The 131,507-nt window shown below is 36.2% G+C and overlaps 1 protein-coding gene and 1 long non-coding RNA gene across 3 annotated transcripts; one reads left to right on the top strand and one right to left on the bottom strand.

Annotated features, from left to right (window-relative positions):
* Positions 1-70,695: 70,695 nt before the first annotated feature.
* Positions 70,696-72,419, bottom strand: LOC113184699 (uncharacterized). Its single transcript, XR_003301038.2, has 3 exons — positions 72,334-72,419; positions 71,109-71,182; positions 70,696-70,843 (listed from the first exon to the last, which is right to left on the bottom strand). It is a non-coding gene; the product is annotated as an uncharacterized LOC113184699 (long non-coding RNA).
* A 710-nt stretch (positions 72,420-73,129) lies between these two features.
* On the top strand, positions 73,130-108,290 carry C1galt1 (core 1 synthase, glycoprotein-N-acetylgalactosamine 3-beta-galactosyltransferase 1). Of its 2 annotated transcripts, none has more exons than XM_026391547.2 (4): positions 73,130-73,302; positions 95,739-95,975; positions 99,234-99,901; positions 103,596-108,290. In XM_026391547.2, exons 1-4 carry the CDS (start codon positions 73,296-73,298, stop codon positions 103,797-103,799), a joined length of 1,116 nt encoding a protein of 371 aa, XP_026247332.1. In that variant the 5' UTR covers positions 73,130-73,295; the 3' UTR covers positions 103,800-108,290. The 2 variants fall into 2 exon arrangements, with proteins under 2 accessions (XP_026247332.1, XP_026247333.1); XM_026391548.2 differs by lacking the exon at positions 73,130-73,302 and adding an exon at positions 73,813-73,877.
* Positions 108,291-131,507: the final 23,217 nt, after the last annotated feature.

The raw sequence follows: 131,507 nt of genomic DNA on the forward strand, positions 1-131,507 counted from the left end.
TCCTGAACGTGAGGAGGTTATGCAAAGGTGTAAATGCTGGGAATCTTGGATTGCTGGGAGTATCTCAGAGGCTGGGAACCACACAGCCCTATGCACATGAACCCCAAAACGTATACATAGGAACATTAATGTTTTAGAGGTGTTGATAGGTGTTTGGGATTTTAAAAGACGGCACTGCATTTTGCACCTAAAATTTTGTATTTTTAAAAAATTTTTGCATGTGATCTTTGCACAATGAATGTATGAGTATTCTTTACATTGTTCTCTATAATTTCTTTATGATTGGTGGGGTTCTTTTTTTTTTGTCTTTTTTGCAACTGGGGGTCGAACCCAGGGCTTTGTGAATGCAAGGCAGACGCTTTGCCACTGAGCTACATCCCAGCCCTCTTTATGATTATAATTATCAAAATGAAAATATTTTAAAAATACATAATAAAAAATTTAAACACACTTTTAGATTGTTGCAATTAAAATAAGAAAAGCTAAGAACAAATAATAAAAGAAAAAGCAAAGAAGGCATCCCACTAGTTTGGCAGATAGGGTCTCCAGTCATAATTAGCATATTAAAAAACCTAACTGTTTCCTTTGCTGTGCAGAAGCTTTTTAATTTGATGCTATTCCATTTATTAACTCCTGGCCTTATTTCTCGAGCTTCCGGGGTTCTACTGAGAAAGTAGTTGCCTGTGCCTATGCTGGAGTGTTGACGCTACATTTTCTTCTAGGAGTTGCAAAGTTTCTGGTCTGATTCCTAGGTCTGATCCATTTTGAGTTAATTTTTGTGCAGGGTGAGCGATAAGGATCAGTTTCATTCTTCTACATAACCAGTTTTTCCAGCACCATTTATTTAAAATGCTATATTTTCTCCAATGTACTTTTTTCTTTTCTTTTGTGCTGGGGATCAAACCCAGGACCTTGTACATGCAAGGCAAGCACTCTACCAATTGAGCTATATCTCCTCCAGCTCTCTAATGTGCCTTTTTTAGCAACTCTGTTAAGAATCGGTTGACTATAGATGTGTAGGTTTGCCTCTTTGTCTTCTATTCTGTACCATTGGTCTATGTGTCTGTTTTTATGCCAGAACTGTGCAGTTTTTGTTATTATAGCTCTGTAGTATAATTTGAAAGCCGCAAGTATTGTGAGGCTTCCAGCATTGCTTTTTTTGGCTTAGGATTGCTTTGGCTATTCTGGGCCTTTTATTTTCCAAATAAATTTTAGGACTGTTTTTTTCTAGTACTGTGAAGATCTAGAAAGTCATTGGTATATATTTTCATTTCTTTTTTTTTTTCTTTCTTTAACTAGGAATTAAATTCAAGGAAGCTTAACCACTGAGCCTTATCCTGAGCCCTTTGTATTTTTCATTTTAAAACAGGGTCTCATTAAGTTGAGTACGGATTCAATAAGTTGCTGAGGCTGGCTTCAAATTGCTATCCTCCTATCTTAGTCTCCTGAGTTGCTGGGGTTACAAGCATGTACACCTGGCTTCTCATTGGTATATTGATGGGAATCACACTGAATCTGTATATTGTTTTTGGTAATATGGCAATTTTACCAATATTGATTCTGCCTTTCCATGAATATGGGAGGTCTTTTCATCTTCTAAGGTCTTCTTCAGTTTCTTTCTTCAATGTTCTCTAGTTTTGATTGTAGAGGTTGTTTACCTCCTTGGTTAGATTTATTCCTAGGTATTTTAATTTTTTGAGATTACTGTGAATGGGATTGTTTTCCTGATTTCTTTCACAGCAGATTCATATTTGATGTATAAGAAAGCTATTGATTTTTGTATGTTGATTTTGTAACCTTCTGCCTTGCCAAATTTGCTTATTTGCTCTAGTAGTCTTTTGGTAGAGTTTTTGGATCTTCTAAAAATAGGATCATAGCATCTGCAAACAGTCGTAATTTGACATCTAATTTTTCTATTTTTAATCCCTTTTATTTCCTTCTCTCACTTAATTTCTTAATATTAAATAGGGATGGTAAGACTGGACAAGGAAATCCTTGTCTTGTTCCAGATTTTAAAGGCAATGCTTTCAATTTTTCCCCCATTTACTATGAAGTTGGCTTTGGGTGTTTCATATATAACCTTTATAATGTTGAGGTAGGTTCTTTCTTTTCCTAGTTTCCTCAGTGTTTTTTTTATCATGAATGGGTGCTGATTTTGTCAAAGGCCTTCTCTGTATCTATTGAGATGACTAAAGTAATTTTTAAAATTATATTTATGTGGTGAATTACACTTACTGATTTGCATATGTTGAACCATTCTTACATATCTGGAATAAAGCTAACTTCGTTGTGATGTACAATCTTCTTAATATGTTGTTGAGCACAATTTGCTAATATTTTATTAAGAATTTTTGCATCAAGCCAGGTGTGGCACATACCTGTAATCCCAGTGGCTTGGGAGGCTGGAGCAGGAGGATTGCAAGTTCAAAGCCAGCTTCAGCAACTTAGCAAAGCCCTAAGCAATACAGAGAGACCCAACAAAATATTTTTTAAAAAGGTCTGGGGATGTGTTTCAGTGGCTAAGTACCCCTGAGTTCAATTTCTAGTACCCGCCCCCTCCCCCCAAAAAAAGAATTTTTGCATCAGGGATATTGGTCTATAGTTTTCTTTCCTGTATGTATCTTTCCTGTATGTGTCCTGTTTTTGGTATGAGTGTGATACTGGCTTCATAGAAGGAGTTTGGAAGTGTTCCTTCTCTTTCTATTTCATGGAATAACTTAAGGAGTTCCTTTTTAAAAATCTGTTAGAATTCAGCTGAGAATCCATATGGTCCTAAGCTTTTCTTTGTTGGAAGGCTATTTATTACTGCTTCTATCTCATTACAAGTTATTGGACTTTTTAGGTTTTCTATGTCTTCTTCTTCTTCTTCTTTTTAATATGTTTATTTTGTTTATTTAGTTTTTTTAATGTGGTGTTGGGGATCAAACCTAGTGCTTCACACATGCTAGGCAAGAGCTCTATCACTGAGCCACAACCCCAGCCCTTCTATGTATTCTTGATTTTTGGCAGATCATGTGTATCTAAAAATATATCCATTTCTTCTAGGTTTCCATTTAATTGGAATATAAATTTTCAAAATAGTCCCAAATGATCCACTAGATTTCTGAGATATCTGTGGTGATCTCTTCTTTTTCATCTCTAATTTTATTAATTTGGGCCCCCGGCCCCCACCTCTGTTTGACTAAGGTTTTATCAATCTTATTTAACTTTTCAAAGAACCAATTCTTTGTTTCATTAATCCTTTTGTTTTTGTTTTTTTCCCCAAGTTCATTGATTTCAGATCTGACCTTGAAATTTGTTTGTTCTTCTTTTTCAAAGGCCTTGAGATGCATCATTAGGTTGTTGGTATGGCATCTATTTTATTTTCTTATGTAGGCACTCATAGCTAAAAACTTTCCTCTTAGAACTGCCTTCATAATATCCCAGAGGTTCTCGAATACCATATCACTATTCTCACTTGATTCTAAGAAATTTTAAATTTCTCCCCAATTTCTTTTAACACCCATTCATCATTCAAAAGTGTATTATTCAATCTCAATGTGTTTATATAGTTTTTGCAGGGTTTTGACTTGCTGATTTCTAATTTTATACCATTATGATCTGATAAAATGCAAGGATATATATATATACAACTTCCCAGATCCTGTAGCAGCAGCTGCAGTATGGCCACCTCAAGATGGCTACTGACTCAGTTCTCCATGGCCAGTTGGGAAACATGGAATACTTTTCAAGTACCAGTTCGTGGAGCAGCCTTTAGATCAGCTGAGTGCAGGCTGCTTTTCTGATGTTTTCCAGGTTTTCCCCCACCAAATCTGTTGTGTTACTCTCTGTGTTATTCCTCCCCTCTGTGGTGAACCATCGCTGTTGCCAATTGCCTGCTGCAACTAGCTCAGCTCCAATGTACTCTTTCTTCTTCCTTCAATGCACCCAAATTTTGCACACTGAATTTTAGTGAAATCTTTCACCCACTTCACTAAGAAGCAGTACTCCCGCTGCTTGAATCCCAAGCCACTGAGCAACTAGGAATGCAGCCTCCCTCTAATCCTCCGTCGTGTATCTCTGGGAAGGGGCACCTTTAAAAATTATTCACAAATGTGCTTCATAGGCTTAAAGCAGTCCTGCATGACTTCAAAATTACCTAGAAGTATCAGATGTCCTCAGAGTTGAAATGAAAGGCCCTTCATTCCTTTTATAATGTCAAAAACACAGTAAGAGGGGCTGGGGTTGTGGCTCTGTGGTACAGTGCTTGCCTAGCCTGTGTGAGGCCCTGGGTTCAATCCTCAGCACCACATAAACATAAATAAAATAAAGGTATTGTGTAACTACAACTAAAAAAACAAAAACAAACAAACAAAAAACACCAAAAGAACTTTTGGCCAAGGAAAGAAGATAGTGACCACATGAAACGGCCATAGGAGAATGGTGTCTGAGAAAGATGCAAATAATAGATCAGAATGAAGCACAGGCAATGAAACAACAGGTCTAATTTCAGGCTTAGGCTTGTTTCAGTGAATGCAACAAAACCCCATTTGTGTAAATAAAAAAAACAAAGGATTTATTGATAAAATGAAGAGAAACTTCACAGAATCAAAAGCACAATGAGCTAAAACCTACCATATTAGGAGTTTATCCTCTCTTTCTGGCTCTTCTCAGTTCACTTCTGTATATCTGCTCTACTCTTTAGCTTATTTCAGGAAACAAGTTTCTCTTCTATTTATTACATAGCTTTTAGCAAAAGATGGCTCCTCAGTCTCAAGTCTAAGGAACCAACTTTTCACACACTGTGCTCTGACCACCATGTCTATAGATTTGGATCAAATTCCCAAGGGACAAAATGGAAAATTTGTACTTATTGCATACTCAAAATTAGCACATCGTGTACAACCACAAGAATGGGAAGGTATATTCCATGTATGTAAAATATGTCAAAATGCATTCTACTGTTATATGTAGCTAAAAAGAAGAAATTAAAAAAAACCTAGCACATATGTGCTTTGTGAAGAGAACATTTCTACAAACCTTGATGAGGATAGTGGATAGATATCTACATTGGGCTATACAGATCAGCCTGTAGCTGTTCCCCAATCACTGAGCCACAAAGCAAGGAACAATCAAGACAAGACACAAGCAATTTATAAAAACTGTCCCAAAAAGTGATGAATTTATTGATGATCAATAGTGAAATAAGCATGCTTTAATCTTCCCTGCACTATATAAACTATTGGACTGACAGACTCAGATATGTAATTTATCAAAAAGGAACTAACCATGCTTTTTAGATAGAATGTCTAGGAAATTAATGAATCTGCAGCTTAGGGAAACAGGTTATTCCCCTCTCATTCAACAAAATGTATCCCTTGAATAAATATGTTGTGTTGGGTGACTAGGTTGAAACTTGTTACCCCCAAAGAGTACAAAACATTAATCCATAAGGATTGATCTCTCTCTAGAGGGAGAACCAATGTATGTTTTCCCCTACTTACTATCTTGACTGAAAGAGGACATTTGTTTGCCCCAGTACATGGGCCACTGCTCCCTGTACCCATAGAGTTGAGAAACACTGGCATTCTCTGGCTATCCTCATTTACCCAAACAGTGGCTATTTTCAGATACACTTGTCAGGTAGGGATCTTAGCTTCTAAATGCCAGCTCTGGGGTCAGACTCATACCTAAGATATGCAGAGGGAACCCAGGGGAAAGTAGGTTTCCTTCCTTGGCTATACCACTTTAAACAGCTCACAAGGAACCTCCCCTTCACGATTCAAGTGCTGAGCAATAGAGCTGACCCAGTGTCTGTTTCTAAGGCTCAAGAAATAAGGGCAAAGAACAGCCCTGGGTGCTGGCATCTTCAATCTTAATTCCTGTGGTGCTGTTTGTCCTGGTCTGTCTAGACCAAAAGGGTCAGCTCATTCTTTTATTTATTTATTTATATTAGCTACACGTGACATTACAATGATCTTGGCAATTCATACATTTGAATCATTGGGGTATAATTGGTCAGCTCATTCTTGATGGCAGAAGCAAAGTTTCCATTTCTGAGAGAAAAGGAGGGTATTTATACCAAACAAAATAGCAAGAGTATCATTAAAAATTACTCTGTGTTGTTTAAGTAAGCTGCATATTGTACATTTGTCCCCAGCCCCTTTTTAAAATTAAATTGGTTATTGTGGTTCTCTCCAGACACTTGTCTTAATCCTTCACTTGGAGAGCCCTGGTCCCAGGCCCGTCTCAGGACAGAGCTGAAAAGGGTGGTCTTTAATTGTCCACAACTCACACTACTTCTAATGTGGGATTCCAATGTCCATCACATTCCACCATCATTTCTAACCCCATGCTCCCTCCTTACATCCCTGCAGGGTATTAATACCAATGAATGCTGAAGTATGACACTAGAGAATCACGCCTAGGCAAGTGTAGAGTAGAAAGTAAAAGGCTTTATTCAAGGATAGTAGAGAAGACTACCCCCCCCATCACCACCCCATCACCACCAAGAAGGGGATCAGAAAGGTGGAATCCAAAGGTGGAATCCGTGGGATGGGGAGGTCTTATCCCTTTTATATCTAAGATCTTCTTTTGTCCTCCTACATTTCTGTCCTTTATCTTGCACATGATTGTGGATGCAGGTGGGAAGGCCAAAGGTGGAAAACAGGTGGAAGATGGGACGATGGAGTAGGGGGAGTGGTCCAGGCAAGAAGAGCCTAGGGTGATTTGATTAGCACCTTCCCATTTGCTGGGAGCTGCTTCACCATAGTTCTTCAGAATGGACCTGGGCCTTGGGGACATTGACATTTCAACCTCCCAGGTGTACTTCTGATTTCCCGGGCCCAGACCGCACTCCATTTTCTTTATTAGACTTGATATCAAATTCAATTTACCTAGCTACATAACCTACCTACCTACCTTTAAATCTGACTTCAATATTGTACTATCATTTAGAAAGACATCTGGCTTTTCTCCATGGACACAATTGTTTTTTTGTTTTGTTTTTCTTTTGTCACATGTTTTATTCTGTGCTGGGATTCCTTGACCTCCTAAATGAATTTTAATTTGTATACATTAAGGTTCACCCTTTGTGCTGTAATGTCCATGGGTTATAGCAACATAGAGTACCATCTATACATCATTACAGAATCACAAGGAGTGATTCATTACTCTAACAGTGCTATGGGCTTCTCTCCTAATCAACCATTATTCTCAAACTCCTGGGAAGAACTGATCTACTTATTGCCCCTATACTTTTGTCTACTCCATAATTTCAAATATATGGATCCTATATTATATAGTCTTATCATATTGACTTCTTTAAAATACTAAGACAGCTCTGTTTTCACGTGACTTGGAGTTTATTTCTCTTTATCAATTGAGTAGTATTCCATTTTATGAATATAGTATAATTTATCCATTTTTCCATTGAAGGGTGGTCTGTTGGTTAATTCCAGTCTTGGGTAATTTTTTAATTATTTTTTAATTTATATATGACAGCAGAAATGCATTACAATTCTTTTCTTTGAGGAGAGAAGAGAGAAAGAGAGAGAGAGAGATTTTTTAATATTTATTTTTCAGTTTTTGGTGGACACAACATCTTTATTTTAATTTATTTTATTTTAAAGAGAGAGAGAGAGGAAAGAGAAAGAGAGAGAGAAATTTTAATATTTATTTTTTAGTTTTTCGGCAGACACAACATCCCTGTTTGTATATGGAGTTGAGGATCAAATCTGGGCCTCACGCATGCCAGGCGAGTGCGCTACCACTTGAGCCACAACCCCAGCCCCCATTACAATTCTTATTATACATATGAGCACACTTCTTCATATCTCTGGTTATATATAAAGTATATTCACACCAATCCATGTCTCTATACATGTACTTTGGATAATAATGTCCATCACATTCCACCATCATTTCTAATCCCATGCCCCCTCCTTTCCCCTCCCAACCTATCTAGAGTTGGTCTGTTCCTCCCATGCTCCCCCTCCCTATCCCACTATGAATCAGACTCCTTATATCAGAGAAAATATTCAACATTTGTTTTTTTGGGATTGGCTAACTTCACTTAGCATTTCTTCTCTAACTCCATCCATTTACCTGCAAATGCCATGATTTTATTCTCTTTTATTGCTGAGTAATATTTCATTGTGTATATATGCCACATTTAAAAAAATTCATCCATTTATTGAAGGGCATCTAGGTTGGTTTCACAGTTTAGCTATTGTGAATTGTGCTGCTATAAACATTGATGTGGCTGTGTCCCTGTGGTATGCTGTTTTAAAGTCCTTTGGGTATAAACTGAGGAGAGGGATAGCTGGGTCAAATGGTGGTTCCATGCCCAGCTTTCTGAGAATCTCCATACTGCTTTCCATAGTGGCTGTATCAATTTGCAGCCCAACCAGCAGTGTATGAGTGTACCTCTTCCCCCATATCCTCACCAACACTTATTGTTGTTTGTTTTCATAATAGCTACTATTCTGACTGGAGTGAGATGGAATCTTTGAAATGTTATCAAAATGACCATATACCAAAAGCACTATACAGATTTAATGCAATTCCTGTCAAAATCCCAATGACATTCCTCATAGAAATAGAAAAAACAATCATGAAGTTTATCTGGAAAAATAAGAGACCTAGAAGAGCTAAGGCAATCCTTAGGAGAAAGAGTGAAGGAGGTGGCATCGCTATACCAGACCTTAAACTATACTATAGAGCAATAATAACAAAAACACCATGGTATTGACACCAAAACAGATGAATGGTACAGAATAGAGGACACAGAAACTAACCCACAAAATTACAATTATCTTATATTAGATAAAGGCGCCAAAAACATGCATTGGAGAAAAGATAGCCTCTTCACTGGTTCTGGGAAAACTGGAAATCTACATGCAACAAAATGAGATTAAACCCATATCTCTCACCATGCACAAAACTAAAAATGGATCAAGAACCTAGGAATAAAACCAGAGACCTTGTGTCTAATAGAAGAAAGTGTAGGCCCTAATCTCCATCATGGGATTAGGCCCCAACTTCCTTAATAAGATTCCTTTGGTGCAAGAATTAAAATCAAGAATCAATAAATGGGATGGACTCAAACTAAAAAATTTCTTCTCAGCAAAAGAAACAATCTGGGGCTGGGGATGTGGCTCAAGCAGTATCGTCTCGCCCGGGTTCGATCCTCAGCACCACATACAAACAAAGATGTTGTATCCACTGAAAACTAAAAAATAAACATTAAAAAAACTCTCTCTCTCTCTCTCTCAAAAAAAAATGATGCATTGCTAAATTATTAAAAAAAAAAAAAGAAAATCTGTGAGGTGAATACAGAACCTACATCTTGGGAGCAAATTTTTACCCCTCACACATCAGATAGAGCACTAATCTCTAGGGTATATAAAGAACTCAAAAAGCTAAACACCAAAAAATAAATGGGTCAAGGACTTAAACAGACACTTCTCAGAAGATGATATACAATCAATTAATAAGTATATGAAAAAATGTCCATGGACACAATTGTATAGACATCTTGATCACCTTGCTGGTAGAAGAGAAAGTCCATGTGACAATCCATTATTAGCTGGAGCTACAACTTGAACAGAGTCAGAGACTGGCAAAAAGAAATGATAGCCAACGGGTAGGCAGTGAAGAATGAATTATCCTCTATTGACAGGATTATGTATCAGAAAGCACACAGCAGGTTTTGGGTGGGTTAAGGGGAGGACTGAAGATAAACAGCAGGCTCTTCCACATCTTCAACAACAGGCCTCAACCTGCCTTACTGTGGAGGTTGTGAGGCATGGGTTTCCTAGGAACATAGGCCTCTGTGCTCAGCAGGTTCCAGGCAGGCATTTACAAGCCTGCTTTTTCCTTGCTTGCTAATGTGCATGCCATCCAGCTGCAATTCCTTTCAGTCCTCTTCATTGCAGTCATCTACCGTGTTAGGGTCACTCTCTAGCATTCAGTAAAATCCTTTCCACTTTGAGTCCTGAGACATTTCACCCACTATGCATATAACCAGGCAGCAGTGTTGCTTGATAAGTCTTGCCTCTCCTTTGCTGCATTGTCCTCAGACTTACAGTCCATGGAGCTTCTACTAGATCCTAGAAATTTCACTCAAGCAAACATAGAAGGCAAAAATTCTAGCTCACTGGAATCGTCATCTATTTGATTTAATGGCTTACTTTTAAGAATTCTGTGAGTCATATATTTGTCGGAAGCTTGTCGGGATGGGCAGGATGTAAATGTTGAATTAAAATAAGTTTTATTTTTGTTGTCTGGACTCTATCCTTAAAACTTGCAGATAAAACATTAAGATCAAGTTCTCCTTTTAGACCAATAGATGGCAGTATTGCTTTGAGACAAATAATAGCAATGCCCACAAGGGCCTTTTGTTGTTCCTGATGCTATTGTTGTTACTAGGGATTGAATCCAGGGACCATAACTAAGCTACATCCCCAGCCTCTTTTTATTTTTTGAGACAGAGTCTAATGCTGCCCAGTCTGGCCTCAAACTAACAATCCTGAGTCAGCCTCCAGAGTTGCTGGTATGTTGCTGGTTTTTCAGGTATGTGTCAACATGTCCCACACAAGTGGCATTTTTAAGACTTCTAGATCTATGTCTTTATTTCATTCCTAAATGCTAGGCTTCAACATGCCCAATTACAAACAACAATGGAATAAATAGCACAAGATGGTACTTGAATAAAATTAATGAGGGCTCACCAATATCACTCCTTCATTCAGAATCTTCTTCCTTTTGGAAAGAATTTGCACCAGCCTCTGGGGTATTGAAATGGCACCTGCTTCCAGGGAATTGTTCCTCCCACCAAGGAACTATTAATGAATGCTTCCTGGGACTCTCCCTTGGGACCTAGACTCCTGGGTGGCTTTCTTCAGTCCTTGGCCCATGTTTTGGTCACAAGTCACTTTGGTCACACGTCAACCTAAGTAGGATGGGAGGAGAGGCCATGAGAATAAAGGAATTCTAAAATGTATAAAAGGGACTGGACACTTCTATTTCTTTGGATACCAGTCATGGCCCACTTCGTCCCCCCAGGAAAAGTATGTTGCCATTGTTTAAATAAAACTTGCTTTCTATGCTTGCCTCAGTGTTTCTCAGGTGTTCAATCTTCACATCTAGGGAAACAGAACTCGGCCCTCTATAATTTTCATCACCATTAGCATCAGTCCTGCCCCTCAAAATAATGCCATGATTTTCATTATACTATTTAAAATGTCAATGACACTATCTAGATTGCATGTTAACAAGTATATGATTGCTCTTTAAAACTTAAGAAAATACAGATAAATAAATATCACTCAAAATCCCATCTCTAACTATAATCCCTGTTAACATCATAGTACACATTATTCAAGATGTTTTCCCACATAAAGTCATTACATACAAACACATTCAACTTTGATCAAATTTGTGGGAAATGTTTTTCTTTAGTGTTAGTGCCATGACTGAAATTAGGAAAAAGACACAATTCCTTGCATGAGTTCAAAAAAAGTCTGTGGGTTTGTGGGGTGTTTTTCTTTTTCTATTTTTTTTTCCTGTTGTTGTCTCTGTATTTCACTAATGGCTTAAAACAGGACATGACCTTCCATGTATTTTGTACCCTTATTACATCCTCAGGTTTTCAAGCTGTCAATGATAAATCAATCCAATCCATCCCAGTCTCCCCCAACATTTTCCATGTGGAATCCTTAGTCCTGCTGCAATGTGGGCTGGTTTTAGGCTGATTTCTAAAGCTTTAGGCTGCTGCCTCACACTTGGGGGCTTTATGGTCCCTGCTGTACTGGGTTCCAGTGACTATTTTCTTTGTCACCTCAGCGCCAACATACACAATTCTCATTCTTAGATTACTCTCTTTAATTGCTAAAACCCACCTTCAAGAAACTTTTTAAGAAAGGGATATTAGAGATAAAATTTCTAATCCTTAAGTATTTGAAATGCCTTTCCCCATCTATTGAAAGATTGGCTAAGCATAGCAGTCTAGATTTAAAATTATTTTCTTCAGAATTTTGAAAGTCTTGCTTCATATTTTTCTTAGCAGCTCATGATACAGATAAGAAACTTGATGATAGTCGACTTTTATTTCCCTCCCTCCCTCCCTCCCTCTCTCTCCTCAGGTTTTAAGGTATATGAGCTGTGTTTATGTGGTTACTGCTGGGTATAAAGGAATGTGTTTCTTACTGTGGGAGGAAAAATAATGCTCCCCTTCAGAGATGTCCATGACTTAATCCTTAGGATTGATGAATTTTTTTATTTTATAGAACAAAAGGGATTTGACAGAGATGATTAAGGTTGGGTTGATGACCTTGAGATAGGGAGATTATCTCAGATTATCTGGGTGCACTCACTTAATTAATTACATGAGCCCTTGAAAGAGGAGGACTGGGTCAGAAATGAAACAGGAGATTGAATCATGTAAAGAACTCCACATGTAAAGCCACCACTGCTGGCCTTGAAGACAGAGGAGGGGACCATGAACCCCAGAATGCAGGTGGACTTCTAAATCAGTAGCCATTAAACTGGAAACAGATTCTACAGCCTAGAAATCCTAGATCCTACAAACAAATCATAGAGCATGCACAGTTTTGATAGTATTTTGATTTTAATCTGGTGAGACCAGTACCAGACTTCTGACCTATAGAACTTAATAAATTTATCTGTGTGTCTTTTAATATTATTTATAGTATTCAAAGCTGCTGAATTTGTGACCACTTGTTTCAGCATCAATAGACAAATTAATATATTTATATTTTGATAAATGCGCCAAAATTTCTTCCCAAAAAACTCAATTTATTAATACTTAATACCAACAGCTGATGAGGAAAACCTCTCAAAATCTCTTGAAATCCTGAAAAATATTTCATCTTTGTTTTCACTGGTAGTTATCTGTTTAAAAAAAAAAAAGAGTTGAGCATCTTTTAAAATATTTGCTAGACTTTTTTTTGTATTTATACTATCTTTTTAACTAGATTGCTAAAATTTCTTATTGTTATGACTATATATATAACATGTATCCTGTTAGGTATTTATTAGACATTTTTAATTTAATGATTTATATCTCCTTTCTGCTCAAGAAATTATGTTGCATATTAAACCATATGGCAGAATCTGCTGATGGCCTAACTGAATAGCAATAATCCCTGCCTTAGTAAGAGTATCTGACCTTCTGTCTGGTCATATTGCTGTGTAGATAAAGGATACTTCCCTCAGTGAGAGAGGTGTAAGCAAAATGTTTGGAAAGCTGCTTAAAATTAGTTGCCACAGCTTTAGAGGGCTTTCTTTCCCCCTACTTCTCTTTCTGACTTGACTTCTTTTTCTGGCTTGAATCTAGATACTATAACTTCAATTCCAGTAGCCATCTTGGACCACCAGGTGGCTATGCAAGTAGAAATCTTTTTGTTAAATGGCAGAAATGGAAAGTCATCACATACCTTGGAATTCCTTCTAATTTTATCAAATGAGAAACTTTTATCTTGCCTACCTTAGATCATTTTGTGATGTTTCTAAGGTATGTATAGTCAAATCCAGGAAATAGAATCATATACTGAACAATGTCTTTTATCTATTATCCTCCAGCCATGTTATATTTCTAGGTGAAGTTCTTGATTTCATCTTTGAAACCTTGTATTTTATTTATGTAATTATTATTTTATTTTATTTTCTAAGAGTATTTCTTTTTATAGCATATTGTTTCTTGGTTATGTACCTGATAACTTCCCAAATCTTAGTCACCAATTGGAAAATCTCTCCTATTTTGAAGTATAATTCTTCTGTTCTTTGAATTATTTCTTTCTTTTGATGTCATTGTTTTTTTTCATGTGAAAAGGGTTTTCCTTCTCATATTGGATATTTTCATCTGATAATTTGTGATCCTTGGTTGTTGCTCACATTAAGAATGAGACAATATGGTTTATACCCAAAGGACTTAAAATCATCATACTATAGTGACTCAGCCATATCAATGTTTATAGCAGTTCAATTCACAATAGCTAGACTGTAAAAACAACCCAGGTGTTCCTCAATAGATGAATGGATAAAGAAAATGTGGTATATATACTCAATGGAATGTTACTCAGCTTTAAAGAAGAGTAGAAGTATGACATTTGCCAGTAAATGGTTGGAGTTGGAGAATATCATGCTAAGCGAAATAAGCTACTCCCACAAAACCGAAGGCCAAATGTTTTCTCTAATATATGGATGCTAATTCACAATAGGGGGGGCACTAGGGAAGAATATCATTCATTACCTTAGATTAAGTAGAGGGAAGTGATGGGAGGGAGGGAAGGGGATGTGGGGATAGGAAAGATAGTAGAATGAAACAGACATTATTACTGTATGTATTTATGAGACTGCATGACCAATTATGATTCTGCAACTTAGAAAAATGAGAAATTATATCTCATCTATGTATAATATATCAAAGTGCATAAATGCATTCTACTGTCATGTATAATTAATTAAAACAAATAAAAAAAATTTTTTAAAAAAGAATGAGGCAATAATGCCAGGCATGGTGGTGCACACCTGTAATCCCAACTGCTTGGGAGGCTGAGGCGGGAGGATCACCTGTTCAAGCCAGCCTCTGAAAAATCGAGGTGCTAAGCAACTCAATAAATAAAATACAAAATAGGGTCGGGGATGTGACTCAGTGGCTAAGTGCCCCTGAGTTCAATCCCAAGTACCCACCCCCGCAAAAAAAAAGAATGAGACAATAATGAACAGATTACCATCACGTGTTCTTGATGAGACATGCACTAAGAAAAACATCATCCCCTGTCTATTTATGGAACAGAGAGAGAGATAAATGTTATGTTAAAATTATAATATTTCAGGAACTTGAATTTACTGTACATGGAAATATTTGTACATTTCTTACAACCTTTCTGTAAATCTAAAATTATGCTAAAATTAAAAAAGGTTTACAAAGACTTTCTGGGAGATGAGAGGGCTTGTTGGTGACAGGCTTCAGTAAAATGTGTGTAGGCAAGAGCCGGCTTGAACTCTGGGAACCCTCAATTGACAGAATTAAGAAGTATTTATTTATACTGGAAGTATTTTCCCTTGTCATCTGCTCTATTTTTTTCTAGGCAGTTTTTTTTTAATATTTATTTATTTGTGTATCTTTTAGTTTTTAGGTGGATACATTAGTTTGTTTTTATGTGGTGCTGAGGATCGAACCCAGTGCCTCATGCATGCTAGGCGAGCACTCTACCACTGAGCCACCACCCCAGCCCCCCCTAGGCAGTTTTTAAAAATTATTTAAACCCTCCAATGTGGGGCCTGGAGTAAATGACTATAAGGGTTTGGATCTGGAACATCCCCCAAAGCCCTGTGTATTGAAGGCCTGGCTTCTAGCCTGTGGTGCTACTGGGAGGAGGTGGAACCTTCAGAAGGTGGAGCCTACCAAAAGGAAGTAAAGTCCTTCCAGACACACCCTTGAAAGGGATTCTGGGACCCTGACCCTCCTCTCTCTCTGCAACCTGGATGCCTCTTCTATCACGTAGGCTCACTACGACATACTATGCTACCACAGGCCCAAAGCAATAAGGCCAAGCTGCCCTGGTCTGAAACCCTTGAAACTGTGAGACAGGATAAACCTTTTCTCCTTTGGCTTATCTCAATAATTTTTCAGTGATGGAAAGATGACTAAATACAATGACTATCTACAAGTTCTTTCAGTCCAATTTCTGAGGTCCAACTCCCACTATACAAGTTACGTCAAGTCTAGAGCCTCTCTGGGGACCTTCTCAGTCAGCTCCATGGCATCCCCTTAGCTATGGCTTTCTCTGCCCTGCTCCATCATTGTCAACAAGCTTCCAGAAATAATTAAAATCTCTTGCCTACAAATTAGCCCTATCATTCTTTTTTATTGTTATTTTAAATTTTATTCATTATATGTTTTTTTCCTGTGCATGTGCTTCATTAGCCATCTTGAACCAAAAATATTTATACAATTTAAAGTTCATTTTAATTTATAATTTATTACTGGAGGAACACTAACAGATTTTTTTTAAGTGTATGTGACAATTTGGATATCTTCAGCTTTTTTCAACATTCCATATTGTCAAAAGCTTTCTCAGGTCACTACAGATCATATTGGATTTTCACCCCTTGGTACTTCTTGTCACACTACTCACAGGGCCACTTAGTAAAGCAATATAATTATTTTCATGTGTTGTTTTCTATAACTTAACCATATAGATTTGGGTTTGTCAATGTCAACCATGATTATGTATTTCTTTGATTTTATCTGAAGGAAGGGTATGCCCAGAAGGACTAGCCACCTAGCACATCATATGCCACCTCTCCTTTCCCCAGCCATGGCTGATGAAGTCAGATATCTATCCCTAATGGGTAGCCAATCCATTGGTTGATCAGAGACCTTCATTGTATGGCTTAACTAGAACAGATAATTATAACAATCAGATTTCTTCCATAATTAATCCAAATTATAAAATATAGAAATTGTTACTGCTCAGGTGTGAGAATTGGAATAGAAAAGTGATGTCAGCTTAGTGGTTGAGGAAGTTATTTGTAATATGACAATTAAACAAATGAAAAATAATCTTCAGAGAGATTAAAATGGTATATATGTTAGGGGGGAAGCTGAGATTAAGTGAGAAGGAGAGAGAGGATTTATCTTGGTTCTGAATAGCTTTCTAATCTGTGTGAGGCTCAAGTGCATAGAATTCTGTTATATCTGGCTAACACATAAATCATTCTAACTAAGCTAGATTGGACAGGTTTCCAATTTTTACAATAAATAAATAAAAATGCTATGACTTTATTATTTTAATTTCCTAGTTTTTGTTTTTAAAAGGGAAATAATTCTTTATTAATAAAACTATGCATAAATATTGACATCCCATCAATCAGTACATAAATCATCAGAGAATTAGCAGAAGGTATTTTTTCCAAGTTCTCTGATAGAATGTGAAATATTCCTCACTGATCATTGACTGCTTTTAGGGAGCCTAATCAATTCCGGTTACTAGAGTTAAAATTTCTTCCATAGAAAACTTGGTGCAAGAGTCAAGATTTCCTTTGCAAGCTCTCCTGTAAGAGTTCCTGCCAACAACTGAAACCTAATGCTTCCTGCATTCCCTTCCTCTTGTCCTTCTTCCTCTTTTTCCAGAACCAGTGGGTGAAAGACCCAATACCTTCAATGTGTTTCCATGTTGTCATTGTGAAATGAGTTCTGCTGTTTGCATCATGACCTTTGAAGCTCGAGTTTCTTCTTCTTTCTCTATCAAATGATCAACTATATCATGGGTTGTAGAAAGAGTGTATAGAATTATAAAAATATTTAAACACACTTAAATAAACTTAAATAAAATTTTGAAAGAGAGTTATAAATTACTTTCACCATAGTTCTCCAAAATGAATTCCCAAATACAGACATTATGTCTTTTAATTCCTTTGTTTGTTCCCTCCAAAGTCAATAAAGTAGATTCAGAGCTATGTAACCTTCTGCTGTCCAACAGTTGTGGTTGAATTGAATCATTTCAATTACCAGAAGAAAATTTTATTAAATTTTTGTGCCAAGTTTCAATATGAAAATACTTTTCAGACAAAGTTTGGAAATAACATTAAATTTTTTGAATTGCAAAAGTAAGCAATTAAGAGTAAATTCTGAAACAAGCACAGCCTATTTCCTGTGAATAAGCAGTTTATTTTGGCAACTGCAGAAGCTTGTCTTGGGTGGATTCATAACTATCCTGTATCATTGCTGTTCCTTCCCAGGCCAGTTAGAGATTTATTTTTTATTCATATATGATTTATAAAGCTAAAACAAATTTGTGATTATATTGATTTTTTCCCATTTTTTAAAAAGTTTATCTTCATAAAAGAAAAATTTGAAAAATATGTTAAGTTTAGGAAAAAAATATTATCCAGAATTCCATCCTTCAAGATCTACCTTTAACATAATCTCTGGTTATTTCTTATCATATACCCTAAAATACATTAATTGGTTTTTGTAAGAAAAAAGCTAAGAAAAAAGAAAGAAAAAAGCTAATCTAAGGGGCCAGGCCTGTAATCGCAGCAGCTGGGGAGGCTGAGATGGGGGATCAATAGTTCAAAGTCAGCCTCAGCAATGGCAAGACCTAAGCAACTCAGTGAGACCCTGTCTTTAAATAAAATATAAGATAGGGCTGAGAACACGGCTCAGTGGTTAAGTGCCCCTGAGTTCAATTCCTGATACCAAAAACCAAAAAACAACAACAACAAAAAACCCCCAAAAACCTAGTCTACATGAAAGGTTAAGTTACTTATTATCTGTACTACAATGTTCCATTTGTTCATGAACTCACACATAATTACCTTTGTACTCTAGGTCAAAGTTACTCTTCTGGGAGAAATTATTTGGCCCCAATCACAAAATGTTCAGGTATGCATATTTTGAGGGAAGAGGTAGAAGGATCCAAAAATAATGCTTCTATATAGGGGGATCATTTGGCAATCTTGTTAAAATGCAAAGTTAAGCTACTGAGCAGTTGCCACAACCCTGACCCATTTCAGGGAAGACATGGGACTATTTCTCATATCTGGAAAGTTTCCCAGTATGAGGGTGGAGTAGGGCTTATTTACTACATCACAGATTAAAGTATTGAGCAACGGTGATGAGTCCCTGCTCTGCATAGGAAACCTTCCAGAGATCACAAAGTATCCATTCATCTCTTTTTGCTTGATAGTAAACCTATCCTATCTGGGCATCAGACTTCCTAGAATATAGGCTACATTTCCCAGACTCACTGGAAACTGGATATGATCATGTTACCAAGTTCCAGCCTATGGCACCAAAGCAGAAGCATATGTACAAGTCATGTTTTAAAGATGACAAATCATCATCATTATTATCATTATCATCATCCTAGTTAGGTTAAGTTACAATCCAGGTGCAGTTAGCTAAAATGTAAATTGAAAGCTCCACTCCAAGAGTAGCATCAATGTTCTAATAGAAAAACCCATATCTTAGAAGTGACTACTCTGTTCTTGTCATTTAAATCTGGTCCAACACTGGATTCTGCTAATATTCTCAGTGAATTTCAGAAATGGGTTTTTAAGGGTTAATGAAATTAACAGTCTCCTAACTAGAATAATGAATACTAAAGGAACTTTCATTGGTTAAAATAAAGATACTTACAATATAAGGTGGACTATATTTAAAATATAAGGTTGACTAAAATATTTTGGAGACACTTGTTACTCTTGCACAAATAGAGCAGAATTCAGGAAGTGGCCTATGCCTGTAGGAATAGTGCCTGTGACTTAATCTCTAAATGATCCTAAGTCCTGCCTTTGGGTTTCAGACTTCCTGATGCTGACTACACAGATAACAATTTACTGCTTTTGGAATGCTGTCATGCCTGCCTCAGTTGAATTTTCCATGCCTTGTGAGATTGGCAAGTGGAAGAGTAAGAGCTGATACTTCATTGAATCGAAAGAATAAATCATATCAACTATTTTTCTGCTTGCTATAAATAAATGTTTTGTTATAAATGTCTGTATTTTAGCAGAATTTGTACTGGGGCTTGCATTCCATTCAGCCTGGTAGCAAGGTTGGAGAGGCTACTAATACTTCTCTACCAAAAAGACTCCAAGAGTTGTGTGGAACCAAATGGCTTGGGTCAGTTCACATAGAGAGCAACAGGATAGAAAGACCTCTGAAGCCTATGGAGCCATCTTAGATCCACAAAAGTGCTCTCTTCAGACGTATTTTCATGACAGTGAGAAATGAATTTTAACTTGTATCAGACATTATCATCTTATCTTTTCCATTACTTACAGCAGAATCTATCCAATAATCCTTCATGCCCTAGTTACCATCCCAGAGAAAATGTCTCCTGGATAGCTTTCATGATTTAATCTCCCCCCCACCTTTTCTGTAATTGAGTATTCTCTTCTGCCACAGTCTGGCTGGGCACAAATTACGAGCCACTGAAGCAGGAACAAACTTTATTTCTGAACTCCACCAGCACACTCCATACAAGCTCCCCGGGAACTCTCCTGAACGCCACCCACACCGCTCCTCCAGGAACCACCAACCGGAAATCCCTCCTCCAGCACTTCCCCAACCAATGGGAACTCTCTGGGAATCCACCCCCCACCCCTACCCCCGCCCCCCCCCAGAACTCCAAAGTAGCTGGCCCAGGGGGACAGCAGGGGTCTAATATACACAGCTTAACATAACCATTATCATCTCAATGGCTTGCTGATGTCACTTCTCAACCACTCCGTTCTGGCAAAAATGCCATCGTCATTCGGACTCTGCTGTGGCTCTCGGCACTCTTCTACCTCTTCCTCCCTGTATTTTCAGATATTTTGTATTCCTTTTCAATTAATTCCAATCATAAATGTCTACTTTTACAGGAAAGGGCTTTCTATACCTTTCTGACTTGGTAGGGACTTTATTTTTTCGTGGAAAAGAGTTCCTAATTTTAATTGTTTTCCAATGACAGATATGTTAGGAGTCAAATTATATTCTTAGACTTCATATTTTAGCACCTATGAATTTAAAAATAAAAAATGAGTACTCACTACAGATCAAATATAACCCAAAGCCCACATAACATGATATGGTATTTTTAGTTATTTTCCTTATCTTGTTCTCTGAATTCACTTCACAATTTTTAAAAAAGCAGCTTTATAAGATTACAAAGGCCTCATGATTGCATAATATTCAAGATTACATAACATGGCTTTGCCAGTTGGAATGTCTTTCAAAATGATTACCATTCTTTTTCCCTCTCTCCCTATTTCTTTCCCTAATTATTCAATAAAAAGAAGAAAAGTAACTAAACAACACACTCTTCTAAGACCTCTCTGACTTTCTGTACAGCTCAGTACCATAATTTGAATTCTTTGGGAATTTCCTCTCTATGCAAATTCCAACTCATGATGAAAGCAGCAGAGTGTGCTGATTTAACAGTGCTTTGAATCAAAAGTTCAAATGCTGGCTTAGGCAAATTACTTGACCACTGTGCTCCAGTTTCCTCATCTAAAAACAAAAATAATAAAAATGCCTCCCTCACAAGATTGTTGGAGCAATTAAACGAGATGATATATTCAAAGACATTGGTATAGTTCTTGGCATGAAGTATTTCATAGCATTCAGTTGTTCAACAATTACTCAGTGTGTGCTACAAGCAAAGTACGCTAAACACTGCAGGGACCTGGAAACTGAGGTAGACTGCAGTCCTGTAGCAGAGATAAAACATGCAAATTAGATAACTATAATAGAAATGGATATAATTCAGATAAATTATTTTTATATATTAAGGATCATTGCAAATCCTTTGCTTTTCCTGCTGTTGAGTCTAATTCCCCTTGCATTGAATCTGGGTTGGTCTTAGTGATTTGTTTAACCAATAGAATGTGACAGAGTGATGGTTTAGGGATTCTGCTGGGTCTCTTAGAATGCTTGCTGTGGGGAAAGCCAGCTATCATCATGTAGCCAGTATCTAAGCCCACCTAGCTCTAAGGAAGGCCAAGACATCCATCTGGTGAACCTGCAAAGGCATAGGATTAGGCCCAATTGTTTCAGCCACCTCAGATCAGGCACCAAACATGGAAGAAGAAGTTCTGGGAGCACCATCATGCCAACCCCAGCATGCACAAAGTGGAGAAGTACAAAGAAACCCAACAGCCAGAACTGAGTCCCTAGATCTATAGCTCAGTTGAACTATCCTAACTAACTAGATACAGCTTTAGACAAGCTAGTCAACCTGTCAATGCTACAAATTAGTTATCTCAGACAGGATTATGAGAGTTGTCATCTTATGTGTCTTTCATGCTGGAATAAAGAAAATAGTATTGCAGAAAAGTGTTAACATCCTGGCCCAAGACTGCTGTCCTTAGAGAGGCCTGCTTGCAAGGTCAGCTGTTAATTGGCACCTTGGAACTTGGCTGGCAAAAAGTATCTGACACTATTATAAAACTCTGCCTGAATAAAAGTGTAGCTTACTATGTCTAGACTGTGCAAACAATAGGGTTCATGCTGGACACTTCCTTTCCTATTGGAAGTCTGGAATTTTGGTATGTGATAGGCAGAGGATTCCTATTTGGCCAATCCTTGATTTAAAACTTTGGACAGCAGGTCTTTAATGAGCTACCCCAATAGATAGCACTATATCTGTAGAGCCACAAGCTATTGTTGAGGGAATTAAACTCTCCCCGTGAGAGGACGCTGGGAAGCTTGTGCCTCGTTTCCTCCCAACTTCACCTTGTGCTCCCATTCCCTTTTCTGATTTGGCTTATGTCTTGACAAGATAGTATATCTTAACCATGGGTCCAAATATATGCTGGTTCTACAAATCCTTCCATCAAATTACTAGATCTGTGGTTAGTCTTGGGAACCCCTGACACACACAGGGCTTTAAAAGTTGTGAGAGAGTAGATTGCTCTTCACCTTTCATAAAAGGAGGCATCCCTAACTTTCTCACATTTTTTCCTCTTTCCCTCATCCTTCCCAAGGCATTCACTCCGACTTTCCCCATTCATTTCCCATTTCAAAGTCCAAAATGGCATGTGGACATAAACATAACTGTCAGCAATAACACTTTCAGATTCTCAGCCCTAGAGAAGCTGTAAAATTCCTACCTTGCAAACAAATACAACACTGGTTTGTCTGCATTTTACTTTTTATCCAGCTGTGCTTTCCTTTCATGGGTGTAGTATAAAGGCTTTTTATCTTCTTGGGCTAAAGGTATCTCTGAAATTTCTTTATAGAGTATTTACCCAAAGACTTACTTGGTGATGAAAAGTATTTACTTTGTAATCACATAGCAGGATTTCTTAAGTTTATGGCTAGTTACTGAAAAGAACAGACCACAATGTCAGCAGGAATTTATACCCACCATGTAAAATCTATACAGAATATTTTGCTTTGAAGCACATCCGTATCCTGTTGTAGAACATCATGAATTATTTTCAGATTATTTTCCTGATAAGTTTTATGATTATATTTTGACAGAGTTGAGTGTAATTTCCTTAACTGTGGAGAACAAAAAGAGCTTATGCATTATGGCAAACAGAGTTCTTAAACTTAGGTCTAAAATAAAGTAAACACCATATACTTTAAGAATTCCTACAGTAAGTCAATAATGTGCAGGGACTCTGTTAAGCACTTTAAATCATATCATAGATATAGGACAGATAGTTAGCAGACCCAGTTCTGACTCAGTCTATGTTCTAAAGATGTGACCTTGAGAAAGTAATTTATCCTTCCTGGATCTCTATCATACCATCTGTGAAATGAAGGGTTTGAGTGAACCATTTTTTTGGATCTCACACATTCTATGGTTCAATGAAGTGTGAGATAAGTTCCAAATGAGAGGGTACAAATGTATTTTGTAGAAGGGAGAAGTTCCTAGGAACAAAATTAGGAAAATGCAGTAAGCTATAAAAGAGCTTGGGGAAGGTATAGAGACAGAATCCACTCTGAGAAATCATAGGGAAGTGTCAATGTGAAATAAAGATGATATTAAGAATAGATAACTTCTATTGAACATTAGCCACGGTAATGCTTTTATCTCATTTAATTCCCAGAACTATCCTAGGCATTATTATTATTGCCATTTCACAGGAAGAGAAAACAAGATCAAAAGATTCAGAATTAGCATGAGGTCACATAGCAAGTGGTAAAATCCAGAAGTGAACCTAAGCAATCTATACTCCAGAGAATAGCTTCTAATCACTGATAAGATAGTCAGTCACAAGTGAGAATCAGTAGTAAAAGTCTCTACAGAAGCACAATAGATTAATGAATTTGACCAGAAAGCTAGCATAAACCAAAAATGTTAGGCCATCGTCTAGAATAAGGATAGATACCATTCATGGGGTGCAATTTTGTGCTTTCATAGATTATTTCCACTCTCCATGTATGTTTTTGGCTTTGTTTTGAACTACTACTGTAGAGATAAGAAATCTAGTTTCAGAATAGTCAACTTGTGCAAGGTCAAAGTTGGTAGGTAGTATGGCTGGGATTCAACTCAGACTTTGTTTGATCCTCCCAACTTATTCCACTATGCCAGACTGCATTCTTAGCAAAGAAAAAAAAAAACTTCTAGAAGATATTAAAACAGTTGAAATTCTAGAACAGGGAAAACAAGTCTGTAGTGATAGAAAGCAGATATGGTTTCTTGAGGTGAGGGAATTGCCTAGAAAGGGTTACAAAGGACATTTTTGGAATGATGAAAGATGTTATATAGCTATTTGCTTGTTTGTTTGTTTTGATATGGGGACTTACTGTGTTGCCCAGGCTGGGCTCAAGTGATCCCCCTGCCTCTGCTTCCCAAGTGGTTGGGATATACATGTACACCACTGTGTCTGGTGATTTTATATCTGGATTGTGATGGTGATACATTTACATTATCTGTCAAAATGAATTAAATTGTACACTTAAAATAGGTGTACAATATGTATAAATACATTCTATCACATGCAAATTTTACCTCGATAAATTTGATTGTTTTAAAAAGCCCAGATGAATCCAGTATTTGGTCCTTTGGGTAGAGACTGGGGCCATTGGCATAATATGTCATTTTATATGCATGAAATCATCATCATGGGAGATTTCAATCACCTTATAAGGTCTCTTCCTGAACTCTAGAGGCTGAAAAGCTCAAAATTAGATTTTTCTGACTCCTTCATAGCTAGCACTTTAATTATTATTAAAAGGGACTTGAAAGGCAGCAATGACGCTAGGGCCACCTGCCTGCTCTGATGTTTGTTGCTGCTGGCAATTAGGGTTATGGAGGCATTAAGTTTTTCTGTAAGAGCACTACAACATCCAGCGTCTAGCTTCACAAGTGTCATAGTCAGTGGCTGCAATGATGACAGTGGCTTTACCATTCTTAGATAGCAACTGTAGCAGTGTGTTCAAGGATTCAAAAATTGCCATGGCAGACTCTTTTTTTTACATTAATTTTTTATTTACATGTGACAGTGGAATGTATTACAATTCTTATCACACATGTAGAGCATAATTTTTCATATCTCTGGTTGTATACAAAGTATATTCACACCAATTCGTGTCTTCATGTATTTTGTATTTTGGATAATGATGTCCATCACATTCCACCATCAATCTTAACCCTGGTGAAGGCGTTCCTATACCCGCTGTCTGACAGGGTCGCAGCATGGGGGATGCTGCAGCAGGGCCACATCAACTGGAAACCAAAACTATGGGGAATACTAAGTGTTTTGTTTATGAGCCTCATGATATGGATAACAGGGCATACACCAATGTCAATCAATAATAAAAGTACGTATTGCCTGAGATTGCAGGAAAATTCCCAGAATGAGACTAAGGATACAGTTAAGACATGCCCCAAGGTGTGTTTCAATATCTCTCAAGATACAAACAGTAGTGTTATTTCCCAAGAAATTCACCGGGAAAAGATTACAAATCAAGGTTCCTGATAAAAACTTAACAATTTACGCTAAGCCTTCCGTTCTAAGGCCACAACCTGTGCAACAGCCTAGTTACAGAAAAATAATTGCTGGGCCAACTACTTAATTAATGGTATCCCCCTTGAGGACAAGAGGCTAATAATAATACATTCCCCCACCAACAGACCCTCCTTTTCCTTACACAGGAATTTATGATGAAAATGGGAAACACATAGTAAATATTAATGGCAAATGGGTTGAGGTGCAGAGCCTGCCCTTTAGTTAAAGATTACAAAGTGGTTCGCTTTGACCAAGGATCAAAGAAACTCTTTATGAAAGCAGTTAAATAAGTCACATGAAAAAAGAAAATTACCTTGGAAATTAAAAATAAAATAATGTAAAATTAATATAGATATATTTTAGAGGCACTTCAAAGTAATAGGCTTTCACTATTTTAAGTGTGTTATACTGGGACCTTAGATTAGAAGAAAGCTTACCAATAATCATAGGTATGCTTTAAAGTTAAAGGTTAATGAAATAATTATAGGTATGCTCTAAAGTTCAAAGTTAATAATAGGTCAGGAAACATGTTGTCTAGTTGCGTAGTCTAGCACCTAGTGATTGGGGTTAAAATGTAAAATCTTAATCATGATTGGCAAAGGTTACAGGAAAATATTTTAAACAGTGTATACAATATCTTAAGTAATCAATATATGTCAAAAAGATTGCAACTCTTGAAAATTATGTAAATCAAAGAAGTTTCAGGCTTTGAGGCTATCCATTAGCCACCTCAAAAAACACCTGCAAAAAAGGTATAAAAATAAAGGCCCCTCTTGGGGCAGCAGATCTTCTGAAGGCTGCTCTAGGGGCAGCAGATCTTCTGAAGGCTGCTCAGTCCAGTTTCAATATATATAACCCAAAACTTTCATTCACTTTAAATTTTGAGCTCCCTTTGGACTGGAAAGCCTACCAATGAAGAGGACATGCTGGGCTTCAGCTCATGTTGTGTGTGTGTGTGTGTGTGTGTGTGTGTGTGTAGTGGGTATTGCTGGGGATTGAACCCAGGGCCTTGTGCTTACTAAGCAAGCTCTCTACCACTGACCTGCATCCCTAACCCTTTTAAAAATGTTTTTATTTTGAGATAGCCTTTTGCTAAGTTATCCATTCTGGCCTTGAACTTGTGATCATCCTGCCTCTGCCTTGGAGTAGCTAGGGTTAGAGGCATGGGTTACTGCCATGTGGTAGCTCTATGACTCTGTAAGAGGCTTCTCCCTCTCCCCTTTCCCTTTCCCTTTCCCCTTCCAATGTCTCCCTTTCACTCTAGACTGCCTCAAGATTCTCTAGGTGTGGAATGTAACTGAGAAGTAAAACATAGAGAATGGGGGAAGTCTCTAGACTAGTCTGGATGTACTCAAGCATCAGGGCCCTCTGGGTGTGGCATATTCCCCAGTGCTGATTCTTTCTCTGCTTGGGTGCTAATATAGATTCCTCAGAGAAACCCCCATTGCAGCCTTCCAACTGTGACTTCTTTCTAGGCTGGCCAAAAATGAATGCTCCTCAGTTTCTATCTTCCATAGTACACTCCATCTTTTTTTTTTTTGCCTGAGGTTCATCTTGGCAGAAAGTCCCCTAGGCAAAGTCTTTTGAAATGACTCCAGGATAGTTTCACCCCACAGGCCCACTGGAAACACCAGAAATTTCCCTCTTCTTTATTTTTCTGTCAGTGGGAAACATCTAAGCCCTTGTAGTAACTAGATAGGCAATTGCCAGCTGTCACTTTCTACATATAATTATCCTGGGCTTGAATAGAACATCAATTCTTCCTCCCTCCATGGGCCCTGACCAGTGACTTGAGATAGTAGGAAGAAAAACTTTCTCTAAAAGAAATTCCCTTGGCCTCATCAGCATTGATTCCTTTTCTAGTAGAGACAGATGATTGCCTATACCAGCCCAAATAGCTTTAGACTTTCCAAGCATGACCTATATGGGTAGTCTAGCCACTCACTTTAGAATGCAAGAATACTTTACAATTAATTATTTTGCTTTTGAGTTTACAGCTAAAAGACAGAAGGAGTCCTACTCTAATGCCACATTATACCTATTTTTATTTAAGCATCACAGCAACTCTACCAGGTAGTGATAAATGACCTCATTTTAGAAACAGATAAACTAAAGTTCAAATGGTCAAAAATGGGGTTCCAATATAAATAAATCTGACTCTAAGGCCTTTGTTATTAACTACCATAGTTACACAGTTACACTGACAACTGTTGTGGATTGAGTTATATGCCCTAAAATTTACCTGTTGAAGATCTAGTATCTTAGAATGTTACCTGACTTGAAAATAGGGTTACTGCAGATGTAATTAGTTAAGTCACGATGAAGTCATCCTGGAGTAGGGTGGACCCTAATCCATTATGACTGAAGTCCTTTTATAAAGGGGGAAATTTGAACATACACCCACAAAGAGAGAATGCCCTTTGAAGACTGGAGCTAATCCTTCCACAAGTCAAAGGACTACCAGCTGCTAAGAGAGAGAGCTATGGCAGATGCCTCCTTAGTGCCTTCTCAGGGAGAATGGTCCCACTAACAACTTATCCTGGACTTTGAGCTTCCAAACTGTGAGATAATAAGCTACTTGGTTTGTATTCTGTTATAGGAGTCCCAGAAAACTAGTAAAACTATTAAGTGATAGCTGTGGTAGTATATGACTAAAATTTCAGTTCAAATATGCACTGTGTGAGAGAGTACCTGAGCTTCTCAGAGAAGAATAGGTATCAGAGCAGCCAGAATGGGACCTGATATGTGTCCATGTTGGATGATAGGAAATTGGATTGATCATTATGAATTTCAAAAAGGATAAGTAGAACGTTTCTAAGTTAATTCCACTTCCCTTACAATAGAGAGATAATAAATAAATAAACCTCAAATTGGAATTTTGCATACTTATTTCTGGGAAGGTCTAAATAAATTTGGAAGTGGTCCACGTAGGATACTGTACCTATATCTGAATGTCCAGAACTAGGAGTCCATGAAAGGGCAAAAGAGTAAAGGCTTATATTTAATAGTTAATGTCCTTGCTAGCTTTGAGAATAAGAATTCTAAGATACTGGAAAAATTTTAATGGAATTTATATACATTATTTTGGAGAATTTAGGTTTATTTCCAAAAATACTGGCTCAAGTGGCATAGCTATGCAATTGAATATTAATGAAAATATTTTAAAAATTCTCAATAGCTTATCAAAATAAATATTTGTTTTCCATTCACATCATAGTCCAGCATGGGTCAGGCTTTCCCACAGCTTGCTACTCTGCTACCTAGAGTGCCTGATCTCCACTGAAAGGAAAGAAAGGAATAGAAGGCACATTGACTTGTAATTACCACACTCTAAAAAAGAGTGTCATATCTGCTAATAGTTCATTGGCTAGAAAAAGTGACATGATCTCCAACCTAATTGCAAGTGAAGCTGGATAATGTAGGAGAATACTAGGAACAGCTGAGGGGACACTGAATGTCTTTGCTATGAAACAACATAGAGAATAAGTGTATAAAACACATTAACCTAAAAGGTCAGGTATTTGTTAGATGTTAAGTCCAGTGAGTGGAGCTATCATCAGTAATCTTAACAAGGCGATGCTCTGATGCTTTCCTAACTATATGAGAATTTTTATAGCATGGATGATTGCTTAAATTAAATGCTGCTCAAGAGACTCCCCATTTCTTCTGGGGATTCCCAAAGGAGTGCCTCACATGTCACCCCCTCAAAACTAAATTGTGCCATGCATTTTTTAAAAAAAAGATATTAGGGAGTTTTCAGGGTAGCTTAGGAGGGGAGAGGCAACAGTGACAGTGTGCCAGAATTTTGAAGAGAGAAAAAAATGGAGAGGAGTATCTCAAAATATTTCAGCCAGATGGCCACAGGCAGAAGCCCTGGTCAGAAAGGTAGCCAGCAAGATCTCTTGTGTCAGGATAGTGATCTCTAATAGTAAAGTTCAAATCAGTAGCAATTATTTCCTTAGCTGTAGTCCTGTATAGGACCTAAACAACACTAAAAATCTGCTAGCCCAGAGACGGAGTCTGGCCTTTAGGATTAGGGAGTGTTGGAATAGCAGCCAAGATCTTGACCCATGTTTTTTAAGGCAACTCCACTACTTTGTCCCATATTTTATAAATTGTAGTTCTTAGAGTTTGTGTTCTCCCACCTTTTTTTTTTCAAAAAAAAAAAATATTGTCACAGTGGAAATCATCTCTGCAGGAAAACAGAAAAGATTTTTCTATGCAGCATATAAGACCCCATAGACAGGAGACAATAGCACGGATTTGAAAGTGGGTCCAGACAGCATATTTTCATTGCTTCTGCCAATGATGTTCAACAGAATTATTTTTTAAATATTTTCATTGTACTATAGATGCATAAATAACCTAAAGGGATATCAAAGCTAATCAAGAAACTACATAGAGTAGGGGAAGGGAGGAAAAAGGCAAGTGAGGGCAGAGCTGGGAGCATAAATTTCTACTGTAGATCCTTTCATATATTATAAACTATGAATTACGTTAATATACTATCTATCCAAAAATTTTGAAAGCAATAAAAAATTAGAAGTCTTTCAATCATCACAGTCTTATATTCAAGCTATTTTTGCAGAAAAATTAAAAAAAGGACAAAGTTTATCCTGAGTAAAGCAGTACAGAAAGATGACAGCAGCCACAGGAAGACAGATAATGTCAGGATACACAGGAAGGGCGAGCAAGAGGAGATCAAGATGAGCCCTTGACTCATCTCCTTACTCCTCAACACTTATAGGGGTGGGTAGAACAATGAAGAGGAAGGTGATGGTCTTTCCATAGATTGGGAATGAAAACTGGAGACTTTAAAAAGTTGGATATTAGAGGAAAAGGTGGCTCTAGACAAATGGGTGACTTGGGACATCAGATGGCAGACACCTGGATTATACTAGTATAGCATCCAAGGCCCTTGGTAATATGACTGATACTTACTGAATCTCACTTTTCTTCTTTTTGTAGCACTTCTCACTTGAGGACCAGCCCAGGCCAGGTGTTAGGGGCACAGATGAATTAATGATTAAGGAGCTCTCAGGCTGGTTGCTAAAAACTGACTTCAAGTAACAACAAGTTCTCTACAGCTTCATTTAAGTGGGGGCTGAAGTATGGAGTGGTCAACTGTGCCTGGAAAAATAGGTAATGTGGCTTCATGGCTTCATCTCTAAGTCTTGAAAGATGAATGGAGATGACTTGGGTGGGGTGTGGTGAGCAGAGTGTTCCTAGCTGAGGGGCTTTTTGCAGAGGTATGGTGAGGTGACACCGATAAGGTTTAAGAAATTGCAAGTGATTGTGCATGATAAAAAAGTAAGTAAAGGAGGTACTGATGGAGCTGGACAAACAAAAAGAGAGGCTTTGGGTGTCCCAGATTTTATCCTATAATCAGCATGGCATTTGTAAGAGTGAGTCAAAAGATCACATAGATGCCTTAATAAGGGTATTAGGTAGCTGAGGCAAATGATCCCATAAGCATTTATTTGATAATGCTGACTTTAGTTGTTAACAACTGATGGAATGTTGCAAGTCTGGAAGTAGTCGAACTAAAGACCATTACCACATAGAGAGAAAGTTGGAGGCAGCCTTAAATGAAACATTAACATTACACTTCACCATTTTGCCTTGACTGTGCCACACATGAAGCCTTAGGAAGTTACCTAACCTCTCTGGATGCTTAGTTTTCTCACTACACTCACTTCTGGGAAGCACTGGTATGTTATGGGTGCTTCTATTAAGTGTCACTGTATAAAAAATTTTCCCCAAGAGTGACTTAAGCTGGCATGGTGGTGCATACCTGTAATCCCAGCAGTTCAGGAGGCTGAGGCAGGAGGATCATGAGTTCAAAGCGAGCCTCAGCAAAAAGGGAAGTGCTAAGCAATTCAGTGAAATCCTGTCTTTAAATAAAATACAAAAATAGAATGTGGCTCTGTGGTCAAGTGCCCCTGAATTCAATCTCTGGTACAAAAAAAAAAAAAAAAGGAGTGACTTATAACTACAATTTTGATTCTGTAGGTAGTCTAGGTGACTCTTCTCTGATCTTCCTAGGGCTCTCTATGTGCCTGCATTCAGGTGGTAACTAGACTGTATTAGAAAGTCTAAGATAGTGGCACATTCACCCACATAACCCAGGCCTTGGTAAGGATGGCTAGAAGCAGGAGCTTCACTCTGTCCACACACTGTCTCTCATCATTTGGTAATCTAATTCTTTATGCATGGTGGCTGACTTTCAAGACAGTGAGAATGGAAGCTACAAGGCCTTTTCCAGGTTTTTTTTGCTGTCAAACAAACCATCTTAAACAACCCAAACAGGATAGTCATGAGTCACTTAACAATAAGGAAATATTCTGAGAAATACATTATTAGGATGATTTCATTGTTGGGTGAACATCATAGAGTGTACTTACACAAACTTATGTGATACAGGTCAACCATTCAACAAGCTTTTTAATGCAATCAAAAGACAAGGTAAACACAACATATACAAGTTTGCTGCCAAGGTAAAGTGTATTTTGTTAGAGCAAACTTTAAAAAAAAATAAGTAGAAGTGTGCTTTCTAAAACAATGATAAAAGTCTACTATACAAAATACATAGGGCTGGGGATGTGGCTCAAGTGGTAGCGCGCTCGCCTGGCATGCGTGCGGCCCGGGTTCGATCCTCAGCACCACATACAGACAAAGATGCTGTGTCCGCCAAATACTGAAAAAAATAAATATTAAAGTTCTCTCTCTCTCTCCCTCTTTCTCACTCTCTCTCACTCTTTCTTAAAAAAAAAATACATAAACCAATAATGTAAGCTGTCATTATCATTTTCAAGTACTATGTTCTATACGTAATTGTATGTGCTATACTTTTAGATGACTGGCAGTATATTAGGTCATTTTATTCAGCATTACCACAAAAATGCGAGTAATGCATTGCACTAGGACATTGTAAAAGCTACAATATCACTATGTAAAAGGAATTTTTCAGCTCCATTATCATCTCATGGGACAATTATCATGTACACATTCTACCAAAATATTGCTATATGGCACATGGCTGTATTTTATGTATTTGCTCATGGGTATGCAATTTGGGCAGGCATTGGCAATCTGCCTCTGTTCCACTTGGTGTTGAGTAGGGCAGCTTGACAAAAACTACCAGATTCAGGGTGCAAGGTTTCACTTATATATTTGCAGCCCTAGCCAGGGAGACTGAAACAACCAGGGACTGTGTATGTTTCTCTTTTCCCACTCCACCTCTCATCTTCCAGTAATCCAGCCACTACTTCTTTACAGAAGGTTTGACCCAAAAGTCAAATGAATTCTCTGAGGTCTTTAAGGTTTAGGCCTGCAAGCCACACTGCATCATTTTTACCACATTCTATTTATTAAAATGAGTCACAGGGCTAGTCCAAAATCAAGGTACAGGAAACAGACACCAAAAGTTCCTGATTCTAAAAAAAGAGGCTGGGATCATAAGGATTATGGAGGCTGCCTTGAGAAATGAACCACCCAGTGGGAAAGATTGAGATATCTACAGTTTTCCTACAGATGCTCCCATCACCACTCATAAAAGATTCTCTCTCTACATATAACCTTAGATTAACCATCTGAAATGCATTCTTAAGCATGGGCATCCTCCATCATGTGCACTATTTTTATGACCCACCACTAAACTTGAACACCATAGAGGAAAGATTCTACTTTAATCACTTCTGTAAAACAGAATTTAACATGATGCCTGGCACTTTGTAACAGACTAAAGCATTCAGTAATTGTGTGCTATTATTGGCACTTACCCTATCTCAGAGACTATTCTAAACACTCTGCATTTATTGATTTAAGCATTACAACCTGTGAATAAGTAACTATTATTCCCACTTTCAGATTAGGAATTTGAGATTTAAAAAGCTAAATATACTCAAGATTATATACCTTGTGTTGATGCCCTGGATTTGAGTCCACTTTCTCTGGCTCAGAGTCTATGCCCTGAACTACAAGTTTTGATGCCTTAGCAAAAGTATAAACAACTATAGTGAAGACAGGACTGAAAACTGAAGAAATAATAGACTTGGAAAGTGATCGTTATCCAAGGTATGAGTCATAAAGAAGCATTATATTATACTGTTAAGAGTATCAACTCCTGAGACAGACAATTTCAGCCCTGCCAAGTACTACACCATTATGGTGGTTGGGATTCTCTCTCTGAGTCTGCTTTTTCATATGAAAAATAAGTTTAAGAATAGTGCCTATCTCATGGGGCTGTGGTAAGGCTCAAATGAGACAGGGCAAGTACAGTGCTTTTCCTAGTTTTTCATGCATAATGAACACTCCATGAGCACTCAGCATTAATCTCACAGATAAGGAGTAGGGAGATGAAATTGCACAGCAATGCTCAAAAGAAAAAACTGGGATTGAACGTAGGTAGTTTATACTATACATGATAAAGTTTCCTCCAAAAGTATTTATTTACTATTTTTAAATAAAAAGACACCTAATTTTTTGCATAAAAAGAAATTAGAACTCTTAACTTTATCAAGAGAACTTTGAGCATTAAAAATGTCACTTGAGGGGGAATCCAAGATGGCAGGCCAGAGGGAGGCAGCATTCTGTGTTGCTCTGTGACCCCGGTCTCAACTAGTGGGAATACTGCTTTGCTGAGAGTGATTGAAGACTGCTCCTCAGCTGATCCAGTGTAGGAATCACGACCTCTATGCTGCGCAGTGCCCCAGGCCTCAGCATTAGACTCCGGACGGACTACTGACTACTCGCCCACGCAGTTTTTGTGGATGACTTAGCAGGACCACTGGCATCAGCAATGCAGCAGAATTCCCAAATGCCGATCCCACAAAGGACACTCAGCCACTACCCATGCGCAGGAACTCAGACCCCTACTCCCATGTGGACCCCCATCTACCAATGTGGGGCTCCTCCAGTTGCCTCCATCTTGGGACTTGGCAGCTACTGCCATAGTCCCCTACTCGTGGTAGCCTGCCTGCACCTGGGGACATCACAGGCTCTGAAGAAAGCTGGCAGCTGCAACACTTCACATCACAGAGCTAATTTTTTTAACGCATCCCACAACACCATCACCTAGCTACCCCCACCCAACCCAAAACCTCATCGCTGAAAGCAGCTGCCTCCATCTTGGGTTACCTCCATCACCATCTTTTGTTGGGGTAACTACCAGTTTGGAATACTAGATAGCAGGTACCCATAGTTTTCTAATTCCCCCTAATCCCCAGTAGCTGCTAACTTGGCAGAGTGACTGCCCAGTTCAAAACAGCCCTCCGTGACAGGTGTGCAGCCACTGGAGTGCAACACACAAGACCCCCAGAGAGAAAGGTTCCTGATTAGAAAGTAGAAAGGGTGAAAGTGAGGGAGATACACTTTACAGACTAATTTAGAGGGCAGGAATTGTGAGGTCTATAGGCAAGATGAGGAGATAAGACCTGGCACCCACATCACAGGAACAGACCCCAAAAGGAGATCCTTGAGGTGCAGTCTCTCAGTGGGACCCACGGGTGCTATACCCCACTTCCAGGTACCCTGCACCCAAACCAATCCTTGCACCCTGGTACCCCCCACCATTCTGAGGGAGAAAACACCTTCTTCTTTACATTTCTCTTTTAAACTTCCTAAGATATAATAACTTTATATCCTCATCTCATACCTCCTCAGCATATCTTCCTACACCTCACCCCTGGTTCTCTGTCCACCATCAGAAACTGTAAATCCTTTTACAAACCTACTGATTATATTGTAGATAATAATTGAATTCACCATTTCTGTACATTCTTGCCAAAATTATGAATGTCCTAATAACAATGATTTGTTTTTAGGTGGTATTTTGTTTATATTGGAATCTGTTAACATTGTCCTTCCCCTCAAAGGAGAGGTATTGGATCCCTACAGGGACACTATAAGGCTATAGGGTAAAAACGGTAACACCTTAGACCCACAAAGCTAGAAAAGAAGACACATGAGCAACATGAAAAGACAAGAGAAGAAAGTGCCCCCATACAAATCAAGAAACCACATTATTAGAATCCATGGACAGCACAGCAGATGAAATTACAGATAAGGAGTTCAGGATGTACATAACTAAAATGTCCTGTGAATTAAAGGTTGATATAAGAGAGCCAATATAGGCAGAAGAAGATCATTTTCACAAAGAGCTACATAAGCAAATACTGGAAGCAAAAGAATACTTCAATAGGAAGATAGAGGTTCTGAAGAAAAACCAAACAGAAATCCTTGAAATGAAAGAAACAATAAACCAAATTAAAAGTTCAATTGAGGGGCTGGGGCTGTGGCTCAGTGGTAGCATACTTGCCTGGCATGTGTGAAGAACTGGGTTCAATTCTCAGCACTACATATAAATAAGTAAAAAGTCTATCAACAACTAAAAAAATAAAAAATAAATAAAAGCTCAATTGAAAGCATCACCAACAGATTAGAAGACTTGGAAGACAAGACCTCAGACAATGAAGACAAAATATATAATCTTAAAAAGAATGTAGACTATACAGTGAAAATGGTAGAAAATCATGAGCAAGACATTCAAGAAATATGGGAAAGAATAAAAAGACCAAATTTAAGAGTTATCAGGATAGAGGAAGGCATAGAGTTCCAAACTGAAGGAATGAACAATCTATTCAATGAAATAATATCAAAAAAATTTCCAAACATGAGGAACAAATTGGAAAACCAAATTCAAGAGGCTTACAGGACACCAAACGTACGAAACCAAAACAGATCCACACCAAGGCACATTATAATGAAAATGCCTAACGTACAGAATAAGGAGAGAATATTAAAAGCCATGAGAGAAAGGAATCAGATTATGTACAGGGGGAAACCAATTAGGTTATGTGCAGATTTTTTCAACCCAGACCCAGAAAGCTAGAAGATCCTGGAATAACATATATCAAGCCCTGAAAGAAAATGGATGCCAACCAACAATGTTGCATCCAGCAAAATTAAGCTTTAGATTTGATGATGAAATAAAAATCTTCCATGATAAACAAAAGTTAAAAGAATTTACAACTAGAAAACCTGCACTACAGAACATCCCTGGCAAAATATTCTATGAAGAGGAAATGAAAAACAACAATGAAAATCAGCAGAGAGAGGTATTACACTAAAAGAAAATCTAATCAGAGGTGAAACCAAGTCAAGTTAAATTCCAAAAATAAACAAAAATGGCTGGGAATACAATTCACATCTCAACACTAACCCTGAATGTTAATGGCCTAAACTCACCCAATCAAAAGACACAGGCTATGGACGGGATCAAAAAAAAAAAAGACCCAATAATATGCTGACTCCAAGAGACTCATCTCATAGGTAAAGACACACAAAGACTGAAAATGAAAGGTTGGGAAAAATCATCCCACTCACATGGACTGCAGAAGCAACACGTGTTTCCATCTTCATATCAAATAAAGTAGACTTTAAGCTAAAGTTAATCAAAAGGGATAGAGAAGGACATTTCATACTGAAGGACATTACATATTTCATACAACAAGACTTAACAATTATAAATATATATTCCCCAAACAATGGAGCATCTATGTTCATCAAATAAACTCTTCTCAAGTTCAAGAGTCAAATTGACCACAACACAATAATTCTGGGTGACTTTAACACACCTCTTTTACCATTGGGTAGATCTTACAAACAAAAGTTAAACAAAGAAACTGGAGAACTGAATAATATAATCAATAACGTAGACTTAACAGACATATATAGAATATTTCATCCTTCAATGAGCAAATATACTTTCTTCTCAGCAGCACCTGTATCTCTAAAATAGACCATATATTGTGCCACAAAGCAACTATTAACAAATACAAAAATGTAGAGATACTACCCTGCATTCTATCAGATCACAATGGAATGAAATTAGAAATCAATAATAAAATAAAAAATAAAACTACTTCAATATCTAAATACTAAATAATATGCTACCGAATGAACAACAGGTTGCAAAAGTCATCAAGGAGGAGATTTAAAAATTCTTGGAGGTAAATGAGAACACTGATACAACATATCACAATTTCTGGGACACTATGAAAGCAGTACTAAGAGGAAAGTTCATTGCAAGGAGTTCATTCTGTAAAAGAAGTCAACAAATAAATGAACTAATATTACATCTCAAAGTCCTAGAAAAAGAAGAACAGATCAGCATGGAAAGCAGTAGAAGACAGGAAATAATTAAAATCAGAGTTGAAATCAATGAAATGAAAAGAAACAAAAGAAACAATTTGAAAACAAAAGAAACAATTGAAAAAAAATTGGCAAAACAAAATGTTGGTTCTTCTTCAGGCTGGGATTGTGACTCTGTGGCAGAGTGTTTGCCTCACATGTATGAGGCACAAGGTTTGATCTTTAGCACAGCACCACATAAAAATTATATATATATATATATATATATATATATATATATATGAATAAAATAAAGGTATTATGTCTATCTACAACTGAATTTTTTTTTAAAAAAGTTGATTCTTCAAATAAATAAATAAATAAATAAAATTGACCAACCCTTAGCCGTGCTAAAAAGAGAAGGAGAGAGAAAATTCAAATCATTAATATACACCATGAAAAAGGAAATTTCAAAACAGACACTACAGAAATACCACAACTGACACTACAGAAATATAGAAGATAATTAGAAATTATTTTGAAAATTGCACTCCAATAAAATAGAGAATTTCAAAGGCATTGACAAGTTTTTAGAGGCTGAGTTGCCCAAAATGTATCAGGATGATGTACACAAATTAATCAGATCAATTTCAAGCAATGAAATAGAAGACACCATCAGAAGCCTACCAACAAAGAAAAGCCCAGGACCAGATGAATGCACAGCTGAGTTCTTAAGATCTATAAAAAAGAACTAATAACTATACTCTACAAATTATTTTGTGAAATAGAAAAAAAGGGAGCACATCCAAACTTATTCTATGAGGCCAATATCACCCTGATTCCTAAACCAGGCAAAGACACACCAAAGAAAGAAAACTTCAGATCAATATCTCCAATGACATAGATGCAAAAATTCTCAATAAAATTCTGGCAAATTGAATATAAAAATATATCCAAAAGAGTGCACCATGATCAAGTGGGGTTCATTGCAGAGATGCAAGGCTGGTTCAACATACAGAAATCAATAAATGTAATTCATCACATCAATAGACTTAAAGATAAGAATCATATGATTATCTTAATAGATGCAGAAAAAGTATGTGACTAAATAGAACACCAATACATGTTCAAAACACTAGAAAAACTAGGGATAACAGGAACATATCTCAACATCATAAAAGCTATCTATCCTAAGCCTCAGGCCAACTTCACACTAAATCAAGAAAAACTGAAAGCATTCCCTCTAAAAACTGGAACAAGAAAGGGATCCCCTCTTTCACCACTTCTATTTAACATAGTTCTTGAATCACTGGCCAGAGCAATTAGATAGAAATTAAAGGGATACACATAGGAAAAGAAGAACTCATATTAGCACTATTTACCGACGATATGATTCTATACCTAGAAAACCCAAAAAATTCCACCAGAAAACTTGTAAATGAATTCAACAAAGTAGCAGAATACAAAATCAACACCTTTGAGTATCAACTTAACAAAAGAGGTGAAAGACCTCTACAATGAAAACTAAAGAACGCTAAAGAAAGAAATTAAAGGAGACCTTAAAAGATGGAAAGATCTCCCTTGTTCTTGGATAGGCAGAATTAATACTGTCAAAATAACCACACTATCAAAAGCACTAGAGAGATTTAATGCAATTCCAATCAAAATCCCAATGACGTTCCTCATAGAAATAGAAAAAACAATCATGAAATTCATCTGGAAAAATAAGAGGCCAGAATAGCTAAAGCAATCCTTAGGAGGAAGAGTAAAGCAGGTGACATCACTATTCCTGATCTTAAACTATACTACAGAACAATAGTAACAAAAATACCATGGTATTGGCACCAAAACAGATTGGTAGACCAATGGTACAGAATAAAAGATACAGAGACAAACCCATATAAATACAGTTATCTCATACTAGACAAAGGTGCCAAAAACATACATTGGAGAAAAGATAGCCTCTTCAACAAATGATGCTGGGAAAACTGGAAATCCATATGCAACAAAATGAAATTAAGCCCCTCTCTCTCACACCATGCACAAAACTCAACTCAAAGTGGATCAAGGACCTAGGAATTAAACCAGAGACCGTGCGCCTATTAGAAGAAAAAGTAGGCCCTAATCTCCATCATGTCAGATTAGGCCCCAACTTCCTTAATAAGACTCCTGCAGTACCAGAATTAAAATCAAGAATCAATAAATGGGATGGGATGGATTCAAACTAAAAAGCTTCTTCTCAGAAAAAAAAAAATTAGTGAGGTGAATAGAGAGCCTACATCTTGGGAGCAAATTTTTACCATATGTACATCAGATAGAGCATTAATCTCTAAGGTATATAAAGAACTCAAAAAGCCAAACACCAAAAAAACAAATAGCCCAATCAACAAATGGGCCAACAAACTGAACAGACACCTCTCAGAAGATGATATATAATGAATCAAAAAATATATGAAAAAAATGTTCAACATCTCTAGCAATTAGAGAAATGCAAATCAAAACTACTCTAAGATTTTATCTCACTTCAGTCAGAATGGCAGCTATTAAGAACACAAATAATATTAAATGTTGGTGACGATGTGGGGAAAAAGGCACATTCATAATTGCTGGTGGGACTGCAAACTGGTACAGCCAATATAGAAAGCAGTATGAAGATTCCTTGGAAATCTGGGCATGGAACCACCATTTGACCCAGCTATCCCACTCCTTGGTCTATACCCAAAGGACTTAAAAACAGCATACTATAGGGTCAGAGTCATATCAATATTTGTAGCAGCACAATTCACAACAGCTAAACTATGGAACCAACCTAGATGCCCCTCAGTAGATAAGTGGATAGAGAAAATGTGGTATAGATACACAATGGAATATTACTCAGCATTAAAAGAGAATAAAATCATGGGATTTTCAGGTAAATGGATGGAGTTGGAGAATATAATGCTAAGTGAAGTTCTCCAACCCCCCAAAACCAAATGCCAAATGTTTTCTCTGATACAAGGAGGCTGATCCATAGTGGGGTAGGGAGAGGGAGCATGAGAGGAATAGATGAACTTTAGATAGGGCAGAGGGGTGGGAGGGGAAGGGAGAGGGCATGGGGGGGTAAAAAAAAAGTGGTGGAATGAGATGGACATCATTATCCTAAATACATGTATGAAGACACAAATGGTGTGAATATACTTTATACACAACCAGAGATATGAAAAAATGCGTTCTATATGTGTAATATAAATTATAATGCATTCTGCTGTAATATATAACAAATTAGAATAAAAAATGTCACTTGAGCTGTTTTCTCCTTTATCAAGAATGCTCTGCTAAACTTTTGGAAGAGGTAGATTATATTTTTAAAAGTTTTTTAAAGGATTGTATAGGAAGGGGGTGGGGAAGACTAGGGAAAATAGCAAAGCATATAAATCTTAGGAGTTAGGAAGACTATCCAAATGGCAAAATACAGAAAATGATCAAACTCTTTAAGAAAGGAAAAGAAAGAAAACCCCAGCATGCTAAAAGCTAATGCTTATTTTCAAATTAAGGGTCAAGAACAATATAAAGAAATCAATATGTAAGCTCCAAGTGATGAAAGGTTTGAAACCTACTGACACAGGTTTTATTAAAAGGAGCTCGTGCCAGATAAGTTGAATGAGTCTGTCATTGATATCTGATGAAAGAAAAGTCGAAGGCATGGTCACTGGGATTGTCTAAATAATTACTTTTTTTTTCCTGGCATATCGACCAAGTCTTTATAAAAATATTAGCAAATAACTTCTGTAGAAAGAGAAAATAATGCATCTTAAATTAAATTTCTATAATCTTTCCTTAATCTACTGTGGCTTGCTTGCCCTTCTCTACCTTTCCCTTCTTCCCTTTCTCAGGTGTGGGAGGGAAGCAGGAAGAAAAATCTAAGCGACAGCAGTGGAGCTGGGAAGGAGGCAGATGCAGGCTTCTGAGGACACACGCATACTCCAACCAATAAAGGATGATTTTCCATGTAGAAACTGGATGCATTGTGTTTTCTAATATAAAAACAAATTAAAGTAGAAGATTATGAAACTATACACATCTCTTTCAAAAGAATTGGCCATACAAGGTTCTTATAAGACTCCACAGGGTTTACAATGTTCCTTTTTTTACTTTAGCTGTTCATTATGCAGCTCTATGGACTGTATATGATGCAGCACTAAAGCACTTTTTGGAAAAGACGCAAAAAAGGCAATATTTATTTTAGGTATAAGAAGAATAAGAGCATTTTTAAAAGAAAAGATAAAATAATGTACAAGGTTACTTGACTTTCATTAACTGAAACAATGGGATTCATTTAATCGTCTGTTCAACAAATATTTGTGAAATACATACTATGTTCCAGGCACTATCCTAAACGCTAGGGAAACAGCAATAAGCAGGACAAATTCATGTTGTTTTGGGCCCTGCATCCCAGTGGAAGGAAACAGACAATAAACAAACAAACAAACAAACAAAAACATGTAAGAAGTCATTGGGGCTGGGTATGGTGGCACAAGCCTGTAATCCTGGCAACTTGGAAGGGTAAGGCAGGAGGATGACAAGTTCGAGGCCAGCCCCAGCAACTTTGAAAGGCCCTAGGCAAATTAGCAAGATCCTGTCTCAAAATAAAAAATAAAAAGGGCTGAGGACATAGCTCAATGGTAAAGTACCCCTGGATTTTCTAGTTTAAAAAAAAATACAAAAATCCCAAGTCCAGACCACTTCTTTCTCTTTTGCTCTTTCTCTCACCCTCCATCTGTCCTTTTCCCTTCTGCCTGTGGCATTCATTGGTTGACAGAATGAGAAGACTCTCACCAGATGCCAGCTCTCACTAATCTTGAAGTTTCAAGCTTCCAAAACTATAAGAAATACATTTCTGTTCTTCATAAGTTATCTGTCTCATGTATTCTATTACAGCAGCACAAAATAAACTATGACAATTGTGAACTATTGTAGGAATTTTTTTAGTCAAGTCTGCTACAGACACCAATGAATCTGAATCCAGGGCATCATACCATTATCAAAAAAAAGGGACCCTGAGCCTACTAGAAGAGTAGGCCCCAGTCCTCACGTGTCAGCTTAGGAATTGACTTCCTTAACAAGACTCCTAAATAAAATAAAATCAAGAAATAAAATCAAGAATGAATAAATGGATGGATTCAAACTGAAAAGCTTCTTCTTAGCAAAGGAAATCAAGAACATGAAAAGACTACAGAATGGGAAAAAAATCTTTACCACATGCACAGATAGAGCATTAATCTCCAGGATTTATAAAGAACTCATAAAACTCAGCACCAAAAAAAAAAAAAAACCCAATCAATGAATGGGTCAAGGAAATGATCAGACACTTCACAGAAGAAGAAATACAATCGATCAATGAATATTTGAAAAAAATGTTCAACATCTCTACCAATTAGGAAATGAAAATCAAAACTACTCTAAGATTTCATCTCACTCCAGTCAGAATGGCAACTATCAAGAACACAAACAACATTAAATGTTGGCAAGGATGTGGAGAAAAAGGCATACTCATACATTGTTGGTAGAACAGCAAATTGGTGCAACCACTGTGGAAAGCAGTACGGAGATTCCTTAGAAAACTTGCAGTGGAACCACCATTTGACCCAGCTATCCCACTCCTTGGTCTATACCCAAAGGACTTAAAATCATCATGCTACAGTGATACAGCCACATCAATGTTTATAGCAGCTCAAACTATGGAACCAACCTAGATGCCCTTCAACAGATTTTTGGATAAAAAATGTGATATATATACACAATGGAGTCTTACTCAGCCTTAAAGAAGAATGAAATTATGGTATTTGCAGGTAAATGGATAGAGCTGGAGAATATCATGCTAAGTGAAATAAGCCAGTCCCCAAAAACCAAAAGCTGAATGTTTTCTCTTATATGCGGATGCTAATTCACAATAAGCGGGTGGCATTTAGGTAAAAATAGAGGTATTTTGGATTAGGCAGAGGGAAGTAAAGGGAGAGGAGGGGCTATGGGGGTAGGAAGGATAGTAGAATGAATTGGACATTATTAACCTGGGTTCATATATGATTTCATGACCAATGTGATTCTACAACATGTACAACCAGAAGAATAAGAAGTTATACTCCATTTATGTATGATATGTCAAAATGCATTCTACTGTCATATATAACTAATTAGGACAAATAATTTTTAAAAAGTCCATTTCTTAAAATTGCCTTTTAACTTCAAAATGTCATGTAGCTTCATAACATAAGCCCAAATAGTCCTAACAAAATTGTAATTATTCTCCCTTTAAGGCAAGCAGGATAGCTCATTGACTTTTCATTGGCCTTGGCTGTAGCTATTTTACAAGTTTACAAATGTTATTCTAAGACCAACTAAAAGGCTAACCACACATTCAAGTCCATGCTACCATTTACTTGTGAGCCTGCTTCTTAATATTATGGTCAAATTTAAAAAGTAGACATATTTTTTGAAAACCTTACTCAAGTGCATTATGCTGGTTCTTTGCAGTGGGAAGAGTCTGAGTCAGTCTTGTCACAAACCACCACTTCCCCTCTTATTTGCTGTTGCAGCTAATGTTCTGAGAACTACTTCTCATGGGTCCCACATCTCAGAAAACTACTATTATAGGCAACAGTACATATCCCCACTCTGGTTTACATTGGGCTCACAGAACTTTCTACATTTCCCACCACTTCTTTCTGGGATCCACACAAGCTGCTAAGTTATAACTGCAAAAAGTTTCTGTTCTCTGCTCTAATCTTACTCACCATTGCTTTTGTTTAGCACCTGAAACATTTGGATCAGCCTTAATGAAACTGAAATTCCAATGAATTACATGATTATCAATGAGAATTCCTCATAGGAAGTACTTGAATTTTATTAAAGTATTTATATGTGGGCAGTATTGATGTCAAAGGGGTGCCCTTACCTCGTTATGTCCAGTCTGATATATAAGAATGCTCTACTATGCCCCAAAGTCTCTCTAGAATATCAGGATCAGGAGAGCAAGAATTTTTTCCATCATGTGGTTTTTAAATACCATCTGTTAGCTGATGACTCCCTAATTTATGCTTATAGCACAGGCTTCTCCCTTGAGCACCAGACTTACAAATTCAACTACCCACCCAATATCTGCATATATTATAAGTATCTCAAATTAATGTACCCTAAAGCAAATATATGATCTTCCTCAAATATGGTCTTTCCTCATTTCCCCATCCCAGTAATAAAAACAAAACAAAACAAAACAAAATAAAAAAAAAACTCATCCCTTTGGCTGTGTAGGTTAAAAGACTTGGAACCATCTTTGATAGATTGATGACATCTAATCTATCAGCAAACACTGGTGACTCTGCCTTCAAATATAAACAGAACCAAGTGACTTCTCATGGCCTCCTTTGGAGCCACCATACTCCAAGTCATCTTGCCTTTGCAGTAGCCCCCCCATCTGATATCACCACTTTTGTTCTTACCTCTATAAACAGAGCCAGATCATGCCACTCCTCAGTCCAAAACCCTCCAAGGGCTCCTCATCTTACTCAGGGCAAGGCCAGTCCTTTAACAGGTCTGTAAGGTCTGTATGATCCTCAGATACCTCATCTACTCCCAGTCCCCTCTTTCCTCATTTAGCTTCAGTCTCATTTGTCTTACTGTTCCCCCAAAATGCAGGGTATGCAGGTCTAGGGGACTCTGCACAGGCTATTCCCTCTGCCACTGATGTTTCTTCCTGAGATAATCACATGATTTTCTCTGTAACAGTCTTTGATTCTGTCCTCAACTGTTCCCTTCTCAGTGATCACCCTATTTAACAGTACAGCTCCCACCCCCAACACTCTCTATCCACTTTCACTGCTTTGTTTTTCTCCATTGTATTCATCAATCTCTGATATTCTGAGTATTTTGTTTGTTGGCTTATGGTGGCCCTCTCCTCAACCTAAAATTAAGATTTATAAAGGAAAGGAGTTTTGTTCTCCCCTTTAAAAAGTCTAGCTCCAGATCAAGAACCTGACATGTTGCAAGTTCTCACTAAATCTTGGTCACATGATTACAAGGCAGTCAGTGATTCCTGGTGATAATGAGTCTCTAGGGTGTTTCCCAGGGGGCATGATAGGGTGCCACAGGTCCTAGAGACCAGTGGAATCAAAGGAGAACCTGCAAGGGAAACTTAAAACTTCTCAAGGTTTTCCCTCATGAGATATGTGGGAGCATGCTTGGTTGACATGTTATTTCATTCCCACAAGTGACCCCAGGAACACAGAGCTGCAAAGGCCTCCCCATCTGATCACCACATACTATATCTATAGGAAGTTTTTGTCGTACTAGGGATTGAATTCAGGGCCTCACAAATGCTAGTCAAGCACTCTACCAATGAAATACATTCCCAGCCCTTTTTAGTTCAAGACAGGGTCTTGATAAGTTGCCAAGGCTGGATTCCAACTTGCAATCCTCCGGTTTCAGCCTCCTGAGTAGCTAGGAATGCAGGCATGTGCTACCATGCTGGCTATTCACAGAAGTTCTTTTAATTGTGCATTGCTCCTGACAATTTCTGGGCTCACACTAAGCTTCTGGACCCCATTTTCCTCTCCTTTAGGCTTTAGAGCACAAAATGTCTCCTGTTTCTCTGAAAACAGAATTTCACTACCTTTGAGAAAGGGCCCAGACCACAGAAAAGCCAGTTGATCCAACCTGGAGGATAAAAGGGTTCAGAATTTGGAAACTTTAAAGAATAAAGACTCTCCTTTATCCTCTCTCAACATTGAGTATGTATGTGTGTTCCTACCATTCCTCTTCTGGATTTACCCATCTCTCCCTTCTTCAATAGGCCCCCACCTTGCTATTCCTGTTATTTGACCACTGGGGGAAACTGAAATAGTGCTAGAATTCAAAGTGATATAACTGAACCCATTTTTTTTTCACATAAACCATAATGAGAAATGATTGACTTAACCAAGGGCCTAAGTCACTATCAGGAAGATATTGTTTAATTAATTATAAATCATATATGTTGGGAGCCGGCGACCGCACCCTGAATATGGCGCTGGTCTCTGCTTCCGCTAGCTGTTAGAGTTGTTAGAAGTAAACAACTCCTTGTAAGGCTGTGGGCTGGGCTCTGGCCTGCTTCCGCTGCGCTGTACCTATTAGACTTTCCCGCGTGGTGCTAATTCATTGGCGGGGCTGGGTACTTAAGCTAGGGCAGACCGACCGCTCGCTCTCTTGTTCCTGTTTTCTCATCATGATTCAAAGGTCCTGAGTAAACTGCTGAAAGAAGAATCCTGTGTCGTGTTTCCCTTGCCGGCGAGGGGTCGCCACACATATAGCTATGGTGTAGGAATGCACAGACCTAGATAGAAGAAGCTTGTGGAACATATCTAGCATGCAGGTTTCTTAAACACATTAGATGAATGCTACAAGATAAATGAGCTTCTTATTAACTGGAAAACAATAATTTGTATTATTAAAAACCCATACTATTATTAAAATGCTCATTTCCCTAAAGCATAGTTTTAATTGATATTTCCTCTAAGTGAAGTTTGGAAACAAAAGTACACACTACTTACAAAGGGCACAATGAATTGACTAAATTGTCACAATCAGCAAAGGAGAGACTTGACCCTCCAAGAAACAAGGGCATCTCCATGTTCAGATGCCAATTCAACTTAATTAAAGGTAATCAAACAAATTAATGGTTATGTTAAGTAATAACATCAGGACATAAGCCAAGGTCAAGTACATAGAAACAAATGATTGTAAGGAAAGTGGTTGCCTAAGGAGTAGTAAAAAATGAGAAAACAGAGTCTCACCTATATTACAGTGAAACATTATTACTTAGAAAATTATCTCTGTTATTCAAATACAGCAGGAAAACAAATTTGAAATCACTGTTATGTATATCTCTGTTTCAAACTTTAAAATTGTAAAAGGAAAGAAAAGCACAACTCCAAACACATGTAACTTTAAATACAAAAAATATATATATAAGTAAAAACCAACAATTGGAGAAATTTACTTCAGGCCAAGCATATCCATTATTCTATTTCATCTTCTCCAAACTCAAATGAGAAGGGCATTATTTTATCTATTTTATTACTAATAAAAGTGTCTCACAATGAGGTCTTGAAATGAATCAAGTCTTAAAACCAGGAAGTTCTGATACTGGAATTTGAACTCAGATTCTCCTGAATCTAAAAGCTTATTTATTCCTCTTCATGACCCAGTCTCTTTTCTGATCTCTACATAAGGGAAGTTCAGGCTATGATTCTGGGTTCCTGGGGATGGGGTGGAACAGTAGTGAACTCTGAGCTCCAGAGCAAGTAACAATAATAATACTAATACATCAGACACCAAATTATGATGAAGAGCCGGGAAGGCAGTCAAAAATCTAACAAAAGATGCCCACCAGTGTTCTAGGAGGAGCAGGACTCCCATTGTATAACCCTTCATCATAAAAATACCTGAAGAAGGGTGGAGTCTTTCACATCCAGAGGGTGAAGAGGTAGAGAAGGAAAAGCCACTCTCACCTGTAAGTGGGTGACATTTGACAATGGTGAAACCCATTACACAAATACCCACAGGGACTGGGGTTGTGGCTCAGTGGTAGAGTGCTTGCCTAGCATGTGTGAGGCACTGGGTTTGAACCTCAGCACCACATATAAATAAATGAATAAAATAAAAGTCCCTCAACAACTAAAAAAAAAAATCTTAAAAAATACTCACAAGAAGTCAGGGTGAGGAACAGATGTGACCTCTATATCTCTCTCAAGAGATCACTGTAGTCATAGCAACACAGCAGTGAACACTTACTGAGGCCTATCAACAACTATGCTAAGCACTTTGCAAGCATAAAAACAATAGAAACATATTTGGTCACAAAATTCCTCCAAGGAGGGTGTTCTTGATATTCCTATTTTCAAATAAGAAAAAGGAGGCTCATGGAGCAATATGGCTCCTGAAAGATTAATTATTACTCTATAAATTCTGATTTCTTATAGAAATACTGTATCTTCAGTGAAGAAAGTTCAGCTTTTAATATAACTTATATCCTATATCCTCATAGTCTTATGCAAAGATTTATCACCTCTAAACTCTTTAGATTTCCTCCCCAACTATTTAAAAGTGTAAGAACAGTTTTTTAACCTATGGGACATACAAAACTAGGTTGTATACTAGAGTGTGTAACCCCTGCTTTGGAGCAAAGATCATACCTTATCAAAAGTAGTTCACACCATGTTAATGTGTATGCAATTTCCTCTCTAATATTAGGGAGGGATGCCATTCTTTTGTCATGGTTATATTAAAGACTAGTTGGATATTTTGAGGTGGTGCTCACCACTTTTGTGGGCCCCAGAAATGATACTAATAGTAATAATAACTAAAATGTACAAAGAGATTAATATATGCCAAGCTTTGTTCTTAGTGATTTTTTTAATGTCTTATTATATCATGTCTTCACAATCCTATAAGGTATAGACATAATTATGATGAGAAAACTGAGGTTTCAAAAAGGTGAAATAATTTTCTTAAATGACTCAGTTGCTAGTGGCAGAGCTGATAAATGAGTCCAATTCTCCAAGATTCAACAGAACATTATTGCTATTGGTAAAATTTTAAATTAATTCCATAAACTAAGAGTAATCGATTTGAGTCATTTCAACAATTGGATATACAATACACACTAATCTCCAAACTAAATAACTCTGATTCCCATCTCTGTATTATAAACACAAGAATGATTTTGTTTCCTCTCCATAGGGTTTATTCTTGATTGGCCGTACATAAGCCTGCGGATCTGCTCTGTTAGGCAAAGCCCTTCTAACTAGGACTTTATTTGCTATAGTATTGCTATGTCCAGTAGAGTCAGGGGGCTCCTATCCATACATAATAATAACTAAAAATATGGCACTGTGTAGTAGAGCAGAACCCAAGTATGAGCTGCAGAATCTTCCTGTCCTTTGCATTAGGCAATATAGGCAGAGTAGTTTCATAAAAAATGGTTTGATACTAAAAAAAATTATTGTACTCATAATACAAAAATAAAAACTAAAATTAACAAGTACTGAATAAATGCATGTAAAGGACAGTGTCTTAAGTACAGTGGACAATTGCAGCTAAGCCTTCATTTGGTTAGATGGAAATGGTACTTTCTGCGAGAAATGTTCGCCTTTTAGTATATTTGATATGATGTGAGATAGAGCCCATAAGTACAGAGGGTCTGAGTAGTGCTCCCCTAGCTTAGTGCCAAGATGCAGGTTGGGCTGCTCCCCATGGATGGTATCCCCAGTCCTCTCCATCCCAGGCCAATAACAGGAGAGGTTTCTTCTCTAGAGCCACACCCATTATGGCATCTCCATGAGAAGCCTGGCTTGCAGGCATATAGAATGTATACACTCTTTAACTTCTAGTTTACTTACTCTTGGCTCATTTCTTCTCAGCAAAAAGCAACCCCCTTCCTCTCTTATTTTCTGCCCTTCTTTCCTACCCAAGGGAAACCCATGTGATAATGCTGTCTCCAGATTCTAGGAGGTACCAAAAGGCTGCAACTGATCTCAGACTTGCAGTGTGTCAAGTTTAAGATATGTATGCCAAACATAAAGGCAGAACATAAATTAGAGACTGTTAAAAGATGAATTATTTAAAAATTACATTGAATGGATTGAATTCATAAAAGGCTCAGGAAAATAAATACAAGGTGATATTAAAGTTTACATTTCCATTGATATCAAATCTATTTAAAGTTTCTTTGTGATTTTAGTGATAATAAAGGATTATCATGAAATATTTAGTTAAAAAGACTGTAAACCAATATAGGCAATATGATCCTATTTTTGTTTTAAGCACACAACTGGGCATTTCTTAAAGAGTAGAAAAGCCTAAAAAGGTAAGAACAAAAAATGTTTAAGACTAATAATAACTTTATCTGGATAATGGGACTAAGTAAAGAATGTTTTTCTAATTTTTCCATAATGAAAATAAATTGTGGTTATAAATTTTAAGATAATGAAAAACATCATGGCCCAGTCCTCAAGAAACATTTGACTATGGAATATAGGGAGTAGTATTTGTTTATTTTGGGGGAAAATAAGTAAAGTAATTAGTTAATATCAGTGAATACATTTTTAAAGAGAACTTCACTAAATATAAGAAAATTCTGGATCCATTTCCTGGCTCAGCTGTGGAACATTTGTATATCTTGGGCAAAGCACTCTGAGATACAGTTTAGTGATCTAAAAAAATAAGGATGTAAAAGTACTTAATCTATATTTTTTTCCCCAAGACTAACATTCTTTGACTTCACCTTCTTAATTCTATGGTTATGAGTGTCTTTATTTGCTCTTCAGATATATTCTAAAATTCATTAATTTATTCTTTCACTCCTGTATCCATACATCTATCCATTTGCTTAAATAACATTTATTGGCAAACTATTATGCACTTGGAACATATGAAAGTAATGTCCAATTATGCATATGAACATAGGAATGTAATGTTTGATTCATTCTACTGAAGCATCTCCTATAATTTTTTGGTGAAGTTCACTTTCTAGGTAGATTTCTCAGGGAATCATAGTCCATGAGTGCTTGTATGTTCATAATTGTTTTGTTTTTATAGGTTTTATATTTCAAAATGAGTTTGGGTTGCATATAAAAATCATTGTTTCATATTTTCTTTCTTTTTAATATCTTAAATATGTGGCTCTACAATTTTATAATGGAAAATAAATTTGATATAAATATGATTTTATTTTCCCTTCATAAGTGACTTGGTCTTTAATGACAGAGTTTTTTCTGTTTTCCAATTTATTGCAAATATATCTTGGTATTGACTATTCAGTGTTCATTTTTCAAGGATTTAGTGTATTCTTTCAACATAGATTTTTTTTAACTTCAGAAAAATCTTCTTGGATTATGAATTTTGTATTTTCTTTGTTTCATTGCGTTCGGTTTTCCTCTTCCAACGCTTACTCTCTCTTTTCCTATCTTCAATATTTATTCTTTTTCTCTTGTATTCTTTTTCTTTATTTCTGATTTCACCCCTTTTGTTAAAACTGTATTTCTCAAATCCTACTGCTGGAAATGATGGGCTAGGTTGAGTCAGAACAATTTGAAGGTATTGAAAGGCACTCAATAAGGATTCATGAGTCCAGGACTCAGAAGAAAAGGAAATCACATGGTATGTGTCATCACCTTTATATTTTTTTTAATTTTTAATTTTTATTCTTTTAGTTATACATGACAGTAGAAGGTATTTTGATATATTATGCATACATGGTGCATAACTTTCCATTCTTATGTTTGTACACAGTGCAGAGTTACTCCAGTTGTGTATTCATATATGAACAAAGGAAAGCAATATCTGATTCATTCTACTGTCTTCCCTATTCCCATCCCCACTCCCTTACCTTCATTCTCCTTTGTCTAATCCAAAGTACTTCTATTCTTTCCTCCTCCTACCCCTTATTGTGTTTAGTATCCACATTTTAGAGAAAACGTCTGGCCTTTGGTTTTCAGAAATTGGCTTATTTCACTTAGCATGATCATCTTCAGGCCCACCCATTTACTGGCAAACGCTATAATTTCACTCTTCTTTATGGCTGAGTAATATTCCATTTTGTGTACATTCCAAATTTTATTTATCCATTCATCTGTTTAAGGGGACCTAGGTTGGTTCCATAGCTTAGCTAGTGTAAGTTAAGCTGCTATAAAAAATGATGTGGCCTTGGCACTATAGTATGCTGAGTTTTAAGTCCTATGGGTATATACTGAAGGGTGAGATAATTGGGTCAAAGGTGGTTCCATTCGAAGTTTCCTGAGCAATGTCCATACTGCTTTCCAGAGTGGTTGTATCAATTTGCAGTCCCACCAGCAATGTATGAATGTGTCTTTTTCCCCACGTCCTTGATGATATTTATTATTATTTGAATTCTTGATAATTGCCATTCTGACTTGAGTGAGATAAAATCTCAGTGTAGTTTTAATTTGTATTTCTCTAATTGCTAGAGATGTTGAACATTTTTTCATATATGTTTATATATTGACCAATTGCATTTCTTCTTGGGCCATCACCTTTATTATTAAGTTATTTGATTATTTGAGAACAATTCAAGAGGTTAGAGAAAATTGGAGTTCAGAGGTCTTCAGAGAGGATATATTTGTAATATATCCTACTCCTTGCAATCCATCTTACCATCATGTATGGGTGGGAAGGGACACCCTCACAGGTCAATGACTCAGTCCAGTTCTGAATTATACCAATCCTCAGTTGATATTTAGCCATCTCAGTTCTGAGTTTTCTGGTTAGATTATATTCTGCTTTAAATAGTTTCTATTGTTTTCCTAATTTCTTTTAGATAATTTTATTATTAAGTTTAGCTCTAAGTTTCTGATTATGTATTTTGTAACATATATAGTTATTGTTTCATAATTTAGTTCATTTTTCTGTAGTAGTAGATTTGGTATTTAATCATATCCTTTTCTATAGATTACACATAAACAAAATCAGGTGTTCTGTGCTTTTAGGAAGTGATTGTCTGGCAGGAGACTGGGATGTTGTTTTAGTCACATTTTTTGCTGCTGTGACTAAAAGACCTCAACAGAACAAGAATAGGAAAAGTTTATTTGGGGGCTTATGATTTCAGAGGTGTCAGTCTATAGATAGCTGGCTCCAATCCTCGGGGGCTTGAGGTGAGGTGGAAGAGTGTGGTGGAGGGATGTGGCTCACATGATGATAAGAAGCAGAGAGAGAGACTCCACTCACCACATACAAAATATATACTCCAATATACATGCCCCTAATACCCACCTCCATTAGATACACCCTACCCACTGACAGTTACCACTCAGTCCCATCAGGAGATTAATTCACTGACTGGGTTAAGGCTTTCATAATCCAATAACTTCTCCTCTAAACCTTCTTGTATTGTCTTACATATGAGCTTTTGGGGGACACCTCACATCCAAACCCTAACAGATGTGCTGTACTAGCCTTACACTACTTAAAAGCTTCCTCCTCTGGTATTAACACAATATATTGATATAACACATATATTGATCAATGCATGCTGATATTTCTGAGTATTTCAGCCATCCCACTGCCTTCTGATTTCTCCATGGATCCTTAGTGTATGGTTAAGATCTTTTTCATGTTATTCACCCATATATTGGAGCATGGAACCTTCTTTGTTTTTTAACTATTATTCTCACAATATTTACTTGCTTAGATTTTCACTCAAGGTGGGCCTCTTTCTACTGATTTGTTCAAAATTTCTGCAAGAGCAGAATTCTTGCTGATTCCTCACCAAAACATCTGCACAGCTATTAAACCCATGCCCTGTATGGATCCTGATATTATCTGTGGTTTGGGTGGGGGCAAAATGCACTATCTCACTGTTCTGAGGCTTATGAGGATGTTTTTCATTTGGTTTGGGGGAGGATGTGGTGAGTTGAACTTTTGCTATTTTTGTTGTTCACTATGTTTTTAGGAAAGGATTTGGAGAAATTAAAGAGCTATGTATCAGGATCTTGCCCTGACCTAAACTCAAGATGGGCTAATTTTAAATCGTGAACCTATCAATCAAGACAACTCAGTCACTATCTCTGTGTCACTCCTGTCTTGTCTGGCTTCTAAGACTTTCTTACTTTCAATATAGTTTCTCTTTAATTTAGTAGTTTATTCACCACTTCCCTAAAGATATTATTTGGAACTATAATCAGTCTCTATCTCAGAGTTGCCCCTATTCCAATATTGCTTCTTCTTGCTTCACCAATCCTCTTCAAATTTCAGTTTCCTTCATTAGCTAGCCTCAGTTAAAATATGGCATGTACATTTTGAACAATTTCCTCAATCAGTGATTCTTTTTCCTTTAAAATCAAAATTGAGAACTGTATTAACACTAAAATTGCTGTATTTTTCTCCTAGTCATGTTTCAAATTGTTCTTTAAATTTCCGGAGCTCCAGTCACAATGCCTCCTTTAATGTTCAGAGGACTTGCTAAACCAAAAACAATTTTCTCAAGTTACTATTTGTCTTGACTTTATAGTATATTCCTTTCAAATGAAAAGTAGAATATTCAAACCTGTTATCCTCACATTGGTAGAGTTGACATATTTCTCTGATGAATAAGTAAAATTAGGATATTCCTCTGTAAGTCTGTAGCGTTCTCCCTCATCCTTAGAATGTTTTTTTTCTCTGTACAGAGAAAAGGGAGGTAAGTTGGGGTCAGGTGGGGGAGATTGGTCTCTACTTTCCAGTGATCTATTTCAGGGTTCTATGCCTCACTCTTCTCAATTTAGTTCAATCATGAGTACCTCCTATGTGCTAAGTTTTGCGTTGAGTAGAAAAGATAAATAAGAAATCATCCTTTGGATACTGGAGTTACATATGGGTTAAAATTCTAATTTACTACTTACTAGAAGGTGATCTGAGTCAGCTCTTTAATCTTTCTGTTTCAATTTCAATATCTGAGTGCAATAATTCCTATGTGATACAGTTGTGAAAATTATATATAAATACATATATGTAATATATAATTGTACACATATAAATATATACATATATATATACATATTTGCATACAGTGAGCCATCCATATGTAGATTACACATCCATGAATTCAATTAACCATGGACCAAAAGTATTCCAAAAAAATTGCACCTGTACTGAATATGTACATACTTTTTTATTGTCTTGTAATGCGTATAACAACTCTTCACATGACATTTACTTTGTATTAGGTATTTTTAGATTTTGGTATCTGGGGGTTTTGGGACCCAGTCCCCCATTAATACTAAAGGATATATGTGCGTGTGTGTGTGTGTGTGTGTGTGTAGTAGGCACTCAATAAATGTTCTTTTGGAAAATATTATGACCTACTTATAATTTGATAATATTCCTTCCTCTTTTTTCTCTCCAACCATACAAAATGACTATTACATGGCATATTGTTTTTCTTAATAAAATTAAATACATATATTTTATTTTTAAGAATGTTTCAAGTCACTCTTCCTGTCTGTAATTGTGGGACATCTGTGAAATTTATTGAGATGACCAGCAGGGTTTTAGAGGTTTAAACTCCTGAATGGATCAGAGAGTTTTTGAACCTTCCAAAGTTGTATTTAAATAGAGTAAGTCTGTAACTTTTACATTTTTGGAGGGAGGCAATTTGTGGTTATCCCCAGATTTTTAATGGGTCTGAGAAACAGGAAAAAAAAGTCAAGAATCACAAGGATGTTATAAAACCACAGCTGGAACTCAATAGCTTGTCTACTTTGGAGGTCAGAAACTATCCACATAATTGGCTTTTACAATGCTTGTCACAGAACCATAAAGAGTCAAGAACTTAATTTTTATGACAGTAATAATGACATTTTTTCCTCTACTAGGAAGGACAGGTATAAAAACTAGAACTGAAAAATAAAAAGGAAAAGACTAGAAGGAGGCAGGCCAAATACTAAGTGCTATACAAAAAAATCAAAAAGCAAAGGGAAAAAAGAAGGGAAAAAGGAGGAAGAAGAATGGGAAGGAGAAAGAGATAGGGAGAGAAACAGAAATGTAAGGGAAGAGAAAGTGGTGGGTAGGGTGTTGGGTGCTGATGGTTGGTTCCCTCACTTCTTGTTTTCCTCTCCAATAATCTTCTCAAGGCAAAGATTTGCCTAAAGTCCAATAGAAAAATAAGCCTTACACACTGAATGAAGGTTTGTGTGAATTCTAATTTTAGCTTAATTTGATTGTAATACCTTCAGCAAGTCAGTGTTCTTCCATTTTATTATTTTATATCTACAAGCTTCAGATAATGTTAGTAAAGTAGAAAAGGGTCTTGTCTCCATATGGATTGTATTGATCCAATTCCAAGAATGTGTTTCCCTATAGAAGCAGTGTCATCAACAGTTTTCATAAAAATACACTTAAAATATAATGGAAGAAAAGGGAACTAGCCTCTCAGCTAGCAGTTCTGAGCTTGGCAAACTGGAACATAGCATTTCTTCTCATTTCCTTTCTCACACCCTAGGGTGGTTTTTACCTACCCATATTTATAGATTTGGGGATATGTCTGCACTTCAGAGATAGAAGGTAGCAACGCCATAAATGGTCATTTGGATATAAGAAGCAAAACTAGTTAAATTCCCTGATCCTTATTCTCTCCCTCAATTCTTTCCTGTTCCACATATGTGTCCTTCTTGCCCCTAGTACCTCTCCACAGTTTATTTTATTCTAGTTGTATGCTGAGGGGCCTGCCCTTCCAGCATTGACTGTGGGGATCTTGAGAGCATGGAGAAACCCCTCCAGAGATGGTTTCAGAGAACAGCGTCTGCTTTGTGGCACAGCAAAAATATCTTTTATAGTGGGTATGTGCCAATTTACATATAATAGTCATGATAGGCCAGAGGTGATGCACAACATATCATCTTACAAGAGTCCAGACACTAAGAGTTCAAGAACTGCCACAGACCTTGTACCTACAGGGGAATAACTTCTTTTCAAAGCAGCAAGAAAATTGTGCTTGCCAGTATTCTGACAGCACTTTGTCCCAAAACATAGTGTTCTATGTTAGGACTCTCCTTCTGCACAGTGAGCAAGATAAGCATTCCTCCATGAGGGTCCATGGTTAGGCCCTGCAACTGTACTACCTCCTAGTAGAACTGGAATGCTGATTCTTCTGAACTCTAGAAGATTCTTTCTGTTCTGCTTGTGCATACCATCTCATCTTCCACCCAGATCTCTCACTTTTCAAATATAGTGTGTTACCTCCCTGTTCCATTTCCACCTTCCACCTTCAACCCTTAGCCCCTGCCATTTCCAGTTAGGTATATCCTTGCCAAAAGTCTGACATATAAAAGAATGTGTAGTATCTCGATTGTCAATGCTCTAATATGTATATTAGGTGGTTGATGTACAGCAGAGAGGGAGAGAAATGCTATCCTTTTTCTCATGAGAAAGGAGGTCAAACTCCTCTTAGGTAATAAATAGGAAGATAAATATTGAAACAGATATTATAAGAGGAAGAAAATAAAACTGGTTTGTGTCTCTGCTACCTTGGATCTATTCAGTAAAAGAGAAGTCAAGTCCAGCTCAAAGTAGAGGTAAGTTTTACTCTAAATTTGTTCCAAAGTATGGACATAATATACATGCAACTCATTGCTAGCCACAAAAGATGAAACAGAGGACATGTGTCCAAGTAGCTGTTCAAAGGTGTGAAGAAGTACTAATAGGAATTTTATCAGAGGAAATCAGTTTCCAGGACTAAGGTTAACAGATAACAAAAGGAAAGCAAAACTGCCTTCTGTTTAGACAGAACTGCCTCCATACACAAGGACAGTACTCATCATCAGAAATAATTAGTATTGTAAGAAAAACAATGAGCTATAAAAATTAATTTAAATACAGTTTAAGCAACTACAAATCTGGAACAAAATAATGGACAGTAACTTCATTTTTGTAATAATTTGATTATTACTACTCTATCCTGACATACATTTTACACAATGTTGTAATAAAATTTTGTTGGAACCAGGCATTGAATCCAGAGGCACTTAACCACTGAGTCCTTTTTAATAGTATTTATTTTGAGACAGAGTCTTGCTAAGTTGCTTAGGGCCTCACTAAGTTGCTGAGGCTGGCTTTGAACTTCAGATGATATTTTAAAAAATAATTGCACTCTGGTTAGAACAAAGGGTGAGGGAAAGTAGATAAGGGAGCAAGTAGTTTTTTAAAAAATTTCTTTTTAGTTGTAGATGTGCACATAATTTTATTTATTTATTTTTATGTGGTGCTGAGGATCAAACCCAATGCCTCACACTTGCTAGGCAAGTGCTCTATCACTGAGCCACAACCTCAACCCGGTTCAATTAACTTTTATGGGAAATGGAGAAGGGAACTAATTGGAAAAGTAAAGGAAAAAGCCCTCAGGCTTCAACTGAGACAGCAAGATTTCTTCCAGCAAACTCCCTGTTTGTGCTGTTGAAGCAATTCATAACAGTTATTATTTTATGGCTATAAAATGTTTCATCAAGTTATGTATAATAACTATCCATCTATTTTACTTGATTCCTTAAAAACTGAAGTTCAGCAGTTTTAAAAAGATAATTGAGCTCACTTTACCTATATGGTCTACCTACAAATAATTAAAGTCCCTATAAAAAGGAATTAAAATAATAAACACATGTGCCTTTTTTGCAATATTATATTTTTCTTTAGCAAAAGATTATAATTTTAAAAAACATATGCAAGCTGTATTGCTTTTTATTGTGACAAAATATACACAGCATAAACTATGCCATTTTAAGGGTACAATTAATGGCATTAATTACATTTATACTATTGCACAAATATCACCACCAAAGATTTCCAAAGATATTCCATCGCCCCAAACAGAAACTCTGTAGTCATTAAGCAATAACTCACCCTTGTCCCCTCCTCCAGATCCTGGTGATCTTTAATCTCTCTCTATTAATTTGTCTATTTTGGACAGTTCATGGGGTGTAATAACAATACTTGTCCTTTTGTAACTGACTTAAATCACTTAGTATAGTGACTTTACAGTTCATTTCTGTTTTGTCATATATCAGAGCTTTATTTCATTTTATGGTTGAATAATTTTCAACAGTACATTTATACCATGTTTTGTTCAGCCACTCATTCATTGATGGACACTGGATTTTTCTATATTTTGGCTATTATAAATAATGTCACTATAAATATCTCTTCAAAACCTCTTCTAACTCTTTCAGGTTTATACTGAAGAGTAGAATTGCTGGATTGTATGGTAATTCTGTTTAGCTTTTTAAAGAAACTACCCAGCTTGTTTTCACAGTGGTTGTACCATTTTATATTCCTGCTAGCAATGTACAAGTGTTCCAAATTCTCCAGATCCTGTCAAAATCTGTTACTTTTTTTTTTTCTTATAGCTTTGGTAGTAAGTGTGAAAATGTACCTCATGGTTGTTTTGATTTCCATTTTTTATTTTACTCTAATGACTAAGGATCTTTTCATGTGTCATTTGTTTATCTTTTTTTTGGAGAAATGTCTATTCAACTCCTTTTCCATTTTTTAGTCAGGTTGTTTGTCTTTTAATATGCTGTTGAGTTCAGTTTACTTATTTTGTTGAACATTTTTGCTTCAATATTCTTAAGGGATATTGGCCTATATTTTTTGTGATTTTTTTTTCTGGTGATTTTATCAGGGAAATGCTGGCCTCATAGAAGAGTTAGAAAGTGTTCCCTCCTCTTTTATTTTCTGGAAGAATTTGAGAAGGATTGGTGTTAATTTTGTAGGATTCACTATTGAAGCCACCTATTCCTAGACTTTTCTCTTTGGGAGATTTCTGATCTCTGATTCAATCATTTTATTTGTTATAGTACTATTGAGATTTTTCTCTTTCATTTTGAGTCAGTTAATAATTTGTGTGTTTCTAATATTTGTCACATTGCACCTGGGTTATCTGATTTGTGGTATGCAATTGTTCATGGTATTCCTTATTATTCCTTTCTAATTTTTAAAGTTGGCAATCATGTTCTCACTTTCATTTCTGATTTTCATTTGTCTTTTTTTTCTCGTCACCAGTTTTGTTAAAAGGTTTGTCAATTTCAATAATCTTTTCAAAGAATCATTTTGTTTTGCTGATTTTCTGTATTGTTTTTCTGTTCTCTATTTATCTATGCTCCAGTCTTTATTATTTCCTTTCTTCTGCTGGTTCCATATTATTTCACTCTTCCTCTTCTAGTCCCTCAAAGGAGGAAGATAGATCATTAATTACTTCTTTTCTAATGAATGCATTTACGGTTATAAATATCCCTCTCAATATTGTGTTCACTGTATACTGTAAGTTTTAACATGTGTATGCTTTTGTTTTCATTGGCCTTATGTCCTAATCTTTCCTGTATTTTTGTCTTTGACCCATTTGTTATCTACTAGTGTGTATTTAATTTTCACTATTTGTGGATATTCCAGTTTTCCTTCTATTTTGATTTATATAGTTTTAATTTACTTTGGTTAGAAAAGATACTTTGTATGATTTTAACATTTTTAAATTCATGAAGATTTCTTCTGTGGCTTAATATATGGTCTATCCTAGAGAATGTTCCATGTACCCTGAGAAGAATGTGTACTATGTTTTATTGCTGGGATGTTCTCTGTATGCCTATTCAGTGACGTTTGTGAATTATGTTGTTTGAATGCTTTAATTCTTTGCTTGTCTTCTGTCTAGGTATTTTATTTTTGGAAGTTCTGTATTGAAGTTTTCAACTATCATTGTAGAAGTTTGTCTCCATTTAATTCTGTCAAGATTTGCTTCAAGTATTTGGGTCTGTTTATTGGTACAAATATTTTTATGATTGTTATATCTTCTCCATGAACTAACTAACCCCTTTATCAACATACAGCGTTCTTTGTCATTAAGACAGCATTTGACTTGGAAGTCTTGTTTGCCTGATATTAGCATAGTAACCTTTCCTTTCCAATTTATCTGTGTCTTTGGATCTAAAGTGAATATCTTGTAGAAAATATGTTAGTGAATCATATATATTTATCGATTCTGCAAATCTTTGCCTTCTGATAGAGGTGTTTAACGCTTTGTATTTAAAATTTTACCTGCAATGAAGAACTTCTGTTATTTTACTCCATGTTTTCTGTCTTCCATACATCTTTCTGGTCCCCCATTTCCTCCCTTACTGTCTTCTTTTATGTTTAGATAATTTTTGTAGTTAACTATTTAACTCATTTTATTTTGTATATATATTTTTAGACATTTTCTTTTTGGTTACCATGGTGAGTCTAAATAACTTTAAATATATATTAATATATATATATATATATATATATATATATATATATATATAAAGTACATTTCACAACTTAAATTTATAGCATACTATTTTGAAATGGTACAATCTTATTCAAAAACATACAAAAACTATTCTCCCCCTTATGTTGTTACTGTCCTTAATATATTTTATATGTTATGTGCCCAATAGATTTATAAATTTTTATTTATGTGACTTTAAATCCTGTCAGAAACAAAAGGCAGACTTATAAACAAAAATAAAAGAATACTTGTTTTTATATTTTCCCATGTATTAATGTTTATGGAAATACTTATTACTTCATATGGCTTTGAGATACTCTCTAGTATTTTTCATATCAACTTTAAAGTCTCCCTTCAGCATTTCTTGTATAGTGGATCCAGTGATAATTAAATCTCTCAGCTTTTCTTTATCTGAGTGTGGCTTTAGTTCTTCCTGATTTTTTGAAAGACAATTTTTGTTGAACACAGACTTCTCAGTTAACAATATATTTTTTTTCCCCACCACTTTAAATATCTCTCCCTGCTGTCTTCTAGCTGTATGGTTTCTGTTGAGAAATAGGCCTTTAATCTCATTAAGTATTCCTGTATGTGATGAGTCATTTCTTTGCTGATGCCTTCAAACGTTTTACCTTTGGCTTTTAACTGTTTGGTTAGAATATCTCATTATGGGTATCTTTGAATTTCTTCAACTTGGAATGCACTGAACTTCTTGGATTTGTAGGTTAATATCTTTAATTAAATTTGGGACAATTTTGTTCACAATTTCTTCAAATACTCTTTCTGCCCCTTTCTCACTCTCTTCTCCTAGAATTTCTGTAACATATGTTGGTTCACTTAGTGGTATCCCATATATATCTTAGGTTCTGCTCACTTTTTAATAATTAACATATTTTATTTTTTTCTTTAAAAAAAGTCAATTAGAATCACAGTGAAACTGAGTGGAAGGTAGATTTCTCATAAGTTCCTTACTACCATATATGTACTGCCTTTTCGACTATCAATATCTCACACTACATTTCTATCAATAAACAACACTGACACATCATTATCAATCAAAGTCCACAGGGTTATATTGGGGTGAATCCTTGATGTTATACATTCTGCTTGGACAAATTTATAGTGACATTTATCCACCATTATAGTTTTATAAAGAAGAGTTTTCCTGCTCTAAAAATCCCTATGTTCCATCTATTCATTCTTCCTTCCCCTAAAACCTGTAGCCCACCCTGGATCTTTTTACATTGTTGCCTTTTCCAGAATATAATCTGGCTGGAATCATAAAAGACATAGCTTTTTCAGATTGTTTACTTGGTAACATGCACTTAAGGCTCTACCATATCTTTTTGTATGTTGGTTGCTTATTTTATAGTGATGAATAGTATTAATTTGTCTAAGTATACAGAAGTTTATTTATGCACCTACCTGTGATAGACTTAGGCTACTAGAACAAAATACCACTGGCTAGGTAACTTAACAAACATTAATTTTCTCACAGTTCTGGAGACTAGAAGTCCAAGGTGCTTATAAATTCAGTTTCTAGTGAGTGCTCTCTTCCTGGCTTATAGACGGTACTCTTGTGTTATATCCTCATAAAATTTTACCTATAAGTATGGAGGAAGGAAGAGAGGGAGATAGAATATGCACCAGTGCTCTGACATTTCCTATAAGAACATCAATATTTTTGGAGCAGGAACCCACACTTATGACCTCATAAAAACTTCACTATTTCCTTAGAGACCTCATTTCCCAAATAGCCACATTGGAGATTGGGGTTTCAGCATATGAATTTTGGACACTACACAAACTTTTACTCCACAGAATACCTATTGAGGGCCATCTTGGTTGCTTCTGAGTGCAGGCAATTCTTAATAAAGCTCCTATAAATATTCACATGCATGTGTGGACACAAGTTTTCAGTTCATTTGGGTAAATATCAAGGAGAACAATTGCTGAATTGTGTATTAAGACTATGTAGTTCTGTAAGAAAATTGCCAAACCCTCCTTCAAAGTGGTTTTGCATTTGCATTCCAACAATGGAGGTTCCTCATTCTTCTTTTTTCTGCTCCTTAAAGTCAATAATTTTAATTCAACTGTCCTTCCCCAAGTACACTGAATCTTTCATATGCTTGCTCAATTTCCCTGGATTTTTTTTCATTTTAATCATTGTATTTTTCAGCTCTAGAATTCCTTTCTTGTTCCTTTTCACAATTTCTATGTATTTATTAGTATTCTAATTTTGTTCAGGCATAATTTTTCCTAGTGTCTTTTTGTTCTTTGTTCATGTTTCTCTTTAGCTCTTTGAGCATATTTAAGACAGTTGTTTTAAAGTTTTTGTCTTGTTATTCCTATATCTCAAATCTTTCAGGGATGGTGTCTGCCTATTTGTTTTGTTCTTTTGAGTAAGTCATACTTTATTATGTCTTTGTATAACTTGTAAGTTTTTTAAAAAATGAAAACTGGACATTTGGCTATTGTAATATGTTAACTGGAAATGAGATTCCCCCTTCCCCTTCTCCAGGACTTCAGTTTCCTGAATATTAAAGACTGTGGCAGTTTATTTATTTATTTATTGTTTTATCTGGGGAAAATGCCTCTCAAAAAAGGCAGCTGTAAAATGCAGAGACCTCTGTAATAATTACTTATCTTTTTTTTAAAAGTAAAATAATGGGTGGGATCCAAGGAATCAAGCAGTAGATGGACAAATCAGGAGCATCTCCTAAGTTATTTTCAGGAAATGAAGCAACAACACGCAAAGGTAAACTTTTTCCATCAAGGAATTCTTCTAACTTAACTTCAGCTTATCTCATATATTACCGTGCCCTCTCCTTTAGTGGAAAACTGTGACTTACTGCAAACCAATTGGCAGTTCATTTATTTAATGCTTTTCCCAAACTTTTATTGCAGACTGTATTCGTTGTCAGTGAGGTCACTAAAGTCTCTTTTCCTTGGCTTGTGTTCAGCTAGTGTTCTAACAGGGATTTTCCTGAATGCCATCTACTCTCCCAGTCTTACAAATTGGCTCTGAGCCAGGGTCATTCTTTAATTATTCATATTTGCACTGTGCCAAGGGATCAGCTCAAGGTGAAAGCTTATTAGGGATTTCTCAAGTGTTTTCTGAGCATATGTCTTACCCTGGTATATATGCATAGCTTTCTAAATTCCCACGTGTATACGGTTGCTTTTGAATTTCCTAATTTCCCAAAGAAATTTGACCCAACTTTTGCCTAAGTATTATATGTTTCAACTATAATCTCACTCCTAGGTTGTTAATTCAGCCTGCAGTGTTTTTAGTTTTTTTGGCCTAAGTTATGACTTAGTTGAAATAGGGAATAGCACTTGAATCAGTACTTCTTTATTAGTCTGTGTGGGCTGCTATAACAAAATACCACATGCTAAATATCTTTTAAAAATCAGAAATTTATTTTTCATAGTTCTGGAGGCTGTAAAGTACAAGATCAAGGTTCTAGTTGATTTGGTTTCTAGTTTCACCCTGTTTAGCTGATGGGGTACTTCCTTCTGTGTCCTCACATGATGAAGAGAGGCAGATGGAAAAGGAGGAAGGGTGGAAAGAGTGAGAGAGGGGAGGGAGACAGAGAGGGAGAAAGGAGAAAGGGAGGAGGGATGGAGGGAGGGAGGCAGTTAGAAAGAGAGAGAGAGAGAGAGAGAGAGAGAGAGAGAGAGAGAGAGAAAGGAAGAAGCACACTATGGTGTTTCTTCCTATTATAAGAGCACCAGCACTATCAGATTGGAACCTACTATTACCACTTAATTTAAACTTGATTATTTCCTCATAGGCCCTGTCTCTAAGTGCAGTAACATTGGAGGTTAGAGTTATAACATATGAATGTGTGGGGGCAAAGGAATTCAGGCCAGAGTACCTGTTCTAATCAATCGGGTTAGAACACAATAATTTGCAAACAAGGTCTGCTTTGCTTGCTCCTTTTCAAACCTGGTAAACAGCTCCACACAAGGGATAGGGGCTGCTAATGCTTTTAGACTGTACTGCTGTGAGACTGTTGCTTCTTTATGACTATAGCAATTGTTTAACCGCTGCTGCTTTGCCATACTATTGCCACAAGTCTATTGCCACTCTAAATATCCCCATGAGGGAAAGGGGGGTAGTAGAAGGACAAGCAAAATCACCATGAAACATTCCTACTGGTTTCATGTGCCTTTTTCTTGATTAAGTGCTTAGTTGGTTGCTGTTTACCTTTATTTTTCAGAACTCTCGCAAAATCAGTTCTAACAGTTTCTGCTTGTGTTTGTGTGTATGTGTGCCTATGTGTGTTTTGATGTCTCTGTGGGAGAATAAGAGCTTAGAGCTTCTTACTCTGCCATTTTGTTGTCTTTATTCAAAAGACTGTAATATTTGCAGGCTTTTTCATAGGCTTTATGCTATTCCTTTAGACCGAAGTTTTTAAAATGTGTCTTACTTCTTGTAGAAAAATAAAATATTTAGGTTTCTTTTAAATGAAGTGATAAAATATATCTTAAATAGTGCAGAAGTTATATATTCTAACTAATTTAACCAAAAAAGTGTCATTCAGTACAAGGATACAGGGTAGGAGCTCATGAAATTGGGCAGTAGGGCCATTTGTGGGGTAGTGGCCAGGGGAAATCTGAAGGGGACCAGAAAGCTCCTCTCTCCTCTCTTTCCCTTTCTAAAGGAGCCCCAAAACTTAGGGTTAATTAGTTTTCTCAGACAATTGGCTTCATTCCTTTCTCTCCCTGCAGAATGATTTCTTATTTGGGTTTAGCCTGATTTAAAACTCATGTTTGGTTATAGTTTTAGTGTTCAACAGAGAATAGCAAAAGCCTCTATGTCCCAACTCCAAATTCCAGACATGGGAATCTCATTGATTCAAAATCTATCAATGACCAAACCTCATCCAATCACTATGGTCAGGTAGGGAGAAAGGTCCTCTCATATCAATATACCTAATGGATGGTTTAATCAGCTTTTTCACTGTTGTGACCAAAAGACACGACAAGCACAATTTTAGAGGAAACATTTATTTAGGGGCTCATGGTTTTAGAGTCTCAGTCCATAGGTGGCTGACTCCATTCCTCAAGGTCTGGGATGAGGCAGAGCATCATATCAGAAGTGTGTGGCAGAAGAAAGTGGCTGAAAATATGGCACCAAGAAGGGGAGGGGGGGGGGGGAGGGAGGGCGCGAGCAAGAGAGAGCTCTGCTCAAAAAGGACAAAAATATAAACCCCAAAGGTACACTTTCAGGGATCTATCTCCTCCAGACATACCCTAAAGTTACCATCTACTTAATCTCTATAAGGGGATTAATGCCTTGATTTGGTTAAGACTTTCAGAACCCAATCATTTCACCTCTAAACATTCTTGCATTGTTTCCCATGTGAGCTTTTGGGGGATACATAATATCTAAACCATAACAGGGAACCAACCTATAGATGGGAGTTATAGTAAAGGGCTGAAGAACAGGGTGCATCTCAGCGGAGGTGACAAAAACCCAAAATGGTATCTACTACAGTTCATTTTTAAATTTTAAAATAAAATTTAAAAGAAAGAAAAAAATATGCCATAGTACATAGCTAAATATGTTAAGTTAGTTCTTTACAATAACAGTATCAACATTCATAAATAATTTACTCCTGTGGAATTTCAAACTAAAGCAAGCTTTGCCTATTCCATTTACAAAAAACATTTTCTGCTTTTGGTGAGCCACCAAGGAAAACAACTAAAGAACATTATGATTCTTATTCCAGGGAACTAGAAGAATACAGAGTAAAACCAGCAAGCCTAACCTCACAAATTGAGAATATTTCTTGCAATAACACTAATTCCTTGGTGCACACATTGTAGTCATGCTGAATCCTCTTCCCTTGATGTTAAAAGTAATTCCTAGACTTTCTTTTTTCTTTATCTTCTCCTCGTTCTGAACTGGCAAGTATTGTGAGAAATTTTGTTGAAAACACACTGTCACCAGTCTTCTCTCTTCTCACTTTCCTAGTGTCCATTTTTTCCCTAGAATTTTTCATTACTACTATAGATCATCTATAACCACATATAGTCCAGTGTCTAGTTAAGCCAGTAATTTCATATGATTTGGGGTTACAGCAAGTAGCAGAAAGCAAGAAACAATACAGCAAGATTCCTCTGTCCAGTTTCACTTTCTGAGGTTTCATTTACCCATGGTCAACTGTAGTCTAAAAGTATTAAAAATTTCCAGAAATAATCAATTCAGAAGTTTTAAATTGTGTGTCATTCTGAACATGTGATGAAACCTAATGCCACCCCACTCCATCCTACCCACGATGTGAATCATCCCTTTGTCCAACCTATCAATACTGTACACACCGGCTGCTCATTTTCACTTAGTAGCCATCTCAATTATGAGGGCAACTATCATGATATTGTAGTGAATGTGCTGACATAATCTTCACTTCACTTATTAAATAATGACTCCAAGGTGCAAGACTAGTGATGCTAACAACCTTGGGGTGGCCAAAAAAAAAAAAAAACAATAAAGTACTTTCTTTAAATGAAAGGTGAAAATTCTTGACTTAATAAAGAAAGAAAACAAAAGCATATGCTGAGATTGATAAGATATACACTAAAAGAAGATATTTGGGAAGAGAGGATCCATTCACTAACTTTTATTATAGTACACAGTCAAAATTATTCTATTTTTATTATAGTTATTATTATCTCTTACTGTGCCTAATTTATAAATTAAACTTTATCGTAGGTAACTACATGTAGAAAAAACAGTGTATATGTAGGTTTTGGTACTAGGTACAGTTTCAGGTATCCATGGGGTCTTGAAACTTATTCCCTATGGATAAGGGGGGACCACTGTTCAAAAACCCAGAAATCTAGGATAATTCATCCACTATGTAATCAAGACTTGAATCCTACACTAAGGCTAAATAAACCTTATTCATCCTAACATATTTATCTGTTAGGTTACTCATGACAAACTGTACATTGTCCATAATTATATAATATTTACTTCTGACATTTCATTTCATAAAGCCTTTCTCTGTGTGCACAAGTCCTCCTCTCTAAAAGAGAAAGACATATATTCTACCATGTATATACTTGCTGTTGGGCACAATTTTGCTCTAGGATGAACACTTAAAACTCAGATCAAATTACTAGCTAAATGTGTATTTATTACTAAGAATATTTAAGTATTGCTGGGGCAAATACCTAGCTACAGTTAGAAATTAATTAATAAAAAGGAAAAGGAGTCAGTCATAATTATGTATTCTTCTTAAAGCATAGTAAATTTTCAACAGGCTAATAAAATGAGATCTGACATTTAATAAGCTACCATCCTGCCACACACACTTAAGCCTAAACTGCTTGCCTATGAATGATGCTAATATGTACAAATGCACACAGTAAAATCAGCAAGTAAATTACCACCATTTGAAAGAAAATTCTCTATGGGATTCACACCTAAATATGTAACACTTATTTGCTTAAAAATTTAAAAAGGCAGATCTAACCAAATTAATTGAAAGTGTGTTAATACACTATTACATAAAATCATACTGACTATCTTTTGAAAACAATTTGAGATTATTGTCCCCATTTAATGAATAGGGAAATTGAAATTTAGGTTTAGGTGACTTTTCATAACTCACCCAGTTAATTAGTGATAAGACTAAAGACAGAATTCCAATTTCAGGATATTATTGCTCATTCCACTTTTTTTTTTAATATCCAGGACCACCAATGTTTTGATCTCAGTAAGATTCACAATTGATCTCTTTATGACCATATTAAAAAACCCTTATATAATTTAGGTGTCAGGGACCACAGGTAATAATAGCATCATATGTAATCTATTAAAGTAAAAAAGATAAACTCCACTTTAATCAATTGTTATTCAAATAACACCCACTTATGCGCTGCCCATTGTGTTAGGCTCTATTATAATCAACTGTATTAGTTATTGAATGTTATATAACAAAGTATCCTAAAACTTAGTGGCTTAAAACAATTATTTAAACATGTATTATCTCATATTTCTGGGGGCAGGAATATAGGAGCAGCTTAGTTGAGAGGTTCTGGCTCAGGGTCTCACTTGAGGTGACAGTTAAGATGCTGGCCAGGGATGCATGATGTCACTTCTATGTTGGACTATTGTTGGAGGATCTGCTTTCAAGGACATTTGCATGGCTGTTGGCTGGAAGCCTTAATACTCGCCAACCCTGCCTCTCCATAAGTTGCCTGAGTGACCTGATGATAAAGACATGACAGCTACCTTTCCCTGAGATAGTTGGGCTCTCAGGGAGAGAGAAAAGGACACCCTTACTAGATGGAGATCTAGACCTATAAGCATGATCAATCATGTTTGTCCCTTTAACTAGAGGAAAAAAGCATTCAACATACGCTTGTACGAGATCAACTTGAACAAAAACATAATCAATTCAAATGTCACCAGATTCAAGCTACACAATATACCCATAACTGATCTGTAGCTAGACTATTTAAATAAGATGAAACATCCTGATTCACAAAAGCCTGCCCGGGAACCTGCACTTTTCCTCCTAGGAGAATCATTCATATAGTCAGGGAGATCAACCCTGTTGAATAACTTGTCTTACCTTCTATGAGAGGCCAGGGGCATATGCACCCTGCCTTTGGGGTGTGTGTACCTTTCATTTGCTGTCTCTATTAATAAATTATTGCTTGTGCCTTGCTTTCAATACATCCTGGAATGCTTTTACATGGTGTAAGGCAAGAACCTGCCTGGGGCGAATGGAGGGTCCCAATGTCCTCTAGAGAGACCTCCTTGGACCCCTGTCTGATGACACTTTCAGCAAGTAATTCCAGAGAGTGAACAAGAAGAAAGCTGACATATCTTTTATAAATTCCCTTCAGAAGTCCACTACGTCATTTTCATACTATTCTAGTCACGAAAAGTTACTAAGTACAGCCCAAACTTAAAGTTAGGGGAATTAAGCGCTATCTTTTGAAAGAAGCATGAAAGAATTTGTGGATGTATTTTAAAACCACTAAGTCATGAATATAAGTTAATTTATAAAATTCAAGTAATTATAAAATGACTTATTTAATATTTAGGTATTTAATGGAAAACTAAGTTTATTAGAGAATATTTTATTGCTGTGGTTAGCTTACATATTCTGTCCCATTTTCATTTTACCCTATCAAAAAAAATTGTCAACATACTGCTATATAAATGATAATCTACCTCATTATATCAATTAGGAACTATATTTAAGACTTATAATAGAAAGCTCATATAACAAAATCTTATATAGAAAAAATTTATTTTTCCTCACATAACAACAACCCAGAAATGGCCAGCCTAGCTGGTAAGCTGGCCCTCCAAAGCAACCATGAACCCAGACATGTCTGGCTTCCTACACCATTAATATTATTGAGTGTGTGGCTTTTGTCATCATGGTTGAAGTTTTGTGGCTCTACCTTCAGCATGGTGTCCTGGTTCTAAGTAAGAAAAAGGATGGGTGTAGGTCAAATGGCTAAAGAAACATGACACAAAGGAATCCTGTGTTTGGTTTGGTTTGTATTTGGAACACTGTGACCCTTAGAGGAGTATCTTTTCTAGTTTCTTTGTGGAAGTATTGGGAACCAAGCTGTGGTGGGGGATGGGCCTGGGCAACAACTATACAGAAGTTGAGGAGGAAAGGAAATTAAACGTGGGATATAGTAAAGAGAAGTCTGGAGGCAGGGGACAAGAAAGGGCACCAACCTGGCTGTCATGACTCTGGCATTTCTCTTCTGGCATGTTCCGTTAGTTTATCTTTCTGGCCTCAGTTTCCTCATCTGAAAAAAAGAGACATCTGAATTAGAATCACTAGATGTTCCTTAAGTTTTTTAGGGGGAGAGGGGTTACAGGGGATTGAACTCAGGGGCACTTGACCACGGAGCCACATCCCCAGCCCTATTTTGCAATTTATTTAGAGACAGGGTTTCACTGAGTTGCTTAGCGTCTTGCTTTTTGCTGAGGCTGGCTTTGAATTCGCTATCCTCCTGTCTCAGCCTCCTGAGCCACTGGGATTACAGGCGTGTGCCCGGCCATTAAGTTTTAAAATTCTTTTGGAAGACTCTTTTGGATCTACTGATGTTAAGTCGTGGCAAACTATATACTAAAGCTGAACCCAAGCAAATTACAGGAAAAATAACAATAACTAAAATATGCTACTTATTATTTCTCCCAGGCATGCTAAGTAACCTGTAACATTACACAGCCAATAAATAGGGGAAGGGAAGCAAGGTTCCAGCCTGTTATGGTCTGAATATGGCTTGTCCCCATCATAAGATGTTAAGAGGTGGAACCATTAAGAGTTGATTAGGGCTCTGCCCTCAAGAATAGCTTAATCCACTCATCTGATTAATGTATTGATGGGTCAATGGCTGTCCCGACAGCAGGTCTGCTATAAAAGGGAGCTTGGCAAGCTCTATTATGAGCTCCCTGTTTCTTGCCATGTGATATTCTGCTTTGCTTCAGGGCACTGCCAGCAAGAAGGCCATCGGCCAGAACTTTGCCCAGAACCACAGTCAAAATAAAGCTCTTCTTTATTTTGACTATGGCTAATCTTATCATTGGAAAGGTTTACCTTTGTTCATTGAGGGAAAAAAAAGGTTATTCTTTGTTCACTATAACTTTCAATTAAATTAAAATGACACAAAGAATCCTGAGTTTGGTTTGCTTTGTATTTGGAACATTGTGACCCCTAGAGGAGTATCTTTTCTAGTTCCCTTGTGGAAGTATATGGAACCAAGCTGTATTATAGTTTAGCAACAGAAAATGAAGTGAAACAGACCAACCAGCCGTTTTCAGAGTCTACTTTTAACACAGGTTATTAAAGAACTGTCCAAGTCACGCATTTAAATGAAGCAGGCAGTAGCTTTCCGATCCTGGAGCTTGGCCTTGTAGAGGGTTAAAGCCAATGACATATAGACCTTCCACTCACCTCCTCACTATGTGGTGGGGTTGTCTGGACAGGTGGCAACCACCCCCTAAGGGCAGATGATTTTTGCAAGCTTGAAGAACTTCTTTCTGCTATATTGTAGGACAGAAATGAAGTACTGACAGAATCAAAGTTTATGCACGTGTTCTTGCAGAAGGCTTTCTGATATCACTGTTTTTCAGTTCTTTCTGGTTCACACATCACGTTATGTAGCACCTTTCTGCACAGCTCATCTTGCCATATTTCCTTTCCTTAAGACCAGAGAGAAAGTGGGAGTATGGGGAGAAGACTAGCGAGGGAAAAAAAAGGACGGGTTAAGAGCAGGTTAGAGGCCAAGATACTACTACAGAGTTAAGAGTCAGTCTCTCAGACAAAGGTCTCTCAGTCACGACCAGTCTCAGTTCTAGTTTCCTTCCTTTCACTACGTTCCTGTACTCCTCAGTCTCCAAGTATGGAAGCTAGTGCAGAACCCAACCGCAGAGTTGGAAAAGTGAAACCCGTAGATAAGATGCGCAAGAGGGCTGCAACTAAGCTTACAGCTTCTGAAAGCCCCGACTTCCCAGACCCCTTCGCAGAAGGGCGGAGCTCGTGGTCGGCGTCCTATCCCCGCGTCCGCACGTCGCCGTAGCCCCGCCCCTCCCTGCCCCCTCCGGCTCCGCCCTTCCCTGGGGCTGGTGCGGCGGCGGCGACGTCAGCGCTAGGAGACCCCTGGGTGGCGGCTGCGCCGTAGGCGGGCCGTGGCCTGGACGCGCTGCAGGGAGGGGCGGAGCGAGCGGGCGGGAGCGCGCGCCGGGCCCGCCTCGGCTGCCGCCGCCACCGCCGCGGGAGAATGATCTGGGCGGTAGCGAGCGGCCCGGGCTAGCGGCCACGAGCCAGTTCTGCGGCTGCCCAGACGAGCAAAGGTCGCCAGCCCCGAGTGGACCCCCTCTCCGCCCCCCAGGAGGGGCGAGGGGGAGCAGCTGCTGATGTCAGGTACGGCCAGGAGAGGCGCCCTCAGGCTGCGGGTCGGAGGTCTGGGCTCCCCTCGCCCTCCCCCCTCTCGGGGTGTGTGAGCCGGAGCTTGGAGGGTGGAACCGAACGCCAGGCGCCGCCAAACAGGTGTCTTGGGGTCGGGGCCGGGCTTGGGGCGTTCGGGCTTCTGAGGGAGGCGCGGGGCACTTCGAACTCCTGGTGCCTCCGCGAGCTGCCACGGGGGCCGGGTGCCCACGGGCCGTTATTTTGACGACATGTAGCCTCCTTGTCGTGGCGGGTCCTTCTTTTCGCCCTCCCGCACTCCTCACCTCCTGCGCTCGTGCTGCCGGGCGTCGGGCGTCCGCGTGGAGGCGCGGGCTGCGCCCCGGCTGCGGGCCGGGTCACCTAGCGGTCCTGTCCTGCCGGGCCCTGCCTGCCCCGCCCCCGGGTCCTCCCCGCCCGGGTCCCCAGCGGCGGTCTAGCCGACTCGACTCTCAGGTGTGGGCACCTTCCGCCAGAGCCGGGCTGCAGCGCCGCCTGAGCGCCCAGCGAGCGGGCGCCGTCCAGAAGTGCCTGGGGCTTGCTTGGATCATCAGGTTTGTCTGTAGCTGATTTATTTTTTAAAGTTTCCCTGCCGCTGACAGTGAACAAGCCAGGTGCGTGTCAGGGCACTTGCTACCAGAAAGAGGGGGGGATTTTTTTTTTTTTTTAAACTCAGATTTTTTCCCCCTTTCCCCCTGCAAAGTGTGATGGATTCTGGATTCTGGCAAGTTGTCCATAGTGCTTTGAGTTTAGATAAATTGCATGCTTCTAATAGACCGCAGTTTAGGGGTAGGGATTTATTCATTTTTAGCCCTTAGCCGCCCCCTCCCCCTTGCCATTTTTTAAAATAACATCATCAACAACAACACAAGACTCACATTCTGGGAAAGCTTATTAAGTTTCCAGTTTTCTAAATTCATTGTGAGTATATAGCCTTATTTCTTTTTAATGCTTTAATGATTAAAAACTGTGCTGACTATGAATTGATTTCATTATGAATTAAAAAGTTACAAAGTGGGTTGGGGCTGTAGCTCAATTGGTAGAGTGCTTGCCTAGCACGTGTGAAGCACTGGGTTCGATCCTCAGCACCACATAAAAAAATAAAATAAAGGAACTGCCTCCATCTACTATAAAAATATTTAATTTTTTTAAAAAAAGTTATAAAGTTAGAACTTTAAATAATTAGGCAATATGTAAGGGCCAGAAATATGTTAATTTAGTAAAAGATGGATGTAGAACATAGCTCCGCCTGGGTGCCAAGAAAAAAAGTGTTCTGCTTAATTTCAAGTTGTTTAATTCTGGTAAGTTTGAGATGTGGGAATCCGAGTTTTTGAAGGTATTTAGATGACAGCTTTTCACTCCCGTATCAGAGAAATGTCAGATGAGGCTCATGCACATGATATGGAGAGTTCTAAATATTGTATGTAATAAACTGTATTTGTTTTATTTTCTGCCAGCTTTAGTATATATTGATGTATAGTTTAAATGAATATAAAGCTTCAAGTTACCAAACAGTTAACTCTTTTCACCATATGTTAAGTAAAACAGTGATTTAGTAAGGAAAGTATGACTCATTTAAAATTCTTCATAGTGAAAGAGAATGATTTTTCAGGACTAGTGGAGAACTATTAAATATCTTTCTCAAATTTGCCTGGAATTTGTGTTTTTTCAGTATCTTTTTGCTTAGGATTCAGCATTTAAAGATAGTTTGTGGTTATTATCCATTTAGAGTTTAAGTATACTGTCTTTAGATTGTATGAGTCTATATTTCTGAATAAATTAAATATCCAGAAATAAATATGCAGATTTAGTTAGGCACAGACGATGAGTTAATGTTTACCTAATGATAGAAATATAAAAGTGATATTGTTAATTATATTCGAGGTACTATTTGTATGGTGTTATGTGCTGCAGTAAAAATTCTGTTATACTGATTACCTTTGTAAGCCATGTTAATTTAGAGTCTTCATGTGGTAAAATTACTGATAGTAATTTTTGTGACAGTATATTTATAAATCTTTTAATAGAAAATTATCAGCTTGATGCTACATTAAAAGTTTAGGTTTCCCAATAGAATTTTTTAAGTGAAGAAGGAAAAAAAATCTGTTCCTTAAAATGTGAAGTTAGCATTTTATTTTAAAATCTGGTTATAAAGGAACTCCGGTGTGAAATTAAATTTTTATTTTGCACCTAATTCAAGCATCCCAGGGGAAAATTTGTGCCCAAATTTTAATATGTGAAATTATGAAGTCTTCTTTGGAGGAAAAAAATAAAGAAGATGCTTCTTGTGAGTTAAGGAAACCCCTAAGAAGCTGGGAAAAACCAAAAAGAAAATTCAAATAAACTGTCCTGTCCCTGTAGAATGATCTGTCTTGCACATTGAAGGGACACATTTAGGACAAGAAAAAGCAATGTTGAGGAAATTCTCAAACAGGAAATCTGATTAAAATGAAAGCTATTTATTTAAAACATTACTTAAACTGGTAGAAGTTGGATAATGGGCAGAATTTGGGATTACACACAGCTTGGTGTGGTTGTTTGCATTCTGTTTTTTTTTCCCCCCCTAGGATTGCCATAATAAATAACCACAAACAGCCATTTAAAACAACAGAAATTTATTGTCCTAGTTCTTGTGGCTAGATGTCTGAAATCATGATGTTGCCAGGACCATGTTGTCAAGGTTCTAGGGGAGAATCTGTTCTAGGCCTCTTCTTGTGTCACTGACAATTCCTTGGCTTGTGTGTCACTTCGTGGCATTCTCCCTATGTGGCTCTGAAACATTAGTACTACAAGTGTGGTCCCTGGATTCTTGTATCACCTGGGAACTTGTTAGAAATGCACATTTTCAGAGTCCAGATCTTTGTTTTGAAAATTGTTATAATTAACTTTCCAGATGATTCTGATGCAGACTCAGGTTTGAGAACACTGATCAGGATGGAAAAGAAAGACAGTATACAAGATGAATTTAAAAAATAATGTTAGATATTAATAAGTGCTATGGGTAAGAGTAGGATGGTCAGGGAAGACCACTGAGAAATAAAGACCTGAAGAAATAAAGACTATGGGGAGTGAAACCTATTAGTGTCTGGGCATATGTCCCCAGCAGATAACAGCAAGTATAAAGACCATGGGCATGTTAGAGAGATGTCAGTGAATTCAAAGGTAAAACATGGAGAAATAGTATTAGAGTCAATCCTGTGAAAATGTTATTTGTTTCTTACCTCCAAAACCACTAAGTCCAAGGAAGAAAGATCACAAAGAAAGGGGTGAAATAAGATGGCAGATTATGTGAAGGTCATTTTAAGGTTTGGGCTTTTTAAGTGAGATTAGGAAGTTGTAAGGGTTCAGAGCAGTTGGATGACAAGATACAAGTACAGTTTTAAAAAGATCACTCTGACTACTCTAAAAAATAGAATGAAGGAAAGGTTAAAGGGGAAAAAAAAAGTTGATTAGAAGGTTTTTGCAGCAGTTAAGAGAAAGGGGTGGCTCAGACCAGGGCTATAGTTGTGGAGAAGTTAGAACAGGTACAAAACTAAAAACAGATTAAAAGTAAATGTGAAAAGTAAACTTTTTTTCTTCTTATCTAGTTACCTCTGTCATCCATATGCCCTCCTGAAAAGCAGCTATTCTTTATATATATATCTTTAAGTATTTTATGTACATATGAGAGACTTAAGTTTCAACAAGTTAAAGGAATAGTTATTGACTGGGGCCGATTTTCTTCTCCAGGAACATTTGGCCCTGTCTCGAATTTTTGATCAACCAGTGAGAATGCTGCAGGTATCTAGGAAGTAGAGGCCATGGATGTAGCTAAAAATCTTTTTAACAGTGAACAGAACCGCTCCAACAACAGTATTATCCAACTCATGGTGTCATGTCAGTGGTTCCAAGATTAAGAAACCCTGATTTCATGGGATTTTCAGAGGTGATAGTGGAGAGAAGAGAGGTCATTGTAGTCAGATGTATAGTAGGAATAGTGAAGCCAATAAATTGGATGCTTAGAGAACTGTTGATAGTTCAGAATTGCTGAAGTGTAAGGCACAGGATAGCAAAAGATGAAACTGGACACCTGGAGAGTCTAGATCAAGGAGAATCTTTTATATCATGTTAATTAAAGATGCTTAGTTTTTGAGTTGTAGGCAGTGAAGTTCCATGAAAAGCTTCATGGTATGACATAGTTAGCTTCATATTATAGAGGTCATTATGGCAACAGGATGAGGTGAGGAGAGAGAGAGAGAGAGCACTTAAGTTAGAGAGGAGATAGGTTAGATATTGCAGTACTTAGATGTGAAGAATGTATGAAATAGGGAAAAGAGTAGAAATGGAGAGATGATGGATTAGAAAACTGTTTAGAAAATAAAATTGATAACACTTGATAATTGGATTTGGGGTGAGGATAAGGGGGATCATTAAGAATGTCTCCCAGGCCTGGGGGTGTAAGTCTGTGAGACAGCACATGCTTTACATGTGCACAGCTCTGGATTTAATCCCCAGAACCCTTCCCTGGCAGAAAAAAACAAAAATGTCCCCAATTTCTCCTGTAGATAATCAAGATAGCTCTAAATGAAAAGGGAACCTATTGGTGAGTAACTTAGATAACCACCAATAATTAATATAAGAAGTTTTAAGGGAGTAATGATTCACTTTTGGACATGAATTTGAGATGCCTGTAGTCCAGGTAGAAGTATTTAGCATGTATCTGTGCATGTGACTCTGAAACAAAGTTTGAAAAGTATCAAGAGATCCTTTTGTGTAACAAGTATGGAAAAATTAATGCACTTTGATTTTTCACTCTCTAGATAAAGTAGTCTACTTTTATTTAGTTTTTTTTTTGTCAGAAAGTAATCGGTGTATACCTGATTTTAAAAATAAACATTAAAATTAAGCACTAATTTAAAATTAAAAGTGAAAAAAAATTGTCCTTCTTGCCCATGCCACCTTGCTAAAGTTTTTATTTATACAGTGTACACACACACATTTATATATATTTTTTGTATTTTATATATACATAAATGTGCACTTACACATAAGCATTTAAAATGGAACTGCTATGCAAACTTCAGTAATTTGCCTAAAAAAATAAGTCTTTTACATAGTTCAAATGAATGAGGTTGTGGTATAAAAAGACAAGTGAAAAGGATAAAGTAGTGGCTAATGGATATAACATGATCTGTTTAATGCATATTAAAAGATGAATATACATACATGGTGACATAGGCTTTACTTGTTCTTTTTTTTGTTAAGTCTTTAAACAATGGATAATAGTTATTTTTGGTGAGAACTAGTGATAGAGATGGTAAAGTGTATATAATACTTTTTTGTATATTTTTCCTTCTCCAAGTATGCTTGGGTTTCTTATCTCATTTTCTGATTTAAAAAGCATACCTTATTCATCATTAATACTAATCTTAGCCAAAAGTACAAACACTTACCAGAACACATAGATGATTGATTTTGACAACTATATTCTGTTGTATGGTATGATACCTCCATACATATATTTCATCAACAAACATCTTGGTTTATAGCTGTTGTGAACACCACGGAAGGATTCTGTGATTTGTATCCTTGAGATAAATTTCTAGGTGTTTTCTCCTAGTTTTAACTTCAATTTAAAAAAAAATATATTTAATTGTTAATTATAAAAAGAGATCCTGCTGTTTACTTGTTATGTTTTCCAAAAGATCAATTATTTCAATTTTTTTTTGGTATTATATATTGAACCCAGGGGCCCTCTACCTTTGAGCTACATCCATCCATCCATCCCCAGCTCTTCTTAATTTTTATTTTGTAACAGATATCACCAAGTTGCCCAGGCTGGCCTCAAACTTGTGATCCTCCTGCCTTAGCCTAACTTGCTCCTATAAGGGAGACATGCAGCAAGTTAAGTACCAGCATTCAATGAAGAATAAACCAGGGTTATAGGATTTCAGACAGTGGTGAAGGCACAACTTGAATGCAGCAGTAGTTGATAGTTTAAAACATAGCAGGACTGTGTGTCAAGGAGTTAACAAATATGAGGCCTGGGCCTAGAAGCAGACTCAAGTACTTGTTTCCTTGGAGACTACAGTTAAGATAAATGTGGAATGTTGTGTCTGGAAACCTTTTATCTGAAGTTCTGAGTTGGAAATTGAAGCTGCTTGTGTTTATAATAATCTGTCATTCATGCAAGAATGGGATAGTCCATTCTCATGGATACAGTTTCAAATAAAATAGTGTCTGACACAGTATTGATTGTAGAGAAAAGTTTCTCAGCACTATGTATTTAGTGTTAATTAAAAATGCATTTTATATACTAATTGTTGACTTGTTTATTCATTCTGAATATCAGATTGTTTTAATTATTCTGTTTTTCATTGGTAGTATATTTTAATATGTGGTAGAATTTGTCTACTCCCTTCCATTCCCCTTTTAAGAATTTCCTAATTACACTCACATATTTATTTTTTAAACAACATTTAGAATAATTTACCATGTTATTTAATTTTTAAAAAAATATTTTATTTAAAATTGATCAGATAGCTGGACATGGTGATGCATGCCTGTAATCTCAAGGGCGTAGGAGGCTGAAGCAGAAGGGTCACAAGTTCAAAGCCAGTCTCAGCAAGTTAGTGAGACCCTGAGCAACTCAGGGAGACCCTGTCTCAAAACAAAAAGGGCTGAGGATGTGGCTCAGGGGTTAAGTGTCCCTGGGTTCAATTCTTAGTACCAAAAAGCAGGGTAGGGGATCTGATAGGGTTGAAAAAAGTATCTCTGATATTTTTTTTTTTCATTTTTCTATAACTTCCCATTTATGTTCGCGTTTGTTTTTTCACACTTTTAGAAAAAGTTTTGTGAAGTTATTTAACAAATCTTCCTGTGTTTTAGCTGGGATCATGTTACGTACACAGGTGAATCTGCAGAAAATCGACACCTTTAACGTTGATTATTTTTTAAAAATTATTTTTACTTTGGTGAAATACATGATATAAAAAAATCACCATTTCAATCATTTTTAAAATTTACAGCTCAGTAGTATTAAGTACATTTGTGATGTTTTGCAACTACCACTACCATCCTTCTCCTGAACTCTTCATCCTGTAAAGCTGAAACTGTATCTATTTAAATAATTCCCTGTTTTCACTTCTCACAACCCCTATCCATCAAAATTCTCATTTTTACTTTTAAGTATTTCATCTAAGTGGAAGTAAGAGAGATTATCAACAGGAAAAAGGCAAACCACAGAATTTGGGCAAAATACTCACAAATCATATGAAAAAGAATAATATTCCAAATATATAGAGAACTTTTAAAATTTAACAACAAAAAAACATATTTCAAAACTAAACAAAGGACCCAAATACACATTTCTCCAAGGACACACGAATGGCAAGTAAGCCACTAAAGAGATTCCAAACATCGCTAATTATTAATGAAATACAAATACAAACTACAGTGAGATGCCACTTCATACCGGTTAGGATGGCCACTCTTATCAGGAAATAACAACTGCTGGCAAATATATGGAGAAAATTGAAACCTCTGTACATTTTTGGTAGTAATGTAAAATAATATAGCAACTGTGATTGGCTTATTTGACTTTGGGCATAATTGCCTTGTTCCTGATCTTATAGGAAACCTTGCCCTCAAGGCTCATATGTAGACTGTGTCAGAATTTTTTTCCTTTGTATGACTGATTATTATTGTTTTGTACCTAAATGTCACATTTTGCTAATTAATTTATCTGCCAGTGGATATTGGTTTTCCTCCATATTTTAGTTATTTTTAATACTGCTACTATGAACATGGATGTACAAATACTTCTTCAAGACCCTGCTTTTGAGTCACTTCGGCAAATATCTAGAAGTGGAATTGGTAGATAAAATGGTAATTTTTCTTTTTTTTTGTACTGAGGATTGAACCCAGGGGTGCTTAACCACTGAGCCACATCTCCTGCCCTTATTTTGTATTTTATTTAGAGACAGGGTCTTGCTGAGTTACTAAGTGCCTTGCTAAGTTGCTGAGACTGACTTTGAACTCTGAATCTTCCTGCCTCAGCCTCCCAAGCTACTGGGATTATAGGTGTGTACCACCACATCCAATTCTTAGTTCTTGACAGACTGCTAATGCTGTTTTCTATAGCTGTTTATTTGTATTTTATTAATAATTAGCAATGTTAGGAATCTCTTTATATGCTTATTTGCCGTTTGTGTGTCTTTGGAGAAATGTGTATTTGGGTCCTTTGTCTAGTTTTGAAATGTGTTTTTGTTGTTAAATTTTAAGAGTTCTCTATTTATTTGGAATATTATTCTTTTTCATATGATTTGTGAGTATTTTGCCCAAATTCTGTGGTTTGCCTTTTTTCTGTTGATAATCTCTCTTAATTCTTTTAAAAATTTTGCTGAAATCCAGTTTGCTGCTTATTTTACTTGGAGTTATTGACTCTGCCTTTTTTTTTTTAAGAGAGAGAGAGAATTTTAATATTTATTTTTTAGTTCTCGGCGGACACAACATCTTTGTATGTGGTGCTGAGGATCGAACCTGGGCCGCACACATGCCAGGCGAGCGCGCTACCGCTTGAGCCACATCCCCAGCCCTTGACTCTGCCCTTGGTATCATATCTGAGAAATCATTGCCAAATCCAATGTCATGAAGCTTTTGCCTGTTTAGGCCTTTGATCTATTTTAAATTAATTTTTGTATATTGTGTTGTGTAAGGGACCAACTTCATGCTTTTGCATGTGGCTATCCAATTTTCTCACCCCATTTGTTAAAAAGACTTTTTCAAACCTCATTAAATGGTATTGGTTCCATTGCCAAACATGATTTGGCCATAAAAATATGGCTTTATTTCTGGACTCTATTCCATTGGTCTGTATTTCTGTCTTTTTGCCTGTACCACACAGTTTTGATTACTGTAGCTTTGTAACAAGTTTGAAATTAAGAGGTCTGAGTCTTCCAGCTTTCCTTTTTTCAAGATTATTTTAGACTACCCAGGGTTTCTTAAGATTCCATTTTAGGATGGATTTTCTTGTTGGGATTTTATTAGGGATTCCATTGAATTTGTAGATAGCTTTGAGTGGTATTTACCTCTTAGCAGCTTTGAATGGTATTTACCTCTTAGCAGTATTAAGTGTTGAAGTTCTAGAACATGGAATTTTTTCTTCTTACTCCTGTCTTCTTTAATTTTGGTGATGTTTGGTAGTACTTATTGCTCAAATCATTCACCTCCTTTGTTAATTCCTTGGTTTCTTTTTAATGTTTTTGTGAGTTAAATTGTTAACTTTCCTCCTAAATTGTTCATTATTGGTTTCTATATTTGCAACTTATTTTGTATACTGACTTTGAATCCTGATAATTTTACTGAATTCACTTATTGGACCTAACAGGTTTGTCTGGGTATTAATTTTTTTGTTTTTTTAATCTAATTTAGAATTTTCTGCATATATGATCAGACTATGTATAAGTAGAGAGGTAGAGATAATTTTAAATACTTCTTTCCAATTTGGATATCTTTTTTTCTTGCCTATTTACTGAGGCTGGAACTTCCATTACTAAGTTGAATATAAGCAATAAAGGCAAGCATAATTGCCTTGTTCCTGATCTTATAGGAAACACTTGCAAGCTTTTACCATGTGTATGAGGTATGCTATGGATTTCTCATTTATGACTTATTATGTGGAGGTAGTGTCCATCTGCTATTACTTTGTTGAATGTTTATGAAAGGGTATTAAATTTTGTGAAATACTTTTTATTGCATCAATTGAAATGACTGGGTTTTTCCCCTACTTCATTCTGTTAGTGTGGTATACTACCTCGAGTGATTTTCATATGTTGAATTATCCTTGCATTCCCCAAATAAATCCCATTTGCTAATGGTGTAAAACTGCTGAATTCAGTTTGCTAGAGTTTTGTCAATAATTGTTGTTCATATTGCTTATTGCTTAGTAGTTTTCTTGGAGTGTCTTTGGCTTTAATATCAAGGTAAGAGTGGCGCCACAGAATGAGTTAAGTGTCCCTTTTCTATTTTTTGGAATAATCTGGTGTTTTAGTCAGCTTTTTCACTGCTGTGACTGTAAGACCTGACAAAAGCAATGTAGAGGAGGAAGAGCTTATTTGGAGCTCACAGTTTCAGACATGTAAGTCTGTAGATGACTGGCTCCTATTGTTCTGGGCCAAAGGTGAGGCAGAACATCATGGCAAAAAAGTGTGGTGGAGGGAAGCAGGTCAGGACATGGCCACCAAGAAGCAAAGAGAGAGTGTTCCCATCACCATGAACAAAAATATAAACCTCCAGGGCACACATCCATTGACCCAGCTCCTCCAACCACACCCTACGTGCCTGCAGTTACTACCCAAGTTAGTCCTTATCAGGGGAGTAGTGCACTGATTAGGTTAAAACTCTGATAACCTGATCATTTCATCTGTAGATTTTCTTGCATGCATTGTCTCACACGTGAACTTTTATGGAACACTTAATATCTAAACCATACCATTTGATAAGTCTTGGCTTTAGTTCATTAAATGTTTGGTAGAACCACCTTTTGAATCCATCAAATCCAGAGCTTTTAGTTTTGGGGAGTTTTTTTTTTTTTTTTTAATCACCGATCCAATATTTTTGATTACTGATTCATTCTCCTTCCAGTTAGTAAGGATCTTCAGAGTTTTCTTTTTGACTTAGTATTGTTATACTTTGTTTCCAGCAGTTTTCATCAGTTATACAGTTGTTGGCATCAGTTGTTCATAGTGTTCTCCTATAATTCTTTTTATTTCTGTGGAAAGGGTAGCAGTGAACCCATTTTCATTTCTGATTGTAGAAAGTTGAGTCTACTTTTTTTCTTAGTCAACCTACCTAAAGGTTTGTCATTTTGCTGATGTTTTTGATGACCCAACTTTTATAGTGAAAAGACATGTATTAAATATAGATAATCTAGCCGTCTTTTGAAGAAAACTGAAATACTATTAAACAGAAAAATCATTGAAAGCAGCTATTTGTAAAATTAATCACTCATTTTTAGATAATCAGCAAATATGATAGAAGATCACACTGCAACAGCAAACAAAATAACTAATCTTTGTTATTTTCTTCTTTCTGTTGGCCTTGAGTTTACTTTTTTTGTTGTTGTTTGGTTGGTTTTTTGTTGTTGTTGTTCCTTAAGTTGTAAAGATAAATTGTTGGTTTAGCTTTAATAATTGCCCATGTTTACCTTTATTATGATTCTTGTTTCTTTATACTTTATTATCTAGTGTCCTTTTGTTTCAACCTGCAGGACTCTGAATTTCTTGAGAGCAGGTCTAGTGTATTGAATTCCTTTAGCTTTTGTTTACGTGAGGATGTTTTAATTTTTGATCTCTGTACATGTCTGGGAATTGTGGCCAATGATTGTCAACTGTAAGATGATTCTCCTGAAGTGGTTTATTGTGCAATCTTTTGGGGAATCCATAATGTGATTCCAGACCAAGTGGTTTTTAATTTTCCCCTCCTAAAAATCATAGCAGATAATGCCACTGCTCTGTTGATGGACCTGTTATCTCCTTCTTGCTCTATGGTAGTCTCCTAGTGTGTATGCATTCCCAATTCTAGCTCCTATGGTTTTTTGTGGGATGGCTGTTCTCATAGTGACAAAGCCTGCACTTACCTATATAGGTGTTATAGAAGCATCTGGGAAATCTATTTCTTAGGACAGATATTAACCAGTGACTGAAGGTAGGAGTAAACTAAATTGTAACCTCTATTTTTTCCAGAGCTACTCAGTGTGAGCTACAGTTGCCCTCTATGGGAATTTGCTTGGTATGTTCCTTTTGCTTTGTTCCTCTACCTGTTTTATTACCCTATAAAAGTTTCCAGGAAATACTTTTGTTGACCTTTAAGAGAAACCGAGGTACAAGTTGATTAAGGAACAAGTTTATTTGGGTTAATCTGAATTGGAAATTAGTAGACACAAATTTCAAGCAGCTGAAATGTGCTCTGAGATTCTTAACAAATAATAAAGGCAAAAACTCCAAATGAGGAGGGGGATTACATCAGTTGTTTGTCAAGAATAATTTGGAGACTGGAAAATTTGAAGAATATACATAAAGCAGTTCTTAGGAGATGGGGAAGAATAAGAACAGATAAATTCTTGGGAAACAAAGGGAGTTAGATGACCCTCATGGCTATAAGATTTTTTGCTATACTGAAAACTATAGCTCTCAGAACTTAAATTACAGAATATAGCAAGTTGCACAGGGTCAAAGTTTATTTGAAGGTAGCTGTGATTAAAGTCTGCTCTCTCATGTCCTTCTCCACTCTTATGGGAGGCTTTACTCTGCCTTTATCTTTGTGATTTTAATTTTTTTGTTCTCCAATAAATCACTTTCACACAAGTGCCTTGGACTCAACTTAAGGTAATTACTACTTGTGTTGCTTTTTCTTTAATGCTCTAACATGGGAGAATGAGATTGGATTCTGGTTTACTGTGTTATATATTTTTGAGATTCTCTTTCAAATATTGGTCTCAAACTTTTCTGTAAAAGAATTGGTTAAATTCTGAATTTTCTAAAATGATCTATGTAGAATAAAAATTATTTATTGAGGGATTGAAATATTTTATCCAGGAAAAGTCTGGACCTTCTTGATGTCTGATTCTCTTACATTATTTCTTTTATGGTTATTTAGGTTTTATATCTGGAGTGAGCTTTGATAATTAGCTTTCTAAAAAAATGTTTCATTTGGGCTTTTATGTTTAATATTAAAGTATTGTTTTAAATCTGTGATTATGAATATGGTTTGAATTCTCATTTGAGAAAACCAATGGCAAAAAGACATTTCTGAGCTAATTGAGGTAACTTGATTACAGACGACAGTAGGAGAAATTTATTACAAACTGTGAGTTAGATGAAACCAAAGAATTAATGTTAGTTTTGTTAGGTTTTTGATAATGGCATGGTAGCTTGTAAGAAAATGTTCATATTTTCAGAGAGGACTATTGAAGTATTTAGAGATAAGATGACTTGAGTCTGAGACTGGCACTAAAATACCATAGTTAACTGAAGAATGAATACATGTTATTTTAAAGTTATAATCAAAATACTGGATATATGGGTTTTTTTTGGGGGGGGCGGGGTTAAACTTTAATGTGCAAAGATTTTTTATAATTAAACTTTAAAAAAACAACTCTTGAATTGCCCCATGATGAAATTAGAATACATAATTCTTAGAAGCACATTATCTTTCCTCCTTCTCCCCACTCTCCAGCTCCATTGTAGTTGGAACTGATGTCATTTTTGCCTAGATCTCTTAATTACTAGTATTGTTTTAGCCTACATAGCTTTTCTTTACAGGATAACATTTCTAGGTTGTGAAATAGTTACCACAGTTTCTTGATAGTTTTATGTTGGAAAGAATCACGTGTCTCTTACCAACGATGGTATGATTTCTCCATTTCTGAGAGTTTTTTTTTTATATTTAGATTTCTATCTTAGCTGAATTATATCTTTAGGTGGTATATTGAAGGTATATGGGTACTGAACCCTTGCATATTTGAAAATGTCTTCTTGTTTTGATTCTTAAATGACAACTTGCTTCATATTTAAGCCTATGAGCACACGCTTTTCCCCCTGAGAAACTTAGGTTTTGCCATATTTGCCGTTAAATAATACTAGGCGCTTTTTAAAAAATCTGCCTAATGTTTTGCTTTTGTCTTGCTTGTTCCTGGACACTTATCAGAGTCTGAGTGAAATTCAAGATATCTTTTAAGTACTGATCTATATGTATCAGATTTTTGGGGTCATGTATGAGATCTTTATTCAGATTTACAGTATTTAGTACTTTTAAAGATATATATATATACTTTAAAACATATTTTCTATTTATATATTATACATATACACACACACTGTTGTTTGGAGAACGTGTTATTCTCTTTTGGCTCTCCATTGCTTGTCTTTCACGTCTGTCATTTTCTAAACTAATACAAAGCAGTCCTATACAGTTGCATTTTCGTTTTAATGAAATATTTAGAATTGCTCTCTTTCATCTTTCTGCATCCTTTTTCCCCACTGCAAGATTTTTATATAGGTTCTATAATTTCTATTTATTTATTTTAAATAGAATCAATTCTCCTGGTATTGCTTAAAAATTGTGTTGGATGGAAACCTTTTTTACTACCCTCCATATATTTTTATGTACCATTTGGATCTTTCCTTTGTGCAACTGCTGGTTAATGGTTTCTCTCTAGTCATTTGGTCCCTGAGAGGGGTAAATAAGCAAGGTGTGGCACCTTGGGCAGCTGCTTTTCAGTATTTTTTTTTTTTTTTTAAAGGAGAGAGGAGGTCAGAAAACTTCACTAGTCTAGAGGTATATCATTCAAACTTTGTATTTTTCTTATTTTGTCTGGGTGAGTAGTTTACTTTGACAATAAGTTATGCTTAATGTGTTAGTACATTTTTCTGTGCATCTTGATCCATAGCAACTGGTCACCATTTTACATTCCCACTTGCAGTGTACAGTGATCCATGTTCTCTACATCCTCACTAGTGTTGGGTAGTGTCACTATATTTTTAATTTAGCCATTCATATAGGTATTTAGATTTTAGTTTTAGTCTCATCTTCCTAATGGTAAATCAAGTTGAATATCTTGTTATCTTTACATCTTTGGCAAAATGTATTTTGTACATTTTATAATTGAATTTTTTAAGTGTTTTGGCTTCATTAGTTTTTTCTTTTTATGAATTGTGCTCTTTGTTGGGGTAGCAAGGGGTGTCACCAGGGATTGAACTGAGGGGTGCTTAACCACTGAGCCACATCCCCATCCTTTTTGAGACAGAGTCTTGCTAAGTTGCTGAGGCCAGTCTCAAACTTAGAATCCTCCTATTCTAGCCTCCCAAGTCACTGAGATTAAAGACACTGCTGTATGTGACTGACTATGTTTGATATGAAGTCTAAGAACTCTTTTTCTAGCTCTAGATCCTAAGGATTTTTTTTAACCCTAAATGTTTTATACTTGCATGTTTTAGCACTTAAACCTGTAATCCATTTTGAATTAATTTTTATCTAAGAGTTAAGACTTAGGTTCAGGTTTCTTATTTGGATGTTTTTATTTTGTTGTTTTGGTTTTAGCCTAGTATTGAAAAAAATGTTCTGCCTCTCCATTCATTTGTTTATGGACCTTTGTCAAAAATCAGTTGAGCATTTTTACGTGGGTCTGTTTCTGGGTTTTCTCTTCTGTTGCATGGATCCATGCCCTCTGCTGGTACTATATACTTTTAAATTATGGTAGCTGTGTGTCTTGAACTTATGTAGACTGACTCAAAATTATAGCTATTCTGGTTCATTTGCTTTAATGTAAGAATTATAAAATAATATTGTATGTGTCTACAAGATAGTTTGTTGGAACATTCATAGGAATTGCATTAACCTTGCATATCATTGTAGGGAAACTTGACATCTTTTTTTTTTTTTAACTCATGAACATGGTATGTCTGTTTAGGACTTATTTTTTTTCATCAGCATCATTTGACTTTTATTATAGAAGTCGAACATTTTTTGTTAGCTATACACATTTTTTGAGCAATTTGATGTCCAAATTCCTATTAATATTGATATAATGTATATATAAAGGGAGTTTTTTTTTTAACTACTTGTCTTTGGTGTCTACATGTTCATCATTAGCATATAGAAATGCAGTTGATTTTGATATGTTTGTATTGTATCTTGTGACCTTGTTGAATTCACTTATCCTAGGATGTGTGTGTGTGTGTGCAGGGGTGGGGATGCTGCAGCAGGGTACTGGGGATTGAACCTAGTGGCATTTTACCCCTGAGCTACAGCCCTGGGCCTTTTGGAGACAAGGTCCTGCTAAGTTGCTTGCTTAGGGCCTCACAAATTTGTTGAGGCTGGCCTCAAACTTGCCCTCCTCCTGGTTCAGCCTCCCAAGTTGCTGGGATTACAGCAGGTATGCACCGCCACACCCAACTAGTCATTTTTTCCCCATAGATCTCTAGATTTTTTTTCATAATCATGTATTCTGCAAGTAGGGACAGTTTTAATTTTATATTCAATCTGTATGTCATTCATTCCCCTGCCCCCACCCTGCCTTTTGTGGTTCAGGTCTGATATTCATTTTTCTCATTTGTAATAGGGATACTGCTATCAAATTTTTAGGTTGCTGTGAGGATCAGAGAAGATGTTAAGTTCCTAACATGGTACCTCACGTGTACTGTATTTTAAACCTTTAAAATGTGCAATACTATATAGGAGTCATCCCAGTTTTACCAGGAAAGTGTTAGAAAAATAAAAGTCACAGCTCATTTTAATGTAGTTTGAAGAGAGAAGTATACTTTGAATATGTAGGTGCAACAAATGAAAATCACAATCCAGAACAAAATTACAAGTACTAGGTATTTTGCCTTGGTAAAATATGGAATAAAGCACTAAATAAAAAATTAAAAGGAAAATAAAAGATAAAGGATTTTAAGGACTTTATTAGGAATTGCCATGACTTTCTCAGCCTAAAAATTGTGCAAAGACTTGCTTTCTTGGTTAAGGGTGTTAAAGTCTTTAGAGAGTATTGGTGATTTGATCAAGTGACTGAAAACCAAGCATAAAAGAAGATTCAAAAGGCACACCTTAAGATACCATGAGTGCAGTTCCAGGCCAACTTGATAGAGGAAATGTCGCAGTAAAGCCAGTTAGAAAAAAAAAATTTGGTTCTCCGATGTATGTAAAGTATGTGTCCACAATACTATAAGTAAATAATAGCATTATGTCTAAAAGACCAAAATGTATGCACCTTAATTTAAAAATTTTGCTCAACAATGTCAGCAGTTACCTGAACCCTTCATGAATCAATAATTTTGCTGGTGGTCTTGCCTCCGTGTCAGTGGGTGCTCATTGATGAGGATGGTGGTTGCTAAAAACTGGGGTGGCTGTGATAATTTCTGAAAACAAAACAATGAAGATTACTACATCACTGGATTCTTTCTTTCATAAAAGATTTTTCTGTAGCATACCAGCTGCTGATAACAATTTTAAAAAGAGGGGTCCTCTCGTACCCTGCCACTGCTTTATCAGCTAAGTTTATGCGATATTATCATTAATTTGTTGTCATGTCTATATCAAGAAACCTCTTTGCTCATTTGTATGAAACAACTGCTCATTCATTATATTTTTATCATGAAATTCCACAATTCAGTCACATTCTTAAACTCAACATCTGTAGTTACTTCCTCCACTGAAGTCTTGAACCCCTCAGTCATTCATGAGGATTGGAATCAGCCAGCTTCCAAATTCCTATTGATATTGACATTTTGACTTCCCATGAATCAAAAATGTTTTTAGTGGCATTCTAGAATGGGTGAACCCTTTCTAGAAGATTTTCATTTGCCTTTGTCCAAACCAGAGGAATCAGTATGGCAGACAGCCTTATGAAATGTATTTCTTAATAAGACTTGAAATAACTCATTGTTCCATGGGCTACAGAATGGTGGTTGTGTTAGGCATGAAAACAACATTAATAATGGATACAATATTATTAAGAGGCCACCATCAGGCTTCTTACAGTGACTGGATGCATTATCAGTGAGCAGTAATATTTTGAAAGAAAAAAAATTCTTTTTTTTTTTTTTTTTAGCAGTAGATATCAGCAGTGCCCTTAAAAATACTCAGTAAGCCTTATTGTAAATAGATGTGTTCTCATCCAGGCTTTGTTGTTCCATTTATAGAGCTAAGGCAGAGTAGTTTTAATGTAATTCTTAAGGGCCTTAGGATTTTTCTAAATGATAAATAAGCATTGACTTCAGCTTAAGGTCACTAGCTGCTCCTAACAAGAGAACCTGTCTTTTACAGCTTTTAGCTATGGCTTTTCTTTAGCTATGAGCTTCCTCTTTGGTATCTTTTTCCAACATAAGGCTCTTTTGTCTACTTGGAGATCTGGTGCAGTCAACTTCATCTAATGATCTGCACTAGATCTTGGGTAACTCACAGTGGTTTCTACATTAGCACTTAGTGCTTCACTTTGCACTTTTCTTTTGCTAAACCTCATGAATCAACTTCTAGCTTCGTATTTTTCTTTTATAGCTTCCTTACCTCTCAACCTTCATAGAAGTGAAGAGAGTTAGACCCTCACTTTGGCTTAGGCTTTGGCCTGTTGGAGTATTCCAGTGGATCTATCCTCCAGACCACTGAAACTTTTCATATTAGCAGTAAAACTGTTTCATTCTCTTATCATTTGTGTGTACACTGGAATAGCACTTTTAATTTCCTTCAAGAAGTTTTCTTTGACTTTGATCAAGCTTTTGATTTAAAATAAAAAATGTATAAATCAGTCTTTCACTTGAACATTTATAGGCCATTGTAGGATTATGAACTTACTTGAACTTCAATATTGTTGTGTCCTAAGGGAGTAGGGAGGCACAAGACTGGAAGAGAGATGGGAAATAGATAGTTGGTGGAGCAATTAGAACACAAAACTTAAGTAGTCTTACTTGGGTGCAATTCATGATGCCTCCAAATAATAATACAGACAAAGGTCACAAAGCAGCATAAAAGATTCAGTAAGTTTGAAATGTTGGGGAAATTACCAAATTTTGGCAGACACTTAAAGGGAGCAGGAGCTATTTGGAGAAATACTTGCTTGATAGAGGATTGTCACAACTCTTCCATCTGTTAAAAAACTATTTCTGAGGCACAGTAAATCAAAGAACAGTAAAACAAGATATGTCTGTATCTACAAGAGTTTAAAAAAAAAATCAGTCCTCAAACTTCTCTAGTGCCTATGTAAGAAGACTATTGAATAATATCTAATATCTATAAAGTTCTAAGGAGAATAATATTTGTACATGGTCAAGTTGTGCTTTGAATACGAAGATAATAGCAGACATTCTCAGACATGCAAGAATTTCAGAGTAGCACCAGTTAGCACTGATAAAAGAACTGCTTGGTGAAATCCAGCCCTCAAAAAAATGTAACATGAATGAAAAACTCAAAATTTAGAGGAGCTGTAATATAATTACTGTTAGTGAGCTGAAATCCAGTTTAATGGGTCTAAGATTAAGCAGTCATGAAATTACAATTAATAAACTTTTACCAAACAAAAATAATTCACAAAACTGTGTGCATACTGATTTCCATATTTCATACGTCAAGAAACCCAGAGATACTGTCTAAAATGGAAATATGTAATTAAATAAAGGGCCTCCAACTGCTTTGTGTTTTTCATAATTTTCTTTTTCTAATCTTAAAAGGGATCATTCGGAGAAGAGAGGGTCATACTTTAAATGTTCTGTTCATTTCAGTGTCTTCCTATATTCAGATAGCTCTAATTTATATGTTAAATCTTAAAATAACATGACTATTTTCAGTTCTGTAAATTATAACTTAAATGTGGTTAAGACTTGGAATTCTTGACTCATAGTGTGTCTGTGGAATGTTTCTAATCTCTGAATTTCATCTGTAAAATGGGAATAATATTACCTGCTTTATCCATGTAAAGCTCTTAGTACAACACACAAATTTATAGTTACCTCTTCTATGACCCTGTAATTCACAGAAGGAAAGATCTGTAATGATATTCACCAAATGCTAATAGTTTTTTTCTGGGTGATAAGATTTGGGTGATCTCTTCTTTCATGCATTTCTCTATTTATTGAAATTTTTTCTTTACAATAAATAACAGAGCTCTCTTTAAAAACAAATTTTAGTTGTGTTAGCACTTTTTTGCATCTAAAATCTCAAATGCTAAGCCTAGAAATCTGTATTTTTTAAGATGTTCAAGTGATTCTGCTGATGCATCAGATTTGGAAAGCATTTGGCATAAATAACTTCTCTCTACCCAATTCAGTTGAAATACGAAGCCCCCATAATTGCAGCATGGTTAAGCAATGTCATCTTCTAGTCTGTTCTGCTGCAGTACTGTTTCAGATTTGTTAAAAATCTGAAGAGGTACATATGATTTTGCTAGAAATCTGAGTGGGCTTTGAGGGTACATTCTACTTATCCGAGATATCCTAGGATCAGGAAAGAAAAGTAGCTTACAGATACTTAGTCATTAAGGCAGGTGTCCTTGAAATTGGAAGAGGGTGAGGTAAAAGTAGCAAGGAGAAGCCAGCGTATGCTGAGAGGGCAAAAGAGTAAGAGTATGGCATCACAAAACATTTTAAAATTAAATCAAATTATATATAACATCAAGCATTGTTTTCCAGGACGTCCTAGAAGACAGACTTTGAGCTTTGATTTTTCTTAGCTTCATTTTCTCTCTACTGTTTTCTCTTTCAGAATCAGTACAGACAACCCTCCAAATCTACAGGTTCCACATCCATGGATTCAACCACCTGTGTATTAAAAATTCTTTGGAGAAAAATATAGCATATGTATTGAGCATATATAGGCTTTCTTCTTGCCATTTTCCCCTAAATTCCCAAATAACAATTTCTGCAGTATAACAGTTATTTATAGAGCACTTATATTGTATTAGGTATTACAAATAATCTAGAGTTAAAGTGTGTGACAGAATTTATATAGGTTATTTGCAAATACTTTGCCATTTTAAATAAGGAACTTAAGCATCTGTGGATTTTTTGTGTGTGTGTGTCTCTAGGGAGTTCTGGAATCAAAGTCTGTAGATACTGAGGGACAGTTATAATTGTCTTGAGGAGTAGAACTGTGCCAAATATCTGGTTCACCTCTCTTGACTTCTCCTTTCTTACAGATCTTGGACCAGAAATTCTCACTGCATTGATACCTTAAGTGTCTTCAAACTTCTATATTTTGAGTAGATTTTTCTGATTGTGCTTTGATGTTTGGTCTGAAAGCTACTCTGGAAATATAATATAAAATATATATTTAATAATTATATATAATAATATATATTCTTGAAATATAACCATGTGAAATTGTTTGATATTTGTCGTTATATTGATAATCTTAGTTTGTACATCTTGGTTTCATATTTAAAGGTAATTTTGATTGGGAGGCTTATCTCCCAAACTTTGGTCTTTATTGTATATGTTCTTTGTCCTTTAGTGTGAGTGGTGATTGGGTGTAGACTTTGAGAAATGTAATGGAAAGAGCACTGACTTTTCTTAAGCAGTCAGATCTGGGTTTAAATTGTGGCTCTTCTTGATTATGCCAACATATATTAGTTATTTAACTTTTAAAAAATTCTGTTACCTCATCTGTGAAATAGGCATAGTGAGAATGAAACCGAAATTATGTGTGGACAGTACCTGGCATATGGTAAATGCTTAGCAAACTTACTGTTTAAATTATCTTGGAGAATTAGAAACTATACATCTAGGACCATTCTAATAGCAATTTACAGGAATTTATAATTTCATAATGTATGAATGCTTAAAGGGGCCATATATTTTGTGGGAGAGTTCATTGGGTATTTTTTGAGCAGCAACTGTGTTCCAAGCATCCTAGTTAATCTTGTAATAGATAGATATGATCCAGGGTCTTGCAGTCCAGTGGGATAGCAGAGAGAGATGGTAAGAGCATGGTGTAGTTACTCCAATATCATGAAGTTGGGGTATTAATTAGAGCTGGAGCCTCTTTTTTCATAAAGAGTAAGGTAAGGCTTTGTGGGCCATACTATCTTTTTAGAACTACTCAGCTCTAACTTGGAGTAAGAGTACAAAAGCAATCAGAACCAGCACACAAATGAATGGGTATGGATATGTTCACATAAAACTTTTGTTACAAAAGCAGATATGAGGCTAGCCCCTTCACAGACTAAATTACTTTGACATTTTGGTATGGGGGGCAGGGATTGAACTCAGGGGCACTTGACCACTGAGCCACATCCCTAGCCCTATTTTGTATTTTATTTAGAGACAGAGTTTCTTTGAGTTACTTAGGGCCTTGCTGAGTTGCTGAGACTGGCTTTGAATTGGCGATCCTCCTGCCTCAGCCTCTAGGCATCCACCATGCCTGGCTACTTTTACATTTTTAAAGAGTTGTTTAGAAAGAATGAGATGCTCTAGACAATATGTGACCCTGGAAGCCTGAAGTTTAATTTCTAGTCCTTTATAGAAAAAGTTTGTTAACCCCCGAGTTGGAGAATAGAGTAGCTTGTGATTGCTATAAAAGAAAGGTAGATTATAAGTACTATTGAGTTATTGACAACTAAAGAAGTAAAAGATCATGGCAAGCAGTCTTGGGTTCATGAAGGATCCTGGTGGGAAGAATGGGAAATTCTGTGTGCAAATACTGACAATCATCCAAGCCAACAATGGTTATTCAACTTATTACCCATGTGTTTTATTTAATTGTCTATAATATGCTGTTATAGCAGCAAATAAGGTGGTAAAGTCAGAGATAAGTTAAATACTGTTAGAGTATTTTTCTGTATGAAAGGAATTAACTTTCCATGATTGCTGTAAACATCAGACTTTTTATTCTTATGTATATTGCTTTATACTTTTATAACACCCTTTTTTTTTTTTTTCCCCCTCCAGAAATACACTTTCGGGAAATGGCCTCTAAATCTTGGTTGAATTTTTTGATTTTCCTCTGTGGATCAGTAATAGGTTTTTTTTTATGCTCTCAGCTATTTAGTATTTTGTTGGGAGAACAGGGTGACACACAGCCCAATATTCTTCATAATGATCCTCATGCTAGACATTCTGATGATAATGGACAGAATCATCTGCAAGGACAAATGAACTTCAATGCAGATTCTAGCCAACATAAAGGTATGGTTTATGTTATTAAGGAGTATATTAGTCTAAGCATTGAGTGTTGGGAAATTTATCTATATGAATTTTGTTATATCACTATGGATTATTCCAGGTATTAAAACAAAATTTTATTTGCCTAATGAGAAGGAATTGCTAAAGCCCATATTTATTTAGGAAATAAGTTATTTTAAGTTTATTTTTCAGTAAAAATGGTTCCGAAACCATGATTTGGAAAAAGGACCAAGTTTTAGAAAGTTTTTCTTTAGGCTCAATTTTGTTATCATGGTTCATCTGTATATGTGGGTTTTGCTGTTCTTTTGTTTTGCTCGTGGTTTATGCTGAGTCTTGTTTTTCTAGCAAAACTCAAAGTTATATCTTATAGTATAAAGTGTTACATATGTTTAATGTAAATATGGAATAATATTTACATTTTAACTACTGATACAAATTGAAAACTGAAGTTTATGTAAGTGATCTTCTATCCTTTTGAGAAAAAAAAACAGGAAGTAAAAGTACAAAAGATGTGTTACAATGACTTCATTTTTCTACTGGTCTCTTTAACCAGATATTTTCAGTTGAGTCTTCCATGTTCCACTTAATGTTGTTTTTCTGCACATTTCTATCTTCGGTATTTCCTTTGTATGTGAAATATTGTCAACTTTCATGATTTTAATTTCCACCTGTTCCTTATAGTGTTTACCTTCAGCCCACTTCCAGACACTTTGAGTTGTTTCTTTCTTTCCAGTAGTAAATTAATTCTTTCCTTCCTTTCATGCAGGTATCAAAGGTGGAGGTATCATAGCCCAGTTGTTTTATCAACCATGCATACAATGAACAAATTGTCATGTTACATGAATGTTTATATAACAATGATTGAGCTCTGACTAGCCCTCTGTGTTCTTATTATAGAGCAATTTGGTCACTATGTACTTGTTCTGTAGCATATCTGTCTCAGATCATTAATTTGAGTCAGACTTCCCTGCTACCTGTAGGTTATATTATGCCTCACTGCAGGTGCATTTTTTGATACCTTTTGTTCCACCCAGTGGCTTACACACTACATGTTATGCTAAAAATTTAACTCCTTTTCTTTTTCTTCTCTCCTAAAACTTGTTTTTCCTATATTACCATCTGCCTGAAACAGAAACTATGAACTCATGGTACCTACTTTATGTACCAATCAATTCCATTTGTCACTGAATTCTAATGTAATTTTAGATATTTCTTCCCCTCAGTCCATGGTACATTTTCCCTAATTCAAGCCTTTAGCTATATTCACATAATTGCACTTAACTGAACTTTCCCATATCTTTTGTTCTTTCTTTTGACAAGTTCTACTCATTTTAAGTTCTATTTTCTATATTATCCCAAGTTCTTATGTCATTTTGCTCTATAGGATTTATCATCTAGTACTTTCTTTTCCTTCAGCCCATGGAACCTTTGTACATATATTCTCTTAGTATGTAGCAGTTATTTCTTCACATGTCAATCTCCACTGTTAAACTGAATTTGTATGTGGCAGGAAGTATGTTTTACTCACCTTCATCTCCTAGGCTAGTACATGCCTGGTACAAAGTACTTAATGAATAATTAAAAGAATGAGAATATCTGCTAGGTCTAAAAGTGGGGAGAAAGCTGTCTTTTCCTAAATAAGACAGAGCAGTGATTCCCACCTATACCATTTCCTGTGTCCATTCAGTGTTTGAGATGTCTGTATAGCTTAGAGATTGGGTTTCTTGGGTATTCGAGCAGTGAATGCTTTCTTACTAAAAATAGTGGAATTTTTTTTCCTGCTTTTATCCTTTTGGATTGTGAATTCTTAATCTTCAGAGGACCATGAGAATATATGCTCATGCCCCACCCAGCCATTTCTTCTGTTCTCTCAGCTAACTAGCAAATTATACCCTTAATGGAAGTTTTTCACAGGACTGAAGTTTTATAACACAATGTTTAACCTTAACTTTAAAAGTATGCTTCTTTATAATAACCACCCTAAAACATTTCTACTCAAAAGTGTATTTTGTATACTCATGCTGGTCTGCAGCTAAATAAGTGTTGAAGTTGGGAGTAGACAAACTTTATGATAATTCTGACAAAGTATTTTGTCTGAATCTAAAAATAAAGAATTAGGGCTTATGTTTTATATTTCTTTAGTTCACATTTTCTAATGATTTTTAATTTTCTTTTTAAAAGTCTGTAATGATTAGAAATAAAAATTGGTCCTTCACCACAAATCATTTGAGAAGTGCTAGTCTAGAATCATAATTGGGCTCTTCCTCAAGACTAAACCAGTGCTTCTTACAATGTGGTGCTGGTCTAACAACCAAATAAGAAGCTTGCACCCAGATTTAAGTACTTAAGCTCACTACTTAATTGAATACTTTTTTTTCTTTTTCCTCCTTCCTTTTTGGTAGCAAGCCTTCCTTGATTAAAGAAGCACCTTATTTCTTTGCAATAGTTTAAAAAACAGTGCTCTAAGGCTGGGGATATAGCTCAGTTGGTAAAGTGCTTGTCTTGAATACACAAGGCCCTGGAAAAAAAAAAAGAAAAAAACACTGCTCTAGACAATCTTGGAAATCCTGTACCCCTTGTTCTGTTTTGTTTTTGAATGGCGGATTTGCATTTTTGAATGAGGTATGTATAGAACAATCAGAAGTAAACACAGTCATACATTAACTCCTTTGCTAAGTTAAACAGGTGTAATCATGAGATGTTTTAGGGCCACCTCAGGGTTCCTGTGGACAGTTGATAACAGTGGACCTTCAAAAATGAACTGTCACTTCAGCAGCATGTTTTTTCTGCCCTTGAGAAGCTCATTCAGAGCAGTGTGAAATTCCTGTGAATGTTGTGCTAAAAAAGAGCTGAAGTCCTCTTTATAGTATAAAGTACCAAGCAGAGACTATTTAAGGTAGTATTTAATGTTCATCTGAATCACCAGAACTTGTTAAAATTCAGAGTCTGATTCAGTGTGTTTGATGTGAAGGCTGAAACTCTGCATTTCTAAGAAACCCCCCAGGTGATGCTGATACTTTTGGTCAGTGAATTACAGTTTGAGTAGTAAGAATTAAGGTCCTAGTGAGTCTAGTGAACTCCTTGGATGAAACTGACATAAAACCAATAAATCAGAATGTAGTTCACAGTAGGTTGTTTTCTTTCATCTAAATTACTAATGGATGGATAGTTTTTTGAAATTGTTTAAGAAATGTTTTACTTCATCATAATTTGGATTTTGCATCAGTCTAAGTGTAACTTTTAAAAATGTTTGTTTAATAGATGAGAACACAGACATCGCTGAAAACCTCTTTCAGAAAGTTAAAATTCTTTGTTGGGTTATGACAGGCCCTCAGAATCTAGAGAAAAAGGCCAAACATGTCAAAGCTACATGGGCTCAACGTTGTAATAAAGTGTTGTTTATGAGTTCAGAAGAAAATAAAGACTTTCCTACTGTGGGATTAAAAACCAAAGAAGGCAGAGATCAACTCTACTGGAAAACAATTAAAGCTTTTCAGTATGTTCATGACCATTATTTAGAAGATGCGGATTGGTTTCTGAAAGCAGATGATGATACATATGTCATACTAGACAATTTGAGATGGCTGCTTTCAAATTATGACCCTAAAGAACCTATTTACTTTGGGAGAAGATTTAAGCCCTATGTAAAGCAGGGTTACATGAGTGGGGGAGCAGGATACGTACTAAGCAAAGAAGCCTTGAAGAGATTTGTTGATGCATTTAAAACAGAGAAATGTACACATAGTTCCTCCATTGAAGACTTAGCCCTGGGAAAATGCATGGAAATCATAAACGTAGAAGCTGGAGATTCCAGAGATACCACTGGAAAAGAAACTTTTCATCCCTTTGTACCAGAACACCACTTAATCAAAGGTTATCTACCCAAAACCTTTTGGTACTGGAATTATAACTACTATCCTCCTGTAGAGGTAAGTTTAGAAATTTTGATATTTATAAATATTTGAGACTGATGGACTTTTGTTAACTTAAAAAAAAAACTAGCTAATATGTGTAGATTTTTTTAGTACCAACAACTAGAACTCTTCCTATGGCGGTTTAACAAAGCAGATGAGAACGGGCATCAGCCACAGTCATTCAACAAATATCTATAAATACATTTTAGATGAAGAGATACATAACGAACAGGGAGACTAGTAAAGATATGTTTTTAGGTAGTGGTAAGTAATAGGGGTAAAAAAAAAAGCCAGTTAAGAAAGTGAAGAATGACCTATAGTGGATTATATACTCTTTGTTGGATGATGATTAAGGAAATCCTAAGGGGTAATTTTTTATTAGTACTGAGAATTGAACCTAGGAGGTATCACTAAAAACTACATCCCCCCGCCCCCCCACCCCACGCTTTTTTTTTTTCTTCAAATTTTGAGACAGTCTCGATAAGTTACCCACGCTGGCCTCAGTCTTCTTGTCTTAGCCTCTCAGGTCACTGGGATTACAGGCATGCACTCTCACAACTGGCCCAATATAACTTTTGAAGAAAAACCTGAGTGATTCTAGAGAGTAGATTGAGATGATCTGGTTAAAGAACATTTTTTTTTTTAACTACCTTTATTTATTTATTTTTTTTAATGTGGTGCTGAGGATCGAACCCAGTACCTCACACATGCTAGGTGAGTGCTCTACCATTGAGCCACAACCCCAGCCCCTGGTTAAAGATCCTTCTATTCCTCAGAAACAACATATGAAAAGACTGAGGTTCAGAAAGACTGAGGTTCAAATTCTGCTCTCCTATTTAAGAGTTAAATGACATTGAATGGACAGAATTTGGCTAAAATCTGAACCTCAGTTTCTTCATTTGTACCTTAGCTTACATTCCTGAGAATTTTATCTAGATTGTAAAATATTTTAAATTTACAAACATTTCAGAATAATGATAACTATATTCATCATCTAACTTTAATAAATACTAATCTTTTGCCATATTTGCTTCAGATCTTTTCAAAGAAAAAAAGTGTTAGTTGAGGCTTATTTAATATCCTCTTTAGTTCCCATTCCACTTTCTACAGAATCAAACACTATCATGAATTTGATATTACTCATTACCATGCATGTTTTTGTTTTTCATACATAACTTATGTATCCCTAAATATTTTTTTAAAATAAATAGAATTATACCATCTGCATTTTCTACCAATTTCCCAATTCACACATTGAGATACATTAATACATGCATTAGCTTCATTAATTTAAACTGCTGTGTAGTAATCTATGAACATACAGCAATTTGTCCATTGGATATTCATGTTGGTTATTCTAGTTTTCCACGGTTGTAAAATATGCTGCATTGAACAAGTGAATGTGCTAGGAATCATGAAACCTAGCTTTTATACTCGATTCTGTTGTTAGTTCCCTATGCCTTCTTCTGTCTGGCCCCTACATACTAACAATTCACTTCATGATACTACTCTCCTTCACAAGCCAGTGCTTTCAAATCATTATCTAGAATAATGGCTTTCAACCAGGAGCAATTTTGATACTCAGTGGGTGTTTGATAAGGTCTGGAAACTTTTGGTTGTTAAAACTAGGAGGTTGGGCTGGAGTAGTAGCTTGCCGGTAGAGCACTTGTCTCACACGTGTGAGGCACTGGATTTGATCCTCAACACCACATAAAAATAAACAAAGGTATTGTGTCTATCTACAACTAAAAAAAGATATATTAAAAATATATATTAAAATTAGAAGGGAAGTTGCTATTCCAACTTAGTAAGTAGAAATCCATTAGATTTTTAACTGTTCACAATGTACAGAACAGTCCCATCCCCCAACAAAGAATTATCTCGTACAAAACTCATTGCCAAGGTTAAGAAACTCTGGCCTAAAGCATCTGACCCAAACTTAACATAACTAGTTTTAAAAGGAAATTTTAAGGTAAATCACTACTGCTGCTGCTGTCAACCACCTTTGTTTGTATTATACAGACGTGGCGTGACATCTAATCCTTAAAATGATGTTGTATTTAATAGGTGACAAAACTGAAGTTCAGGAAAGTAACTTGACTAACCGGGTAATAATTTAGGTAGTGTTGCAAACCACCATTATTTTTTTAAAAAAGTCTTTCCCATTGTACTGCTAAGGAGCTCCTCAGTGATTAATAGGATCTGTACTAAAAGAAGTGGATCAGGGTGGGTATGTTAAAATAAATATTCCATTGTTGAGGTAAAATTCTATGTTAATAAATGAATTTTAAGATTCATTTCTATGTAATGAGACTATTGTAATTTTATGCTAGCATTTTATTGCTTATTCTAGCTACAACAATTTCTTAGATTGTAAAGTAGGTATCCCGATATGCTTTTTGATAATCCATTTTTCTTCGGAAAAACAGATCTCTTAACATATTCTGACCATTTCAAGATTATTTGACCTTCCTTATTTCTGCCCCCTTTCCCATTAAAAAACATTCTAAAATTTAAAAACTTTACAAAGCATCTAATACACCAAAATGTATATTAGTATTACTAAGTATATCTGATAATTGATACATACGTTATAATAGCAAAAGGATAACATAATTGTGATTATTTTATAACCATAATATATCCTTATATCCTGTCTTCCTTTTTAAGAGTTAAAATAAGTGGAAATCATAGTCTAGAGCTTATATAGGTATATTAATATTACTATGTAATTGTATTATATATTATACACTATGTTTAAGTTTTTATAGGTGTTTCACATCTGGGATAATGAGCAAAATAGATTAAATGTTTAATCGAATAGATCAGCATGAACCTTCTCTAGGAATTTGCTGCCCTGACAGAAACATCAGATCGTGTCTTTTTTTTTTTATTCTTCAGATACTAATTCCTATCCTAGATTGAGATTGATATTGTGTTAAAATTTAAAAAAAAAAAAAACAAAACAAAGACTGGTGCTGGAATTAAACCTGTTCACCAACCCTATTAGGAATTAATGAGAATTATGTAATTGAATAAAGTTTAAATTTGACCAGCTTACCTGAGGGCCTCAAAAGATTCTATGAAAAGGTTACAAAAGGTTCTATAAAAAGATCTCCTTTTAATAAACACCTTTTGCAGATAAGGAAATTGAAACTTTTGGAGATTTCATAAGTTGCCCAGGATCAAGTATGTATACTCAAATTTGTATTCAAATTGAGGTCTGACTTGAAAGTTCTTCTCACATACTAGACTATTTGGGTTGACAAAGTATTAGGTTGCAGACCATAATGGACAAGGCTTTGTAGTTGAATGCTCCAGAGGTATCAGAGTCTCAGCCAAGTGAAAAACTACAGTAAGAAAATTATGAAGTAAAAGCAAAAGTTGAAAACAAATCTAGTTTTAATTCTTTGTATACCTGCGCTTTTCATTTGAGGAAGTTTGAATAATTTTATCTGCTGAAACACTGAAGAGTGTGAAAGAATATTGTATCAGTTAGAAATACTTTGGTAATTTCATGTTTGGTATTAAACCATTAGGAACTCAAAGTACTTTTTTTTTTTTCCTATAGGTCTAAAAATTAGGTGCTTCTGTTTTACCTTGCCAGTTTAATGCTTGGATTCTTTTAAATTAGTGTATATCCTCTAAGAGTGTTATAATGTCATATGTGCTGTTGATTAACAATACCTGTTTCTGCTGCTCTTTTTAGGGTCCTGGTTGCTGTTCTGATCTGGCAATTTCTTTTCACTATGTTGATTCTACAACTATGTATGAATTAGAATACCTCGTTTATCATCTTCGTCCATATGGTTATTTATATAGATATCAACCTGCCTTACCTGAGAATATATTAAAGGAAATAAATCAAGAAAACAAAAATGAAGATACAAAAGTAAAATTAGGAAACCCTTGAAAGAAAAATGTGAATGAACCAAGGTAAAATGTCCAGCATTGCAGTGAAGAACTTCTGCATTTCTGACATAGAACCCTGACATCCCATTGAGAAATTCATTCTATGAGAACATTCCATATAGAAATCTTTCAACTGAAAGACTGTAAACTTAAGCTTTAAATGAGCTGTGAAGTCTGTTAATATGTGTTTTGATACAGTAATATATAAATATAAATACATATATATGAAAAATATGTGTTTTCTTAAGACAGTGGCAAGGTAGAAGAACTAGAAGAGATTTTGTTGCCTGCTCCTGACCGTGTGTAATATTGTCACTGAAAAACTGAAACAGTTAAATTTGCTAAAACTGCACTGTACCATGTAACATATACAATGCTAAACAGATCTGCCTTAAATTTAGAAGGAAATATCGTTGCTCAGTGTTGTTTATACTCATTTGCTGTGTGATATAAATGAAACAATCCCACCACACAGTTGTCTAATGAAAATTCTGCTGTGATTATTTATAATCAGCAATATTTATTCAAAAAGAAGGTAGAATAAGAATGGCACTTATCCTAAAGTGCATTAATAAAATTACATTTTCAAAGTTATTATGGGCCTTGACTATATTATATACTTGGTTCTAATTAATCTTTTACCTGGTCCCTATTCCCTCCACACCAAATATGTTTAACCACTCTCAAATACTGTTCACTATTAATGTTTATTTACAAAGCATTAATATCATTCTGTTAACATGCATTTAAAATATTTTTCAGGTTTACCCATTGTTAATTATGGGTATTAAAGCTATTTGGGCATGCTTTTCTTGTATCAGTGCCATTCTCAGGTATTGCTGACATTTTCAATCGATTATTTAAAACTCCAACTACATGAATATTATTCCTTTCATCCTCATCCTATTAAGATGAGAACTTGTTTGTGCCTTTCATAACTTGTTTAAAGCCATTTTAAAATTCATTTTTAGTCTGAGGTGGCTAATACACTGGCAAAATATTTTGAATGCAGGTTTTGACCAGTTAATTTAAAACATTAGAAAATACAGAGTGCTTAAACAAACTAAAATGTCATATAATTAAAAGACCAAATACTTAATTCTAAGTTTGATGCTGACTTATTACTTTGGGATAATTGTCTTGCCAGTGAATAATTCTAACAAAGCAGAATACCCATTCAAGACTGCCATCAAAAAACAATTAAGATTATTATTAATGTTGCATACAATTTACATTTCTTATTATGCTAAATTTACATGGTTGTCCCTTCATTGACTGTTGCTTGGCTAATATATTTATTGTGCCAAAACATGTCAAAACCATGACTTCTCTGGGTGGTATATTTGAGAGGATGTTCATTTCAGTGGCTATTTATGGAGTACCATGTCCACATAGTGAAAACAAACACCTTTTTTAATCCAATACATTTGTTCTTGTTGATTTCATGATGGTTCATTCCATCTGGCAAAATTTCAAGGCCATTCATTCTGTTCTTTGAACAACTATTTACCATGGTGTGGACATGGACTTATCTGCTTTCTTTACTAGAAATGTAAATGGCTTAGCATGAACATTCAAAAATCTTAAAATTCACTTGTAGGAAATGAATGCTGCAATGAATCCTGGGCTCTGGAGTCAGACTGCCTGGGTTTTAAATCCTTCTTCCATCACTTAATTATTTTTGTAACCTTGAACAATTTACTTATTTCTCTGTGCCTCAGTTTCCTCATCTGTGAATTAAGAATGATAATACTACCTACCTCACAGGATTTTTTTTTTGAGGATTAAATAAGTTAATATATGTAAGGCTCTTAGAACACTGTCTGGCTCAGAATAGGGAGCAATAAATATAAGGTTTTATTGTTCTGTAATCTTAAAGAGTATAAATATTAAATGAGGGAAGGGATCAAATCAGATACTGAGGGAAATATTTTGTATATATCTTAAAATAAGTAATAGCTAGTATTTATCTAGTGCCTACCGTGTGCCAGGTACTGTGCTTTACTCTGTGTACATGAGTTAATCCTCACATATTGGGTGTTATTCCTATATTACAGATGAAGAAACTGAGGTTCAGAAAATTAACTTTTTCACTGTCACAAAGCTAGTAAGTAACAGAGGTTGGATTTTTACTCATTCTGTGTGCTCTCACTTGTATTAGCCTTGGAGTTAGTCATTTAGTATTATTCCCATTTTCACATACATGGTATGACCTCTGATATATTGGCCAGTAATAGTCATATTGACCAGCCAAATTCTCATAGTGATTCTTATCTCACGCTCTTGCCTGGGAGCTTGTCTAAATGGTCTCAAGACCCTAAGCCCAGAAACTCTGATTTTTAGCACGGGCTGTAGGAGTTACATTCTTACCAGATAATCTAGAGTGGTGGTTGTCAAAATGTAGTTCCAAGAAGCAGAGTCAGCATCACCTGGGAACTTGTTGGAAATGCAGCCCCTCTTGGGTCCCAGCCCAGACCTCCTAAATCAGAAAGAAATTCCAGGACAGGGGCTAGTAGTTCTGTTTAAACAAACCATGTAGGCGAGTCTTACTGATCTTAGGAGGAGAACCACTGCCTAGCTACCTACATGATTCTGGTGCAAATAGTCTCAAACACTCAGGATTACTACTACATGGATAAATAATTTTTTCAAAGATTTAGACACAGAATATTTTGAATGAGTGTAGTCCAAGATGACACTATATTAAAGGTAAAATACTTTAAAGATAATTTAAAGAGTCTGTGGATCATTGATATTGACAATACACTTTAGGTTCTCCATATTGACTAATATTGAGACCTATAGTAAAATCTACAATTCTCCCAAGTTTAGTAATTTCCCATTGGACAGGAAGGATTAGTGCTAATTAGTACACAGTAATTCATTTAAAACATACATCATTAGTGTCATAAGAAATATCCACAACTAGCCAGGCATGGCAGAGAATGCCTGTAATCCCCGCAATTTGGGAGGCTGAGGCAGGAGGATTTTAAGTTTGAGGCCAGCCACAATTGTTATTAAAACTTTTTAAATAGAAGTAGCAAAGTGCTATTTAATAAAATGCAAAGCGTTTTTCTGCTAATTCATACCATCAATTTAAATTTCATCACTTTCAAGATTTTGACTATCCTATATGATCTAAGAAGCAAAATAAGATTCTAAGTTCTTGGTAAAGCACATAAAACAGGATTTCATGGTGATTCACCATTTTAGCTTAAGATCTTTGTCATTTGGATAAATGATTTTAGTGTGGTCTCAAAGCATAAGGCTTTTGCTGTCTTATGTTTTTTAAATACAGTAAACTTATAAAGGTGAGAAGTTCATAGGTTTGAGGCAGGGTTTTTGTTCCAGAATTTGTTTTCAAATACCTTAATTTTCAGGAGTTTTTGTCACTGTAATAAGATTAGAAAATGCTGACCAATTTTTAATGTTTTTGAATATGGTAATTAGACTTGAGCATTAAACTTGCTGATTATTTTCATAATTGTTTATTTTTCACTTCCTTGAGCCTATTATCAAGCTGTATTAGCAGACTGAGGCACTGTTGTACTTGAAAGACCCCCTCATTTAATTGATCAGATCATGTCTAGCCTTTTATTCTTCATTTAAATTTTCAGTTCATTAGATTATTATTCTGTTAATTTCTATTCATTTGTATTTATTGAAGTTCTTTATTTCCTTTATAAGTACCACTTTTAGTTACTCTTAATGCTGCCTTCATAAGGTTAATTTGGCTGTTACAGGTGATTAGAATTTGTATGACTTGCTGATGATTTTATACCTACTAACTTTAGGTTTCCCTAGGATTAAATGTCTAAAAACAAATAATGCCTGCTGGCTCTCAGGATACTTGCCCTACTTAAAAAGTTACAATTTTAAACTAACCCTCCATCTTTATTAAAGGAGGTAGTTACTTGAATCTTACCTACTCACCCTCTTCTTAAAAATAAAACTCATTTGCGCTATTTCTCTACTTCTTTTAGTAGGTTTGACAGAAACATACTTAAATCTGGGAGATAAACTGTGGTATATTTTATGCTAAGTGTAACATCTATTGATTTTAAAATGACACATTTATATATCAGTTGAAATAAAAAATTTAACAGATTAAAATAAGAATGTTTACCAATTCTCTTAGAGGAACCAACTCTAGAAAGTAGTTGTAGAATTGAATTGTGCTACTTCAACCCCCTTCCTCTCTAGTTTCAGTTTATATTAGTTTTGAATGACTTTGCAGGGCCCTACAAATTAATAATCTACGTGAAGTATATTAGAGGGAAACTAATCTTACTGCTAAGCAGTGTGTTGTACTATATAGTGAATGTTTGTGTTTTGGAATTTAAAAATTATTTAAAAGTAATTGTGTTATGAATGGTTTAAAAATGTTTGGTGACTTGCTTATTTTAAGTGATCACCATTAAGTCAGAAAAAATGTATTTTTAAATGTTTTTTAAAGTGCCTTTTGAAAATTTTTAAACAATGGATTTAAACAACTGCATAAAATAAATTACCATGTTCAAAATTGTTTCATCTGATTATTTGTAACCGAGATAAAAGTTGTGGGATTAATACTCTTTTATGGGTAGTTTTGGGGTTTTTTTCTGTCCAAGGTTTTCAGTTTGAAAAACCTTTCATGTTTTTTCTGCAATATAGATCATTTAAGGTAACAAAATATTCCACTGTAACTTAGGATAATTTTCCTTAAAAAAATTAGAATACCTTCTGTATAGTTCAGGTGAGAAAGAGATGAGGAGAGAGGGCTAGGGAGGGAGGGAGTGGGGGGGATAGGGGTGGGGGAAGAGAGAGAGAGAGAGAGAGAGGGCTAGGGAGGGAGGGAGTGGGGGGGATAGGGGTGGGGGAAGAGAGAGAGAGAGAGAGAGTGTGTGTGTGTGTGTGTGTGTGTGTGTATGGAAGACAGATTACTTTTCTATTTGGTATATTTTCATTTATCATGTAATTGAACAGATGATTGTACCTAAAAGCAACCGTTAGAAGTATAGTGGTAAGCAAGACATACAAATCCCTGTTTTTGCAGGGCCTTAGAGTTGGAAAACAAACAAGTCAATATTAGAGTGAACAAGATACATCAGAAAATATTAGGAAAATAAAATTATATAATAGAGCAGTTTTCTGGATGGGACCTCAAGGAAGACCTCTGAGAAAGTAATATTTGAGCTGAAACCTGAATGATGGACATTTTGTATATTTCAAAAGTTCCATATCTGTCAAATTCTTTGCTGCTAGAATGTTTGCTTATTCATGCTTTGGGCATATCACGAAGGCTCACTGAAATAAGATCTGTAGGAAAAAAAAAAAACCCTTGGTATTTTTAGGCATATTTCATCCAGAGCTCAAGTCTATTGATAATAAATTTGTCTGATTTCAGGGTATGAAAAAAATTTACTGAGTATTATTCCTAGGCAAACTGTTAACAGTGTCCATAATGCTCTTGAGTCTTGCCCATCTTCCTCAATTTTCAGTAACCTGCTACCCAGTATGTTCATATTTAACACACACAAGATATACATTGTTATTTGGATTAGGCAGCTTTAGAAGAGCTAAGGAGATAAATACTACTTTGTGTGACTTTAGTAGCAGAATTATATGAAATAATATCTTTTCCAATGATCTGTATTTAGTTGTGCAAGTAGATTTATTTACCTAAATACATACATATTTCACTACTTATTTTATTTTTCCCAAAAGTATAATCTCAGGACTGGGGAGAAAAGAGGATTATTGCTGAATTTATCTTCTTGCTAAAGGAAGGGGACTACCTCAAATTTTTCATCAGATCTAATGATGCTGATAATAAAGATTGTCCAAGAGAAATTCCTTGAATAGTTGGTTGAGTGAACATTTAATAACTAAAATTAAGTTCAGCATCATTGGTATTCTTCATATCTGGAAATATTAGTAAAATATGACTGAAACTTGTTTTGCCATGAGTTTGGTTTATTAATGGATTTAATATTGCTGCCTAGAATTTTACTGTTTTTAAAACTGTCTATATTGCATTATTTCTTTTGCCAAAAGAACAACCAGTTTGTGCTAATACTTCTTGTATTGTTATTTTTCTAGCAATGAAAATTTGTTCAAGGACATTAATACACTTTCTCATACATGTTGTCCCTATTATATAGTGCAGTTGAATCCCGCAGCTTACTTTGCAGTAACAAAATACTCATTGTCTTTATGAAATTCAGTTCTAAAATGTCAACTGTTGAATATCACTTTCCATTAATTTCATTGTCATTTTTAGATTGTGGAGAGGTGATGATGAAATTCTGAAAGTTGTTTGTAAGGGAATGATTCAACTTTTACTTGAGTTCTACATAAGGCTATCTTTTTTTTGTTTTTATACTGTTTAGTAGGATGGAAAACAAGGGACAGAAAAACATGGTTATAGTTGTATTTTAATACTTAGACTTTAAAATATTAAAACTTTCTCACTGCTGGTTAGGCTTATATAATAAGCAACTCTATTCAAGGTAACTGTTTAGAATAATTAGCCTCAGATATTATTTCTGGCTTATAAAGTAATTTTTATAAATCTACTTGCCCAATTGAATTTCTCCTCCCTTTGCATTTGAATCTTTGGCTCTTTGAACCTTCCCCCTTACTCCTTGTGTTTTCTCCCCCTGCCTTTTTTTCTCATTGGCAATAGATCTTTAGTTTCCTACAATTTTTATTATTCCCATTTTCCAAGAGTAGATATGTTTTTTGAAAATTTTGAAACTGTATAGATTTTTTTGAACTTAAGTTTCCTCTTACTAATTTAAGCAACTTTTCTAGAAGCCACTGAAAAGAGAAAAAGATGGGACTCAGAGAATACATGCTAACACATGCTATCTAGAACCTACCCAGTGAAAATATAGGTGCTTGCTTGAAAACCAGTGAGAATCAGGTCTAACTTTTATTACCCCCAATTGATGTGATCTCTGGCAAAAGTGGTGCCTGAGATTTTTCAATGACACTTAATAGAGTTTAGGAAGAGAATTACAAGGTTGTTTTTTTTCCCACCTATTTGAAACAATGAGGCTGACTATTCTCATTTGCTTGAGGTGAGGTTAAGTCACAATGTGTTACATAGGTGAGAGTTATGTAATGCAGGGATAGTTGTCATAGAAAGGTAGCATCTCTTATAATTGCCAGCCAGAACTTCTGGTCCTGCTAGTGTGGGAAACAGTTGTTGCCCAGTTGAAAGAAAGCACAGCTTCTTCAGATTGAAATGGTCTGGAGATATGTGAGAGGCACTAAGCTTTTCTTCCTAGTTGTAAAACATGCAGTGTTAACAATGGGATGAGGTACAGAGAGTTCATTAGGGAGAGTAACCAGCATTGAGGCCTTCGAGCATTTAAAAATAGATTCAAAAATCCTAATTTTAGCCTACAGATTGATGACCTCAAGGAGATATACATTCATTTATTGGTTTGGATCCATTTCTTTTTAATTAGATAGCAAATTCTTACCTTGTTAAATATGAAATCAATAGTGGCCTAGGAACTGAAATGACTGGTCCTCTAACATCATAGTTAATTAGGTTTCTAATCTTGATGATTTTCAGAACTGACAAACGATAACCAGAAAAAGAATGGAAAGTATATTTCATAGAATGAAACATCTCTTAGGAAAAATTATAAAAAATATTTTTACAAGCCAGGCGCATGGCGCATGCCTGTAATCCCAGTGGCTCAAGAGGCTGAGACGAGAGGATTGCGAGTACAAAGCCAGCCTCAGCAACCCAGTGAGACCCTGTCTCTAAAATAGAAAATAGGGCTGGGGATGTGGCTCAGTGGTTGAGTGCCCCTGAGTTCAATTCCTGGTACCCCCTCCACCTCCACAAAAAAATTCTTTATTTACTTATACATTCTCTCCATGTCTTAGTTTGGAGAGAGAAACATCTATGTAGATTTGTTTCAGTATTAAAATGGTCCTCTCAGAAACGTTCATTTCTACCTTTTGAATGAAGTATGTATTCTTCAAGTGGCATGACCTTCCACCTTCTGACCCTCTAGGATGTAATTCCCCTTTAGTTTATTGCTACTTACTACCCAAAAGCTCAACTACAGGCAAATTTAACTTCTAATCAACATTTAACTAATATTTGAGTGGTGAATGATTTTTGTTGCTTTCAAGGAATTCACCTTCTGTATACTCAGGCAATGTGCTAATTAGTTTGTATTGCATTATCTTTAATCTTTAACTATAGTCCTGGTGGGCAGGCACCACTATCCCATTTTGTAGATGATGAAATGAATTTACTAAGACTATTTGGGTGCAGAATCAGCATTTCAGTACATAAATGAATTAGGAATTTAAGATAGTAGTAATTAAGAACAGTCCTATGTGTACTATAAGGATTAACAATGGAAAGAGAACTTTCCCTAAACATGTCTTCCCTTTTTACTAGTGTTTTTGTTTTTGTTTACAAATCCTTTTTTTCCCCCTATGGCAGTGGAGATTTAACACAGAGTCGAATTAATCCTGAGTTACATGCTCAGATCTTTTTGTTGTTCTGATTAGTTATACATAATAGCAGAATGCCTTTTTTTCATTTTTTAAATTAATTTTAAATTTGTTTTGATTAGTTGACACATTGTACACAAATGGAGCACAACTTATTTTTCTGGCTGTACATGACGCAGAGTCACAATGGTCATGCAATCATACATGTACATAGTAGAATGAGATGGACATTATTACCCTATCTTTCCCACCATCACAGCACCCCCTCCTCTTACCTCACTCCCCTCTGCCCAATCCAAAGTTCCTCCATTTTTCCCTAGCCCCCCATTATGGATCAGCATCCTCATATCAGAGAAAACATTTGGCCTTTGGTTTTTTTTGGAATTGGCTTATTTCTCCTAGCATGATAATCTCCAGCTCCATCCATTTACCTGCAAATACCATACCATAATTTCATTCTTTAAAGCTAAGTAATATTTCATTGTGTATTATGTACCACATTTTCTTTATCCATTCATCTGTTGAAGGGCATCTAGGTTCATTTCATAGTTTAGCTATTGTGAATTGAGCTGCTATAAACATTGATGTGGCTGCATCACTGTAATATGCTGATTTTAAGTCCTTTGGATATAAACTGACGAGTCGGATAGCTGGGTCAAATGGTAGTTCTGTTCCAAGTTTTTTAAGGAATATCCATAATGGTTTCCATAGTAGTTTCACCAATTTGAGGTTCCCATCAGCAATGTATGAATGTACCTTTTTCCCTACATCCTCGCCATCATTTATTGCTACTTATAGTCTTGATAATTGCCATTCTGACTAGAGTGAGATTGCCAGTATTTTTTGTTTTGTTTTTAATATTTATTTTTTAGTTGTAGTTGGACACAATACCTTTATTTATTTTTATGTGGTGCTGAGGATCAAACCCAGAGCCTCGCACGCACTAGGCAAGCACTAGGCAAGCACTGTACCACTGAGCCACAACCCCAGCCTGATACCAGTGTTTATTTTTTTAATTTTTTAATTTATTTTTTATTTGTTTTAAATAGTTATACATGAAAGTACAATAATCTTGACATATCATACTTTTGAATCAGATGGGAGATAATTTCTCATTTGCCAGTGTTTTTTAAACCCCAGTTAATTTCTTCTACCCAGTGACTTCATGTCCTGCTACCCTGTCAGGATCTTACTTAGTAAAAATGACCTCTTCAATGAAGCAGTCCTAGCTCTCCGTAGTCAGAAGTGGTTTTTTTTCCTTCTCTATTATGCTCTGTAGCACTGTTCAAATATTCCAGGGGTGTATGAACAGATTACTAGCTTTTTATCCTCTTTGATTTCATGGGCATATGTGTACATTTGTGTTTATGTCCATCATGTTTTTGATATATATAAGAGATGGATAAATTAGTGCTTACATATTGAAGGTACATGTTTAAAAAAGTTTTTTTTTTTTTACTAACAATGTATACAAAAATTTTCAAAGTTCTGTGGAGTTTTAGTTTGTATCTTAATCACTCATTGCAAATTGTCTTAGAGTGTACTGTGTATTACACAGATTTTAGCCTCTCCTGGAGTGGTTTCTTTTACCCATATATTTGCATATCCTGAAGTGCCTTTTAATAGATGAATTCTAAAATAATGTTCTTTCTATAGAACCCCAGAATGCAAAAGAAAAAATCCTTTTGTAGGAATATAATTACAAATAATTGAACAGAAATAACCCACAAGTTGAATGAGAAAAAGTTTTCATTGGTACATTAGGTATTGAACCTTCTGAATTCCTAATTTGATAATAGTTGAACATCTTGAATATGTACTACAAGACAGGTTTCTTTTAGGTGGCAGTAGCTTTCTCTACTGAATGCCTAAGTTAGAGGTGATAATGAAGAATCTCAAATGTTACTAAAATCAGAACTGATTATTTTGTTAACCTGAAGCATATAAGAAAGGGGAGGTAAAAGAAACAGATGTTATACAGAAAGAGAGTAGGAGTCAACAGAATCTTATTGAAAGGGGCCACCAAGTTGTCAGAATCAAGAGGTGAAGGTTAAGAAACCATATCCTCTTTTTAGATATTCAAAATGTATTCCCCCTTTGTGATAATTTTCTTCAAAACATACAGAAAAGCAAAAGTCAGAAAATTCATCCAAAATTAAGCTTCTTATGTCTATTTATTCCTGATTTTTTGATAGACCAATGATAACTCAATTGAGAAGATCCATTACAAGTTTAGACATTCTTTCACTAAAGTACAAAGATTAAAATTAAAAATATTCCAAGCCCCAATCCCCAAAACTAATCCCGGACATCTAACTATACATAAATACAAATATAATAGTAAGATAAATATATAGTAAATGCTAATTTTAATATTATAAATATTCTTTTAAATATAGTTGTTCTTGAGCTTGGCCAGAATCTGCAGATTGACCCAGATTGGGAAAAAAAATGTCATCTAAGCAACAATAAAGTCACCATGGAATGGAATGGAAGTCAGAGGGAGGAAGAAAGACTGGATTTAAGCTTCTCTATAGCAAAATCTACCAAATTCTCAGAGGGATACAAAAACAAAAGCCAACTGGATTTTAAATATAAAGACAAATGAGGAAAGTCAGGTAACTTGACGTTGGTGGATACTTCTTGAAAAATCTAGATACAATTGGGAAGAGGACTGGTAGTGATTATTGATTATAATAAATAAATAAGATAAAAATAAATACAAGTATTATGTCTATCTACAACTAAATGTAAGCATACATATACAATATATATATAACACCATATATACAATTACCCAGAGTGATTACCTCTGGTGTGTATTACTAGAAAGGGGAGGAGATTTGCTCTTCATTGTATTGTATTTTGAACTTTTAAAAATCATGTTTATGTGTTTTCATAAGTAAGGAGTTAAAGCAGCGGGTTGGGAGAAGTTACTGACCCTAGGTCATTAGGATTTTTAGTACCAGGAGTAAAGAATGACCTCAGATACACTTAAGCAGCATTTCAGTTAAGCAGGTGTGTATACATGAACTGGAAAGATCTCAAAGCCGACATGGGAATTACTTTTTTCAATAGAGTGTATAAAGACTACTGAATTGGTTGGTAATAATAGATGAGGGGAGTGTTCTCCATGAAGAGCACATTTCGCCATGAGAAATGGTTGACCCATACAAAACCGCCAGCAGCCCCATCTTGACCCATTTTAGCACCCTTCCTTCCACTACTTCAAGGACAAAGTCTACTCAGTAGTTATTCTCCAAGCCTTAGCATCTACTTTATTTTCATATCTTCTTGAATCACACCTCTTCAGGCTTAAGTCGTCTTTTATCTTTCATGGAGATAGAGGATAATGAATGACCTCTTTGCCACATAATCTACCAGTTTCTAGAGCTTAAGGATGTTTAAACCCCTTGTTTTAAAGATAACAGAAGCAAGTCCAGAAATGAACTTGCCAAGATAACACAATTAATGCCAGATCTCACAACATAAGTCAATTCTCCTGATTCCCAGGTCAGTGGCCTTGGCACCAAATCACAATTTTTATTTTTTCAAAAAAACCTGAGCTATATACTTTTTACTGAAAATTAAACTCAAAATGTATCTATTCTCTGCATTTTCCTATCATTTGCAAATAGGTTTTAGGTGTGATAATGGTGTCTCAGCACTATATCAGGCTATCTACTTAGATTTTCTCTACTCATTTTGAAAGTACAATATAAATATTAGTTGAATCAATTTGTTAATAGAAAATGGAAGTTCAAGGAGGTTGTAAGCAGTTTGAACTCCAAATGTAGCATAGACCCAGAACTCAAAATGTGAACTTATCTGAAAATAGGAACTTTTTCACCAACATAATTGGGTAAGGACCTCATGATGAAATCATCTTGAATTTAGGTGTGAATCCAATGTTAGTTGTCTTTATAAGGGAAAGGAGAAAGGGACTTAACACACAGAAGGACTCAGAAAAGACCATAGGAAGAAGAAGATTGGGGTTAAGCTAGCACAAGTCAAGGAGTGCCAAGAGCCACCAAAAGCTGGATGAATTCTTCCTTCTAACCTTTGCACAGTATGGCCCTACCAACACCTGATTTCACTTTATGGATTTCAGAACTATAAGAGAATAAGTTTTAAATAAATAAAATAAAAGCATAAAATATATATATATTTATTTTTATGTGGTGCTGAGGATAGAACCCAGGGCCTTGCACATGCTAGGTGAGTGCTCTACCACTGAGCCACAACCCATAAGTTTCTCTTATGTTAAGCCACAAAGTTTGTGGGGGTTTTTAAATTTTTATTTTTTTATAGCAGCCCAAAGAAATAGTATAATGCTTATTATGACAGAGCTGGAAAAGGACCATGAGGAAATTCAACTTTTGAGGGTTCTGACACCAGAGCTCTTGGGAACTATAAAGAACATGGAGTGGATTCTGTTCAGTCTGGAAATCCCATTTCACTGTGCTAGTCTGTGTCTGTCCTTTCAATTGTAGATTAAATGCCATTTCCTTTCCAGAAGCATCTTCTGAGTTAGGTTCTCCTGCTCTAGACTTTTCTTTTCAGCACTTAGCACTTTTTTTTTTTTTAAACGCAGTTGCTTTATAAATTGTCTAGGGTGGCTGTGATGCATTATGAGACAGGGATCATGTGGATTTGGTTTCCTATTTTGCCTGGGTCAAAATAGGAATTTTATATTTTAGAACAGAGAAATGGTGAGCACCCTGTCACTACAAAGAGAAATTCTCAGGCTAACACATATCCCCCACCATACTTAAGGAAACCTCAAAACAAAACACTATCCTTGTGGATGCAGAGTGACCCCTCAACAGGGTTTTTGTTTAAGAAAACGTTGGTTTGAGCTTTTACATATGCCATCAAGCAAAAAGCCTGGCATTTATCTTAGGAGAATATAGGCCCAAAAAGGACAGAACAAAATCTTCTTTGTGAGTAGAAGATCTTGTTCCTTTGGTGTTTGAAAAGTTGGGCTTCCATTTCTCTACAGTGACCATTCCAATTCCAAGGCACTTTTTCTTTCTACATTGGCAAAACACATGCAGAGTGTTGGGTTAAATTGGTATTGAACACTGGTTAGGAGAGAACAGTATGTACAGATAGTCTTTAATTTTCAAGTCACAAATTTCATATCCAATTAGAAGAAATTTCTAAAATCCAAAGTAGCAACAGCTCTTATTTCCTCCTGTCATTAATTCAATGATGGATTCATTAATTTACCCATTCAGCATGAACTTTTAATGGACACATCTGGTCTGTCAAACATAGAAGAAGAAAAAAAGAGAACTAAGTCTGTGGCAAAGCTTTTGTGAGAGCCCTTACATTCTGTCTGGGGTTGACATGTGAGTGAACAAACAGCCTCACTACAATGTGATAGAGGCATTTACAAAGAGCTATATATATAGCAGGACTGTGCGTGAAGGGAGGGTTGAGGGATCTGGAAAGTTCCAAAGAGATGGTGGCATTTGAACTAGATATTAAAGAATGAATTGCAATTGCAATTTCATAAGAAAAGTGAAGATATATTTGCAACAGGTAAAATGCATTCTTCTGATACAGAATAATTTCTTTCCTAAGTGAAATCAATGTGTCATTTTCCCTTAGGCCCGAAATAATTTTCTTTCATTGGCATATTTTTTGGTTGATTTCTCAGTAACTCTAGAATTCCTGAAGTTGCCTTCCTTACATTTTAAACAACTATATTCAAGTAGGGTGTTATTACATTGTTTAGGAATAATATTGTCCTATTAATTTTTTTTAGTTTTCACTTAATATGAAGGCATTATATTCATTACTAAAGTAGATGAATGGTATAAAATGAAAAGCAATATTCCCCCATTCTCTCTGCCAAACAGTCCTTTTCATCCAAACTTAAACAGGTAATATCCTCTGGGGGAAAAAAGTATTGTATTTATATTTTTTAATTTTCAAACTATACACATCATTGTTTTTAGTCTAAATCTGTTCGATAACTTGGACTTTATTCTTTTTAGATCTCTGAATGGGTATGGCATGATTTATTTAACCATTTGTTTATGGACAATTGAGCCCGATTAGAGACTCCTATTGCATCCATTATTACACTGAACATCCTTGAAATGGTTATGTGGGTAGAGCCATAGGATATTTTTCTGGCAGGGGAATTGCTGCTGGGTCAAAGAATTTAAATATTTATAGGTATTGCCAAATTGTCTTCTAATTGACAGACTATTTTTCCCACCATTTTAAAACCAAAATTATCAAGCTTTTTAATCTTTATTATATCACTGTATTAACATCTGATGTTTATATGATTCAAACTCAAAAGTTTGTGTAATTTTTTATTTTTACAAACTCTGTAAATACTGGCCCATTTCATTTTCATACACATACACACACATATGTATATAGAGAGAATTATTGAAAATGTTTCCTAACTTTTAAAAATTTATTCATACAAATATATTAGTCTTTCCTTAGAGATATTGAATATTGTATTTCTCCCAAGTTTATAAACAAATTATTGTTTTCCTCCATTACTCTTATGAGTTTCATTTTTTAATATTTACAATTTTGATTCCCTCCAGAATTTCTTATATGAATTAACACAGGAAAATAATTTTGAAGTGGCTACCCAATTGTCCCAAAAGACTTTAATAATTCATTTTCAACACTGACTGTAAGTCACCCATATCATATATGAAACATCAATTTATATGGGAACTCTGTTCTGGTCTGCTCATCTGCCTATTTTTTGTGTACTCCACTGCTTTAATGATTTTAGGTGAGGTACTTACTGAAACATGACTCTGCTACATATCATGGTAGTATCCCTTGAACCCTTTCCAGGATTGCTGCTATAAATAGCCATCTTTAAAATGTTGCCTGGTTATTCCTGAGAGGTTCCTTAGGTACAGTATCATATCTTCCCAATCTGGAGTCCCTCCAACCCAACTCTTCCAGGGCATTCACTGTCATGACATAGCTGCTCCAGTGGGCACTGCCATCTTCTAGTGGCGACTTCCCTCCTATCATCATGTGTAGCCTTGGGGAAAAGTCTTGTCTTACTCTTATTACACAGCAGAGATCACATTTCCCTGACTGTTCCAGAGTAACGGAAGGAAGAATTCAGAGAAATCATTTATGAGAACCACCAAGCTCCAGCAGGATCCTCACTCCACACCACGTTGGTCCCCCGCCTTCTTTGCCACCTGTACCCAAGGCACCAGAGGTAGCTTGACCACCCCTACTTCAAGCATTCCAGGTACAACTCCATCTTTAGAATCTAAGCCCAATGGATATCTGTACTAAGAGAAATGAGGATTTCCACTCACCTTAATCTCATACACTCAATAATACCCCTATTCCTCCTGGAGAACTGGCTTGTTCCCCAGCTGATGGTAAAAACATTTGCTCTCTTCTGAGTAGTACGGTCTGGAGTTTGGAAGTTGGTCCCCATAAGGAAAATCTCCCAATGATCTGATATTAAAATATCTGTAATTAAGATCTGATATTAAGAACCTTTTACAAAGCCTGCCTTTGTTTATACATATGATGGCTTGGCACAGCCAACCCCAGGTCAGGCTGTGCCAAGCTAGATCCTGTTCCTGCTTCACCTCACTGCATTCAAACATATCCTAGGCCCCAGCTCTGCCATGGTCAGCTGAATACACTAATCAGCCTTGAAACATAGCAAAACGGTACATTGCTACTTCCTTCATACCACATTCCTATTTTAAATCAGCTGTTTTTACATTAGATTTCAATCTCTTTAAAATATCAATTTTGGAAGTGGAAGGGGCAAAGAGTTGGGAAGATAATAAGTGATTTCTGTATTTTCTAAAGGAGCCTATCAGCATGTGACCAGCTATTTCTAAAGTAAACTATTTTATCTATCTGAAAGCCACAATCTTTACCAGGTTATCCTCTTTATTCCATGTCTTATTGTATTTAGATCTGCTCAGGCTACTTGGACAAATCCTCCAACAAATTTGCCAAATGGAAAACTAGCTTCGAAGTGTGGAGTGAGAACAAGTAACATAGAAAGGAGCAGAGAAATGTCACCCGAGTTAAGTTTCAAAACACATCAGGATCCAGTCTTCTCTGTACTTGAACAATACAGACTTAGAAGGTGAGTAGGGATAAAAATCTCCTGCATCCCATAAATCTTAAGGTAGGATTATTTGATAAGCAGAAGAATTTTTTTTTTGCCTCTTACTAATTTTGTAGTCTTTACAAATCCTAAATTTGCTCTTTGATTACACCATGTCATTGCCTAGAAACTCAAAGGGAAGTGAATGAAGGAAAGAGGATCTGTGAAAACGTGAGCCTGTGACTTTACTCTGCAGCACACTTGTTAGCATCAGGATAATTATTTTTAAACAAAGTTAAGAAGGTAGGGATTTCCTTTGAACTGACAGTGTTTTTTTTTTTTTTCCCCAACTACCATCCTGTATTATATGGCAGGATGGTAGTTGTTTTCTCTCTCTGAAGAGTTAAAAGCTAGTTTCACCCTATGGCATGGTGTGTTAAAATCAATATTGTCAGAGTCACTTCCTCTTTCACTTCTGCAACAAGTAATTCTATCCAAGATGCAACCCAACCTATCCTAAACACACAAGTCAGCAAACAGTTGATTTATTTTGCTAGCTTTAATATGTCAAAAACCCCAGAAGGCTGTGGTGTTAGTCAATGACCTCTTTTGCATGGGAAAGATCATCAGAAACAATGTGACAAGTAAGGATCAGGCTTCTAGAGCCAGGGACAATTGTTACTAACTCTTGACTTTTTCTGACAACATTTCAGAACTCTTTTAGGAATACTAGTTTCCCCAAGGGCATCACTATTCATTTAGGTTTGGAGAAGGGGTATGTATCTGAAGGGAACATAGCCCAGTGACTTGATTTTCCACCTCACTACAAGGTACATAACATCATTTATTTATTTAGTCTTTGGTTACCTTGACTCAAGGCTAAAACACTAAAGAGTAACTTTTCAATTATGTATTGTGGTCCCTACAACTTCCTTCCCACTGGATAAAATGTAGCTGTGGGTCCATTTGAGCTTGCTCTAAACATGTGAGGAATTGTATTTAATAGGAATTGCATTAAATCTGTATAGAACTTTTAGTAGTATGTCCATTTTGACACTATTAATTCTGCCAATCCAAGAACATGAGAGATCTCTCCGTCTTCTAAGGTCTTCTTCCAATGTCTTTCAGTGTCTTTCTTTAGTTTTCTGTAGTTTTCACTGTAGAAGTCTTTTACCTCTTTTGTTAGATCGATTCCCAAATTTCTCCCAACCCAAGATATTGTGTTTGTGAGAACAAACACAATATCTTTCTGCCACAAGAAGAGGATCTCTGATATGAAGGAAGGACTAGCCAGTCTGAGGGTGGTGGTGAGGAGCTAAGTGAAGCACAGGCAGTAAACTGTGCTTGAGAGGAGAAGCAACTTTATTCCAAGTGTTCCTGAAGTCAAGCCTTTACCTAAGGTGTATTTATTTCTCATTTACTCTTCAAGTCCAGTTCTTATATTCATATCAATTACTATTTTTTTTGCCTCTAGTTACTTTGCTGGTCTTTGGTTGCAAAGAGAAAAAGATACAGTCTCACCGCCAGGAGCTCAATGTTTAGAGAGGACTCCTCCAACTCAAGCATTAGGAGGCATGACATGCATCAAACATGTCAAACCAAATGAGCACTTAGGGACAAGTGCTTACAAGTGAAGAGGAACTCAAGGATGACAAATGTCTATTTACTTAAAGCCCTGCCAGGTGATCTCTCCAGAGCAAATGAAATTGCCTTTTGGAAGCCAAGATTTTCATGAGATTAGAGTTTCAGAGGGGTCACCCAGTGATTTCTATAACAAAAAGTTTTGTTGGTAGCTTCTATCCACTATTAAGCTTATCTATTGAGTTTGGTTCTTCATTTATTGAATTTTTAATTCTAGAATTTTCATTTTATCTTTTCATTGGTGCATTATAGTTGTACATAATAATGTGATCTGTATTACATATTTATACATGCACAAAATATAATGTGCCAATATCATTCCTTGGTATTTCACCTTTTCCTTCCCTCCTCCCATCCCTTGGTCCCTTTCCTCTACTCATTTTTAAAAAGTAATTCCTAGGTTTCCAGCAATATTCTCAATCTTGATATCCTTCAACATATTAAGCATAATCATTGTAGGATCCATGTTGGTAACTCCATTATTTGGATTGTCCCTCATTCTAGATATACTGTTGTTATTCATTTATGTTTTCTTGCTGTATTATTTTAGATTGAATGTCATCTTTGGAAGGTACATCATACTTCTCAGTAGCCTTGTGAGAAGGAAGAATGAATCCATTTCTCACCTTATGGAAACCCTGACATCTGTTCTACCCAAGTCCTCCAGTGGCAATGGCATTTACAAAATTGACAAAGCAAGAACCCCATTCACTTTCTGTGACTGACTTCTTAGCAAAGTTATAGGGTTCAACAAAAAATTGTTCTCAGAGAACCAAACTAAGTCCCACCTTAATTCCTGCAATGTGTAGAACACCCACATTATATTAAATAGTAATCAGCCCAATAAAATCATTTAATTTTAGACAATCATGGATGAGCAAACCTATGTGATCTTAGAAGGGAGGATAAAATTAATCCCTTAGCTGTTCTACTTCAATGTGGCTTCAAACTTAATAACTTAATTACAAGTACTGAGAAAATTCTTTTGCATTTTTTCAGCACTGTTGAGTCTTAGAAGCAAGCTAACTAAACATGCCTTACAGATCTAAATTCATTAAAAGCTATATTTGAGAGAAACCTTCGAGTCTTTATGTAAATAGAAAATCTTAAAGTATCTTCTAGACAGACATCATTCCAGTTTCTAAAGTCTTAAAATATGGACTAGGTTATAGATGTACAGATGTACATAAATCTATCTGAACATAAATATATTTACAGAAAGACAGACAGACCCCAGCTTTGAGCTTTTCTTGCTTAGAGCTCGAGCCTTAAGTTTATAGATCTAAGAATTCCCTGGAACAATTAATGTACTGGGACATCCTCATATTATCAATAAGATTGTGGCATACAGCATGTAGAACATTAGCACATATATTGTCAATATGCTAATTTTTATTTTGAATATTAAAGTCATGTGTCTGATATGATTTCAGGTTTGATAACAAAGTAAACTGTAATAGTCCTATTTACCAACTCATGCAACACACTGGTCTTGATCTTAGATTTGGGAAATGAATTCAGAACAATAAATAAAATTGTTAGTTGGAACTTTATGAGCATTGTATTTAATGATTTCCAGGAGGCAGCCTTCATGAAGAATAAAAACACAGAATTGGGAAAAGGTTAAATTACATATTTAGTTGAAAATTGGATGACAGAGGACAAGAATTACTTTGCATTCCACTTTATATTTCCCTCAGAGGTTTGCAGAGAATAGGTCATCCATAAATATTTTTTCAACTCGAAGGATCTCAGACCATTACTTAAAATGTATATTGTAACATACCCATGTGCTTTAGATCCAATCCAAGGGGTCTGAGCTAAATTTACCTTTGAAGGCTCCTCCAGCCCTAAAGCTAATCATCCTGTTATGCCAGGAATCATCTGCTGTGCCAGTGACAGTCTAGAATCCTGGGTGGCAGATGTCTGGAGTGGAGCTGGAGAATCTGAATTTTAAAAATCATTCCAGATTATTCTACCATATATTGTATGAAACCTTGCTTTAAAACCACTGAATTATTTACATACTCTGCTTCCAGTATTTGTTTAAAATGTAGCCATTCATATAGTATTTATGACTTAAAAGAATAATTTTTCACCCCTGATAATTCCCTCTTTCTCTATATTTCACATTTTAAAGAATCTTAAAGCCAATTTTTTAACCAAGATGTACCACTGGAAACCAGAACCTTCCCCTCACCCACAGCTGACTTTAATTTCTGACATTTAAGAGCACTTTATGTCCTGCTTAATGTTGGGCTAAGAAGCACTTTTTTTAAACTATCTGAATTTCTATGAAAACCAAGGCTATCAGACCAGGACATATCTATAGAATTGTATTTTAAGATATGAAATAGATATGTATACAAGTCTCAAGGAGTATGATGATTTCCTTGAGTTATTTTTTAAAAGGCGGTGGAACATTATTAAATATTACCAATTTGAACTTTGAAATAGTGCCATTATTTTCTAAATGCCATAGCTTAGGTATCTATATATGATTGACAATTTACCCCTCATCTCAGCTGTGCTAAATCATGATACATCTAGCACATTATATGCATTTATGGCCTCTGAAATTTTCACCTTTCCAATATTTCCTTTTAGAACTCTTGGGAATGAAATTAAGATCTTAAAAAAAACTTGAAGCTCATATCAAGATTTTAAAATCCCAAACTGTACTTTTGAATCATATTTTAATCTGCTAATTCATTTGCCTTTTCTCAAATTCAACTCAAAAAACACACATGTGCATCTAAATACAGAGATGCACCTACTGTAAAGGCCTCTGGCAAACTATCTCAGTTGGGACCTCAGAATCAGTTGCCAGCCAGAGGTGAGTGTTCAGGAAGTTGTGGTAAATGCCACGGGGTTAACACCCACATGGAGGTCAAGGGAGCAGGATTGGGTGGAGGGAGGTGTTGAATTGAGAAGCAAATGTCACAAAGGCCTAAGTCACTGACTTAGAGAAAGGCTAATGCTTGGATAGTCCTTCATTTTTACTCTGCTTGAAGTAAGGCTTAGTGACCTTTATAGCCGAACCTTTACCCGTCACTAGAGGAAGCCTGCCCGTGAAGGGGCCATGAACTTGGACAGGATAACTCTCAGAGACAGGCCAATTTCCCTTCTAGACAAGTGCTCAGATAAGAACCCAACACTCCTAGCAGCTGAAGAATGAGAGCCTCAAACTTGAAGGGTGTCTGGATCCCATACCACGGTGTCTACTGTAGAATCACAGTTAAAAAAAAAAAAAAAAAGTGGCCACGAAAACTGTCTTCAGACCTGTAGTTGTTTTGACTTTTCAAGATTATTTCTAGACAATCCCACTACCAGTACAACTCTTTATAAAGCTTTGATTTTAAATACTTAAATTTTCCCCAGTTTGAAAATTAAAAATCAAACTAAAACAATGCTGGCCTAGGAATTTTCAAAAAATGCTCTGGACAACCTTAAGGTATGGCTTGCTCCAAAAGAGTAAATTCAGATTGTCTACATGGAGTCAGGCTTCTGGGAAAAGTAGGATTGAGTTTAGGAAAGAGGGAGTGGCTGGCTGCCTGCTCTCTGCTGTGATTGGAATGGTCATAGAAAAGATTCTTCAGGATCATCTACCCCGAAATCCTTTTTCATTCATAATTCTGAAACCCTGTGGTGCCTGCTTATGTCATTCACCTGGCTCTTGGATTAAACTGTTCCTTCTTACTCATTATCATTTTGTGTCCAACTGAAATCCCTAGGCTTGAATACCTGATGCCTTCAGCCCCTCCAGGTCAGGCCAGCTCACAATCTGGAGGAACCACATTCCTCCACATCCATGGTCAGAGCACATAGGCAAAGTCGGCTTTATTTCCCATCGAGCCCTGGTGTTTGCCTAGTATGGTACATAATTATACTCACACAGAGCTGCAATAAAAGACATGACAGGTTCTCCACTTCTCTGGAGGATTGCTAAATACCAGCAATAACCAGATTGTAGGACAAATGAGAGCCACTGGGAGAAAAAGGTGAGGAAGTGGAGGGGCAGCTATAGGAGGCAGAATTTTTACAATATTCCTCCAAATATGTTCTGTTCTAATCCCTAGAATCCTAGAACCCATGACTATGATGATACATCACTCCTATGGTTGTGCTGTTATAAAGCACAGTTTACCTTAAGATAAAGAGATAATCCTGGAATATCCACACAGTTTAAAAATAGCTTTTCCAACTGGGAACAGAAGAGGAAGTCACTATTACAGCTTGAGAAGGACTTGACACACTGTTACTGCTTCAAAGATGCAAAGGATGATATAAGAAGGAAGGTGATTGGCCCCCAAGAGCAGAAAGGGGACCTCAGTTGGTATTCATCAGTGCTACAACCACAAGGGACTAAAATCAGTCAACAACCTCAATGAGCTCAAAAGTGGATTATTTACTCAAGCCTCCAGCATAGTTAACAGTTTGATTTGGGCCTGTGAGACCGAGTATAGAAACTAGTCCATCCTACCAAGACCTATAACCCACAGGACTGGGATAATGAACAGTAGTGTTAAAAGTTGCTAAATTGGTGGTACTTTGTTACTGCAGCAATAGAAAACTAGTACAGCAGCCAAGACAAACAAGTGTACTGTTTTGAAAAAGCAATCTCTGTAGAAGGAAGCAGAATCTGCTTCTAAAGCCATCTGGCATAAGAAGTGGATAGACTTGAGATCCAAAACTTATTGTACACCTACTACTTGCTGGCTTGAGCTAGCATAGGCACCAACTTCCTCAACAAGATTCCTAAAGCACAAGAAGTAAAATCAAGAATCAATAAATGGGATGACAGCAAACTAAAAAGCTTCTTCACAGCAAAGGAAACAGTAGAGAAACTGAAGAGAGAACCTATAGAATGGGAGAAAAATCTTTGCTACCTGCATCTCAGATGAAGCTTTAATCTCCAAGATATATAAGAACTCCAAAAAACCATAAAAAATAGCCCAATCAATTAATGGGCTAAAGAATTGAACAGACACTTCACAGAAGAGGAAATATGATTGGTCAATAAACATGAAAAAAAGATCAACATCTCTAGCAGTTAGAGAAATGCAAATTAAAACTACACTGATATTCTATCTCACTCCAGTTAGAATGGCAATTATCAAGAATACAAGTAACAATATATTTTGGCAAGGATGTGGGGAACAAGGTACACTCATACATTGCTGGTGGGATTGCAAATTGGTGCAACCATTCTGGAAAGCAGTATGGAGATTCCTTAGAAAACTTGGAATGGAACCACCATTCAACCCAGCTATCCCACTCCTCAACATATACCCAAAGGACTTAAAATCAGCATACTATACTGACATGGCCCCATCAATTTTTATAGCAGCTCAATTCACAATAGCTAAGCTATGGAACCAACCTAAGTACCGCCTTCAACAGATAAATGGATAAAGAAAATGTGGTATGTATACACTATGGAATACTATTCATCCATGACAATGAAATTATAGCATTTGCCCATAAATGGATGGAACTGGAGATTATCATGCTAAGTGAAATAAGCCAATCCCCCCAAAGCAAAGGCTGAATGTTCTGATATGCAGATGGTAACACACAATAAGCGGGGTGGGTATAGAAGAAAAAAAGTACTTTGGATTAGACTAAGGAATGAAGGGAAAGGGGAAGGAATGGAAATAGGAAAAACAGTAGAATGAACTAGACATTACTTTCCTAATGTTCATATAACAATATGTGGCCAGTGAAACTTCACATCATGTATAACTGCAGGAATGGGAAATTATACTTCATATATGTATAACATGCCAAAATACATTCTATTGCCATGTATAAATAAAAATAACAAATAAAAAATTAAAATTAATAGCTGTATGATGGGAATGCTCCGTTACACTGTGGCATGTTTGGGGTTTACCATCATGATCACATGGCTACCTGGGAGCTGTGGCTGCTGATGCCCACCATCAGAAGAGAGTATTGTACAGCACATCAGTAGCCCAGGAAAAGGTCTAAATTCAAAATTTGAAAAATGGTTTTCACTGAATGCATGTCATTTTGATATCATTATATAGTCAAAAAATCATAAATTGAACCATCATAAGTTGGACCATCTCTATGTAAATCCATCCTACTGGTTCTGTTTCTCTGGAAAGCTCTGACTCAATATAATCATTCCCATCTCCTTGGAGCAAGAGGCAACCAGTGTCAGCTTTGCCCAAAAATGTATAACAAAACACTTCCAGGAATAGGGAAATTCTGGGAAAAGTTTTTGTTTTTGTTTTTTCAAAGAAAGAGGAAGTCACACAAGGAGAACTGTCTGTGCCACTCCTTGGGCAAGGCAGTGGGAGGATGTGCTTCAGGGAGCACCAGTAGCCACCAAGTCATCTCTAGGCTAACAGGCCCAGAAGATAAGACAAGAAGATAAAGAAACTGTGACTTTCTGGATACAAGCCACATTCCTAGGAGAATTGTGTGAGATAACTAAGTGATTGTTGGATGTTTTGTTACTTAGAGCTGAAAGAATGTCTTGCTGTACACAGTACTAATTTAGAATACAAATCGAATTTCTATTGGTGAGGCTGGACGATTTACTTTTTAAACAAGCACCCAGCTAAAGTCTTAAGTACTCCTGTTGAAGGTCACAAAGCTTCTTCTCCCTGGTCAATGTATCTTCCACTTTTTGGTGATATCAACAAATGGAGAGACATCTGTATTGCTCCCGTGTTACCATATTCCCCACAGATATGTTGATATTAGACATACCATAAAATAATAAGGAATGAGTCCAGAGAAAACATGCCCATAAGCTTTTTGTTGGAGAATATACACCAGATTGTAAAACCCATATTTGCAAACAAATCAGAAAATATTGGGTGTGTAGACAAGAAGGAGCAACCAAATTGCATTCATTTTTCACGTGGCTTACATAGGACCTGCTGACAGGATAGCAGCTCTCAGGGTCTCTGAAAATGCTTACCTATATTCATTTATACAACTTTTTTATAAATTTGATAATTCTGCATATCAGAACACACCTTAACATACGTGTGTTGAGAGCCACAGCAGAAGGGGCTCCAGCAAACTTCCAGCTGCCAGCAAACTTCCAGCTGCTGGCTGATGATTGGCTCACAGTGGCCCCAGCAACATCTAACTGATTGGCTCCTCTGTGGTGATGCTCATTGGAGATGCTCATTGAGCTGTTTCCCCGCCCTTTCAGACTGCCAGCTGATGATTGGCTCACAGTGGCCCCAGCAACATCTAGCTGATTGGCTCCTCTGCAGTGATGCTCATTGGGCTGTTTCCCTGCCCTTTCAGACCACGGGGCTGCTCATTGGGGGACTTCTTTGGCTCTGCCCACACAACCCAGCCAATCGGCCTCAAGAGCAGGAGGATTGTGGGAGGTGGAGAGGCTTGTGTTTTTGTGAGAGGCTTGTGGGAAGCCGGTGGTGGCAGTTGGGCTCTGAGGGTTTTTCCTGAGGAGCTGTTTTGTTTAGCATGTGTGGTTCTAAAAATAAAGTTCGTTTCTTTTGACAAGTGGCTCCTGAATTGTGCCCAGCCAGTGTGTATGTGTGTGTGTGTGTGTGTGTGTGTGTGTATGTGTGCATGTGAATTTAATCTGTTTGAATATCTTCTTAGAGTGTCTTCATCCTAACCTTACAGTCATCTGATGTTTCCAGCTTTGGATGTGCTCCTATGCACAGAAAGCTGTGTGCAGGTTCACTGAGGAGTCACATTATCTCTCTCCTGTCCACAGCCTGCATCACAATGCATGAACACAGTAGGGGGTATTCACAATGTCATCTGTAGGATCCCAGAAGACAGGGGTGGTCCCTAACACTTTGGGAACTTGTATTTTGTGAGGTTACTGGATTATAAGCACCATCTCATTCCCTCAGTCAGAATCCAAAATATTGAAAAGAAAAGTCCATTTCTAAAGATCAGGGGATGAAACAGATCTCTCCAAGTTTATGCCAGTGTACTTTCTCCCAGGTTCATTTCACAGCATGCCTGATGTTCTCTTCTTTAAACGTACCTTGAATTCATCTGCTGTATGAGGATTAAATAGAGCAGAGAAATAACTATTTATCCTCAATAAATAATATTCTGCCATTTAAAAGGAGAAAGTAGACAATGAGTTTCTTTCATAAAATTAGAATTCGTGTTCCCTCAAATTTAGAATCTAATATTCTTCTGATGAATATAACTCTCTACTGTATGTTTTACACAGCATGACCCATGTATAGCTTTAATATGCATTCACCGGGAATGCCCAAAGCACAAGTTTTCTGACCTTTTCTTTTTCACTTCATCCTCTTTATATCCCAGTTTGATATTTTGCAGCAAAAATCAGCAGCTCATTGAGCATATGAAGAAATAAAAGTCTGTTTTCTCCAGACTCTCTGAACAGATGTTTCTTACCTTAGGGCAAGCTTTTTATAAACTGAAAAGCAAACAACAAACAAAGGACTCTAAATTCAGTTTTCTACAACTGCTCCAACATCAAAAGGGCTAATTGTTCACCTGGGAGGAAAAGAAATCTCATGTAATGAATCAAAGATTTTATTTGAATCTGGTCATCCTCTGCTCATCACTAAAACTGACATATTTTTCCTATAAAAATCACAGTTGCCAAGTCATTTTCAGAAGAATCTGTGGGGGAAATAACCACTTGCTCCTCTATTTCCCCACTCTAGTGGTTTTTTATTCCTTGTGCCGTATAGATGAAGACTGAGTCTCTGTGAGCTAGGGTTCCTTTGTTCCTTTGGGGGAAACCCGGCCACATGCTTCAGGTTGACCTTGCCAACAGCCTCCATTCCCCCATACCTATGGTGTTTCCAGATCACACCTCCCTTTGGGGTCTGTTTTGTCCCTTCCACATTCCCCATCTCTACTGTTCAAGTCCTACTATCTCTCTCCAGGCTCAAGGCGGACACCTTCAGCAAATCCCACCACTCTTCTCTGTGCGTCTCATGGACTTGTGTTACAACCACTTAGTACAAACATATTTTTTTTTGTCTTTTTTTTAATTTTTTTATTTTTTTATTGGTTGTTCACAACATTACAAAGCTCATGACATATCATATTTCATACATTAGATTGAAGTGGGTTATGAACTCCCAATTTTACCCCAAATGCAGATTGCAGAATCACGTCGGTTACACATCCACAATTTTACATAATGCCCAATTAGTAATTGTTGTATTCTGCTACTTTTCCTATCCCCCTCCCCTCCCCTCCCATCTTCTCTCTCTACCCCATCTATTGTAATTCATTTCTCTCCTTGTTAATTTTCCCATTCCCCTCACAACCTCTTATATGTAATATTGTATAGCAATGAGGGTCTCCCTTCATTTCCATGCAATTTCCCTTTTCTCTCCCTTTCCCTCCCATCTCATGTCTCTGTTTAATGTTAATCTTTTCTTCCTGCTCTTCCTCCCTGCTCTGTTCATAGTTGCTCTCATTATATCAAAGAAGACATTTGGTATTTGTTTTTTAGGGATTGACTAGCTTCACTAAGCATAATCTGCTCTAGTG

This window comes from Urocitellus parryii, chromosome 3 (genome assembly GCF_045843805.1).
Source record: "Urocitellus parryii isolate mUroPar1 chromosome 3, mUroPar1.hap1, whole genome shotgun sequence".
In the NCBI taxonomy this organism is placed as follows: Eukaryota; Metazoa; Chordata; class Mammalia; order Rodentia; family Sciuridae; genus Urocitellus; species Urocitellus parryii.

Coding starts and splice junctions, on each gene's coding strand:
- C1galt1 (XM_026391547.2), top strand. Junction 95,976..99,233: donor AGATTCTAGCCAACATAAAG/GTATGGTTTATG, acceptor TTTGTTTAATAG/ATGAGAACACAGACATCGCT. Junction 99,902..103,595: donor ACTACTATCCTCCTGTAGAG/GTAAGTTTAGAA, acceptor TGCTCTTTTTAG/GGTCCTGGTTGCTGTTCTGA.